Raw genomic sequence first — 110448 nt, forward strand, 5'->3', positions numbered from 1 at the left:
TTAAGGGGGAAGTTATTCATAAAAATGTTTACTAAAAAAAAGAGTTTTTCTATTCACACCCTATATATTTATGGTTACACCCAATTTTTTTTAAAAGTTTTTGATAATACCAAAATTGTCCTTTTACATAAATTTTATTAAAATCTTGATTTCATTCATTGTCACACTAAAATTTAACTCTCTTTCATCCACCAACAATCAAACAATCCTGATGTTCAATTAATCTCTATAGAATATTAAAGAGTGAATCAAAACATCTTTCATTCATACTCGATTGCATATAAATAAGTGAATTTTTTCTTCTTTTTCAATAACGTTGGTTTCAATTTTCTTCTTCTTGTTCAACTGCAGTGTACGACAGTTTCAGTTTTACATTGTTGAGGTTAACTTAAATTCTGTTTAAGTAAGTTCATGTAAACTTAGTTTACATAATCTACTTAAACTTACTTTACATAACCTACTTAAACTGAGTTTTAAGTATGTATACTTAAACTCAGTTTACATGAGCTACTTAAACTAAGTTTACATGATCTACTTAAACTGAGTTTAAGTATGTAAACTTAAACTGAGTTTACATGACCTACTTAAACTGAGTTTAAGTATGTATACTTAAATTCAGTTTACATGAGCTACTTAAATTAAGTTTACATGATCTATTTAAACTGAGTTTAAGTATATACATTTAAACTTAGTTTACATGACCTACTTAAAATAAGTTTACATGTACATGCTTAAAATGAGATTACGTAGAATCATTGAACAATGTTGAACTTTTAAATGTACACTTAAATTCGGTTTACATGACCTACTTAAATTGAGTTTAAGTATGTACACTTAAACTCAGTTTACATGACCCACTGACACTAAGTTTACATGACCTACTTAAACTGAAAAAGAATTTTAGGGTGTAACCAAGAAAAAAGGAAGATGCTTTTTAAAAATTAAATTTTATGGAAGGGTAATTTTGTCATTTTGGGGTGCAACCAAGATTAAACAGAGTGTAATTAGAAAAACTCAAAAAAAAAATCATATGACTAGTTTGTCTCGTGAGCATAGTTCAGTTGGTAGGACAATGCATTATTATATGTAGGGGTCGGGATTCGAACCCCGAACACCCCACTTATTTACCTTATAAGGTGAATTCTAACCACAGACTGCCTGACAAAAAAAATCATATGAATGTTTGATTTTTAAGAGATTGCCATTTAAATACAAGTAAACGACATCTGTAAATATTCGGAATTTTTTTTTTATTTAAAAAAAAAATCATAAGACTAGTTTTTTATTAAATGGATTAAAAAATGAGTTCTCTCTTAATATAAGACTAGTTATGATCACACACGATTCTTATCAATTCGATAATCGTTACAACACAGAGATAATCAATTGTATCATATTTATGCATGATTATTCTTCGAGAATTGATATTTGTACAATCATTTTTGTATAACTTTTGTATAATTTTCTCTCTCATACTCATATTATCTACTTATTCTCTCTCTACCTTTTTTCTATCTCTATTACTTTTGATCAATGAGAAGAAAGAACAACAAGGTTGTACCAAAAAATATTGTTTAAATATCAGCACAACCACACACAACATGCACCTTTGCTCCCTTCAAAAAAAAAAAACATGCACCTTTGGTGTTGAGTGTTGACAACTCTAGAAACAAGAAAAAAAGCCGTCAAACATCTCATAGTTTGATAAACCTTTGGTGTCATGTCGTTTAAGTTAGATTGGTATATCAGAAAATACTAACCAGTTTAAAAAACAAACATAGTAAATATTATGTTAAAAATTGTGTAATATATGTAAGGTTTGAGATTCAAACCTCGACCACTACAAAAAGAAATGTGTAAATAACACTTTATATTTTTAAGACAACATTTTTATTTTATGAATTCATTAACCAATGTCCGAGAGCACTGAATTCATTAATTAATGTCCGGGAACACCGGTTAACAAGACTATTTTTAATTTTTTTGTAGGGAAAGACTATTTTTAATTTAAAACTTTTGTTTGGTGTTTGCTCCATAACCACTTACCAACAACAAATAATTTAATGAGAAGGCACATTCTTCATCATAATGTTCAACTATGAAAGATATAAATCATCTATCTCTCTCTTGGAATTTTTTTTTGAAAAAATTTGAATTAGTATCTCTAATTGGGTCAGCTTTACTACAATGCATCCAAAATATGCGGCATACCATTTCCTTCAATTTAAAAATGTAGGCGGGTTTGCAAAATAAATTTTCAACTCCTACGATTAACTTGTGTTTGGGTGATTTGGTGTGAAAGAAATGCTCAAATTTTTCGCAATCAAGAAGAATTGCTTCAACAACTTCTTGACAAAATTAAGCTTCAATCTTACTAATGACTGAAAGTGAATAAAATTAATTTTGTTTTTACCTATCACTTGTGGTGGCTTAATCCTTTAGTCGACTAGGGAATTATTTTGTATTGAGGTCATTTTGTCCTCTTTTTCCCTGTTTTTTTATTTTTGATGTAATGTGATTTTTATCCTGGTTCGACATTTCCTGTGCTGAATTTTTAAAGATTTTGATTAATATATTTCATTTTAGTTTCTTAAATAAAAATTAAAACCTTTCTATTTTAATTGTTATCCTGGTTCGGCATTTCTTGTGTTGAATTTGGTAGTTATGATACTAAGGTATGTGTGCAACACGTTGAGAAGGTAAATCTAAAACAATAAATTATATTGTTTTAACAAATTTTTATTACAATAAAAATTGTAGGGTTATCGAAGAAAAATCTAACTATTAACAAAATCACGTCTCCTTTTTTAGAATGATTTTTTTCTTCAAAGAGAAATGATATTTGTACAACCATTTTATGACGATTTTCTCTCTCCATTGTTTTTAACCAATGAAAAGAGAGAAAAAAGAAATTGTCACAAAAGTTAACAAATAGTTGTTCAAATATCACTACACAAAAACGTTCACATTTTAGATTTTAAAACCAATATATAAAATAAATTTGAAATGATAAATATTAGAAAATCTCCTCAAAAGACCACATACATAATTTTGTCTTGAAGCAGAGACCTTCAAAAAAACTCTTACTTTGTCACACAGCTCAACACCTGCCTTTTGGGCACAAGCACAAGCACAAGCACAAGCAATGAGAATTTGACATAATAATTTAAGTTTTGGTCAGTGAAATTTGTATTACAAGGAGCTCAGAACAAGAGAACAGAGGATTAACACAAGAAAAATAGAGATAAACATAATTTCAGTTTGAATGATTAATAGCAAGCAAACGTGAAAGACATGATCATTCACATAAAAAAGTCTGCAATTGACATTTAGGAGAAATAGCTTCAAGCAACAATCTAACAGTACCCTCTTGTTTCACCATAGCTCCATCCTTCTCTACCAACACAGCACCCACTATCTCATCATACTTACCACCACCTCCAACCATAAACGCCACCACCGCAGCCTGAAGAGGACCCAAACTCGGATTAAACGCCGCCGATTCAACATAAGATCCTTTATATATTTTTCCATTACAATCCACAATCGCCATTCCAGATGGTGAATTACTATAAGGAGCGTGCGATTTATTCGCACCCTCCATAGCTGCAATCTTTAGCTTTTCATCAACCGCATCACCTTTGCAAACGCCGTTGGGTAGTTTCTGCGTTAACCCGTTGTTACGTGGTTCCAAAAACAGAGGAGCGTGTTGAGGGAGAAGATCGTGTGGACCGAATCTGTAAGGAAGAAAATGAGACAGAGAAGTGAAATTCGGGTCGGATTCGGAGGTAATGATGATTTGAATATCGGGTGCTCCGCGGATTTCTTGGAAGAATTGCCGGCAGTGGCCACAGGGAGCGGCGGAGACGGCGAATGAGTGGAGATTGGGTTCGTCGTGGAGGGAGAGATTTGTGAGGAGAAACTGTTCGGCGTGGATGGAGTGATGAAGAGGGAGGCCTGGGAATTCGACGTTGACTCCGATTAAGATCCGACCCGATGGGGATAATCCGACAGCTCCGACGTGGAAATTGGAGATGGGTGGGCGGGCGAGGGATTGGGCGGAGGTGACAAGTGATGGGAGGAGTTGGGTGAGAGTGAGGGATGAAGATTTGGCCATGGATTTGGCTTCGGTGGCTTCGATAACAAAAACGGGTCGATCCATTTTGGGATTTTTGTAGATCGATAGAGGAGGGAGGAAGGGAAGGAAGAGAGTGTTGAGTTTTTTTTTGTTTTTATAGAGTTTGATTTGATTGGAAAATAGGTGGATGTTGCTGTGCTGCTTCCTAATTGGATCTCACCGTCGCCTATGAAACTGCAATGCAATTTACGTTGTTAATAATTTATTAACTTTTTAAATTAAATGATTTTTTACGTAAATTATTAAAGATAACTTTATAACCAATTCTCCCCTGAAAAAATCTTTATAACCAATTCTAAATCCATAATGTTCTAAAATTACTTTGAGTGAGATACAAATGACGTGATTTGAAAATGGTGATGAAATTTTTTTAGAATTCAAAGTTAATTTTTCTTTTATAGGAACTAAAAGGAAAAAATGAAATATTTATAAGGATAAAAAATATACTTGATCATATAATAATGTTTCTCCTTTGATCCCTAAAAAAAAATGTTTCTCCTTTGTTGATAATACTAGCCGAATGAATGACACCAATGTAACTCTTTATATGTATTTCCTAATTTGTGTTATATAGTTTGACATCAAAACAGACATCAAAGTGTCCGTATCTATATTTTTATTAGAAAGGGAACATGAAATAATAAAACAATAATAATTAAGTGGAGTAGATGATAAAATTAGAAGAAAAATGTTGCATAAATATTTTTCATAAATAACGTATAGATATTTGAAATTTTTAATAGGTCAAATACCTCACTGGGTCATTTAAGTTTCACGTCTGTTTTAAATAGATCCTTTAAGTTTCTAAGGTTTTAGATAGGTCCTTTAAGTTTCGAGTTTGTTTTAGATAGGTCATTTCTATCAAATCAACTTTGGTTTAACGGAGGTTGATAGAAAGAACCTATATAAAACAAACTCGAAACTTAAAAGACCTATCTGAAACCTTAGAAACTTAAAGAACCTGTCCGAAACAAACTACAACTTAGAGGACATATCTTCTGAAACCTTATAAACTTAAAAGATCTATCTGAAAAAACATGAAATTTAAAGGACCCGGAGAATTATTTGACCTTTTTAATAAAATATTAGTTTTATTCGAGTGTGGTTGTTATATTGTCGTGAGATTTAATTTTTTTAATTAATTAAAATTTTAAATAATATTATATAAAAAGGATAAAATGATAAAAGACTATAATTTAAATCATTAATATAATTGAAAAACAACATTACACCAAAATTATGCATCATACTTTTACTAGGTAGGTTATTTGAACATTCGTTTTTAGCATAACTTATGCCATCTTATATAGTAGTATCTATCTCTATAAGATTTGGTACATCATTGAAGATAATTTTTTTTGGGTATATAACGGGTTGAACGTCTCACCTAAGATCTCAATGTGTATGTAGAACTTACATGTCTTTAATATTAAATAAATGAAATGTAATCGTATAGTGTTAGTGATAGATAATTATCGAATCTCGTTTAAGAAATTTGTGAAGAGTGTTTGATTGGAGGAAATGATTGCTTATCAAGTACCATCATTAAAAGAATTATAAATAAATGATGTATACACGTGAGACTCATTTAAGTACTAAAAATGAGTTTCTCTATTTTAGATACTCTTAGACCATCTTCAATAAAGAATAATTGATGCTTAATGAGAAGAGATGATACGTGAAGCACCCTGTCTCTCCACAGAGTCCACTAATTTATAATTTTTCATATTAAAATAATCTTTGAACTATGAAACATGATTATAAAGATAGATTTTATCTATGGGACTTGTTTGATAATTTTGTAATGATGTTGAATTTGAGTCTTGAGTAATTGAATGCTTATTAGATACTATTATTAAAAACTTACAAGTAAGTAATGTATATATGTGAGACTTATTTAAATATAAAAAATTAGAAACCTCCATTGTAGATGCTTTTAGGAAACAACAAAAAGTCTAAACTAAATTGTAGATTTTGACACAAAAATCAAAATAACAGAGATAATAAGAACACAATGAGAGCATTATTTCAAAAATTGTCGCAAAATAGCCGTACAAATATATATTTTTTCTTCAGTAGTTTTTATCAAGTAGCTAGGAAATCCTCTAAAAAGTGAAAAGTAAAGTGTCAAATATTTTTCAACCTTCTTATAAGTGTGAACAACAATTTTTCAGAGATATAAATATAAGTGACTACTATGCAGTACGGTAAAAAGAAAGGTATTAGTTTTGAGAAAGAGGGTTTCAGCCATCTTCTATAACCTGGAGAAAAAGAGGGTTTCAGTTCTGCTGTGCTGTACAATAACAAACGGCGGCAGTGACAAGATGGGTAACGACTTTAAGATCCTGAAACCCCAACCCACCAGTCCTTCAAAAACGCCTCTCCATAACTCTCAAAACGACACCGTTTCGACTCCATCTGTTCCTAAAACCGACACCGAGAATCCATTGCCGGAATTGCCAGAAGAACTCATCATCAACGAAATCCTCCTTAGACTTCCAGTGCGATCTCTCCTTCAATTCAAATGTGTCTGCAAATCATGGAAAACTCTAATCTCTGATCCTCAATTCTCAAAGACCCATCGAAAAGCCTCAACCGCGGATCCACTATTGGTCACTTCCGTTATTCATTCTGGAAAATGCGAAATCATAGCTTACCCTGTGAAGCCACCACCTGAAAATCTATCAACCCCTGTTGAGTCCTTTAGTATCTTCGGCACGAGACGCAAGTATCATATTATAGATTCATTCAATGGTTTGCTTTGTTTGTATGATGTCAGCCAATTTAATTTCACATTGTGGAATCCTTCTATCAATTTGAAATCCGAAACATCTCCAACCAATGTTTTGTCTGATTATAAGTTTATGACATATCATGGTTTTGGCTATGATCATGTTAATGATAAGTACAAGGTGCTGGTAGTTATGCGAAATGCAGCTGTTGTTGATTATAGGGAAATTGTCACCAGAATTTATACCTTTGGTGAAAATTCTTGGAAAACTGTTCCAAATTTCCCAGGAAAGTCTCATGTGTGGTCAGGGAAATTTGTGAGTGGCACTTTGAATTGGTTGGTTAATAAAAGAGCTGGTGGTAATTCTAGTCAAAGGGGGATTCTTTCCTTTGATCTTGGGAAGGAGACTTTTCGCGAAGTGTTGCTTCCTCAACATGATGGTTACGATGTCCGTAACTGCGGGCTGTATGTTTTGAGTAACTGCCTTTGTGTTTGTTTTGATCACTCGAATAAAAATCATTGGGGTGTATGGATGATGAATCAATATGGAGTTACTGAGTCATGGACTAAATTGATGATCATCCCTTGTAAAAAGTTAATGCGGCATCTTGTTGACCCCTTGTTCATTTCAGAAAATGGTGTTCTGATTCTGATGATGAATTCTATATATTCCAAATTTGTTCGGTATAACTTAAATAATGGCAGAATTGGTTATCCTAAGATTTTGGGCAAACTTGGGCGGGAGATGCATATTTACCATGAGAGTCTGGTATCACCGCAATGGTAAATCATATCTGCGGGGTCTTCCAAATTTTATTTACATGCTTTTGATTTACATGTTTTCAGTGGCACGGAGTATGTAGTGTGAGTTATTTATCAGTACTATTTATGTTTGAAATGCTTTGTAGGAATTAAGAGACAGGAATGCTACTAGTTATGCTTTTACTTGCAAAAACAGTGGACTCACAATTTTCATCTACACTTGCAAGAGTTATTTGTCTGTCTATGACTCTATGTAGGCTTCAAAGTCTATGTATGTCTTTCGAATTACAATTACAGATTATCAACATCACAATGAATTTGTTAGAAAAACTAGGTCTTTATGAGTACCGTGTTTAAAATGCTAAGGACTGTACTTGATTTTAATTATACGTTTTCTTATAAAAAAGATTTGCTGAGTATTAAGTTTTTGATGAATGATGATGGATGATCAGGGTTAAAAGTATGTTAGATTGTTCCCAATGTTTTAAATTCTTTTTACTGAATGTAGGATTTTAACTAGACTTTTGCTTTTCAAAACTCTGGTTTGGTCTAACAACATATATTAACTTGAAAATTTATTTACAGAACAGGGGAGGTGTCAAATTTAACTTGGTGTATTGCTAACATTATTCATATGTTCCGACAACATATTAATTTCAATTGTATAAATATTAATCTATGCAATCTTTTTTTAGGGGATTCATCTAAGTAATTTGGTAAGTAAAAAAAAAGTAGTTTGGTTAGTATGTACTGATAAATAAACTTGAAACAAGATCAGCCCTTAATTATTGAACAACAACTCTCACAATATCTGACATATTTCCACCACTCATAGTGATACACTAGGTTTTGACAAAACTATCATATAATTCTTTTCTCTTTTATCAGATTGATATTATTTATTTATTGTATAAATGATTTAGTTCAAGAATGAGTATTTGGTATGTTACCTAGGATAATAAGGTTTCTTTGGTCTCAAATGGAATGACTATATGATCGGGTATGTTACCTAGGAATAGGATAATAAGCCTTCTTTGGTCTCAAATTGAATGACTATATGAGCTCCTAGACCATGCTCACTGAAATTCTACACTATTGTATATTTACTATGATTAAAGCAACTCACAACAATGTAGCTTAGCTAATAATGAGATGCCTGGTGGTGATTAGAAATTCTACACTATTGAAATCTAAGAGAGATGGTTTGAGAGAATTCTTGTGAACTCAACTTGAGTTCACTTTCTGTTTTTCTATTCAATGTGATTGTTAGTTACAAAAACCCTTAGAGGGTGATACTTATATAGTGTTATTAACCTTTAGACTATTAGCTGTCAACTGTCATCTTTTAATTAGGCAGTTACAAGTCTCAACTAACTTTCAGTTTGTTGAGTTTACTCTAATGCTATCCTCTATCGGTAGTAGAGAGGTCCTGCTGCTTTTTGTGCAATTGACTGCTGCATAATTACTTGCTGATAGTAAGCTATGAAATTAAAGGAGTGGGGTGGAAACTTTGAGCTTGTAATCGACAAAGGGTGGATGATGAAATTGGGTGATGGATGTAAAATGATGTTTGGACAGATCTCCAGGTGACTGAAGCTCCTCTGAAACAGAAATTTCAGACTTTATTCGGTGTCTACAGCTCTATGCAGAAAAATGAATCAGTTTCTAATATGGGATATTGGGAGGGAAGAAACTGGAAGTGGAATTTAATATGGAGAAAACGCTTATTTGAGTGGGAATTGGTACAAGTGCAAAAGCTGATAGGAGTACTGCATGATGTGAAACTATCTTGCCATGTTGAGGATAGCATTTGGTGGAAGTTTATCTTAAAAGGAGCAGTCTCGGTTAAGTCTTTCTCAAATGCCTGCTGGGATTTAATTCCGCATAATCTTGCTGCTACCGGTTTGTAGATGGTTGTGGCTCCAACAAGGGCAGAGCTATACTCACATAATTCACAATTCACTCATGTACGGGTTCGCGGTATGCGACATGAGAAGAATTTGATACATTAATAGGGGTATAAACGCAATCTCTAGTGATTTAAGTGCAAAAATGTGGAAGGATTGGAGTAGCCACCTGCACCCAAATCCAACAAGTAACCGACTTCCAAAAACTTTTTTTTATTTTTTATTTTTTATTTTATTTTATATTTTCACTTTTCTTTCTCTTGTTTCTTTTTATTCGTGTATTTTGTAAGAGATTGTTATTTTTCTTCAAGCTTTAGACGCTTCTCCTCTTCCCCTTTTTTCAATCTTCGCCACTTGTATCGGTTTATAGGTTCTTTGGCTTTCACAAATTAGAGGAGAATTTGTGTGAACCACTTCGTGAAAAAATTGCAAACCGGTATGTATGTACCAATTAGTGGTTCCTAACATGTCAAGCGAATTATGTGAATTCGGTTATTGATGTGGTTTATCTTACATGAGAAACTAAATACGATGTGGTTCTTCTTCTATAACTCTCACAACTAGGCAACGGTTTGATTGTTAGCCCGTGGTTTGTTGGAAAAATATAATATAACAGAAGAGTGCAATAGAAACTTTCCGGGGCCTCAATCATCGTCCCCATGAAATATAGGAAAGGTTCCACATAGCGTTAGTGTGTAGTTAGGCAAGCTAGTAACAAGGGATGTGTCTAATGTCTTCTACTAATAATACATTCTCAAGTCAAGTTGATTCAAGACATGTTGAGCGTATACCTCAGGTTTCAAACAAATAATTATTCCAAGGTCTAGACGGTGGGTCAAGTTAAGAATATAATGGAAAACTATGGGGTGGAATTCACTTGATACTACAAGTAGTTTATCATTGTCTCCGGTAAAAGAAAGTAGTGTAATTTTGGATCCAACAAACGGATTTTAATTTAATTAATTGATGCATTATTCATATTATATTATGATGAATTATGAATGAATGAATGGGACGGTGCACAATTTATTGGTCCCAGTTAAAAAGCCACGAACACTATCTTTACTTACAAGCTACCAACACAATCGAGTAACTTCACTACTATCCGATGGGACAGAGTCCCCTAGAATTTCACCAATGTAATGTCGTGCCTACCTCCCAAATTGACCTAAGGAGTCTTATTCTTATCAGTGGCTTAAATGTACTACTGTAAGAGTGTTTATGGAATTGGTCTGATGACTTACTCCTCCCCCTTCCCCCCTTAATTATATATTCACCACCACTAACATTTACTTATGAAAAAGATATAATAATGTTGACTTTATTAGAAGGGAAAAGACAAGGAATTTTTTGCAAAAGGATATTGATAAGTTGTAGTTTATGGTGTTTTTAGCTTTTAATTTTAATAAGAATTAGTTAATTTTAATCTTGTCTTAGAATTTTACTTTAAAGTTACTTGGATCAAAAGCAAGGATAAAGTGCCAAGAAAGAGGAGAAAAGTCAAGAAAAATGTCATATTTCAAGTGGCAGGGTCGTGCTTCCCACCTTCAATGATTGTGCCAGCATAGGCAGAGATGTCACGCACGACCGTGCGCCCTAGTGGCACGGCTGTGTGCCCCTTCAGTGCTTCAGAATTCTAATAGTTCAAAATGGATAGGAATGTTTAGTATTTATCATTATGATGATTAGACCACAATCCTAAGGCTCTTTTATGATATCTAAATTTAAATCAAGAAACCATTGAATTTAACAAACTTAATCTTTTTCAAAACTAAGAATTAGATTGGTAATTACATAAACTCTCTATGGATTGATAATCTTTACTACTCGATAGAGCCGTAAACTTGCGGATTCGTATTAAGATTTTTTTTTTGTTTTTTGAGAGAATCCACAAAAGCATTATTTAGAGACATAACACATTATGTTTTTCTCTCGACTCCATAAAACAACCACACAATCTGTATTTGATGTGGAACTTTCATCCTCTCCCTATTTTTTTTTTCTTTCACAGTAGTCTATTGGCTAGACATTCACTTTTTTAAGGTGGATAAATGTGATGTATAGGGTTTGAACATATTCTTCTACATATATATTACAATGTCTTTGCCATCAACTAGGTTAAACTCATGTGGACAATGATTTTAAATATTTACTATCAAGTAAGTATTTTATTTTTATTAATTTTTAATAAAAAAAATATATGCATCTTTCAGAATAGTTAATAAATATACGCAATAATATTTGTTGTTTCTTAAATAAGAAGTGTTTAAACAAAATAATAATAATAATAATAATAATAATAATAATAATAATAATAATAATAATAATAATAATAATAATACTAGTGGTTAACCCAAATAAACATTGTAGAATTATAGTAGAGTAGTAAATCTCAAGGTTGGTAGCTCAATTGATTTATGACAGCGGATAAGGAGTTGTAGCAGATAAGGAGTATAAATTCAGATATAGTATAAATTTGATTACTTAACATGACCTTATAAGTGTATTCCTTCAAAAAAATGACCTTTATAAGTGCATGTTAGTTTATACTTGATTATTTTTAAATATTATTTAGACTTGATTTTGATTACTATTTTAAGCCAAAATGATTTATATTCAGATAAATTAACGTAAAGTTATCATTATCAGTTGGTGATGTTTAAATAGATTCTATCAAAATTGATTTTAAATAGAGATTTTAATAAGAAAAATGTTACATGAACACCCTTTATTCCTACACCCCATTGTACACCTTATGTATTATGGATATTTTTGTAAGTTCATCTCACAACCACACTTTATATCACTCTTTTAATAAAGGTACTAGCGTTAGTACAGTACAAAAATGTATTAATAGGTCTTACACATAATTTTCGTTCACTTCTCGAAACAAAGGGTTTTCCAGTTCTGCTGCAAAATAAGAAACAGCAGCTGTGACAAAGATGGGTGATGACTTTAAGATCGTGAAACGCAAGCTCACTCTCTACCACTCTCAGAACGATACTGTTTCAACTCTACCGGTTCCTGAAACTAATGCCGAGAATATATTGCTATTGCCAGAATTGCCGAAAGAACTCATCGACGAGATTCTTGCAAGACTTCCTGTGAGATCCCTCCTTCAATTTAAATGTGTTTGCAAATCATGGAATGGAAAACCCGAATATCCGATCCTCAGTTCGCAAAGAGCCATCTTCGAATCTCCACCGCGAATCCACTATTGATCGGTTCCATTAACGGGGAAATCATATCTTACACTGTGAAGCCACTGCTGAAAAACCCATCAACCCCTGTTGAACCCGTTATTATATCCAGCACTATGCATGGATACCGTATTAATTATAGGTTCATGCAACGGCTTGCTTTGTTTGTATGACGTCCTTCATTCTAACTTTCATATTGTGGAATCCTTCTATCAATTTGGAATCCAAAACATCTCCAACCATTGGTTCTTGTTATAGTCATATGAGATGTCTTGGTTTTTAGTAACTACCTTTGTGTTTGTTATAATTATTCCATTGATAATCATTGGGCCGTGTGGATGATGAAACAATATGGAGTTGCTGAGTCATGGACTAAATTGATGTTCATTCCTCATGAGAAGTTGTTGAGTTATAGTTTGGTTGACCCCTTGTTCATTTCGGAAAATGCAGTTTTGGTTAAAATTAAGACTAGTTCCGAACTTAATTATCCTAGTATTTTGGGCAAACTTGGACAGGAGATGCATATTTAGCATGAGAGTCTGCTATCGCCGCAATGGTAAATCATATTTGTGTTGTCTTCCAAATATTACTTACATGATTTTTTTTGTTAAAGCAACTCCATCTTTTTCTTTAATGCGTAAATATGTTTTATGAGTTGTTTTGGTGAAAGTCTAATCTTTGTCATCCCTTATTGGTAAATATTATTTATCATTAATATTACTGGATGAATTAAAGTCATCGATTTGTGTTCTCGTGAGCTTAACTCGGTTGGTAGAGACAATGCATAATATATGCAAGGTATGAGGTTCAAACTCCAACCGCCAAAAAAAAAAAAAAAAGTCATTGCTAAAGACACTAAGTACGTGTTTGCTTGGGCGTATCACCCTAAACGGGCTTTAATTGCACACTACTAGAAAAAGTAAAATTAGCGAGGAAAATCAGTGACGGAAAAAATGAAATTCCTCACAAATTCCTTAGTCGCAAAATTTAGTTAGAGAAGGATTTTACAATTTCCCTCACTAATTTTTGTTTTTTTAATAGTGGCAGTTGCTTTTAACCTTGGAATCAACAAGCTACAAATAGTAGCTTTAGAATAAACACACATCTAGTTCCTCTTGGACGTGAAAACAAACGGAGGCTAAGTCTTTTGGAGTTGCTTTGTACATGCAATTACGTTGACAAAACTATCATATAATTCTTTTATTTTTTAATAAGTTCGTATTATTTATTGGATAAATGATATTTGGATCAAGATGAGTATTTGGTATGTTAGCTTGGGATAAGGTTTTTATTGCTCTCAAATTGAATATGACTATACGTGTTCCCATAAAATGCTCATTGAAATTATTCTGGAGGAAATATCTACGGTGATTAAAAAATGCAAGAGGTGTGCTATACCAAGCGAAAGTTTCACAAACTAGCAATTGGCCAATCATAAACCTCAATTCCAACGGAATGAGAAGTGGTGGGGTACATGGGAAGTTGTTTTAAAAAGCATAACTCTCATGATCATGAATAATTCGCGTGTCATTTTTTTCGCGGTGACAAAGGTACCCATGGAAGGATGGTGGATAATTTACCCCAACCAATACACATTAGTCACAAGCACATTTTTTTTAAGTGGTATTCATGAACTATCTTGACCCCACTAACAAATTGCTCATTTTTATTGGTTGGTGGGTAAATTACCCACCATTATTCAAAGGTAATCTAGAAAAAAAATATTTTTTCACAATATATAACTTTTTCCAAAATGCAATCATCTATTTTCCCATAGAGCAACATTCAAGTATTAGTTTTATTTTTTTGTCAACATGAGCGTGGAAAAAATATTGAGAACCAAAAGACAGAAAGACTAACGTTAAAAAATTTGAAACTTGTGACTCGTGAGCTGTGAGACATAGCAGCAGCACACAACACTGATATTGGCACATAAACATTAGTAGTGATTTTAAAAGGAAAAAAGTGATAGGTTATAACCAGCAAGTGTTTGTGTCGTGTGTATATCAGGCAGCGTAGAGTGTCGAACATGTCTTTTACCTAAATTCTCAGTGCTACGTAGATTGTGAGGAAAGATGATAAAATTCATACCCAACCCTGTTTGTAACGGGTGAAGAGGTCTTCTGTTTGAGCATTCTTAAAAGCACTGCAAGCAATGACATAAACCCATATAAGAACAACTACAGCAACGATGAGAATAATATTTGCTTTCCTCCATTCTTTTCTTAGGTTCCCAAGTAGACCAGCCTTACAAGCATTACAATTGTAGCATAGCTGGTTCTGATCATTGTTCCACAAGTTGCAATCGGAATCAGCCATGGGATTCACAGGGTTTGTCCACATTATGGGACTCACATAACTGTATCCACAAACAGTTGGAGGTTTGCAACATCCCGACTGTAAAAAAACCAATCAAACAAATTCCTTAGCAGGAGTAGTAGAAATTTTTCATTTTCTTATTTACTTTTCAAACAAGATTGAACAAACAACAAACACAGAACATAAGACTACATAGGTCTAACTCGAGTGGTTGATGCGTATTTAAAATTCTAAATAGAGTTAGACTTAATGATAAAACAATGAAGTTAACATTTTTATCTTGTGCAATAGAGACAAAACAATGAAGTTAACAATACTAGGCCGATCAATTTAATGTCTATTTTTTCTTTCTTCATAATTTCTCTAGGTCAGTAGCAATAATCTTGTATGGAACTTTCGGGTGCCTCAATCATTGTCCCCATAGAATATAAGAAAGGCCCCACGCAACATTAGTGTGTGGTTAATTTAGTAGCCAAGCTGGTAACATGGGATGTGTCTAATGTCTTGTACTAATGATGAATTCTCAAGACATGCTAATTCAAGACATGTTGAGTGTAAACCTCAGGTTTCAAACAAATAATTAATCCAAGGTCTAAATGGTGGGTCAAGTTAAGAATATAATGCTAAGCTATAGGTTGAAATTGACATTATTATAGGACAAGTAGTTTATCATTGTCACCGGCAATGAAAAGTACTAGTAATTTTGGATCCAACAAACAGATTTTATTTAACTAATGCATTATGCATATTATACTATAGTATGAATGGGACGGTGCACAATTCATTGGTCCCAGTTAAAAAGTCACGGGCACTATCTTTACCTACTAGTAGCTACCAAAACAATCCAGTAACTTCACAACTAACTACCCCTTGGGAACCTAATGCAGTGCCTAGTGCCTACCTCTCCCAGATTGATCCAAGGAGTCTTATTATTATTATTATTATTATTATCAATATTGACTTTATTTTCAGTGATACGCCCCTAAAGTACTCTGTCATAAATGATTAGGATACACTATGAATATAAAAAAGTCATTCTTGAAGTCGGTAACTGGAAACATGGTACCATGTGATGGTGGGTCTTAGATTTGAGCTACAGACAAAGTTATCAACAAGTGGCTCAAAAACTGATTTTCTTCTATGGAAACAAACAATAATTTAATTTTCTTTGCTTCCAAGAAGCTAAGAACACTGACGAATGGATCTGGTAATAATTCATTTGGCAGTGCAAGTACACGGCCAAAAACCACCACCAGACAGAAGTACTAAAAAAGACACAAATTTTACTTCATTCTATAACTTAAGAAAACAATTTTATACGGTAAGGGATTATGCTATTAAGATTACCTGTAAGGGAGAGATATGAGAGTTAAAGAATTGATCAGCAGTGATATAATTCTGGGTGAGTTTAATACAAACATCAGAAGCAGCCAAACACGGCATAATCTTCCGCCAACTCCCAGAACCAGTAACACGGTGCCTCAACCAAGAAGAAAACCCATCTAACCTAAACTCTTTGTACCCTCTATCAGGAACAACATAGCTTCCATCAGGTCTAGTAACAACGAAGGCGAAAACGAGGATGATGAGTAGAAGAGCGATTAAAAGTGCCATAGCAAAAAGGTAAAGTGCTAAGAGACCTTCTTTGTTATAATAAGCACCTATAAAACCAGTTAAAGCAACGAGGAAGACAAGGATGCCGATTATGACAATGGGCCATCGGAAATTGGCTATGCATTCGTTGTCTGGTTTTGAAGCTAGCCAAATTCCGGAAGCTATGATTGGTATTGAGGCTAATATTGCTATGATGTTTAGAACTGCGGTTATATTGTTGCTTACACCCATCACAGGTATCAGTTACCACTGCCTTTGTTTTGCTATATTTGAGTTTTGGTGAAAGTGCTGAATTTGAGCAGAGTGTAGATAGATTGAGAGGAAAGGGACCATGGGCACGTTGCTCATGGACTTCCGTCCGTCGTCTCTATTTATGTTTGTTGTTTTTGGGGGGCTTAATCGTAATTCGCTCCATATAGTTTTATTTTACTTTCTTTTGAAAGAAAAAAATAAAAAATAAAAACTTTATCTTTAAAATTGTATCTGCAATATATTGAAATAATAAAAAGTAACTTTTTCCATATATAATTCATCAATCATTTTTAATTTTGAATCCTTAATTAGCATGATCTATAAAAATAAAAATAAAAGTTTTGGTAACAAGTGTACTAAGGGCACTCTTTAAAAAAATTTAATAAAGAAATTACTCATTAAAAAAGTCAAAAACTCCAATCTCCAATGCATTAATTTCATAAATTTTGACAAAAACTTACTATTTAAAGTTAGTAAACAATGTTTTAAAGGCCATAAATATCATGATTGACTTGTCTCCTAAAAATTTCTCCGATAAAATTGATGTGTTTATTCCAAATTTAGATTAAATACATCAAATTTCTTTGACCAATTTTTACTTATATTTGATAGTATTAGAGTAATATCACAAAATACATAGATGTTATTCAACAAAAAAAATAGATGTTTATCTTTTTACTTTTCAAGTTGTCCACGGCAGAATCAAGTTCGAAATTTACGTAATGCAACTATAAATCTTGAACCTGTCTCAAGGTGATGAGAATAACATTTATGACTTAAAGAATTTTTTTAATTGATTAGTTTAAATATTTTCACCTAAAGCATTGTCACCGTCAACTTTTAATAACGAGGGAAGATTATTCGATTTTAATCAGCACAACATGCCCTCGTATCATCTCGAATATACATTTCAATACTCATAATCAATAGATATATATAAAGTAAAGTTTTTTATGTCACATGGCACTTTCACGTTTATTCACAATATTTTTATTATTTTCTATTTTTTAAAACCAATATTTGATTTGACATAAATATCTCAACAAGCTTTTTATCTTATCTATTAAATATTTTACTTAATTTTTTTTATTGAATTCCTAATATTTTATAGAACAGAAATATCTCAACAAATTACATATGATACCCTTCAACTATGAATCATCAATCAATTTATCTATTAAATATTTTACTCAACTTTTTTTATTGAATTCCTAGTATTTTATGTAATAGAAACATCTCAACAAATTATATATGATACCCTTTAACTATAAATTATCAATCTATGAACCCTCGAATTTAGAGGGGGCTCCAAGATTCCCAAGAATCCCCTTCATCGTCTTTCTTTCTCTTTCTCCTTTATCCCACTTGTTTTCCTCCATCAATCCCATATATATTGATGGTAGTTGGCCTTTGCTTTCTCCTTGTTTGGTTATTTTGCACCTTCTGGTGATTTTTTGCCCCCTCTCTCCCTTTCATCCTTTCCTTTGGTCCCTAACCCTCTCTTTCCTTTGTGTTTCTCCAACCCTCTTTTCTTCCCTCTTCTTATCCGATTTCAATCTTTCTTTCTTCTTCCTTGATTTCAACCATGTCTCAACCCACAAACAACAGTGTTAGCCCTAACACCATGCCTCTGACTAACCAATCTGAACCATCCCCTAGCATAGCTCGCCCTTTCAAGATACACAAAATTCAATTACAAACATCCAATCCCTTTGAGGGCCTTCCAGAACCTCATCACTATGCTGAATCCAATACTAGTGGAATTCATCACAACATCGTCCAAGAAGATCCAATTCCTGCACAAGATCAACAATAACAATCAGAAACTAATGAAGATTCAGAGGATGATCCTTTCATCTCCTACTACGACAGCCACTGGCAAGATAGCATCAAGAATTGTCAAAATAGCCTAATTGAAAAGATCCTATCAGATAAGCCTTTCCATGCACAAGTTCTCTACAACACTCTTGCAGGTATCTGGTGCAAACCTACAGGGCTGAAAATCAGTGAACTTGAAGGAAAGATCCTCCAAATTAAGATGGATAAAGAAGAAGACACACAGAGAATTTTAAAAGATAGTCCTTGGATTCTAAGAAACTGCTGGTTCATATTACACTTGTGGGATGGGAACCAAGACCTTCACGGTTTGAATTTTTCCTCAGTTTCCCTTTGGATCCAATTTTTGGGATTGCCTCTGCATTGCAAATTCATTAGTATGGGACAGGAAATTGGATCTCAGTTGGGAACAGTCTTAGATGTAGGATTATATGAACTTTTTGAAAATGCTAAGATAGTCAAAGTTAAGATTCTGCACAGCATCTTGAATCCCATTAGGGCTGCAATGTATATAAGTAATGATCAAGATGGGATCAATTGGATTGATTTTCGCTATGAAAACTTGCCTATGTTTTACTTTGGTTGTGGGTTGGTTGAGCATATTCAGAATAACTGCAGAAACACCCCCATCCCTTTTGAAGGAGGAACTAATCCTAGAGGGGCATGGCTGAGATCAAAAGACTATGGCAGAAGATTTGTGGAAAGACAGGAGAAGACTTTTTGCAGCAATTCTAGAAAATCTCTCAGTGGAGGGCAGTTTAGCCCCATCCCTAAAACTCTTCTTAACAAATTCTCTAAGATAAACATCAACAAATCAGGAGGCAAAGCCCCTGATCAGGGTTTCACTCAGGCTCACACTCCTCCACCCAAGACTCACATCTACAACAATGCTCAAGGAAACCAATCACTATGAGTCTCTTTACAACGCATGAGCCCTACTACAGCCTCAAGGAAAAATATCTAGAAAGCGTGAAGCTCAAATGCCTATGAAGAGACAGATGGAAATTACAGACAACATGGCATCATCTTGAAGGTAGATTATTTTGTAGGGCTAAACCAGAAGAGGCAACAACTATCATGTATGCTCTCACACAATATCAAGAAGCCTATGGTCAAACTATAAATTTTGACAAATCAGAGATGATTTTTAGTCCTAACATCTCCAATGATGCTAAAAAGGAATTTTATGACAAACTTCCAATTAAAATCAATGACAGGATACAAAAATACCTTGGTTTGCCAACCCAGTTTGGCAGATCAAAAGAACAGGATTTCAGCTTCATTATGGATAGGATCTGGAAAAAGCTAAAGGGCTGGAAGGAAAAAAGTTTATCCTTTGAGGGCAGAGGAGTCCTCATCAGAGCAGTTACTCAAGTCATTCCTACATACTACATGAGTTGTTTTCTTCTTCCCAAGGGCCTTTGTGAGAAAATTGAAAGGGTAGTATGCTCTTTCTGGTGGGGATCTACCAACACTAAAAAGAAAATTCACTGGAAGAATAAGGAAATTCTTTTTAAATTCAAACATGATGGTGGCATGGTATTTAAAAGCCTTAGGGATTTCAACATTGCAATGCTTGCCAAACAGGTGTGGCGCTTTCACACCAATCTTAATACTCTAATAGCTAAGTGTTTTAAGTCTAAGTATTACCCTCATACTGATATCTTAGAAGCTGACCTTGGCAACAATCCCAATTATGCTTGGAGAAGTATTCAAAATGCCATCTGGCCCATTCTTAAAGGAAGTTGCTGGAGGGTAGGAAAGGGAGACAACATCAGGATTTGGGATGATAACTGGATACCTACTTATCATTCTCTCAGAGTTCTCAACCCTAAAAGAAACAATCCCCATATCAATAAGGTTAAAGATCTTATCCGTGCATAAGGTCCTAGTTGGAATACTGAAATTCTGCAATCTCTATTCCTCCCCAATGATATTGATAGCATAATGAAAATCCCTCTTATGAATCATACCATAAAGGATGCTCTTATGTGGATGCATGAAAGGGATGTGAATTACACGGTTAAAAGTGGTTACAAGGCTATCCAAGGCTGGAAAACCTTTGCTACTGATTCTCCCTCTAGTAGTCACAATGACACCAATATTTGGAAGAATATATGGGCTCTTCCAACTATTCCTAGACATAAACTCATGCTCTAGAGGGTGCTTAACAATTCCCTTCCAGTTAGAACTAAACTAAATAAAAGGGGAATCCCTTGTTCTCTCTTATGCCCCACATGTGAAGCTAAATTAGAAACTATAACACATATCTTTATGGAATGTCCTAACAATGTTAAAGTTTGGTTTGGGTCAAATTTGACTCTGAGATTCAGTGACCAACCAAACCAAAGTTTCTAAGATTGGCTCCTAGACACTATCATACACAAAGACAATGACACTATCATTCGCATAGCAGCAATTATTTATCATATATGGTTTGTTAGAAACCTACGAGTTTTTGAGGATCGTATGTTACCTGAGGAAGCCATTTTTAAGCAAGCAGAGCAAAGCATCCACGATTTCCAGCTCACATCCGTTTCTGAACCATATCGCTCTGATTTGTCTTCTCATCTTCCCAGAAGTATTAATCGGCCTGTTCGTAACTCCGTTTGGACCAAACCTCCGGCTGGCCTCTTCAAAGCCAACAGCGACGCCAACCTTCAAATTCCTGATAGCTGGTGTCTTGGAGCTATCATCAGAGATGAGGCAGGTCTTGTTCTAGCTGCCGCCACTTGGACAACTCAAGGTTGTGATGATGTTTTACTAGCAGAGACTTATGGTTTGCTAGTTACCATGCGATTATGTATTGACCGTGGCTTCAAGAGAAGATAGCGACCAAATGATTCGCAAAATAAGTGAAGATGAGAATTCTGGTAGATCTTATCTAGGCTTAGTTATTAAGGAAATCCATTTCCTCCAATCTTTTTTTGACACATGTCAGTTTAGTTTTACCCATAGAAATGGTAATAAGACTCCTCATTGCGTGGCCCAACTTGCTCAATCTGACCCAGGTTTAGTCTGGTTAGAGGAGGTGCCTATAAGCATAAATGAGGTGTACTTCCATGACTTAATTTCTTAATGAATTTCTCTTTTTTTCAAAAAAATTAAATAAATCATTAATCTATCAATCAATCAATAGTATATGTATAAAACAGGGTTTTTTAGTCATGTGTCACTTCCACACATATTTGCAATATTTTTATTATTTTTCTATTTTTTAAAACCAATATTTGATTTAGCATAAATATCTCAACAAACTTTTGATCTTATCTATTAAATATTTTACTTAACTTTTTCATTGAATTCCTAATATTTTATGTAACAGAAATAACACAAATTCCTCAAAGTTAATTTTATTATATATGTGTTAATATTTTTACTAAATCCAATTAATTTTATCTGTATGTGCATCTATAAATTTACGAGTATTTATAATATGATATATTTTATTATATTTGTGTGTATTTATTAAGATATTCATCCTATTCCAATCCGTGATAAATTTTATTTGCGGATATCATACATATAATTTTTTTATCTTCTTGAATATGTCTAATCCGGACAACGTCAGATAAATACACTAGTTTTTTTTTTTGAAATAAAATACACTAGTTTTATTAAAAATCAAGAAATAGGAAATGTCAATGTTTATATTTATATCACCCGCTTTGGTGATGTTATTCCAAATTTTATTGTTTCTCTCCTTCCATAAACTCCACAAATTGAGAGCGAAAAATGTGCCTTGATCTTATTAAAACTGTCCAAAATATAAAACAAAAAAATTGCTTATGTTATATGCTTGTTGGGTAAGTTAAATTGTTGTATCATATTCTAAAAGTCGGCTCTTTGCAACAATTTACACTATTTTGGCAACTCATTAGAAGATGCAAATTATTTTCTTCATGGTTCTCACAAAATAAAAATGCAGTTACTTAGACAACTAACGCCATAGTCACGAAGACGAACTCCAGTGGATATGCAATTCATTTTTTTTTTTTTGAAGGGGTGGATATGCAATTCATGTAAATTCGTCAAAACAAAATCTTGACTTTTGTTGGAATTTTTGCTCGCCAAATAATGTGCCAATCACCGACTAAGAGATGAGACATCAGTTGCTTTGTTATATACTTTTTGATCCGTTTCACAATGATTATCATTTAAGATTTTGGCACATGGATTAAGAAATTAAATAAAATTATCATTAGACATGACACTTGACTAAACTATCCTTACTTTATTAAAAAAAGATAAAATTAAAGTTGCGTTGAAAATTGTTAGAGAGAGATAAAAATTAGAGTGTTTATTAAGGGTAGAGCTGAAAAAAGAAATTAAAGTTGCATTGAGAGTTTTTGAAAGTTGCTGGTAAATTAAATTGTTGACTAAACTATTATTACTTTATTAAAACATTTTTTACCTAAAGTGACACAATAATTATGAAGAGTAATGATACACAGACACCCTTTATTCCCATACACCCTTGTACACCCCATACATTAGGAAGAGAGAAGAGGAGAGAAAAGAGAAAGTGATCATCCATCTTTAAGATCAAACTTGTTCATCTTAAAGCATTGAGTCCAAGAAAATAGTATGCATAATTTTTCATGCAACCATTGATTCGAAAAACTCTTATAGTGTTGTTTGGTTCCAAATGTTGAATGATTTTTATGCATACTCATTCACTTCAATCCAGTAGCCCTTAAAATATCGCTTTATTTTTAACATTGAATTCATTTATTAATTTTGTATTTGAAATATGGTGAAAAACTTGAATAAAATAAAGTGTGCAATTAGACCATACTTGCAGTCTCTCTTATGTCTTCGTTGATAAAAGTAGCTATTAAACTCTACACATGCCGTCGAGTAAAACATCTTTATTGAAGATGCTCTAATTAATCTAACTACATATAATAATATATTGTTTGAATACAAAAAACATACAGCCCTCCATTTATTCATCCATACTCAACCTCTCTCATGAAGGGAGGCAAAATCCACCTCTGTTGGGTCGGTTGTCATACCTAATTTCTCATTGTTATTATAGTTAAATAAGTTTTTATTTAATATAAATATATCAAATTTCTTCTTTAGTCCCTTCAACTTTTGTTTTTAACAATAGTTCTTCAAATATTTTATGTCAACATTTTTATCCCTATTTTTAAGTCAACTTAGAGGTACCATGTGAAATCATGAATTACTTTTTGCTAATGTTTAGTATACTATACAAATCTCTCTAGCAAAAACTTAGAATTTCTTTTACACGAGATGATACAACATAAATTTTTAAGTTTTTATGCTTAAAAATTTATATTTAATCTATCTATTGTTAAAAGAATTCTAATCCTTTTCAGGTAAATTATTAATATTATAAAAATGCTTCCAAATTTCTGTGAACATAACTCGGTTTGCAGGAACATACATTGTTATATGCAGGGGTCAGGATTTGAACTCCGGACATCCCACTTATTTGCCTTGAAAAATGTGAATTCTAACCACTAAACTACCTGATAAAAAAAATGTTTCCAAAAACCTTAGAGTGTGTTTGGATGGGGAAATGTTTTGAGGAAATTCAACTACTTTGAGTTGAATACTTGAATTCAACTCAAAGTAGTTGAATTCCCTCAAAACATTACATTCCCTCAAAACATTCCCCAATCCAAACACACTCTTAAGGTTACACATTAGTAGTCTCCCAAATGGGAACAAAATCCATTCGGAGACATCCATAAAAAAACATACATAAAATAGTAATAAAAAATATTTGAAGGAACACTCTTTGAGCAAAAACTTTAGATAGTTAAAAATGAAATTTGATATATTTACCGGGATTAAGGTTAAATAATCTTAAGAATATCAAACACACCATTAGTACATACATGTGTAACCTGTTAGGACAACTTCAATTGTACAATATTTATAAAACTGTTTCACAACGTGATGAATTAGAGGCAAGAAACATGATAAAAACTAAAATTTTTGTCCTTGATTAAACCACAAACAACTTTTTATCCCACGTATAAGTTGAAGTGGAAGAAATAGTCACAAGAAAGGGGGGGTTTGAATTGTGACCCTTTTTAAATTTAATCCTGAAACTTAACAAGTTTATGTACTCAAGAAAATTCTTGGTAAATGTTAGATAAAAGAAGATTATAAAATATTTAGATATTTAAACAGTTGTTTTATCAAGGACCAGAATGTTCTGGATAATAGTTATAAGATTAATTATTTAAACTGAATGATAAAACAATATTATGGTTAATTAAGGACCAGAGAACTCTGGATTAATTTGGTTGTGATTAATTAGGACCAGAACATTCTGGAGATAAATAAATATTAATGCTTGTGATAGTGTGTGCATATCGTGTAAAAATAAAAGAGAGAGAGAGAGAGAGAGAGAGAGAAAGAAGAATAACACAGGAGAGTTATCCTGGTTCACCAAACCCGGCTACTTCCAGTCCCCACACTTCGTGTGAGATTATCCACTATAGTATGCAGTTGGTAGAAACTTCTAACCAACACTATAAGGTCTTGATCACACCAGATCAGTCCGTAACCACTGTATTATCAACCTCAGCAGGCTTCTACAATTCTTTGCTTTCGCACAAGAAAGGTTGGAACTCTTCCTATCTCAAACTATTAAGCCCAATAGACTTGAGATCTAGTTATCTCTTTGTAAGGTGATTGTTTGGATCGAATGTCTCAAACAAAAATAAGAAAGATGTTGTTTGGATCTAGCGTCTCAAACAAAAGATGTGTAGGATGTTGTTTGGAACTTTATATGTCAAACAAACTATCCTTGTATGAGTACAAACTCATAAATATGTTCTCAATGAGAATTAAAGATGATTGTTGAAAGAGATGTTGAAGAGATTGATAGTTTTTGCTTTGTATTTCAAACTCTTGCATTTCTCCTTCAATGTCCTCTTCTATTTATAGAGCTGAATCCCTTGAAGAGCAAGCCAATAAAGAGCTGTTGTGCTTCCAATTTGAATTTGAATTTTGGCTCCAAAGAGACTTGGGGAGAAAGCATGTAGAGAATGTTTCTTCAGTTTCGCCCAGATCATTCTCTCAGTTCCAACCAAAACTTGAACGAAATTGTAGAGCACGTGCTTGCTTAGTTGGTGATGAGCTGTGATCAAGCCTTTTGTAACTTGCTGCCCACTTAATGATTTTTGCTGAAGTCATCTTGATGATGTCATGTAGCTTAGAGATAGATATTGATTCTTTGGATATTCTTTTTCCTCAAAATTCCTTAATGGATTGAAAAAGCCACATGAGGGCCCAAAGCAACACGTTTTGCAAGATGTCATTTGTTGTATTCTTGATGTAGAAACTTGCTGGTCACGTGTTGATGTCATCTTGATGTAATATGATGATGTCATATGCTTTTATCACAAGGAACAACTTTTGAGATCTTTCTTTGGTGGTTTTGCTTACCCAGAACGTTCTCCAGAACGTTCTCTCTGTACAAGCCAAACTTGAGCAAAGAAGGAACATGTTCTGCAAGTTGTTATAAGCTGTAATATTGTTGTAGAAGCTTGTTGATGTCACCTTGATGTCATACAATGATGCCACTCAAGGATGTCACTTGCTTTATTTCCAAGGAACACTTGTGATCAATTCTTTGAAGATATTTTCACTTTATTCCTTAATGGATCGAAAAATGCATAGGGCTTATGCTGATTTTATTCCATAAAAAGTTCTAAGGCCCATGTGCAAATACACTATAGATTTGTCTTGATTTCTTGCCTTTTAATGCCTTTAAGGATCTTGATTCTTATGATCATTGATCCTTCTTTTGGTGAGAGAAAGAGAATAACAATTTTTTCTTGATCTTTGATTCTGCACATTCTTGACATTTATCAAAAGATCATTTTTGTCATTTGCTTTGATGAAGATGCTTTGTTATCTTTGTGAGGTCAGAACGTTCTCAAGAACATTCTCACTGAAACATTCTCACAAAACACATTAGTAGATAACAAGATAATAAATGTAAATATGTGTTAAAAAAAAAACATAAAGTGAGGATGTTCTCTTCACTTTGAATGACCAGTATGTTCTTTGTAAGAACATGAGAAACTTTTCTCAAAGTAAAAATTCCTTTGATTGATTTCTATTCTCCCGAATCATATCTTAAAAAATGATGGAAGATTCTTGGATCATCTTATGTTTTATTATGATAGAATCTTCATGCATATGATCATGAATTTTCTTCCTTGATAATTCTCCAATTAATGAATAATTCATTCATCGGTTGGTTTCTCCTCAAAGTTGATTCTAATTATTTCGATGAAGTAATGAGAATAATTTCGAGTGTAATAATCATCTTCATCATGAGAACCTTCTTTTCATCAAAGTTGATAATGTTCTCTTCTATATAAGAAGACAATATCTTCTTTGGTAAATCAACCTTGAATTGTTTGATGATGCAATTCTTCTCATAATTTCTCTTAGTGATTCCACACAATGTTTCTTGTTCATTGAGTGTCTTTCAAATATTAATCATTTATTCCTCGAATCTTTTAAGGCTTTGTTGAAAACCATGTGGTGACGAGGATGAGTCAATTGATCATAAAATACATCTTCTTGTTGAATCTTCAATCAACACTCATTTGATTCAAACAATATTTTTTCTATATCTTCTTTGAGCTTGTGACGCTACTATTTTGGTATTCTTTCATTGAACGTATATATATGCACTTGTAAGAGACTTAATTCTTGTCTACTTCTCTGAAAAGACTTAAGTGCAAACATCAGTAGATCACCATTCATAAAACTTAGCGTTTATTCCATAAGGTTTGTTATCATTAAAACATTCATCAAAAAGATTTTTGGTTCAACATAAGTTGTCTAGAATATCAAAATATAATTTTGTCTATAAAAAATCATATAAGATCAAAATTCATCTAATATCATAAAAATTTATCATGTGTTATTCTACCTTGTATTATACTGTGTTGTCTTGTGCCATTTTATCCAATACTTATTATTCAACGGATCAAAAACACCCTGAGAAATGTATACATGTGCAAATCCACCCACACCTGTTAAAATTATAGGTTAATTATAATGATTTGCACCTAACTACTTAAAAAGAAGTAGATTAGATCTTAGTTATTTATTGGCAAAAGAAAATTAAATAGAGTTTAGCTGAAACTCGGTATTTCTAACTTCTTTATTTAAGACGTGTAAGTTTAATTATTATATTATTTGACAAGAATACGAATATAAACAGTGTACTAGATTTAAACTCTAAAAACCTTAATTTTTTGGTTACATTTATTCACCTTAAAAATGAATATCTATCCACTAAATTATTTGACAAAAATATGAATATTTGATAGTTTTTTTTATCAATTTTTTTTTTTACTTTTTTAAAGGGTAAAAATTATATACATATATACTATTATATGTAAAAAAATATTATTACAAGCAAAACAATTAGAACGTAGAGATTATTACAAAAACTATATGTGTGTCTATATATATATATATATATATAACTGATTTATGTTCTTTTTGGTTTGTTTTGTGGTGTTGACTCTTGCCTTGTATATATGATTTGTTCCTTTGTTGTGACTTTTCAGATTTTTATTCCTTGGTACACCTTGTGCTAGGAAGGCCCTTGTGGTGTTATTATATTTCATTTTAGCCTCTTCAAAAAATTTAAAATTTAAAATTTAACACTGAAAACATCTAAACATCTACGATTTTTTCTCTCTGCTTGTCTTTATATTTTGTAATTTTTGTATAATTTCCACTTTTAATACTATGAAATACATCTTTTCTGTATACATGATCAAACAACCATGATAAAACTCTCATACTATTGTGTATTTAATTTTTTATTAAAAAACTTATTCACTAATTTTTTGTGGGGGAACACTTGATTTTTAAAGAGATAATATAATATATACAAGCAAGGGCAGCTGCCCCAAATATTAACGACTTATATCCATCTTCGTTGAAAACTCTCACACATAAATGAAAAGTTGTCGTTCGGACCTAAATCATGACATACAACCAAACATTTCAATATTTTTCACCTAAGTTAGAATTTATGAATTTTTAATAATTTTATTTAATACTTTCTCTCAATTTTATACAGGTATTTTATAATTATAAATATTTACCACTTCAATATATTTTCCTGGATAATCACTTTAATGGTTTGTAAAGTACAAAAAAGTTCTTGACCATAAAAAGAGAGTACAAAATAGTTATATAAACTCTTTAAGCAAAAAATCTCAAACCTCCTGTAATCCAAGAATATCATGATTTTCTTTATAGCAAAAACATAATGGTGATAGCAAAAGTAATTTGCTTGAATGATGTATACTTTTTTTTTGAATACTTTTTTTCTTAAAAGGTAATATATACTCAAAATTTTCTTTTTTTAGAAAATGTGAGTAATGTATACTCAAAATTATCTTTTTGATACAGAAGTAATGGACACTCATGTCATGTTGATGTATAGAAACTGTTGGACGTGTCTGCATATTATTTGCAACATATTGAATAGGTGTATTAATGTAATGCTTTAATATAAGAGAAATGATATTTGTACAACCACTTTTTCATAATTTTTTGACAACTTTCTCTCTCATACTCACATTATCTTCTTATTCTCTCTCTTCATTTTTCTCTCTCCATTGTTTTTGACCAATAAAAAAAAAGAAAAAATAAATTATCATAAAAGTTATCTCATATAATTATTCAAATATTACTCCTCTTAACATAAGTTACGAATAGAAGCAATGGAGCATCTTGGCTGAATGTGCTTTTCCCACTACCACTGCCACAGGCAATTCTTACGTTCAAACTACCTTTTTCAATTTTTCATTCACCAAATATCAAGGACTTTTTCGTACTTTCCCACACTCCATCCTCTTCCATTTCTCTCTCCGCAACCCTTCTCTCTCTCTTCATCTCTCTGCGTTTGCAACGGTGAGAGAGATTTCGCGCGCCATTACTCTAACGGTGTCGCTGTAAAACTCTTCCATTACTCTCTCTCTCTCTCTCTCTCTCTCTAAACCAGAGAGATGAGGTTATCATCACATGCGATTCTCAAAGTCCTCATTCTCTGCCATCTACTTCTTTGTTATCCTTCATTCTCTTTCTCTCTCCTCGCCGCTAACTCGACGGTGGAGACGGAACTTCTTCTACCGGAAACTAACGTAACCGCCGTTGGCAATGCTTCGCTTGCGGGATCCAATGAAGATAGTCTCGCTAACATGATTGATCGTGCTCTTGAAAGAGAGTTTCCCGAAAATGAACAGAACGAAGGTTTCTAGATCTATCTTCTGTACTTGCATTTTTCAATTTCTCTTGTTTAATTTCGTTTCTGAAACTCTCTTCCACAATGCCGATTAATTTGAATTTCTTTCCAATTTTGGATACCTTTGCAATTTTCTGATTTGTTCTATGAGATTGACGCGGATGTGGATAATGAAAATAAAAATAAAAAAATTGATAGCTGAATTTCACTCCATGTTATTGGCGTTTATGATTGGAAACAAATAAATGCTATTGAGTTCGAAGTGCTTTTTGTGGATATTTTGTTATGGCATTGATGCGTTTTTATGAATTACTTAGCATTTGGAAAGTTATATTCAAATTAGTGCATTTGATGAGTTATCGCCATTCTTTTACAGGTACCGATGATGCTGGTAGTTTCAATAACAGTGTTGCTGGACAGCAGGTTTGTAATCAATTCCTTGTTTTGCTTATGGATTTTTGCTAAATGTGAAGCAGTCTATGGGGTGTAGTCCACCGGCCTAATTTGGTAATATAGTTATTTAGCTTTAGGCTAGAGTTCAATCACGTATGAATTTAACAACTCGATCGACGATTCATCATTGGAGGAGGACTAAGCTAATCTTAGGACAGAGGTCATGATATAGATGATATTATATATTCAGATTGCACTTATGATGTGTCAATAATGTGTCTTAGAATTTATTTGAGACTGAATTTTACGGCGGGAAGTGGGAAGTGGAACCTATGGCTTGGTTACTTTCCCCTCCATTTTTTTTGTAAATACGTAGGAGGCTTTTATATGTGTGACTTATTGATAGCTCTTGAATAGACTTGTGATCTAATGTTCTTCCTTCTCATGGCATGTTTATTGTATCAGGCTGTTTTAGAAACTGTTGCTAGAGTTAAGCCCAAGAAAAATGAGACCAAAGAGGAAAAGTATGCATCTCTTTCTTGAAGAATAATTGGACTGGATTGTTGCTTTTTCTTCAACAGAGAATTGTTTTTTAATAATTTAATGCAATGCTAATTATAATTTTTGACATTTGGTAAAAAAATTATCAGGTCATTTCAGTTCCATGATGTCTTCAATCTGGACAATGAGAACCGGGTTGAGGATACACCAACTTTAATTGATCGAAAGGTATGTCTCAGTCAACCTCTTGAAGTTTAGATCTTTCTCAAAGTTACAGAGTGCAGTAATATTTTGCTACCATATCATCATGATATGCATGAAAAATACACTAGTACATGTACTACTCTTCTTAAAATTACACTTAATTTTTATATTTTGCTAATTTTTCATGTTCAGGACAATGTCTTTATCATATCCAATCCCAAGTCAAAGTATCCTGTTCTGCAACTAGACTTGAGGTTTACTTTCAGTTCCTGTCTTTTTTTATTTCTTTTTCTTTTTCAAGTGGCGTTACATGTGCAAGTGACTTTACGAACTACTCAGACTGCTTACCCTTTTTGGTTTTCCGTATTTGCAGATTGATATCAGATCTTGTGGTTGTCATTGTCTCTGCAACATGTGGCGGCATTGCCTTTGCTTGTGCTGGACAACCGGTTTGATCACAAACTTTTTTTTTGAGGATTTATATTTCCACCATAAACCTATTCAAGTTGTGTCATCCATACAATCAAATTTGCAGGTTATGACTGGATATCTGTTAGCAGGATCCCTCATTGGACCTGGAGGTTTGAGTTTTGTTAGTGAAATGGTTCAAGTATGTCGCCTTTATAGTTCTTTTGTTACGCACTCTACTGGTCGTTTTCTCTTTCTTTGAGTCGGTCACATTATTTCTCGATATAAAGTCACCTTGTTCGAACGAGAAGTCTCATAAAGTCACATACTGCTTCTGTTCATTGCAGGTAGAGACAGTTGCTCAATTTGGTGTCATCTTTTTGCTCTTCGCATTGGGCTTAGAGTTTTCCACAACAAAGGTTGCCTTGTACATTCATTTATTAATTTTTGCTTAAACTTGTATATTTTCAGCTCATCCACATATGGTGTGAATCTGACTCTTCATGTTTGCAGCTTCGAGTTGTTCGAGCAGTGGCTATTCTTGGAGGTCTACTGCAAATTCTCTTATTTATGTGCCTGTGTGGAATAATAGCTTCGGTATGTCTGATAATTCTATAAATACTTTGAAACGACAATTTAAGTCATGATAAATAATCACCACCAGTTTGCAACCTGTGTTGTTCAACATACTTGTTTATCTAATATACCACGAGTCCATGATACCCAATTTGGTTGAGATTATTTCCAGTTCTGAAAAAATTACTGATTTATGTGTGGAGTAGGATCGACTAACATAGCTTTCTCATAATAGGAGACAGTCCTGATCGACTAACATAGCTTTCTCATAATAGGAGACAGTCCTGAACTTTAAGCTAAATTGAAATCTCAGAGACTGAGGGAACATTGAGAGAATTGGCGAGAAATCTCGCTTGTCATGCTAAAAAATATGTGTATGGAGCCTTTAAATTTGTTTCTTTCATGAGTTCAAACTAGACTTGAGATTTGTTGGTAAGGCATGTAAAATTTCCTAGGTTGATACACTAATCTTGCTGTTCAACAGTTTTTTCTCAAAAACTTCTTTCTCCATTTCCTTTTTAATTGCATTTTAGTTTTAGCAACACACTGGACTGATATCATGCTGAGACTTTGATTTTAAAATGTTTCATTTTTTATTTCTTCCTAATTAATAATTATGCACGTAATTTTTTTTATGTCCACAATATTATGTAGATTGTTTTGTTGGCTATTGTTTATTCTTGCCAAGTTTGATAAGGCTTAGTTGTTGTGGTAATTCTGCTTTGCCAACATGATTGTTCTAAGGCCCTAATTTGTTGAAAGTGTATTATTCATACTCACTAGTTAACAGATACATTCCTTCATTTCTCGAATAGTATAGTCACATTGGCAAGGAGAAAAGCCTGTAAAAGTTATATCTCTTTATATTCTGTTGTGTTATTTATACATTTCCACCTTAGTGTCTATACCATTGTATTTTTTAATCTTATCCAAAGTATTATTGGTGAATGACCCTGTTACCAAGAGTAGCTCAATACAGGCCCGTAGGAAGGTGCTTATACTTTTCTAGACATGTTAAAAATGTGTATGGAGCCTTTAAATTTCTGTAAGATCATGTATTGATTTTGAGCCTTCAAGTTGAGTGAAACAATTGGTGATGTTTTGTACTATTATTCACTACAAATATTCCCCACTTAATGGCAATGAAAGTCTAACAAATGCACCTAAACCCTACCTGCAGTTATGTGGTGGTAAATCATCTGAAGGAATATTTGTTGGTGCATTTCTATCCATGTCTTCAACAGCAGTGGTAATTTCCCGATCACAATTTCTGATAACCTTTTTCTAAAGTATATTTGAAGTACACATATTCAAATTTTTCAGACTATGATGAGCACTTCAAGTTTGTTGTTGTTTTACTACAGGCTTTATACATATTTCAAGTAACCTATGCCCGCTCTTTGATAATTGTAATATGCTATTTCAGTCATTGATTGGGTGCGGATTAGATTTTACGGTGATTCATAGTAATATTTTTATGTTCTATAGAGACATCACAGTGTTTCAAGTTCCAACCAAGTAAAGGAAGAGTTAATAAACATACTCAACCAGAGAAAATATGAAGAACTTATTTTTGCTTGAAGGTGGTGGTCTGATTTTAGGGTCCAAGTATTAGTTGCAATATGCTTAGTAACTAGATCAAATAAGTAGAAATTGAGGGAGGAAATAGACAACTTCGATTATAAGATTATTTGATCATATGATAAAATATCTCATTGATAGGGGCATAAGATTGAAAGGAAAAATCAACACTTCAAGAATTGATAAAAATATTTCTATGCATGTAAAGTAATAATTGTGTTGAATGTGAGGTGTATATATTCCTTTTTGGATTAATTGGTTGTAAAGTAATAATTGCTTGGAGTCTTTTTACACTTACATATGTTGGTATGTGATAATATTTATGGCTTCTCTATTGTGCTTTGGTCATAGTTTAAAGCAATGCTGACTGGTGGTATGTGAATGGATAATACGTTGATACGTTTTGTAGACTCACTCAGTTCCTTTTTTTTATTTTTTCTATTTAGACTTCTTCTTGTGCTAGTTGTTGGCCTTGGTGTGGTTGAGTGAAACTTGTTTTTGAAAATTTTATTTCCTCATCAAATTCTTTGAATTTGCTTTTATTCTTCTTTGGCCCATAGGTCTTGAAATTCTTAATGGAAAGGAACAGCGTCAATGCCCTTCATGGTCAGGTTATAATTGGAACTCTGATTCTGCAGGTATGTACTATCACTTTTATATTTATAGATGCACATGTGCGAATGACTGAAACATTGCTGCTGCAGCTGTGTAAAAAGAGTGGAGATTAGTGCCATCAATGGCACTGATACATTTGTTAAAATTTTCTCTCAGATATACTTCGAAATTCATTATTTAATGTTATTGGATTTTTTCAGGATTGTGCTGTCGGTTTGCTCTTTGCACTGCTTCCTGTCTTGGGTGGAACATCAGGGGTTCTTCAGGGAGTAATATCCATGAGTAAATCGTAAGTTAATTATGGGTGGACTGTCATTTACTTATTGCTCTAGTTCTATTTCAGCATGGTTATGAAGATCTATAATAGGTGTCATTAAAACCCTAAGGCTCCCCATTGTTGTTTCTCTGTATTTTGATCCTATCTTTCCATTGTGACTACTGTCGAGTTGACCTAATATTTTCTAGATGTTAAAAAAGGTAATCTTTTCATAGTTTTAATTCCTGGTTTGTTAAGAGATTTTAAAAATATGTAGATGCAAGTTTAGAAATATTAGTGAGGTGTAGCTAACATATCTGGCTAAAGATTGTTTTGAGGTCCACAGATCTTCAACAGATTATCCTTTGCAAGTTTAGAAATATCAGTGAGGTGTCCTTAAGGGTCTGCAATGACAATTTCACTTGAATAAATAAAATATATCAAGCAGTAAAAAATGGAAAAAGTTTTCTGTTTTCTGGCTGTTTTATTTGGAAGTAAGAAAGGCATGGCAAAAATGTATTACAGGCTTTCTGACGAAGAAAAAATAACATTGACAATGCCAGTATCATTCCTAGATATCATTTTATGATTTAGTTTGGTATGCCTGGCATTGGCAGAGTGGCAGTACTTCCCATAGCCTGGTTGAATTTCACGAGGCAGTCTGCTTAATTTGATATGCTGATGACATCAACTTTATTCCTGCTCGAGAGTATGCTTGTTTCGGTCATTTATTCTTTCTGATATACTTAATTTTATTGTTTCAGATTGTTGACCTTAATTACATTTCTTGTCGTTTTGTCAATATTATCTCGTACTTGCGTACCATGGTTCCTTAAGCTTATGATAAGCTTGTCATCTCAGGTGAACATAGACCTTTGCTCTGTTGTTGAATTTTGTTTATGTTACTTTTTAACTGTCTTTTTCTTGTGCAGACTAATGAACTTTATCAATTGGCATCAGTGGCATTCTGTCTAATAGTTGCTTGGGTCTGTTTTCTATCCATTTTTTTCATTCATTTTTTCGTTACTTGGCAAGAGTGTTATCTTCGTAATATATTGAAGTCTGTTTTCTTATCTACACTAGTTAAGTGCCCTTATTCATGGTAACGTCTCTGGTTGTTTCCTCTCAATGTGTAATGACTTATGTCAATGGACCCAACTTTACTTCCCTGCATTTTTTTTTAAATGACTTCCATGCATCTTTGTGATGCTTAAATACATGTAATTCCTAATACATTATACTTGCATGTATGAATTCCAAATCCAAACAACTTGTGCCTTTGACAAATTGTTTTGATAATTTGTTATTTCATTTCAGTGTAGTGATAAGCTGGGTTTAAGCCTTGAACTAGGTTCATTTGCTGCGGGAGTGATGATATCAACAACAGATCTTGGTCAACATACGCTTGAACAAGTAACACATTTTCCTTAGGATATATATTATTTGTAGTTGCTAGTTTTACTTTATATGAACAAGCGTATTTTAAGGGGAGGGGAATGTTTGAATATTCTTTTAGGTATTACTTCATATTTTTATCATGAATGCCTGTAAAGTGGGGTGGCCAACCAAAATGAATTTCAGGGATCCTTCTTGAAGGAAATACATTTTGAGATGAATCCATGTTTTGCCAATACTTATTTGAGCTTTACTCAAATTTTATGATTTTAGGTTGAGCCAATTCGCAACTTTTTTGCTGCTCTGTTCTTAGCCAGTATTGGGATGCTTATACATGTCCATTTCCTTTGGAATCATGTTGACATTTTACTGGCAGCTGTTATATTGGTGATCATTGTAAAAACAATCGTAGCTGCATCTGTTGTTAAGGGGTTTGGATACAACAACAAGACGTCCATTCTTGTAAGATTTGACAACAGTCAATACTGTTACATCTGCTTTTTTATTACATCATACATTTCATTGACAGAGGAGCCTTAGGTTATTCCACATGCGTAGGTTGGGATGTCCTTGGCACAAATTGGGGAATTTGCCTTTGTTCTTCTCAGTCGTGCTTCGAATGTTCATTTAGTTGAGGTACACATTTCATTTTCAGACGCTCCTTTTAGCTAATTTCTTCTGATGCTTAGGATGACAGTGAAGTTTATCTTTCCTATATTTCTGGAAATAGTTTCAACTCAAGAAGATTGGAAATAGTTTTACATTGTTTTTGCGGTTACCTTTAAAATAGATACTGTTGAACTGAAGGTTTATTTCTTACTGCAGGGAAAGTTGTATTTATTGCTCCTTGGAACAACAGCTCTCAGTCTGGTATGCAGACAATGCTTTACAGAATTATAGTTTACATAGCAATCATAAACATTGTCTTTCCCTTTTAAGTACTCCTAGGGCACATTGTCATGAATTCAAATCAGCAATCACCTGTTACTTTGTTGGTGTTGTGTGATTTGTATCACTGAACCATTTGACCCCGTATAATATTGAAGACGTTATCCATTTGTCTCTCTGTCTGTCAAGTGAGATCCTCCCGTAACTCATTAATTTTGTGATTTGCATGCACAATCTTTACGCTCTTTGTACACGGGTTAGAGTTGTTAGGCTATCTATGTTCATTTTGGATTTCTTGTGTCTACTCAATGGTAAATTATTGCTTCAAGCCTTGCAGACCATGGTCATTTTACTCCCATATACTTCAACTTTTTGTGCTGAGAGGCTTTTGTAATGTGTAACAAATTTTATGGAAAAATGGGATAAATAAAAGGAAAAGCATGACAAATCTGCAAAGCATGTTGTTGCGGGCAACACCGTTGGCATGCTTGCAGTTGCAGTGTATTTAGCTTGCCAGCATAAGTGAACCTTTTCAAAAAAAAAAATTGCTATATGGTATTATGTTTTTGTTTGTTGGCCGTCTTTATCTTTTTCGTACAAGTGTACAAGCAGGATATCACTAGTAAACATTGGGTCTTGCTGTTGTGAATTCCTGTGCATAGATTTGAATGTTATAGCCTGTTACAAGCAAGTGTTTTGAATATTAAATTCTGAAATGTATTTAACTAGTTGATTTGTAGTGGCATTGAAGTTTTCACTGACAAATTTGTGCAGGTGACTACCCCCTTGCTTTTCAAGCTGATTCCTGCTGTTCTACATCTTGGTGCATTGCTCCGATGGTTCCCTCCTGATAGTCCTGCTGAGGTATTACCCAGCAAGGTATTTAATAGTGTGTTTATTTCAAAATTACTAATGTTAGTCCTGGTAATGAGATTGGGAATGCAGCATTCTCATGTTTGCTTCAAGTTTTAAAAATTTGTTATTCTCATGCTAAAGGATGGGAATCCAACATTCTCCTGGGAATAAAACTCGACTACCTATTAGTGATCACTACCGCTACATATATTTGTATTTTTAGTTTTTAAATTAAATAAATTTTAAAACCATTTCTATACTTTAAATGAGAAGGAATATTATATCTTGTAAAGTATTCACATCATTCCAAGGAATGTGATTTGATATCTTGAAACAAACACACCCTAAAAGATCATTATAGCTTTTTGTTGTTTCAATTGTCCTAAGGATATTGAATGTGATTGTACTTTCAGGTTTCCTTCAAAGGGGACAACTTTCGTGCAGACAGTGCTAAGCGTATTACTTTGATGGTTCAAGGCTCCCATGATTCATGATAGCCAAATATATTATGACGCAGAAAATGGTTTGCGGGATTGACCTGATGGCTTCTGTTATTCTGGTGGACAGGTGCCAAATAGTGCAGATAATGTTTGACTAATTGAATACATTTTCTATTGCAAAGAACTGTATATGCCGCCTGATTTCAGAGCACACACTGGAAATAGTGAATGCAATGACAAACACACAACACCAGAGGAAGGATTTCAAGCCGGATCCATCAACTAACCTTGTAACATGGGCCAGTTTGTTATCAACTTGCATGGCCTATTTTGTGTATAAAGTAATGTCTAGTTGCTGTTAGTAGTGTAATTCATTTTAGATGAGTCCCCCTTTATTTGTATCCAAATTTTTGTGTTGATTGGTTTTTGAATGTGTAAGTTGTCTCTGTAGGCAGTCATCAACGTCAAATGTATCATGCTCACAAACTATTGAAATTATTAATGATTAATTATAGCAGAAGAAAAATTGATGTAAGGTTCATTACCTCTTACTTGATTACGGAAGATGTGGTGTTATGTTTTGTATTGTAGGTTTACTTCTAAATCTTCATCAGCTACTGAGCAGCATTCCCCTTTTTTTCTTCACTAACCCTTCTTGTAATTTACCATCTGTCAATATATATGCTCACAGTAGAGTTACTGCTCCACTCTTTGGTTTTGTACTACTATTATTAGTTGGTATTTCGATTGAAGTTAGTATTTATTTATTGCACTAACATTATGTTGCTTTGAAACGTTGTAGTTTGAAAAATGTTAACCTGGTTTCAAAGTAACATATGAATTATGATTTTTTTAAAACAATCTAAATTGCCATTGTCATTATTACTTAATTGAGAGTAACGAATACAGGAAAACAGAATCAATCGAGGTCTTTTTTCTTTTTTCTTCAAAAGTTTCCAACGACAATACCCATACACACGTAGTGCAGAACTCACGCACATCAAGTGAGGAGAAGTGTGGTATCGCAGCTTTGAACCCATACACTAGCACATAAAATATTCCCACAACTTTTTTACCGTATGAGCCGTGCTTATGGTGCAGTCTATACTGTATTAGGATTGGATATTTTCTGTCCCTTGTTTTTTTTTTGTTTTCTGTCCTTTTAATGTTAGCCTGCTGCTACAGTTGTGCACCTATTATGCATGCAGGTGCAGATAAACAAACACACGGGTCACAGGAGAGCATGGTAGTCAGATATTATATGTGGCAGATACAAATTTATGAATATGACAAAACATAGCTGGAAGGGGTTTGGTTTAATCAAATGTTCTTGTGGCATATGTTGCATTTAGACCCTCTTCCATTATCATTATCATATAGCACTAACGCGTGTTGTCATAATATGATGATAAATCAGTACAATAATAACGAATGGTGGTGAGTCTGGTGACGTTGGTTTTTGCCAAATTCAATTATTGTTCAATGTTACTGATATAATGTCCCCCTTCTTTTATTTCTAAATTTGAAATGAAGCAAGAGTCAGGAGGATAATGTACATGTTTTCCAAATCCTCGACCAAATATTAATCAAACAAATTAGGCTTAGCTATTGGAAGGTATAACGTCAATTATACATTGATATTGTTAATTATTGTGTAATGACCACATCTATCAAATAAACCTTGAATATCTATCTATTATCATAAAAAATTGATATGAACTAATTTAACATTTGATCTCAAAGTCATACATCCAGGAAGTTTGCGTTAATGTTTTCCAATCTTTTTGCTCAAAATTCTGAATACAATTTCATTTCTTTTAATAATTAATATAAATATATAAGATTATTTCAGAGTCAAAGTTAAGACACGAGTTGGTTGGTCCGAGTAGTAAGAGACTTTTAAACAAATGGTTAGAGATTCAATCTTTGACTTGAGGTACGAAGAAAATTGGGTAGGGAGGAAGAATCCATCTTGTGTGTTACACATGTTTTCCTACAATATTAATTAACTGTTGTAGATGTTTCGTACCTACAATATGATTATTAATTATTAGAAGAAAAACACACATTGAGAAACATATTTGCATGCAAGGCTTGATTGGCATATTATCTATAGAATCTTGTGGACGCGCTTCATTTTCGTCTTATTTCTTTATCTTCATATTTGTTATCAACATGGGAAGATAATTGTTCAGTTTCTATAGTCACACAAGCATAAAGAATATTTCACGTTTGCAGTTAGTACGGGTCCTTTAATTTCCAGTTTAAGGTATTAGATTATTACGAAATAATGTTAATTAAATCTAACCCCCCACTAATTAATTAACAACTAACTAGTTTCACCTTTAAACTAGCTGGTATAATTCCTTTTATACTTTTTAAATGTCAATATTCTTTACAAATGAAGAAAGCAAAAGAGGAGAAATAGTCAAACGTGAAGGGATTGGAGAAGTCAGAATTCCATGTGAAGAAAATAATTTCTCCTAAGATAAGCAGAATCCAAAGTTTGGTCTATTTAAGATTTTGTTCCATATATTTTTGTTTTGTTTTCGGCCAGCAGGAGTGGTTATTATTCAAAACCCTATCGCTTAGGTCACGACGAAAATGTCTATATATTAATTTTGACATTTTTTTCATGTTTCACACTATGTTGGGGAAATAAATATGCTTCTTTCCCTGAGAGCTTCAGTCTCTTTAGGCACATATTCTCTATCTTACTGAATAGGCAAGGTGTGGACCCAATGTTATATATAGTCATGTTACATTTTTTTTTTTTTTTTTGAAGGAATATAGTCATGTTACACATGTACATATATATTGAATCAAACATGCATGATGGCTGATGCATGAGGAACTGTTATTGACTAAATTATTACAAATAGAAAGTTGTAAATTAGTTTATTTTCTGGACGAGACTATTTGATGTTGTTGAAGGAGAAAACAATTTCCAAAATTGAGTGTGTGTACGCTTTCAAAATTCAAAAATAAAATTTGTGTTTATATGGTCCAAAGGGTGTGTATGAGATCTGCATATTCTGCATGAGCTGACTTAATGGAAATATATAGCGATTATTAATGGGAGAAATTTCCAATGTATGACTAACTTTTGGATTGAATTAGAAAGTCCAAATTATATGATAGAGATCAGATATACATTTTTTTTTACAGATATATACATTTTTATATTGTATAAAAAAGTTGTTTATTTCTTTTTATAAAGATCATCTTCAATTTGCCTCTTGCATTATTTTTGTTTTTCTTTTATCAAAATATACTTAATTAATTCATCATTTTTTTCTTGTGATAATCTGGGGAAAAATGATATAAATTAATTAAGTGGGTAATTAATCAGGAAAAAAGAGTGAGACTAATTATATTAACTTTCTTAATTCTTGTATAAATTAAGTTATAGGAGTCTTTTTTTTTAAGAATTATAGGAGTCTTATACTCCCTATTAAGGAATGGAGGAAATAATGGATAGTCATTATCAACACTGCTTTATATGATGCTGAATGTTGTGTATTTATCTTCAAATTAAAGGGGTCTGATGTTTTGCAATTAAAACGACAAATTGGTAACATAGAATGTGAAAAATTCCAGAGTACTTAATTAATTAAGTGACACTAATTGGGCCAAGAAGGAATGAGCCAGCAGGGGAGGGTTGATTCTGTTCAAGCTTCGTCTTGTTAGCATTAGGGGATGCAACTGAAAGTGTGAGGTCCAAATTAGGCACTGCTGCACAATTTGAAGAGTCATATAGCCAATTAGTTGTAGAGTAATTAGTATTTTCTTGCTTTTCTGATTTGGCTTCTTCTTCTTGTTTAAAGTAGGACAAAGTGGTGCCATCATTAATTTCAACTTCACATTTACACTTATCCTCAAATTTATCACCCAAATTTACTACTGAATTAGCATACCCTTGGTCTTTTGTGTTGGTTTTCTTGCTCCCAACCTGCAACCAAATATATCATATTATTAATTCAATGACAAGGATCCATAAAAATAAAAATAAAAATAATAAAATATATTTAGGAGAAATACTTACGTTCACACACACAAATCAAAAAAGTTAAAAGAGGAAAAGATTAAATAATGTAACTAAACTATTTTTGTGCATGCGTCCAAATAAATTTTATTTGATGTTGTGACCATCTGATAGCTAAATAATTAAGCAATTGATGATGATGAATGAATTGAATTTGTCTAACAAAGTATAGTATATACCAAGTCAAAGAGACTTGAACGTCGCTTCTTGTTGATAGTAGCCAATCTGAGAAAGTATTTTTGAGCATGGCTAGCAACTTGTGTAGGAGTTCTTGAAGTGACAAAGTTTTTAGAGATTCCTCTCCAGTCTCCTTTTCCTAGCTTCTCTAATCCAACAAGGAACATTCTGTGCTCTTCTTCTGTCCATGGAACTCCTGATCAATCATTATTATAATATATAATGTTAGATTATGAGATCCTAAGTATATATTATTTTTTTAAGAGAGAAACGTTAGTATTTTTTCTCATTCATCATGATTCAAACACTTATGCATTAACTCAAATTAGAAGTATATATGTATGAATAGCTACTTAATATTGTGACAAACATCCATAGCAATATATAAAGGAATATAAGATTTTGGTTTAGCATTTTTCTTTCAATTCTATTCTTATTAGTAGTTACATATTAGTATATATTACAAATAAAAAACAAATGAAGGAAGCTGTTGGAAATTTGAATATGATAAATTAGTTTTCAAAGAAGTTTCATTTCAACTACAAACAATAAAATTTGTAAAAAAAAAAATATATTTGATTTTTCATTGAAATTTTGAATTGATGAACTATAAAGCAAATACTAAAAAATATACACATTAAATTAATAGAAAACAAAAACAACATTAATCAGTGACTATCTTTCCGCTAATATATGTAGAAATATACCTTTCTTTCTCTCTTGGGGTGGACCTATAAAACAATCTGATAGATAAGCAATATTAGAAGTGGATTTATGATAATGATTTTCATCAATATTGGTTAATGATGTTGATGAAGAGAATGAGGAAGATGGAGATGATGGTGAGGGAAAGGTATCCATGCTAAAGCTTTTCTTGATCATGTTACTAGATGATGATGAGGAGGAGGAAGATGATAGTTGGACCCCAAAGAGACGAAGTCCTCCAAGGGTGAAGGATGTGCATGTCCTACAATTATGTCCTATCTTACCACAATGTGAACACTTTCTTCTCCCCATTATGTGTATATATATGTCTCTTTTTATGAGAATGAGAATGAGAGAGCAGAATAAATGAATTAGTTTGGTGGTATATATGATATGAGGATGGAGTAAGAAGATGTAGATGTGGTGGGGTGGGGTTAATTGATTATTGAAAATGGAAAGAAAAATATGGTCGCACACCCACGCTACTTAATTGGACGGACATAGTTTATTATTCTTGGATATTTTTGTTAAAAAAATTAAAATCATAGAGACACGAATTCCTTATCTTATTCATTTTCAGCATCTATCACCTCTGGTCCTATTCACCGTACATCTGGATCTGCCTGCAGATTATTTTACTTGATAATATAGTACTCTAGGCAAATATAGTATATTGTCGTACCACAAAAATCTACTTATACCGTAGTCATAAGTTTAAGATAGATTCAGATTATGAGGTGGGTGAATATCATATACTCTTGATATTTACATTAGACGTAAAACCACAATTTTTGAAAAAAAGTATAAAATTTAACTCCCAAATAAATTCTTAAGAAAACCATAATAACTACAACGATCTGAGTTACGAATAATGCTTCCATCCACGTTGGTTTTGATCATATTATCAGGAAGGTGTTTCAGAAAAACTAATCTGAAAATCTTATTGAGACTAGAGTCACGAAACACCTTTTACGATGGATATGAATTGATTTGAACGTTTGTATGTTTCTAATAGCGTATATTTTCAATTTAAAAATGACTTATAAAGACAAAAACAAGTTTGAAGTTGTGTTATTGAAATTCTTAATTTAGTCAACGTCAATGATTAAATTAAAAGAATATATCAATAATTTATATGTGTATATATAAAGTTATTTAATAAGTTAACATATATAAAAGTTATAAATTCAAAAGAAACTTATTGAAGGTTATCCAAACAAAATAAAGTAAATTGATTTTTTTTTTTATTGATAAATATGCATATAATGTATGACATTCATTTAGGTTATCTACACACTCAAAAATAATTTTGACACAAAATATCCAACAATATATTTTAGACAAATCATTTATGTTTTGAAGTTATCCAAACATAAACCACTTTGCCTATAACCTATTTTTTTTTAAGGGAGCCTATAACTTATTTGTATCCAAAATTAATTTTAGAAAATCAATTCAATAAAAATTGATTATTGTCACCGTAGAATCAAACACGCAGTAGATCAATTTGTAAAAACAAAAATCAATTAAACCATTTACCCAGCTCTAACACTCATAATAATATAATCTTAATCCAAAATTTAATCGATAAATAGCAGGGAACATGGTAGGAACAAGAAAATAAACACAAAACCTTACAAGTATATCACATAAAAAAAGGGAGGGTTATTAAGATTGAGAATTGTTGTTTACACATTTGGTTTGGCTGAGAAACACAAGTAATTTATTCAAATATCTTTCGGCAGTTAACTTTCGAAGTTTTAGAAAATCGGTTAATTGCCGAGGAAAACTTCGGCAGTTAACTGCCGAGAAATTTCAAGCCTTAAATTCAATAATGAAATACATCTAAGTTTTTCCTTAATTAAATTTAATTCCTTAATAAGCAAATATTTGTATATATTTGTAATTAATTTCATTGATGTCTATCATTATTCAAGGTAATTTTTTTTTTTAAAAGGTAATAAAAAAATATTCTTAATCTCGAACAATATATCTCTATTATAAACAAATGCTTTATTTTAATTGTTTCACCATGCCATAAAAATGTACACAAATATTATGCAAGACAATCCTTATTTATTTATTTCTTTAATTGTTGTTTGTAGATTTGGGTGATCTTGTAAGTGAATAATGTCCATATAGAACGGCAATTTGATTTTTGTTTTTGTTTCGATTTACATAAAAAAATATGTGATAGCACGTTTATATTTTCAATTTAGCATAACTATTCTTTCGTTCCTCAATAATTTTACATACTATGTTAACCAATTTTTTTTTGGTTACATCGTCACCTTTTATTATTTAAACCATTATAATATCACATGTGTCACCTTTATATAATACAAATGTCTTCTTTAAAATTTAAAGTACACCTAACATGTTTATTTGTTATACAACATTAATTGCTTTCAAGGAAATTTACATGTAGTTACTGATATAAGAATGTGTTTCTTTTTTGTGGTGATATAAGAAAAGGTTTAATTGCGCATAAAAAAAACATTGATAAGCAAAACATTTTTGTTTATATATTAAGAAATGTTTAATTAGGCAGAAAAGTCAATGGTTAAGTTTCACACACACGTATGCATAAAACGTTTAGAATTGTTGTTGATAATTTATGGTTTTTATCAACAAAAAAAATCAGGTTTGAGGTTCCATCGGCAGTTAGCTGTCGAAATTTTCAGTTTTTCTCGGTAGTTTATTGCCAAAGTTTTCCTCGATAGTTAACTGCAGCCGGTTCCATAATTGGCAGTTAACTGCCGAGAACCATTTTAATAAATTATTAGTGTGACACAACCAATGGATATGTGTCAACAGCAATACTCATTAAGATTAGAAGTGCACCTTGTGGGGCGATTAAACTATGTTTCAAAAGCATCGTGGAAATGACTTTTGAAATGAATATACCCTTAGCAATTAATTATTAGAATCTGAGATTCAATAAAGAAAGGGTGATGAGGATATTCTTGTTGAATTCAATAATGTAATTATAGTCAAGTTGTATATGAGAACAGAAATTTCGGATAATTATCTAGTCCTAATTACATAACCAGTGAATTTAGTATTATTATTATTATTATAGGTAGGCCAAGTTGTCAAGAATTTCAGTCCATATCACAAGTTGATTAATTAGTACAATTTGAACTGAAAGCAAGTTGGGGATGTTTGTTTAGTCTTCCAAATCCAATCCTGTAGCAAGAGGATATGCATTCCTTTGTCATCTAATTCAGACTCACTTCCCAATATCATACAAAGGAATCTTCTTAATTATTTTGGTCAATTTTAAACAAATCTAACTTGTTGAGTCTATTTTAAAAATTGATGCCTCGTTAATTTAGTTACTCCTAATTGAGTCTATTTTAAATGAGGAGTGATATTTGAAAAATCAAAATCAAACAACTTTAGTGATAATCTTTTTTCCTCTCTTCTTATTGGACAATAACAATAAAAAGAAAAAGAAAGAGAAAAAATAAAAGTACAATGAAAGTATAAGAGAGAAAATTGTCACAAAAATTGTTTAAAAATGGTTGTTCAAATATCATTTCTCATTTTAAATATGTCAATGGGCATATTGGAGCAATATAATAACTCGTTGAATATTTACTGTATATGTTTCTCTCTATTTTTCTTATAATTTATTTTCCACTTCTTACACTCAAACAAAATTGTCTTTGATAGAAAGCTATTTGTGAATTACATCCAAAAAATACACAATAATACATGGCCATAGGCGCACTGCTAGAATGATGATCATTGATCAGTTGCATCTGGTAAGCAAGTGCTTAATCAAAATTTTAGTTAACGATTTTTTAAATAGGAATCACTATTTTTCAATCCACTTGTTGAGTACAAACAAAATAGTATATAGCTCTAGTGAAAATAAAATACCACCGATGACATGGATAACCATGTGATATGGTGTCATGTGATCGTTCTTAGATGGCTAATAAATTTTATCAAATGATGAATCGTTCTATAGAATTTAACTTAAATTTTGAGATATAACAACTTTTTTTTATCAAATTTTACTTATATTTCGATTAAACTTTAGATTACCACACACTTTTTCTCTTGAAAAATGCTATCTGGTGTCCCAGTTAAGAAAACAAATACGATATATAAATCTTAGAGTTTTTTTTTTTTTTTTGACATTGAAAATCTTAGAGCTTGTATAGTTAAAATTTAAAAATAAAAAAATGATGCTTTCAATGTAAAATTTTCCTTTTTAATTTCTTTAACTATTGCCCCGAAGATACTAGTTAGCACGACCTTGTAATATTACACCACTATCAAATTCATTATCATATGCATAGACTCCTTAATTTGGATACATCCACTCCTCCACATCTTACCAAATTGGGTCATGTACACTTGGTAATAAGTCTTTATTAAGTCACATCAAACATTCATAATTAGTCTATAGGTAAGCACACTTATCTTAATCTTATCATAAATAGGATATGCAAAAGGTAACCAAAGACCGGGGGGAGTTAGTTCATGGGTCATAATCAATCAAGGAAATAAAAAATAATTGAAGATGAATACACTTATTATTAGTTAAAATGATATTAAGAAGGTGAGGCATACGTTACCCTCTCATGATATAAACCAATCAAAATGTAATATATATAAGTAATATTAAATGTCAAATAAATGAGTAGATTTTTTCTAAAAATAAAAAGAGTTAATCTTAATTTTTTTTTTTAAGGAGAGTTAATCTTAGGGGGGTGTATTGGATTAGGATTTTAAAGGATAATTTTTGTTTAAAAAAGTCTTGAGGATTTTAAAAGACTTTGATGATTTTAAAAGACTATTAAGGATTTCAATGGATTTAATTCATAAGATTTTAAAGGATTTGAAATGATTTTATGGATTTCAAGAGATTTCAACAGATTTTATGAATTTTAAGAAATAATTGAAAAAAATATCATAACACACTCTCTTTCACAAAATCTCAATAAAGACTCTTTTATTTATTTTATTTTATTTTTTACGGGAGAGCTAGAGCTAGAGAGAGTGAAGGAATCAGAGAGAGAGAGAGAGAGGTTTTTTACGGGAGAGCTAGAGAGAGAGAGGGAGAGAGAAAGAGAGAGAGCGGGGGGGGGGGGAGAGAGGAGAGGAAAAGAGAGAGTAAGAGAGAAGGGAGGAGAGAGGGAGAGATAGTAAAATCTTAAAAGAAAAAAACAATCCTAAGAAATCTCATGTTTTTATGAAAGACTTTTTCAAGCTAAAATTTCACTAGAAAATCCCACAAAATCCATCAAAATCTGATTTATTAAACAATACTTCGAAATTTGAATGATTTTGAATACCACTAGACTTTTTTTAAGTGATTAAGAGTCTTAATTGAATACCACAAGTCTTTTTTTAAATGATAAAGAATCTTGATTGAATAACACAAGACTTTTTTTAAATTGGAAAGAGTCTTGATTGAATACCACAAGACTTTTTCATGATAAAAAAGTCTTTTAAAATCCCTTAGAATCATGATCCAATACACCCCCCTTAATCATAAGGTAACTTTTAATTTTTATTTAATTTTCTTGTTCAAAAAAAATTTATTTAATTTTTATTTTGAAACAACAATTGATTTTTTTTATTTTTTATATTAAGGTGTTCAATCTTAATTAATCTACACCACAAGACTTATAACAGATAAAATTTTACATCAAATTTCTTTCATCTGGATGTCCTTAAATTCATCACTTACATTTATAAAATTTCTTCCATTCCAGAACCCCGAACGTGAGAACAAAAACATCTTCTTCATTCAAATTTCTTCTTCTTTATTCTTTCCTTTTGATCAATTCTTGTTTCTTTTTCATTCTTCTTCCCATTTTGATTGTTCAATTTTGTTGTTCCAAACTGTCGCAGTTTCCAATTATAGTGATAATTGTCGTTGTTTCTAGAACTGCATCAGGTATCGTGACTTTTTTTTTTATTTAAGCATCCAACCTAATAAAATCTGATAACACGCATAGACCTGTCTCACTATCAGCCAAAACCTTTAAGTCCAAACAAAAGAACAAAAACCTCATCACATAACCATTTCAGCAGCAACCAAAAAAATGCTAGCAAACTCCCACAACATCACAGCGGCAACACCTGCTAGCAGCCCTCAAAGTACAACATATGACTTACTCAATTGTTATAATTTACTACTTCACAACCAAGAAAAATCAAGTCACCATACCTGACGTGATACTGGAAATAACGACAATTCTCATGATATTTGGAATCAAACGAACGACAAGGATTCTCACGAAAATTGAAAAATGCGGCAGTTGGTAACGACAAAATTGAACAATCAAAATGGGAAGAAGAAATTTTATGAATATAACTGATAAATTTAAAGACATTCAGATGAAAGAAATTTGATGTGAAATTTTAATTGTTCTAAGTCAATTATGTAGTGTAAATTAATTAAGATTGAACACCTAAATATAATTAAGGCAAAATTACATTATGGGTCCTTTATCTTATTTATTTGTAACACTTTGGACCTTTATCTTTATTTTTTTTCCGTTTAGGTCCTTTATCTTTCTTAGAAGCACATATACATATTTTTTTCTTATTTTTTATTAAAAATGAAAAAAATCCAGAAATATGATCATCTTCTTCCTTTGAATCTTCATCATCTTCTTTAAATAAATAAAAAATTATACTAAACTATATCTCCAAATATCGTGAATTAATGTTATATTCACCTCAAATCTTCTTTTAAACACAAAAATTAAAATCTTAATTTCACAAATGTTGCAAGGCGGGTGGTGGAGGCTTAGTCACTCGCGGAAGGTTAGGCTTTACGAAAGTTAAGATTGTTCTTGAAACAACAAAATTGATGTGCAAAACTGCTCTCAATTTTGGGGTTATTTTTATGCCGAGTTTGAATATTGAGTTAGAAAATAATAATAATAATAATAATAATAATACGGTGCGACAATCTTTTTTTTTTTTTTTTTTGCGATGAAATTAAATCTCTTCCTCTATAGGGTTTTGATTTTTGTGTTTAAAAGAAGATTTGAGGTGAATATAACATTAATTCATGATATTTGTGTAGAAATTTTTTTGATTCAATGAAGATGATGAAGATTCAAAGGAAGAAGATGATGAACATATTCATCATATTTATGGTTTTTTTTATTTTTAATAAAAATATATTTTAAAAAATAAAATTATCTATTTTAAATAAAAAAATATGAGAAAAGGGATGTATATGTGCTTTTATAAGAGATAAAAGACCTAAACGAAAAAAAAATAAAGATAAAGGACTAAAATGTTACAAATAAATAAGATAAATGACCTCTAATGTAATCATGTCTATAATTAAATAAAAATTAAAAGTATTAAAAGTTACCATATGATTATAATTGATTTTTTTTTATAGAAAAAATTGACCCATTTATGACATTTAATATTGTCATTGTATATTTACATTCTGATTGGTTGATATCATAAGAGGGTAAATAATAAATACCCTCTAAACAAGAGAGAGTAATTAAAAAAAACCTATTAACAATCATTTTACAAACCGTAAACTCTTTGAAATTAAAAAATTAAATACTGAGCTGGCATTTTATAGATCACAACATGGTTTTTTGGTCATGATCGATGTCACATTATTATATCAGATAAAATTAAAGCAGCACACTGTGCCACTAATTGCTAAGCTCAAAAGATAGATTGCATCGCTATAATTTAGTAGTTGCTCGAATGAAATATTTTACTGAATGTCCAATGTGCAAGCACTTTCCCATATATCTATCCAAAAATAATTTGAATTTGTTGCAACAGATACACAAGATAGATACTATGTTATGTACCCTACAACTTTTCTCAAAACGGAGACACCACTTGGTGGAGCCAAAGGATCGCAATATGTTACTAATCTTTATTTTAATTTTGCAATGTTAATTTGTTATATTGACAATTATGCAATTTTCTAATGTACACTTCCTTAGCCAACTAATGGCTTTTTAATTTCGCAAAGAGGTATTAGTATTGTTTTCTCTAATTAAGTCAAAAACAACATGGGAAATAAATTAAGCAATGATAATGATTGTGCAGATGTAGAAACTGGTTATTCTTGTATTGGGCAGTCCATTCCAATCATACAGTATGAAATGTTCTTAACTTGTTGCAATCATTTCAATAGTTTATATTTGTTGATATATATACCGCTATTATAACTTTATAAGTGGTCTAACGCATACTAGTACTTAAAATATGTCTTGCTTCGTCTCATGGTAATAAATGTTTATGGTCCTTCTCATTTTTTCGATAAAAAAATTGGCTTAATTGATATGAGTTTAGTGAAGAAAAAAAAATGTACTTACTATTAAGCGACAACATCAATCAAGTCTTTACCATAGATAGAAATAAAAAGGTCATGAGTTTTTATTTCTGTGATCTTCGTAGAGCTGTCAAAACGGGCGGCCTGGCCCGTTTAGGCCCGATCCGGTCGGGCCAAGGGCTTTTAAGGGCCGGGCTAAAAAGCCCGGTTTGAATATGGGCTGTAAAAATAGAGCCGGCCCTATACGGGCTCCCGGGCTAACGGGCCAGCCCTGGCCCGTATTTTTTTCTTCCCTTTTCCATTCTTTTAAGTACTAAACATACATAAATATGCCGGGCTAACGGGCCAGCCCGGGCCCGTATCTGTTTTTTAAGGTAATTTGAATACAGGATAAATTTTCAAAATCAGTTGCTCTTTATTTAACATGGCAAATAGCATTGTAGTCATCTTTTAAAAGAATAAGTTGCTAGTAACTTTAAAAATAAATTCAGTAGCATATTTGATGTATAAGATATGAGTAATGAACTATGTTTACAACTTCTATCAGAAGTTCAGCCTTTCCAATTGGTTATCCAAGAACAATCTCTGTAGTAGTAATGACAGTTAATTAGTCTAAAGAATGCTATAGGAAAAGTTAATAGTTAATTGTTCTTGTCAATATGATGAAACAGATCCCTTTCTTTTGCATGTTAGTATTTTGACGTTTTACTTCACTTCCGAAGGCTTAGGGGTACCACAAAAACTAAACCACTGAGGCAGAACATGGTGACATCAAGTAGCATAATAGTATAAAATATGTCAGTTTCCTAGAAAGAGTACTTGCTTTGTTTGGGCTATGCAACTTATGGAGGAATCCAGTTTAGTAGTGAGCTTCACGAGAAGTAAATTCACTGTGAGTCAGCCAATCAGGCTGCATCTTCAGCTCCAGTAAATTCACGAGAAGTAAATTTTTTTTGCGGGCTGCCCGTGGCCCGAACGGGCTCCGGGCTTTTTTGGGCCGGGCTAAAAAGCCCTGGAAAAATTCGGGCTGCAATTATTAGGCCCAAGCCCTACGTTTTATTCGGGCTTTCGGGCCGGCCCGTTTTGACAGCTCTAGATCTTCGTTTGAATTTCTAACGGTTTTAATATTGGCTTAATTCATACATTCTTACATATATTAAAATAAATTCGGAGAAATATTTATATACTATGATTGGCCAGTAATGAGGGATTTTGATTACACTATGTTAGATTTCATTGTCCGATACCAACAAAAGCTCAGAAGTACACCTAAAAATGATAATATAATTAAGGTGTCTTAAAATTAAAGTAAAAGATCCCTAAAGAAAATTAACATAAAAGAAGAATGTAGAAAACAAGAAATATTCCTTTGTCATACACAGACAGATTCAAGACTTGTACTAATTACAGCTCATTATAAATTGACAATTTATCTGCTAAGTGATCATGATTAATATAGTCTAGAAAGAAAGATGAAAAGGACTGTGCAAAATTGACTAGTGGTGAAATTAACACAAATTATAGAATATGACAATACCTTTTCAGTGATTATTGTTTTCCTTAAGAGTGTGTTTGGATGGAGGAATGTTTTGAGGGAATTCAACTACTTTGAGATGAATTTTATTGTTCGAATCCACCTCAAAATAATTGAATTCCCTCAAAATATTTCCCCATCCAAACACATTATAAGATTCCATGTGTTTTAAAGATTAATCTTCAAAATCGGTTCATTTCTTACTTAATTTGTCGCTATCTTGTGAAATGGTGTGCCGGGTTGAATAGAAATTAGAACACACTACACTTTAATTTACATTCTTAATTATAATTATAAACAAAAATGAGTCAGAAAAGTTGATGTATTAGGTCAAAATATTGAACTTCTTTAAACATCCTCATCATACAAAAACTCTTGTTAGAGTTACCCTGCTAAAGAACTTTTGCACAAACTAATTTTCCAGATCCAACCATCAAATTAATAGCTCTTAGTAGATCAAATCTGCATAGTTTCATAAAACTTAAAATTATAAAATATTGACTATAAAATCTTATAGCTACAAATATCCAATTTTTATAATTTTACGTATGCAAGATTGTTAAGATGACATAAACATCTATTTGGGTTGGTCTAGTGGTATTAGCTTGAAATTTGGGAGTTTGATCATCCTCAAGGTCTCAGGTTCAATTCTCTCTGGTGTCAATTTAAGGGAGTTAGTTTAGCTTCATCAAAAAAAAAGATGGCATAAACATATTCAATAGTTGGATCAATTAAATATAATTTGTGCAATAAAGTGGAGTATCAACTATGTATTTGAGAATAAGTTATTTCTCAATCCATCCAAAAAGTAATCTTCATTCTTCAAATATGTTGTCTGGAGCTTTGTTTTCATGTTGTGATTTTCTCATAATAATAATAATATCAATAATATTATAATTAATTTGTAGAATGAACAAATCAACCTTGCGATACATATGCAGACATTTAGGTTTCATTGCTTGGGATTAAGAAATAAGAAAATTCTATATTTCTCTAATTGGTAACTGCTGGAAAGACAACGACGCTATATCATCTTTATATTTTTTGAGAGACGGAAACTGTTAAAATGAAAAGTTTATGTATCAGGCAGCCTCGTGTCTGTACATTGTGTTAGTTGGTAGTTGAATTTGGGACCAATCCATAAGCAAACAATTTGCTATTATACGTTAACTCTAAAATATATTTTATTTGGCTTAAATGCATTTTCGATCGCATATTTTTTAAGAGTGACTCTTTTTGTAACTTAATTTACAATTTTTCCATTTTGGCTCGATAATGTTGTTGTTTTAGTGTCTTCTATTTATTTGTTAACTTTGTATTCTTGAAGAAAAAAGAATTGTTAGCTTTAACTTTTCTACTCTAGCACTTCTTGTGCTTTGATTGTTTTGTTCTAATATACCAATTCTTTGGTTTAAAAAAAAAAACTAAACTAAAAGCCTCGTTTGTAACAACTCTTTTCCTTAACACAGAATCACATTTTCAAGACAAAATAAACATTTTTTGAAATTTTCATTTGTTACAAATTTTCAAAAAAAAAAAAATGATAATTTGAAAGGGAAAAAACTCAATAATTTCAAATAAGTTGTTTTTATAGTTTCTCCATAAAATTGAATTCTACTTTTTTTTTTCAACTTCATCTTGCTATCATTTAATTTGGGATAAAAGCATGAGTGTTTCAAGATTTAAGTGGTAAAAAGGTAAATTAGTTTTTAAATTCATCCCGTAAATCAAACATATATTTGATTAAAAAAAAATTCTCTTTTCATTTTTTCGTTTGAACTAAACATATATTAAACTAAAGTTTTTTTTTCTCCCATCCCCTCCCCTAAACCAAACAAACCTAAAAGGAGTATTTCCTCCACAATTTACTACTCTTTCCTTTTACCCACACCAATTTTCTTTGTAAGACGTGCGAAAAGCTAATAGAGTGGGATAATTTTTTTTTGTCTTTACATCTAAAATGACAATGAGACGTCATCCGTCTGTTGTTGAAATGTCTTCCATCAAAGCCACCACTAGAATGGTTGCTCGAACTACTTTAGATCTAGGGGTTTATCATCTATCGAAGCCACTTATGCGTAATTTTAATGAATTTGTACGGGGTTATTAATTTAAGACTAACGTTTCCTTTAAATAGAAAGATCCAATTGATATTTGAATAGTTCTACTAAAACTAAAGTTGATAGAACATTATGAAGTCGTTAATACTTGATTGTTGCTGTCTCCTTAGCATGGATGACTACATTTATTACTAGATTCTAAGTTTATATGTAGTTGCCGCCATTTATATTGTTCAACTCTTATTTTCATTGGTACTGTTATTCTATCATGAGGACTATTTTGCGAATTACTAAATGCAAAACCTACTCTTGCAGCTGTTGTCTGTGGTTTGATTTTAATATGATAGAATGTAATGTAATTGTTTGAGGAATTATCATTAAACTGGGCAGGTAAAACCAAAACTGGAATATTGTTCTGTACAAAGCTAAATAATATAATATATCAGAGTTCCAATTTTGTTAGCTTTACTATACTATGTTCCTCTCCCCTCCTCAAAATCACAGACAGATAGGTAGATACTATTATTTACATGATCACTAAACCAAAAACTTAAGAGTAAAATGTATAATATGCAAGAAGCTTTAAACTTGCACACTCTCCACCTATAAAAAGAAGAACCTCAACCTCCCTCTCCCTCCATGTTTTCTGCTACACATGCCTCTGAATTTGATTGCCCTTTGTTTTCTGTGACAATGGAGAAGTGATCAGCAATCACATGACAATGTCACCTTCCAGCATCTTGAGCACCTGTGACAAAACACAAAAAATGAGTGATGGAGATGTAAGCATTACTAATTAATTAAACACTAATGTTTGAAAGATTAGTTTGTATAGAATGGTCTGCATGAGTTGGTCCTTCATAGACAAACTCCTAATAATCCTCGAAATAAATTGTCAGAATCTGTTTGGAGATCCAATCGGCATGTGACTTTCGGGACATAGTTCAATTGGTTCAATCGACAACTATGCTTGAACTTGATGAGTAATAAATAAAGGCAAATGCTTTTTCTTGCGAGAGAATATCAGGCGAATGCACCACGGCAATAGCTGTATAGTTTTGATGGGAGGTTTATTTATTGATTTCCGTTTTTTCCGCAAACACCTCCTTGTATTCCGCCAAACAGCAAACTGTGATTAGTTAGTTTTGATTCGGGATGCTTTCGCTATGTATTCTTTCACACTATATAGCACCGCTCATAAATAAATAAATAAATTATAAACATGTAAATTAATTAAGTCTCCAACCTGAGACACTCGAGGCCTTAAATGAGGATCCCGTCGAATACACATAGAAGAACATTGCATCATGCGATAAACCTCTTGATCAACATAGCAATTTCCTATGCTCGGATCTACTAGTTTATCAATGGCATTTTCTTCAAGCAATGGCCGTGCCTACACAAATATTTGAACCACCAACAATGATGAGTAAATAGTTGTAAATGGATCAATGCTTGTTTCGTGAGAAAGGCATCATAGCACACTCTTATTGTCAAAGAGGTGATTATAAGTCAATACATTCAAACATGATACTAACAACTCTCTTTCCAACACTCTATTCATGATTGGATGAAATTCACATGGGCCCAAAACTTTGGAAATGGGACCCACGTGATTTAGTCAGATCCACATGGACTTATAGAAAGAATGTTGAAAAGAGTGTTAGAGACTTCTTTTCAGATATACAACAATTTGAAAGTAATTAAACTCATTGTATAGATCATACCCATTCACTAAGGCATTGTTGGCCCCTCGGCCGGCCAATATCCACAGCTTTCCGACCTGTCACAAGCTCTAGTAATACAATCCCAAATGAGTACACATCAGCTTTTTCAGTAATTTGACCACTTTGAGCATATTCTGGTGCCAAATACCTAAAGGAACAACAAGATTTCTATTATCACATTTTAAAACTAACAATGAAAAAAATGAGATGAAAAAGAAATTGGCTTTCATTTAGCACTACCCAAATGTTCCTATCACCCTGGTTTCCACACCCATGTCTCCATCTGGCTGCCACCTAGCAAGTCCAAAATCTCCCACCTAATATCCATAATTGAAGGTTAGTTGAGACATAGTATATATTAATGAAACATACCTAAAAGCATAATATGCATATCTGGTTTCATAGATAAACAATCATTTATCACCAAGGGCCGCAAAAAGAATATGAAGGCAATAATGTAGTGTAGTCAAGTAAATAAGACTTACTAATGCTTCAAAATCATGAGTGAGGAGGATATTGTTAGGCCGCAAATCACGGTGTACAATGCAACCAACTCTGCATTCTTCATGAAGATATCTCAAACCACGAGCTGCTCCAACCGCAATTTTTTGGCGTGCAGACCAATCCAGCACATTCTGCATCCGTCCTGCAAATCCAAATTACCTCTTTAAAAAAATTATTCTGCAAATTGCCATTCGCTGATATGAATGTAGTTTTAACTTATTTAGGATTCAAGGGGATTTACCATAGAGATGAGAATCAAGCGATCCGTTGCAGATATACTCATAAACTAGCAATCTTCTTCCATCTTCAACACAGAACCCAATTAGCATCACAACATTGCGGTGTTGTGCGCAGCTTAAGACCTCTACTTCTGAGCAAAATTCTTTGTCTCCTTGAGTACTGGCTAATTTATATTGCTTGACAGCAACGACTTGCCCATCCTGTAGAACACCACGGTGTACCGAACCAAAGCCACCTTCAGCTAAGAAGTTTGCTTGAGAAAACCCGCCCGTGGCGAGTTGTAGTTCTGCAAATGTAAACCACCTTGGAGGATTCCCAAATGCAGGTCCTTTGTGTTGACAAATAGAGCACAATGGAGGAGGTCCATGAGGTGCATTTCTGGCTAGTGAAATTGCTTCTCTAACACTTTTGCTCAAGTTCACATCAATTTTACCAGTAGAAACTCCAAAGATAGGATCTTGATCCAAGAATGTCAATTTCTGAAGCAAAGCTTCATAGGTAGAAACCAAAGACTTGTCGCTAGATCTTTGCATATTGTCCTCGTGTTTTGAGAACTCACCATCTACACAAATTACATTTGAAATCCATGGCTGAAAAGACGAACTTTTCGATGATGAACTTAGCTTTTCACTCTCCGAGTCAGATTCAATATCCTCAAGGTTCGACAGTCCCTCGTGAACAACAAAGGGAAAACATCTCCTTCGTCTTTCATAGTTGTCAGAATGGAAAAATGGCGATGTTCCAGGATCTGAGCTCGATATTGAAGCTGTTCCAATATCAGTTACAGTCAATGGTGGTGACCCTTGCTCTGGACTACTAGCAGGAGTGACTGCTGGACCTCTAATTATATCTGAATGTTCAAAATTGTCTTTTAAGTTACTTGTGTATGCATTTGGTTCCAACGACAGTGCACAATCTCTTCCTTCCTTCTTAGGTGAACTATTCAAATTCAATCGTAGAATCTTCGGATGAGAATGCTTCATAATTACAATATTGCAATGCAGCTCGTCCATGCAGTATTTCTTTTCACCTTTCAATTTTCTGCAACTCAGATATAATTTGGAAAATTTTATAGTAGAAACAACCTATTACATTGTATTGCATGTAAATTGTAAAGGACAAAGTTCAAATCCCCTCCGAGGCAGTTGTAAGATGGTCATTAGTGTCAATTAACAGATGCCTTAAACAATAACACAACCTCTAAGAAAGAATGTGAAGAACACAAAGTAATCTTATTACCTGTCCAATATAACCCAACTTGACTGCACTCTCTTAGCTTCAGCAGCCACTGCACCGCACGAAGAACCAGAAAGAATCTTCACTCTAATCTTTATCTGTTCAAATGTTTGAAAGGTTACTTACAAAAGCTGAAAAGCATATAAACACAAATGTGGAAATTATGAATTAGTTATGTTAGTTCCAACCTTCTCAGGATCATAAAAATCATGGAGTTGAAGCACTAATTGAGAACAAGAATTTGTAATAACTTCTTTCTGATCTGAAACAGTTCCTAATCGCGATGTCCAGTGACTCGTTGCACAGTCAGTAGTAAATCTTGAAATACCCCATACCTTCTTCCCTGTAAAATACACAGATTATAATCAATCTTAAACCATGTTACCACAATGAATTTGAAAAAGATTTCAAGATTGTTCAGATCTCAAGAAACTCTAGTCTCGTGTGTCATTTTCTATATGCAACTTCTTAATTCAAATTTTCTTTTTCCTCAAAGTAATCAATATTAAAGCATGACAAATAAAAGATGCAAAAGCTTCAAAAGCATATGAAATTGTAGACAAAAATTGAAATGAAAGAAAGAGTAATGACAATACTTGAAGAAAGTTCAGGAATGATAACCAAAAGCTTAATGCAATCCCCTGGTTGAACAACATGAGTCAAAGCCCAAACCAAAGCAGTTCTTGAAATATATTTTGAAGCTTTCACTGCAACTATAACAACCTTAGAGGAAGAACTCATTTCTTCTACATAATGATGACCCTTTTGTTTATTCATCACAAGTTTGACACTTGACAAGAAAAATCAATTGCTAGAACCCATCTGAATTGTTAAATCAACTACCCAGAAGAAAAGAAATGTTTCAAAAAAAAAAAGTACAAAAAGAAAAAGAAAAAAAAGTAAGAAAAAAACAAATAGAAATGGACAGTGGACACAAACTTCAAGGTACTTTAATCAAACAATGTTGCCGTTAAAGCAAACAAAAAAAAAATTGTATCAGTGTGACAGAAACATTAGAAGAAGAAAAGAAAGTGACATTAGAAACAACAACGTTGAATGTGTGATGAGGCAGGTCATGAGAATGGAAGAAGAAACATAATTTTGATTCAGTTAAGCCAAGCTGTCTATTGCTATTTTCTTCTAACAGTTTTTGTACAATCATTGCAAAACAGAATACAAAAAGATTTATAACCTCCTTTAATAATTATATGAGTTAATTAAAGGGTCATGTGAAACAAATGATGAAACAAGTTACTACCTCCGTCCTGGACTATAACTTTTTTGATAAAAAAAATTTGTATTCACTCTTTTTTATCGGTAATTTAGATGGTTACTGTCTGGGTTATCTGGAAGGAAAGAAATAACAGAATTTTTAACCCAGAAGATTGATATTTTGGATCACTTAGTAGATAATATTAAATTGATGTCTTTTTCTTGGTTAAAGGCAAACAAACCTACTTATACTTTTAGTTACCACGACTGATGGCGGCACCTTTACCTTGTATGGGTGTTTTATTGTAGCTTTGTTTTTCTTCAGGAGTACTCATTTATGGCACCAGACATTTAGCTGTATCTTTTTGGTGGGTGATTCTCTTTTGCACACCTTGTGCGAGATGAATCATCTTTGGTGATATAATATATATTTCATTTTGGCTTGTTCAAAAAAAAAAATATATGTTGAAAATATAAACCAACCCTCTCTCTTAAAGAATAAAATTGTAAAAAAAATAGTAATTACAAACATATTTAATATAAATATCCACTATCTTAATTTTCGTTATTTTTTTTTCTTTAAAATGACCCTATAATTAAGAACGGATGTAGTATATGTGAGTGACTGTGAAGAGACAAATCTGTTTGCTAATCCCAAAATTAAATGAAAAGGGTCACATTATTCATTATTATAAGCTCTGAATTTAGAGCAACATCTTAGGAACAAACAAAAGTTGTACTAAGCTTTTTTTTCCCTTTAATAAACTATCATTCTCTCGTAATACCGATTAGTTTTTAATATATATAATGATTTTCGGAGATCGAATCTTAAACTAAATGGCTTAGAAAACTAAACACATCATTAACGCAATACAATGTTGGTAGTTTTAAGTCTTTCTTTAACACAAAATTTTAACCCTTTTTAGTTAACAAAAGTTAAGAAAATATTTTGAGATGTGCAATATACACACACACTCCATCCATATCTTATTATATTATGTGTCATATTTGTAATATATAATTGTCTCATATTATTTTTTATTTTAAAACACTAAAAATACATTTAATACTTTTTTCAATTACATTAATTTAATGAATGTTGATTTAGTTGATAAAGAGTTTAGTTTCGTAAGAGCGTGTGTTCAATTATTAATAGGAGATGGAAGGGGTATCAATTATCAAATACATCGCTTGAACATAGGGAAATGGATATTAAAAGTACTCATAGCAAGTATTTTAAGCAAGTGACAACTTTGGTTTAACTTGAAAATCACTCTCACAAGCCTCAAATACCGTAGCATTGATGACATAACATGTGAATTTTATAACTAGTGGGCTGGTACCTTTCTATTGCAAGTAACTAAGGACTAAGCCTCTTAGAAAGCTCCAACTATTAAAATTGTTTAATTTGAATGTACTATATAGAAGCTCCAACAACTATGAAGATTATTTATTTAATTTGAATGTACTATATATACTTCTATATAGAAGTTCCAACAACTATTAAGATAGTTTATTTAATTTGAAAGTACTATAATACTATATAGTATCTGTAATTATATTCGGCACGAAATTGCAGCTTACATCAATCCCCATTCAACATTTGGCATAAGAAAGTGAAATGCATAAAAGAGAGACCGATTAAAAATGTTGCTTTCATTACATGTCTAGACTAGAAAGAAGGTACCAAAATTGGATTAATTATCAAACGGTGGAAACCTTTCCGTAGTTGCATACAAATAGAATTGCCAAAAAAACTCAATTGAATTGACTACGTGCTATCCTATTCTAGTTGTTTTGGTTGATGTAATGAGCCAACACAAGAATATGAATTTGGTGGCTGAAAGTGAAAGTTTTGAAGTCATATTTTATAATGCGTGGACAGTTACATGTGCACATTTAATGAACCATTGCATTACTACTACTACTACTACTCCTGTCAAGCCAACACAAACCCACTAGTGAGACAAGATTGGCACAAACTTTCTTTCAATCGAGTTTATGTTTTCTCAGTTCTCACGTGTCAAGCTTTATGATGAGTTCATTAATGCCACAGGATTTATCAAGCAATTATTATTCCAATTAAAACATCAACTCCCACCAACCCATTTTAACTAAGCTCTTAACTCATTTCATACTTATTAAAAAAAATACATCCTCCGGTCACTAATATAAGCAAAAGTTTGATTTTTAGATTCATTCATTAAATGATGTATGTAGTCTATAATTAAAGACTACCAAACCCTGAGATGGAATAGAAAACAAAGTCAATGAAATTGAAGTTAGAAGGATCACATGACATGATGCAATAGATTTTAATTTGCAAGGGGTGCATATAAGCAGGAATTTCAATAACTGGATGGAGAGTGGACACATTTTGATACTTCCTGGACCGTTTTATCAATTATTTTAGTACAAATACTTCAGCTTATATACTCAAATATGAAATATGCTAGATTGATCGAGTGCTTAGATTCACGCTAAAGAATGTCCAAACTAATTTTGACAGGCCTCAAAGGTAATTTTTGGTAAAATATAGATGTTTGGTTATTTTTAATCAAAATTTATTGTCTCCAAAACTTTGTTTGAATTTAAAATGTACAAAATCAGTTTTACATAAAAACGTAAATGTTTTGGTTCAAGCAGCTCAAACACTAACATCTTTTGAGTTTACTGCACTAAAATGAGAAGCATCCCTCATCTTACAAGTCGATTTATAGGATTGAGTTAGACTAAACTTAAATTTTAAGATAGTATTAAAATCTATCTAAGATTTATTGGTCCATCCACAATTAAGTCAAGCTTGAGATGTGAAGTATGCAAAACTAAATTCCTTTCAAAACATATTAACCAAAAGTCACCGAAATATATCCAAAAGAAGATCGGTCGTCCATCTTAAAATTTGGGTTAACATAACTCAATCTTACAAAAAAAACTTGTAAGGTGGGAAATGCATTTACTTATAAACCCTTATTCATATCTTATCTCATCCAATGTGAGACTCTTTAACACACAAACCTCTCACGTTAAGGACTAGATATCTGAAGATAGTAGTACCCAGGAAAGTATGCGGATTTGATGGCGGAATCAATGTTTGGATGCAAGAAACAGTTTTAAGGCATTTTGCAATATCGGTAGGAAACTGCCAACATCTGCTTTATAACAAAAATCAAAGGTACTGGAAGAATGTTGAAAATTAATTTTTTCAATAAATATTTATCATTTATAAAATACAATTACAATAACTATTCACACAACTTTATTTTCAAAGATTTCGCTGATGTAGCATTATCGTTTTACCAAAATCTGGTCAAAAAACTTGCTGTGGTAGCTTCGTCTTTTTCTGGGCGGTGATAACAAAATACGTTCTAAAAAAAAGGTTTAATCAAGTAAATGGTCCCTATAAATATTCAGAGTTTCATTTTTAGTCCCTATATAATAAAATCACATAAAATATTTAAATGAATGAAAATAAAATAAAATAAAATGAATTGCAATTACTATTTACATAAATTATTTGTCAAAATAAACTATTTACATAAATTAATTAAAAAAAACTATTTTACATAAAAACAAAATCAACATTCCTGCTTCAAGTAAGTATTTCCCTGTCCGAGTTATTTCCATCCTACGTTAAATATTCTTGTCAAAAATATCATACATTAAATTTTTATATACCTATTTAAGAAAAACTACTGTTTTTAAAATATCCTAGTCCTAGGTAATACTTGCAACATATAATAAAAACCAGGCAACTGACGGCAATTGTTTCTCCTTTGTTCTCTCAATTTTTAACTACTGTGTGTGTTCTTGTGTTTTCTGTCTGTATTGTTTTTGTGTGTTTTGCTCATATGGCTCATGATATCTCACTTGCTAAGTTGTCTTCAAGGTGTGACATAACATATTTATCAGATGATTTGTTGCACCAAATTTTCACTCGCGTGCCATTGAGATCCACCGTTGCATGCAAATGTGTTTCAAAAGGTTTTTTTTTTTTTTTTTTTGAAGGAAATGTGTTTCAAAAGGTTTGTTGGCTTTAATTTCAAGTCCTAATTTCCTAAAACAATTCACGTCTCATCAATACTCTCTTTTCAAATCAATCTTGATATTTGTCACACCTCATGAACTTATGTTAGCTCCTTCAAAAAAAAAAAAAATGAACTTATGTTAGCTTTTGGGGAACAAAATCAGCCTCTAGAGATTCCTATTCCTTTCCCTCTGGATATGATCATCAAAGTTACTGGTAGCATATGTGGTTGTTCCAATGGTTTATTCTTGTGTTCTAAGAATCGGGACACATGTGCTACCGTCTATTATGTTTATGATCCACTCGTTAAAGAGTGTATCCATATACCTGATCTCTGGGCGCGGAGGAAAAATAGATACGCAGTAGGGTTCGTTTGCAAACCGAAGCAGATGGTGATGACTCTGGACTATGGAGGCAGCACCAAATCTGCTATCTCTAATTGAAAAGGACTTAAATTAGTTTTCTCATAACCAGGAACAAAGCAAACAGAAAAGGAACATGTATGTGGAAATTATTAGAGTTGTGTGGAAATTATTAAGTACACTTTATTCGAGAGTTATGTACAAATTAGTAACTATAATTTTGGTCTATAGTAAGTAAACAAGCAAAAGAATCATCTTTTCAAGTAGCAGAAAAGTGATTGAAGACAAAGAAGACGTAGAATAAACAAAAAAACAACAATTACACAAACTCTCAGTTACAGAAAAGAAGCGTCTGTCAGGGCTGCTAGGCCATGGCTTTGCAGCACGAAGCAAGCACCGATTACTGGAAAAAGTTAGCATCATACAAATAAGCTTTCTCTAATTGTGTTGTTAGCAACAAAGAAGAATGTATAGGTAATTCCAAGCATCTCATTTTTATGTAAGAATTGAAGGATGCAAAGGAAAACTCACAGCAGTTGAATGGTTAATTCAGATAAAAAGTGGCACTGTTACCCTTTACTCATTCTCCACTGTACTAGAAACTATTGCCCCCCTTAACTTGAAACATGACAGACATGAGATTCTTCCACAGTCTGGTGGGCTGGTAGTCTAGCCAAAACAAATCAAGAATTGGGGAATAAGAAGGATAAACGTGGTTTCAAGGTTTGACGGCAGAAATTAACTTTTACCAGCTTAAGTTGTTTGTTTTGGCATTGTCAATTTGGTTCATATTCATATCAGGCACATATGTGAGAATAGTTGACATGCTACGTGACACTTAACATGGCAAATCGTCATAATCAGAGACTTAAGTTGCGGACCTCACTTTTTGGACAAGCGCGATAGCGGACACGACATCCACTTTCAAAGATTTAATTTAAATTTCAATATAATCACGGACTAAAACGATAGTGTGTGCCAATTTTAGAGGATAAGGTGAGGATTTGCTCTTAATATAGTGGAGTATCAACTAGGAAAATATTCGTACAGATGCAATTTTACATAAGTATAAACCACATGGATAATTAGAATATAGGAAATAATAGAATTCTTTGAACCAAGTTTCTAGGATCAATATCATTTGAAAAATGTAGTTTTATGGATGGCTTTTCTTATGCTTGCTATTTTCTAATTTTCTAATGTGACTAAATATAGGATAAATATAGTTATGATTTCGGTTATTCTCTTGAAAAATGAAAACTAATAGGAAAAAAAATCATCTTCCCACTATAACATAATTAGTAAAGAAAAATTTTCCTACTGCTCAACATTTTCCTTTCTAGAAACCACAATGGAGAAATGTTTTGAAACCAAAATAGTGTTTTTCATTCTCTATTAGAACTGGAGCATTTAGGTATTAAAGTTCTGCCTTCTGATGTTTACAAATCACACCAACCAGTAATAAAGGAGAAATAATACATGTTAGATGGATTTCTGCTAACATTGATCCATCCAATTATTGCTTTATGTTGGAGAGGAAAAAGAAACAGTGATTGTCTTTGAGAATGCTACCTATTAGGGCAAACGTATAAATTTAAGGTGCTAGCATTGCTACCTATTGAATGAAGTGGAATGTAACTCGTGCAGCCGTGTACCTTTTGAGCTATGTGGCTTTGTTGACAAGGTTGAGTAGTATGCTCTCCAACTCCTCTCCATTGCTCCAATCATGAACTTTTGCATGAACTAGTTTTGGATCACTGCAGATCCTGTTCCAGAGGGGATAATTCTTCCTAGGCATCACAAAATCACCTCCCTCAAGCTTCAAAGTAGGGCAATAATCACCTGCTCCATCTCCAACGTAGATGAATCTTGTTTTGCTTTCAGGTAAAGAACCTCGGATTCGGTCTATTACCAAACCCTGAGATGGAATAGAAGAATAAGTCAATGAAATTGAAATTGGAAGGATGGAGATGACACAAGATTTCAATTTGCAAGTGTTATATTGTATACATAAGCAGGGATTTCACCAACTGTATGAGGGGTGAAAATTTTGATACTTCCCAGACCATTTTATCAACTAACTTAGTACATATGTTCAGCTTGAATACTCAAATATGAAATATGCAAGATTATTATCTTTTTGGAAACAAATATGCAAGATTAATTGAGTGCTCAGATTAAATTAATTTTGTCTCGCCTCAAAGATAATCCATAGTAAAAATCTAGAATTTTAGTTATTTTCAATCAAAATTGATTTCGACTCTAAAAACTTGGTTTTATTAGAAGGTATAATCAGGGTTTTAAATAAAGGTTTATGACTGCGATCTGGGCCGCGGCATAACAGTTTTTTATGTTGTTGAAACTGCAAGGAAACCACAATCATGACAGCATTTGATCGCGATTCGAGTCAGTATCAAGAATCACGATACGGCTGCAACTGCAACTGTTAATGCAATTGCTATTTAAAATCCTGGTTATCACACAAACAGTTTTGCATATAAAAAATAAATAAAACAGTTGTTTTGGTTCAAACAGCTCAAACTTAAGAAATCAGTTGTACTACAAAACTAAGTTCATTTCACACTAAAGAGAAGTAGTTGAATTGAAGAAGAGAGAGTGAATGTACCTTGCACATATTGGAAGGACAGAGTTGACAATCATGAGGAGGCAATGTCTTTGAATCATGAAATGGAGTGATACAAAGGCGACCCTTTTCATCAACAAATGTTGGGTTTGTATTAATTTGAGAAAAACACCCTAAAATATTATGATGTTCAAGAATAGTCTGAATATAAAACAAATTGGCATCGCTAATTATCCTTAAATCACATCTGCAAAATGAAGAAGAAAACAAAAAATGAAGTTAAAATTATTATTAATAGTCCACGAGTCCTAGTTTAACGGACAAATGACTAAATTGTTAAGCAAGAGGTTGTGGACTCAGAAGCAAACTCGTATCCCCACTTGATGTGTGAGTGAGTGAGTTTTCTAATAGTTATTGTCATTTCCTCTATCTACTAAAAAATAATTATTATTAATAAGGTGTCACTAAAGTTCATTTTACAATTATCTCGCGGGAGACTACTATTTACGGAGGTTACAAAGTTAAACTCTTGTCGCAACAAAAATGAAATGTATGTATTGCAGAGAAAGTTGAGAAATAGCAGTAGTACCCAAGTGAGTGTGCGGATTTGATGGCAGAGACGATGTTTGGACTGAGGAAAGCAGTTTTAAGGCAGTTTGCAATTTTGTCGGTGGTAATCCCTTTGGAGTGAAGCTCTTCCATCATCCTGTCCATGAGAGAGGTCCACGATGGCATGGTGGCGCGGAGTTGATTGAAAAGATCAGAGAGACCCATTTGGTTGATCACCCATCTGTCACTGTCGTCGTCGATAATGGTACGATCAAAGTCCAAAACCACTATCACCATAGCCAGCAATCTACAACTCACTCAATACTGTATTGAATGAACTATGAAGGTGAATTGAATAACAACCAGTTTTTTTTTGTTTTTTTTTTTTAAATAAAGTTTAAACTTAATTATATAATGGAAAATGCTAGATATCAAGAATGATTTTATAAGAAAAATTTAAGAATGACATGGTACAATAATCACCTTTAGATTTCAGTCTCATTTATTAATCTTTCATAAAAAAAAAATACATAACACCCACCATCCCATGATTTTCGGCCAGGCTGAGATTTTATTGGTTAACATTAATTTCATGACTATTTCTTGATAAAATCTAAGGGTGATTATTCTGCCATGTCATTCTTGAAATTTTCTTGATAAAATCTTTCTTGATATATATCATTGCTCTTATATAATTTGGGTTAAATATGTTTTGGTAGGTTTAAATATTATAACTTTTGTTTTAATCCCTCTAAATTTCATATTTAATTGAAGTTTTGTAAAAAAAAAAAAAATATTTGAGAGATTATCATAATATTATATTCATTTATGAAAAATTTTATTAAAAAAATATGAAGACTAGACATGAGTTGACTAAAAACTTTTGTATATTTATAGTAGGGAACAAAAATATATTTAACTCTTATAGTTTTGGTCTCATTCATTTGCAAAATTGATCATCGTTTTAAAATCACTAAATTTTGGTCTCATTTTTTCCTTATTTTGAACTAAAAAATGGCTATGGTGCATATTTTAAATAAGGACAATTAGTCATTTTTGTCGGCGAATATGTAACAAGCAGTCATGATAAATAAAGTTCGTACAAAGATTTGTTGGAGGGCTTATGCGATTTTGCAAACAATTAGCTAGGTATCTTTGAATTCAAACTCCAGTGTGTTTGTTTCAAGTTTATCAAATTTATTCCTAGGAATAACATTCCTTGGAATATGAAGATGGGAATTTTATTCCAAGGAATTTAGGAAAAATATATTTGGTTAGCTTTATAATATTCCTAGGAACCATAAAAATAGGGATTATAATAGGTAAACTATTTATGAATTTATTCTCATCTCCATGAGAACTTTATTCCCACCCTTTTCCTTGGGAAATTTTTTCTATTCCCAGGAACATTTTATACAAAGGAATAAATTTTAGTAAACTTGTAACTAACATAGGCATATACATTTCTATCATTTTATTCCCAGGAATCAACAATTATAACTTGAAACAAACACACCAGATGGATTAAGAACCAATGAACAATGTCATTGTTCTTCAAACAATAATCTCCCAAAATCCTGGAGTGAAAGTACTTTATTAGAGGGTAAGATTTTTGATGAGAGGACCAAATTGGTTGATGAGAATATAATTTAAGGATTTTTTTAATCGATTCTAATAGTGTAATGACTAAATTGAATAAACAGTGACAGTTTACAAATTAAATTTCTTGTTTACTCAATTTTTAATAGATATAACACCACGCATGTCTTATGCGATGCTCTCGTCTGTTCCAGGTCGATTTCAATCACTTTAAAGTGCATAAGGCGCAAAAGGTAAGGAGCTTAAATCCATGACATCAATTTTACACAAGAATAAGAAGAATTCGATAGTACTAAACTGTCATGACCATAGGCATGTACTTATATGCTTATTGATTATGGGCAGATAATATAAATTAGTGTTGGTAAGGATGTGTCACTGCCAAATGTCCACCTTTAAAAGCAATTGACTCATTTCTGATCGGTCACACACCGATTGACAAAAACCATCAAACTGAAAATTGACTAAAAGACATTTTTGTTACAATATTTTTGAATTATTATATCGAATCGGATTAGTAATTTTCTTTAGCTTGAAATTAGAAAATGTCAATTTAAATTCTTAATTTTATACCTTGAAGAAAGTCTTTGCATAAATTAGCCAACATAATCTAAGTATAGGGGACATATCATGAGATTGATATTTATATATGAGAATGGTGAGAATAAATTGCAGCCATTAGATTAAAATTAAGGGATAAGATTAAAACACAATTAAGTGGCGGCAAATCATGTGAAAACTCTCTCACTCCTTTCATGTGTTGCGCTCTGCTTCAAATCTTCTTTCACCCTCCACCATCTCTTCAACATCTTAACCTTCTTCATTGTAACCATCATCCAAACTAATGATTAATCTTCCGATTTCGAAAATACTCAATCAAAATCAGTATAGATTAAAAATTATTGAAATTGGCATCCTGAGTTTCCAAAACTAAAAAAGGGGCAAGTTTCATTGTATCTGGAAACATTAAAATCAGAATCCCCTATTTCAAAAATAAAAATAAAAATAGAGCCCCTAAACAAAAAAAAATTGATCTAAATATATTCCTGAATCAACATGATAGATCAATTGGAGGATACGACCTTTCTCTCTTCTCTATGAGTTCCGTTTATTTTTCTTCAATTTAATTGCTTTAATTTTAATGAAATTTCAGAAATTGTAAAAAGAATTTTGGCATTTTCATGGATACAGAGTGATGAATTTGAAGTTCAACGACAATCAACCAAATTTCAATCTTTTTCTTCCGCGGTAGATTCCCCATCTCCGACAAAAGCATTTACGATAGAAGAGAGAAAGGTCACAACTTTTTGGGGAAATTGAAAGAAGAGAGAGACATAGTGACTCTTTAAATTTTGTGTTTTAATCTCATCTTTGGTTTTAATCCAATGGCTACAATTTATTCTCACTATTCTCATATATAAATGTCATTCTCATGTGATATGTCCCCTGTATTTAAATTTCAATCCACGAGAAAAAAATTATATACACCAAAATTATACACAAACAATCATTGTAACATAATTACATCAGTTTAGATCAATTGATATATATATATATATATATATATATATATATATATATAGGGGTTTGCTACAATAGACCCACTCATTTTTATGAAGGTTTATTTTAGCAAGCTGCACCTTTTGCTTTTAGACAAAAACACCCTTATGTTATTTTTTAAAAAAGGAACAAGCTAAAGGATACAATTGTAATTGATGTTTAAACATTTATTTTTTATTTATGAATTCATGGTGTTTGGGTCCCACATCTTCTCTTTGTTCTCAATTCAACCTCTTACATGTCTACTCACGTTCCTTCAACCTGTAACAATTTTTTTCCTCCAACAAAAAAGAAACGAGATCTAATTTGGGACTCTAAGCTTCATGCTGACATAAGAAAAGTGATCAATCGCGTGCTTGAAGAATTAATCACGATTTTTTTATTTTTATTTTATGAAATGGAAGAATCATGCTGGAACCAAACCTAGATTTGCAGCAACGGTGACATCCCATGAGGCAGAGAGAAAGGAATCACGGCGATCGGATTATAATCGGTGGAAAGAGCGGATGAAGTTGGAAGTGGGTGCCGTCTACTAGGCGGCAGAGGCGACGACGGAGTCGTGAGATTCATACCAGGTGACGTCGTAGATCAGTTCGGTTATTGGATTTGAGAGTTCGAGGACCGAAAACAAAGATTCTTCCTTCGTGAACAACAGAGCAAAGGAGGAACGGTGAAGATGACTTAAACGATTTAACAAACAGAAAGACACACAAAACTAGTAAATCTTTAGATTTAATTTAAAATAAAAAATAAGATTTAATAGTAAATCACAATTTTGTCCTTTTGTTTTGTCTTTTCCAAGAAACAAATAAAGGGGTATTTTTGTACAAAGGAAAATGTGCAGCTTGCTAAAATAGACCTTCATATTAATGAGTGGGTCTATTGTATATATATATATATATATATATATATATATATATATATATATATATATATATATATACTAGATTTCTGACCCGTACGCCGCACGGGTTTTATGAGCTTTATAATGTTACATTACAATAATATAGGAAAAATTGATGTGATATAGTTAGAATACTAAAATACAGAGATATAAATTTAACTTCAACCAAGGATCTAACTAAAGTTGATTATCACTTACATTATATTAATAATGATACTATCAAATATTACGGAATACTTCCTCATAAACAACATTAGATGTAAAATTGATATCTTTGTTGTTTCATCACTGATCAGTATCATTAACCCTTCTCTTGAGGTAACTCTTGAAACAACAATATAGTTGTCCATGTGAAAATATGGGAGTTGGTCTATAGGTGTAGGCCAACATTTTTCAGTGACTGTCCGTGCCTCAAAAACTGTATTCTTTAGTTTCCAATAAAAAAAAAAGTATTTCAGTAAGCACTTGTAGTAAAAAAGTATTTCAGTAAGTTATCTTGTAAAACTGAATAATTATTAGAGTTGCACAAAGCTACTGTAGTAAAAAAAGTATTTCAGTAAGTTACCCTGTATCCTTTTAAAAATAACCTTCTATATTTTCAGATTAGCAGTGTTTCATATAAACGCAACATTTCTTTAATAGAGTGTTGTAAAGAGGCAGTTATTGTTGTTTTTAGTTTTTATTCCTCTACTTCAACAGAGTGTAGTTTTATCTGCTGTAACTATTGTACTGCGCAGCCTTGCTCGTCTTGAGTGTGGTTTGTGGCTTCTATACTAATTGTTTTTTTACATAAAAAAAAAAAGCATTTCTTTAATATGCATTTTTCATACAACTTGTTATGGTTTTCCATACTATAATAGATGTGTAGCTGTTCATTAAATTGATTCTTAAAGCTTAGTTTTTAATGCATATAAACTGTTAAACATGGTATCAAGCATGTATATAAATAAAATTGTTTAACTGTATCATTAACCATCAACAGAGAATTACTTAGGGAAAAATATAAATGGAATTGAAATGAAACTAGATACTTAAATTAAACAGAAATAGTCTTGAACAAAATAGATTTGGCAAACTTCAACAACAACCTTAACGACAACACAAAGCAAAAAAAGGAGTCAACATGCTCCAAAAATAAAACAAAAGGAAACAAAGACATAACTTCCAAAAAAACGACCATCAAATTAACTCCAGCAAATCACAGCTCCATGCACACCAAGTTTAACTGCTAAGATTGAAGAAAGTTTAGAAACAGATGAGTAAAATGCAAACAGTCAGGCATGTATATATATACAGAGGGAATAAAGTGCATGATTGTGTTAATATGCATGGGAAAAAGAGGATTACAGATGGATAGATGTGTTGGTTTTCAAAACGAAAGTTCAATAACCCTTAACTAATGTTGTGCTCTATTCAAGCAAGGGGAATTTCGAAATACAAATACAAACTAAATGAAAAACTAAAGGTTTACATAAAACAAGGTAAACTAAGCAGACCACAATAATTGCATTATTTTGAATTCAAACAGCCAAATACTTTGGAGCCAAATTATTTTAGGGCTAACAGATTAGCATTAATTGCTGCTAATTTGGCTCCAAATCTTTAGGGTTAACTTGATGCAAACCTAATAACTTTAAGGAATAAGATATATATATATATGAGAGAGATGTTAACGAGTGTCAGAGCACTCTTTAAGACCTTTACAAGGTAACTTTTTAAAAAAATTATGTAATCAATGCATTGGAAATTGAAACATTTGATTTTTTTATGGAATAATTTCTCCTTTTGGAATGCTTAAAGAGTGTCCAGGGGAACTCGTTAACAAGACTATATATATATATATATTGCATTTTATATGCAAGGATCGATTTTGTATCATGGACACTCACTTATGTACTTTAAAAAAATGAATTTTTAGTCACTATATTGCTTGACAAAAAAAAAATGTTTAAAAAAATTAAAATCAATTTACCTTTTTTTTTTTTACAAAAAAATATATTTACCTGTAATGCCACTTATTCACTTTAGTGGATATTTCTTTTAGAATTATATGTAATGCCAAAAATACTCTTGTGATACGATATAAATAATTTATAAAATATTGTAGGAATTCTCTTTTTTATAAAAATCATTTAGTAATAATTTTATTATTCATATTATTAGACTTCAATCCTTGTATTTTATGAAGGTGACTACAAAAATTATTCATGGAACGATTGATTTTGTTTATTATTATCATGTCATCACGATCCATATATAACAAGCAAAACAATTTTCAATGATTTTGTATTTTTCACTTTAGAGACGACTGTTGCATATAGTAATTTACAATGAGACTGTTCTAAAAAGACGCCAACACAAGGAATATATATATATATATATATATTACACACAAATAACACATTCTGTAAAGCCGAAAATTCCATATATTTCATCACGTCTTCTTTGAAACCATATAGTAACAATAGTATTAAGGTTTGGTGAGACTGGAAAAGAATATTGGCATATGAATAATGCATAAAATGGAAAAGCCAAAAGTAATGTCAAGTAATGTGTTGTAGTAACATGATTAGGAAAACATGATTAATGATTGGAGTCAAATGAAAGGCAAGCAACCTACCATTTTTTAACTTCTAAGCTCCTTCTAAGTTACACACGTCCAATGTATAAAACATGGGGGAATTCCTTACAAAAACTACAAAACAAATTAATAGAAAAATATTTATTATACTTAAAAGAAAAAGCAAAAGAACAAAAAAAAAAAAAAAAAAGTAAAGAAGTGGGCAAAGACAGGTGTGCACGCACGATAGAGTGACGAGTCAAAGTGAAAAATGATGGGGCCAGTCAAATTTTCGTTGGAGTCAGAGGGGAAAATAACAGACGCACTCCGCAAATTTCGATCACTTTTATTTATCCGTGTTATATTTAATTTTAAGTAATAATTACTCTACTGATTAATAAATCCAATACTTTATATATAAAATTAAATTGTAATACACAATATATCTTTAGATGATATTTGTCAAAAAAAAATAAAAAATCTTTAGATGATAGTTTTAAATAAGGAATAATTCTTAAAAACATTCTAAATATAATTTCATGTATCAATTACTTCCTCTTTCAAAAAAAAAATATATCAATTATTTCCTAACAGTAGCTCATAGTGTATTTTAAATGAGTCAAGATCTTTTTCATTTCGTATCATCTCCATTTCTTCAATTGGAGAGATATAGACTCAAAAAAATTGGAAAAATTAAAAAATAATTAATGATGATGGAACCCACTGAGTGGTAGGATCCACTATCTATTTTATGTGTCTATCTCTCTTCAAATTGCGTACTTCCATTTATTTTATTAAGTGAAGAGGATCCTAACCTTTTTTTTTTATCGGGTGGTCTATTGGCTAGAAATTCACCTTATAAAGTGAATAAGTGGAGTGTCCAGAGTTCGAACCCCGCCCCCTGCATATAATAATGCATTGTCATACCAACTGAGTTATGCTCACGGAACCCTAACCCATTTTAAATATATTTAAAATCTCGACCTTTTTTTTTGTCAGGTAGTCTAGTGGCTAGAATTCACCTTAAGGTGAATAAGTGGGGTGTCCGGGATTTGAACCTCGACCCCTGCATATAGTAATGCATTGTCCTATCAACCGACCTTCTAAAATATTTAGATATATTCCTTAAAATAAATATTAATACTCAAAAAGTGATTGATTAACCGGTTTAACCGTTTCGATCCGGCCCAATTTTCCAGAAACATCTTACTCCCTCCGGTCTCGAATGTAAGAAACAAAACAAAAAAATTGTTGGTCTTAAATGTAAGCAAAAGTATACAAAAGTCATCCTATTAAATGTTACTATTACAATTTTAACCTCATTTACTTTATCCAATTTGTTTCACATTCCCATGTTTAACGCATTCCAAAGATTTTTCATTGGTGAAGTTCAAAAGTCATGTTTCCAAGACAAGGGCATAACAGGAAAAATGATATTTTTTACAATGACTCAATCCACTTTTTTAATATGTGTGATTTTTTTTTTGTTTCTTACATTCAAGATCGGAGGGAGTATAGATTTAGAGAAAAATGATGTCGTTTACAAACTAAATAAAAGGATCGAGGTGGCACGTAAAAATTCAGTTGATACGTACGTTGTCGGTGGTTGTTAACCGTAGGTTAAAAAAAACGAAGTTTCAAAAAATTACGACGAAGGAGAGAGAAAGAAAGAATCGAATTGTGACATTGGCTTCGTATATAAGCCATTAAAACCATACAAGAAGAAGAGAAGAGAAGAGAAAAGAGGTTTATATTTTTCTTCAAGAACCTGACACATAAACAACAACAATAACAACACACACGCACGCACATAAAAGAAGAGAGAGAAAAAATTTCGGTGGGTGGAGCCTTCTTTCTTTGAAGTTCTTCAGAAAGGGGCTTCATCATCAAGAGCTACATCCATGGCAGAATCAAATGATTCCGTTTCAATTGATATGGAAAAGATCTTTCTTGGTGGAAAGGTATAATTTTGTTAATGGGTTTGGGTTTTTGTTTTTGAAGATTAATGGGTTTGGTTATTTTTTAAGAATAATGGTTTTTTTTTGGGTTTAAAGGTTGAAATTTTATATTTTTTTGAAGGGGGTTTATGTTTCTTTTTTCTTCTTTCAATTAGGTTTTTTAAGTGATTAATGGGTTGGATTTTTCTTGTTTTTATTGTCATATTTGTGTTAAGAAGATGTGTTTTTTTGTGTGCTGCATTTTATGTTTTTTGGATTATCTTATTTATGAATGTGGTGTTATCAATTGTTTAAAGTCAATGGGTTAGTTAGAGAATAGAAGAGTACAAGAAACGTTTTTTACTTGGCTGTGTTGATTCTTGTGAAAAATTAATGAGGTTAATTAACCTTTTTCTGTAATCCTTGTTGTTTTCTTTCTTTGAATGTTTTTGTCTTATTTTCTCATGTTATGAATTTGGGGATATAGTGGATCTTCTTGATCCTTATTTGTCACATATTTCTGCATTTGTGAATTTTACATTCGGTAGTTCTTTTTCTCATAGAAATTGTCAGATTTGGATTTGGTCTTTTTGCTTTTGTTCTTTGTGGTATCTGATACAATTTGAGCGATGTAGTAAGTTTTATTTGTTTTTCTTTTACTTTTTGTTTATTTGGGGTGATGTATGTAAATACTTTTGTTGGTTTCATTGAATGAGTTCAAATTCATTCTTTTCCTTTAAAAAGCCTAAGATACTGTCCTCTTTGTAGCTGTCTTCAACTTGTCTTCAATTATTAGAATCTGGAATAACTTGTTTCACTGTATTGTTTGATAGTGATACATTAATGTGCTTTTGCTTGTTAGTTTGGGTTGTCCAATAAAAGGGCAAGGGCACATTTAGAAAACAAATAGCTTGGAAAAGTTCCACTTAGGAATTTTAACCTTATCCAAATGGAGTACATTCATAATGAAGAATATTCTTTGCTTTTGATGAAGGTTTTTTTTCAGTGCCTTTTATTTTGTGTAGTTTTTCCGTGCTTATGCTATGTCGATTATAATTATGGTTTTACCATTTCAGGAGCACCATATTCAAACTGGCTGTGGTTCTGTATCTGTCATAGTCTACGGGGATCAGGACAAACCAGCTCTGATCACTTATCCTGATTTAGCGCTAAATTGTAAGTTCATTATGACCCTGTTTGGAAAAATAGCTTAACTAAGCACTTATGTACGATCTATTTATAATATAAGTACTTATGTACAAGCTATTTTTATAACAAAAGATTTAAATGAAATTAAACTGTTTTCATACAAGCTATAAGCTATTTTCATAAGTTATCCTGAAGAGCTTAATAAAATCAGCCGTAAACAACTTATGGACTTGTTAAAAGCTGTTTCCATAAGCTCTACCAAATTCTCACAATAGTAAGCTCAGATGGGTCAATGAATTCATATTTTCATATACTTATTCTTGCCGAAAATGTCAACATTTCGATTCTGGTTGTACATGTATACCTGTCCTTTTAATTTACTCTGGAAATATCAGTTAATAGTTTATTTGCGTGGATTATGGCAGATATGTCATGTTTCCAAGGATTATTTTTCTGTCCAGAGGCTGCTTCTTTGCTGCTTCATAACTTTTGCATATATCATATTAGTCCTCCTGGACACGAGGTTTGTAAGTCAACTGATCTGAATGTATTGGTTATTGTATTTAGAACCGAATACTATTATTTACGTAGTTTCTCCTCTGGAACTTCAACAAGAGTTCTTGCAGTTAGGAGCTGCTGCGATTTGTTCTGATAATCCTGCCCCATCCGCTGAAGACTTGGCAGATCAAATAGTGGAGGTTCTCAACTATTTTAGGTAATTAATTGTAATATAATTATTTTGCTTATAATTTTGAGAGCAGATTATAAAAAATGCTATATTTATTAATGGCATGAATTATAAGATTATAAAAAATGCTATATTTATTAACGGCATGAATTATATCATGTCCAGGCTTGGTGCCGTGATGTGTATGGGAGTAACGGCTGGTGCTTATATCCTTACTCTTTTTGCAGTATGTACCCTTTTAACTTTGATGGAAAGAAAATATTGGAAATAACTGCGTTAGTCAACTTTTTATTGATTTGTTCTTTTCTGGCATGTTTTTACAGATGAAATATAGGAATCGCGTTGTTGGATTAATACTTGTATCTCCCTTATGCAAAGCACCTTCTTGGACTGAATGGTTTTATAACAAGGTTCCTTTCAAATCCTTGCAGATTGTCCTTTTATGAATTCTTTGATATGATGACATGACCTGAAACGACTAATAATTTGTAGGTGATGTCAAATTTGTTACATTTCTACGGCATGTGTGGTTTGCTAAAGGAGTGTTTACTTCAGCGGTACTTCAGCAAGGTATTGTAACGTGACGTAAGGATCGTAGCTCCGTCGTATTCCCTCTTTTATTTCATAAGTTGAATTTCCTTGCTCAACTTTATCAGGAAGTTCGCGGTAATGTTGAAGTTCCAGAGTCAGAGATAGTTCAAGCTTGCCGAAAAGTTAGTGCTAAGCTAGTTTAATTTTTTTCCCCTGTAGTACTCTATCACTTGAACATTATTTTTTGTTTCTCTTTCATCCTTCCCTTGTTTGGTGTTCTCACATTGCTTTGTATTGTTTCTTTATTGTGTTTCCTTTTCAGCTGCTGGATGAGAGAAAGAAAACAAATGTCTTGCGGTTTCTTCAAGCAATTGATCAGTAAATCTTCTACATATTTTCTTGACCAAATTTTAATCAGTAAATCAAGTTAGCGCTAAGCTAATTTATTGTCTTGCTAACTTTCAGGAGGCCTGATATTACAGAAGGATTAGAAAAATTAAATTGCCGTACGCTTATTTTTGTTGGGGACAGTTCCCCATTCCATTCTGAGGCTATCCACATGACTTCGAAACTTGATAGGAGATATAGTGCCTTGGTTGAGGTATGTAGCATGAGTTTATGTGTTTAAGAATGCAGAATATATGTATCTACGAAACACGAAAGCATGTCTAGAAAACTTGTGAGGTTCAATTAAATAGTTGCATTGCCCACAGTTTTCTATCTCTAAATCAATGATATCAATTGGTTACAACTAATTCTATTATTGTGTGATTTGAGCCGTCCGATCTCAAATTAGCGGCAGAGATTGATTATTGTGGTAATGAATGTTTATCTCATAGCAGAAAATTCGGATCCACGTGATTTCTATAGTTAGTTGACCGGACGATGATGAACATATAATAACTGGGTAATGTTGTTTGCAGGTCCAGGCTTGTGGATCAATGGTGACAGAGGAACAACCGCATGCGATGCTGATACCCATGGAGTATTTTCTGATGGGGTATGGGTTGTATAGGCCATGCAAGTTCAGTCACAGCCCAAGGAGCCCACTTAGCCCATCTTGCATCTCCCCAGAGCTTCTTTCTCCGGAAAGCATGGGGTTGAAGCTAAAGCCCATAAAGACGCGTGTTTCGCTGGAAGTTTGATATCTTATCAGAAGAGAAAATACGTTTGAATTTTGTAATTGAAACCACTTTTTTATTTTTTTCTTCAAATTTTTTAATTGTTTTTAAGACAGATAGAGAAAGAAAAGAGGTATGGTAGAGTTTGGAGGGGGTGTAGATAAAAGGGGAATGTGAAAGAGAATACGTGAGATATATATTAATAATCTAGGGAGGAGTTGAGTTGAGTTGAGCTGAGTTGCTTTGATTCATTTTTAGTGCGGTCTTGAATAAAGGAATCATTGAGCTGTATTTATCTGTAAGTCCAATTGGACTCTAGCTATATTCATAATATTTATGGTGACCAGCAATCATTGACCACTTAATAAGAATTCTTTTTAGATGCGCATGTTTCCCCCCATAACTTATGGGAATCTATTTACTTATAACATGTGGATGTTGCTTCTATCTAAAATGATTTATTTGGTTTGGTTTAATCCAGCAGGATCATGCATTTTACACTTCAGTTACTACTGCTGATTGAAGCAACTCAGATTTGATTTGATGGGGAATCATACTCAACAGATTTAATATTTTCTTTTATGCCAACGTTTTAACACAAGTCTAGGCATAAAAATTGCCAAACTAACAATGAAAACTTTTTTTTTTTGACAAATCCCACACTAAATTTCTTGTTGATATTTCTCTAACCTACGCTACTATTTTCAGGGGAATTCCAAGTCACAATTGTGTTCATCTCACGCTCCAAAATCTTCACCCTTGAACCCTTGGTCTTAATTCTTATCACCAAAATGGTACTAGGTAGTGTTGTACCGAGTTATTTTTCCTATCTTCAGATACACTTTCACTCACTAGTCTTATAAATCATTCCCGTTTAAACAATATAGTTAAGCTCTAATGTGTATAAATGAGATAAGTCCTGGACTATGCACAAATCTGTTTTCATAATTGGATCAATAAATCTTACCATTAGGTCAAATGTGATGACTTTTTTTAACACACTTATTGATGTAATAGTAGAAAACAAATTTGTGTATGTGTCCATTTAAACTAAACCTAGTTACAATCAATCAATTTTTCTTATTCAAAAAATCCACTTTTATTTTTTAAAATTATTATCAATGTCTACTTAAATGTATAATGCTTCAACCAAGTTATTGTCCTTAGGTCGTTAATGAGCTCCACCAAAATATGATTTAAAAGAACTCGAGTTTGATTTTTAAATGAAACAATTCTTGATCATACTTCACTTACCTCCCAATCAAATTACATATTATTATTATTATTATTATTATTATTATTAGGGGTCCTTCCCATAGACCAGAGGGTTCACACTAACAAGTGTAGTGCTTCGTAGCACACTACTTTCGTATGATTGTCGCTGTGCTGTACTAAAGACAGGATTGACAGGAGGCAATCAAACGTTACTTTTGCATGATTCCTATTCCGGTAAAGGGAAAAGTCCAAGCCATGAAAAACATTTGGACTCTGAGTCTGAGCATTTACAAAAGAATCTCTCATGCTCCACTAGATTAATTCGTTGGAGTTAGGGACAATGCAATGCAAAAGAGTAGTGATATTTGAACAAACATTTCATACAATTTTTAGTGACAATTTTTTTTTTTTCTTTTTTCGTTGGATAAAAACAATGGAGAGAGAAAAAGGAAGAAAGAGAATAAGAGGATAATGTGAGTATGAGAGAGAAAATTGTCAAAAAGTAGTTGTACAAATATCATTTTTCAATGCAAAATGGCCAAACATCTTTGAGAAATGATATTTGAACAATTATTTTTTACAACTTTGTGACAACTTTTTCTCTCATACTCACATTATTTTTTTACTTTCTCTCTATTGCTTTGGTTTTTGTGTCACTGCCTCATTTCCTTTGTAAAATTTTAGTTGTCACAAAAATTATCACATATATGGATGTTCAAATAACACAACTCAACATCTTTATATCCGCATCATCAATCTATAATGACGTATACATAGTACTCTCTCCGTACCACAGTCATTTGTTAAAAAAAAAAAAAACCTTGAAATGAATGACTATTTCAATTAGTAAAACTTGTGTCACTTCAAACTTAATATCTTTCACGTTTTATTTATAATAGTGGTAAATAAATCAAATACTTGATAAAAGTAATTTAATAAACATATTATTCTATCTTTTTCATTAATACATTTTACTTAATCGGAGTGAAATGATCAAATGAACCACTTGAATTTCTGTGTAATCACATCAAATTGTCCTTTTATTACATCAAGCATTTTTTATTGAAGCTACAAAGGAAACATTGAAAAGTGAGGGATACATGAGGATTTATTTTCTCACATAACTAAAAAAACATGAAAATGATAGCTGTTCACGTCTTCTTGACCGGCCATGGTCCCCCTGCCATCACTGCCTCAATCTCATGTATTTCCCTGGGACACTTGGTCATATTGTAGCAACCAGCGGCAGTAACAAGCTGAGTACATCATAAAGAAATAAGTAAATAAACAGAAAAACTCATACTACATAAAGGAACACAAGTAAACAAGTATGGTTATATGCAGAATAGCAAATTATAATTTATGTTGTTCAAAGAAAATACATATTAACATTTTAATACACTTTTTTCAACAAATTAATAGGGACTATAATATAATTTGTATGCTATGGCAAATGTTATATGACAGAAAAAACATTTAATTTCAACTTTAGTGACACAATGAGAAGATGGAAATGATAAACTACAAACTAGTTTATCCTCAATAAAGTTCATCAAGTGGAATACCACATCACTCTCAATCCGCACTCCACCAAAGCCAGTAAATCTGCTAATCACTTCCTGGTTAAAGAACTTGGAAATTTCTGGATTATTCATGGCTGGAAGTAATAAAGCATCGATAAAGTAGCATCCAGGCTCCACAGTGATAACCTAGACGCATAAAAACAAGTTACACTGTCATCAAGTTCATACATCTGCTTCCATATCACAAAAGAAAGTATTAACTAGTTGAGATTGAATGAAAGCCAAACTCAACAAAGGCAACAAAGGTTCAAAGATTATAATAGTCAATATGTTGATTTTAACTTTCAGTGATACCGTGCACAAAATATTGATAAATATCACTCCATAGAAGATTTCGTGTACAAAATTCTTTGCAATAGATGGTTCAATTTCAATATCAGGAAAAATTTATTAAACAAAATAAATCAAGTTTTACGTGCATCAAATTGTGCCATTTTTAACGTCGTATATACCACAGACCAAAATACAAACTAGCGAGAAGTTGACTTGCTTCATTCAAGTTACCACCTAGAAAATGTTTTTGTTAATGGAAAAAACTGTAACTAACCATTCCTTCCTGGAGCACTCGGGCCGTACGCAAGGCTTTTAATCCAGGTTCCTTTCTTCGTTCCAGGCCCTACAAACCGAACCAACATTTCCAAGACATCATATGAAAAAGAATTTGAACATTACAGAGTTTGGAAATGTATGGAGAAAATCCGCACTATCACCAGAAATTTTAATCTTAAACATACATGGAGGGAGTAGTTTAAAACATTTGCACCAAAAATTCACAAATACCTTTGGGTAGCCTCCAGGGTCATGTGTGTCTATACCAAGTAAATGCCCCAGACCATGCGGCATAAAAATAGGACCCAAGTTTGAAGTCACCATGTCATCAACATCACTACAAAACCAACAAACATGCAATTTACCAAAAGATCGTACAATTTCTATCAACAGGCAAGTTGGTCACCGGAAGTGATAAAATTAAATGAAAATATATAACTTAAGTTACCCCACAACAATGTGTCCCTTCTTTAGTGACTCCAGAATCACTTTATGTGATAGTCTGCAATGTTGGAGAGGAAATGAGTAGAAACAATGCCAAATATCTAGACACAAGAGTAAAGTAGAAGCTTCAACATTTTCTTTTGGCTAAATCTCAGTTTTGGTCCCCCTATTTTCGCTCGTTCACGGAATTGGTCCCCCATTTTCAAATCCAGTTTTTTGGTCCTCGCTGAGTTTTTTGGATCCAAAAGTGGTGATGTGGCAAGTTTTTTTTATTGATGTGGCACAAGTACAATATCAAAAATAACAAATGCACACATTTCCATGAAAGAATTATTCAACTGCAATATTAGTGACGTTATCGACTTTAAACATATCTAATGATATCTATTGATGGCTATATTTACTCTTAGGTTTCCCCCTTTCAAGGCAGTAAACTCTCAATCAAGCTGTGACAGCTAAACCAAGACTTGTGACTGGACAAGGCCAAATCACTAAGGCGACAATTCTGTAATTTTCTGGTCCAACTACTAAGTTATACAGTCAGGATTCAGAAAACTTCTCCAGAGTGAAGTACTGACGTAGTTAGAAATTATATTTGTTCCCCACTGTTATAATTTCAAACCAAGCATGAAAGATAACATTTTAGCAACCTAAAAGAAATAATGATACTCAATCATACATGTGCATATCAACCCAGCTTACTCCAGGTTTCATTGAAGAGATAACAGCGTCATGAGCATCCAGGACAGCCTGCAGAACATGGAAAGTAAAAAAATAAAGAAATACTATAAAAACAAGAAATTGAGCTATATGAAAGGTACATTAACTGGGCCATCCTAACAAGCAAATGAATTCTAAAATTGGTTGAGCCTCCGTAGGAAATTATTATCTGTGTTTGTGAGAATTTGCACTGCAGTTGTTTATACTGGTGCAGCTTACATATTAAGTACAGAGCTTACAAATTGTTTTCCTTTGACAGAAGAGGTGTTAATATAAAGCACTTACATTATATATAAGGGATTGGTCACTAGTAAACTTTCCATTTATCTGCACCAACAAAAATAAAGTTAAAGTCGAGCCTAAAAGATTACTCCAGTTAGAAGATAAAGTGACAAGCTGTATACTACTAATACCCCATGAGCGACGCACAACATATGGATAAGCACATAGGTAATAATTGTTAGAGTAATATGATAAATAAATGAACAAACAAAGGAACCATGTAGATGTCTGATGATTTGGTCACATAGCTCAAAAGGGTAACAGGTGCGCAACAGAAAAATTATGTATAAAGGCCAAAATTAATTTTTGAATGCAAATGGAAAGACTCACAGGGTAAGAACATGTTATGTCCGACCCATAGAAGTGGTGTTCAGCTCCCATATCAAGCAATGCCATGTCTCCATCTTCCAACGTCTACAAAAGAAAGAAGTTTTAAAATTGTATATATCTCTAAAGGCAGATAAACACTGATCATCCAATTTAGACTACAAGTTCATCTTTTTTGTCTCTTTCTAAAGGTAATAAAGTCCTATTTCAACACTGAATAAGTCGATTGGCCATATCCAAAGTCACCAAATAACATAGTTTTTTTTTCCTTCCTGTTTTCAAGAGTTGCTAAATTTTTTATTTTTTTTCCTTTCCATATTCCTAAACATATTTTCTTCCCGCTGATGAAAAAATTACTAAGGACTAGGCATGGGATTGGATTCCGCAACATTATGATAGCCAATCAACCATATGTCATTGGTTTCAATTCAATGACAATGACCTTCAAATTCAGAGGGTGAAAAAAAACTTTGTTTCATACCTTGTCATTAGGAGCTCCTGCATGCCCGTAGTGTAGAACGGCACTGCATTAATACATGTGTGTTAGCCAGTCCATTTTGAGATGGAGATTGCATCCATTTAAAATTAAAAGACTATAAAACCTTTTACATCATATAGCGGTTGTATAAAATTCCAAACAGCACTCTGGGGTGAAGGTTGCTACTATTTAAAAAGAAAGATACTAACTAACTAACTAACTATATATATATATATATATATATATATATATATCAAGTGGTGGCAGAACAAATTTACCTTTAATCATTTTAACAATGTTAATTATAAGTTGCTAGCTAGTGCCAAAAACAAGTCTGAATGGGAAGAAAAGTATCAGTTTTTTTAGCTATTCATTTTTTTAGCATAAATAGAGCCAAGAAGCCATACTCAATTCATACAAAAGGCCATTGAGCAAAGTTTTATTTGACCATAAGTATCTAAAAATCACAATAACTGAAAAATACGGTGACATTGTTAGGAATGAAAATGTATACCTATTATCACCAGTAGCACAAATACATGTATAGGAGCAATGCCGACATCCACCATACATGTAGGTGTGGTGAAGAAAAATGCTCTCAAGCTGATACTCCTTCATGCCCACTTTAGCTTTTCTCATAACCTGTTTCATTGCAGCGTATAATATTTTGTCACTATCATGAAAGCATTTTCACAAAACTTATGGATAAGGTCATTCACAGTTTCACACTTCGTCATTGATATCATAGATCTTTCTAAATTACCAACAGACAGTGTACTTGTGATAACTCCGCCATCCTCGGATGTTTTAACTTGACTAATTAAATCCTAAAAAATTCTGTGGAAAATGGAAGGTAACAAACTAAAGGAAAATCATACTTATTTTGGTCTAATCCCTCTTCCCCTAAATATAAGACCATCCAAATGTATAAGGCCCTCTCCAAATATCAAGGTGCATTAATTAACTTCTCACAAAAATACCCCTATTTAAATGAAGAGAATTAAAAGATCAATCATTTCTCTCTCTTAGTAATAGATACAAAAAAAAAATAAAAACAATTTTTTTATTAAAAATAGACAAACATTTTTTATTGACAAAGTATAAAAAATGATGGAAACATATTTCTCGCAGATGCATAAAAACATGAGACATATATTTATCACTAATAAACATAAAAATATAGAATACATGTTTGTCATTGCGGCATAAGAAAACACGGACAAATTTGAAAAAAAAAACTAAATAAATAATTTTCTTTGATAAATAAAAAGACAAAAAATAATATATTTCCGGAAATTAAAAAACAGTAGCTTATCGCCCATGCATTGCACCGGTTAACACACTAGCTATTGACAAATTTAACTTAATTATTGTACTTTTAACAAGGGGATCTTATATATAGGGTCGGGGATGATATTTATCACAAGAACCATTAAAAACGAATACTATTCCATATCCCTACCAGAACTCATTTTGTCTATTATGTTTTATATTTTTACATCTATGCATGTTTAACAATTTTCCATAGTCTCATTATCAGAGGAAAATTAAACTATTTTGCTTAGTTTTATACATCAGCCTCATATTATAAAGATAAACCAACATGATTAGAGATAATAAAAATTAAACTATCAGTACTGCAAGATCAAAATACATAAAGTTGATTTCCTTTAGTACCATTCCGGCATCCCCTAAATACCTCCAAAGAACATTTCACATAAATGTTGGTAAAGAAAAAGAAACACTCAACTCTGGCATGTTAACAGGACTAGTTACCTCAATATGAGCTTCAGAGCTTATATCATTGGCAAATTGAATAAGATCAATTTCCAGCTCTGACTTGATGACACGACATTCAGTCAATATAGGATGCAAAGTCGTCAGATCCTTATGAAACTTGTCGATGCCCTATTAAATTATTCAAATTCAAATCATAATCATACACCACTAATTTCCTAAGAAAGATGCTAGTAAGTAATCCCATTTTATCACAAATAAGTAACAAAATAGGATTAGCATTGCTGAGATATACAATAACAGTTTTGGGTCAAAATCGTGGAAAATAGTTGTTTGTTCAAACCTCTGTTGTCAAAGCGGAAAAGCGGCGTGGCGCGGCCACCCCAAAAATTGACGTGGCGCGGTATGCGGGCGCGTAGCGGCCGCTATTTCATGACGCGGACACAAACTAAAAATTATGTTATTAATAAGGACTAATAAAATATGGAAAAAATATATTTAGTATTAGTATAAATGAAAAATTAAAGATCATTAATTGTTTTTAGTATTAAATACTATTATACTTAAATACTTTTAATGTTAAAATACCTTAAATAATATACTTAAATATCATAATGCTATAAAAAATACTAAAATGCCTTAAACAATGTACTTAAGAAACAAATCATTGTATATATTTATTAATTTAAAAACTATATGTCATGCTATATTTTTCTGATAAAGACAAAAATAATATATCATGCCATAATTTAAAACAATATACTGTACTATGTTTTTAACAAATCGGTAGCGCTCTGACGCGGTAGGCTGTTTTTGGCCGCGCCGCGATCGCGCCGGGAGCGGCCGCTATTAACAACAGAGGTTCAAACTCCGCTACGCTACAGTACTATAGCGTAATAGTGCTACCATAGTCACTATTTAACAACAATTTGTACTAAATTGCGTATAGGGAAAATAGCGGTTTGTTAAAAAACCACTGTGCTATAGTACTGTTATAGTTGATATTTGATAACATTGCCCGAAGTAATACACAAATGATAATTCACAATGGTAACCTAATGCTTTGATGAATAGAAAAATAGTAATTATAGAAATGATAAGAATTAAGAACCTTAAACTCTGCAGGCTTAGCGAAATTATTGCTATCTGTGTTAAGGCCGTGCAAAAGAAAGAGTAGGGGTTTCCCTGAACCCTGGTAATTTTGTTGCAAAACAGTTGCAATCTCATCCGTAAAACAGGCAGTGGTAACCATGTAGTGTTCCTGCAAAAAAGTGGATGCATTTGCATACATGTGAATGCACCATTAAACATACAATATATAGCACCAACACTTCACATTGAACACTCAACCAGACAGGCATGTATCAGTATCCGACACCGGCACATATGCATACATTCAAATTCAAATCATTTCATTTTCTCAAATTATTACCGATGTGAGTCGAGCCAAGTATACTAAATTCATGAATCATGATATGTGAATGCATTAAAAAGAATGATCATTGAGTGAATTACCTTAAAATGGGAAAGTGATTTGATTTTTCCCATCCAAACAGCATACTCATCAGGCAACCTAGGAGCAAATAGAATAGAATCCCCACTTCCAACATCCTTAACAAACAACAAAAACAATAACACATAAATAAATCGATTAACCTAATTACAACAAGTTAAGATGATTGTATTAATTAATATACAACATAAAATTGAAAGTATAAGAATAAGATTACGAACAATAGCTCCATAAAAACCAGGTTCTTGAACTCCAAACAAATAAGCGAAGTAACTCTCTTGCCTGCAATTAGCGTTGGTATTAATAAAATTGAAAAAAGAAAAATTATTGATGATTGAGATTTGAAGGGTACCTGAAGAGTTCGAGGTGATCGGTGTCGTAACGAGTTTGTTCATCGCCACCTTGAAGGAGGACGAAGCCGTGAAGAGGAAGAGAAGATTGGGAGAGATGTTGGCGAATGGATTTGAGAAGCTTGTCACGATTTTTGATATGAACTTCAAAATTCACTTTGGGAGGTGATAGTGATGAAGCCATTGCGATTGCTTCAACTCATAACTCAAAGCACTTGATCTGTATTTATTTATTTGTCCTGTAAATAAATAAAGGTTAAATTAAATATAAATGAAGTACCATTTTTTGTTTACTTAACAACTCTTAATCACGAGTTGCATGCATAGTTTAGCAACATAAAAATGATATTATACCACTATTTTTTAATAATTTTAATGACAATTTTCTCTCTTATATTCACATGTTTTTAATTTTCTTTTATATTATTTTGATTTTTGTGTTAATATATCGTTTTTTTTGTAAAATTATGGTTGTTAAATAAATTTTACATATATAGTTGTTCAAATAACACAACTATTAATAATATTGACATTACTCATGATTTTTATTTTTATTTGAAAAAAATACTATTTATCACGAGAGATTTATTTCACTAGTATCATGAATGCCAATGAAAATACTTTGCAATTTTGATGCATTTAGGGTACATGCTCTGGTAACACCTCAAACATTCAATAGGATCATGCTCTGGTAATGTGCCCGACTTCAAATACATTGTCTTACAACTTCTTAGTGTGTAATCTAGCTCATGCTCTAGGATCTGGAAAGAAATTAATGACTATTAGTTTCATACCGAGTTTTTAGTAAAGAATCATGATGTACGACATATGATAATGCTTACAAAGGATTTTTGGGTGTGGCATGCAGAACAGTTTCATAACTATCCGAACTTTGTCTTTGTTGTGTAATAGGGACCGAAGAGATTGTGTCGAGAGAGTTGATATAATGACGTTCCTCAAGAAAAAGAACATTAGATTTGATTCCTTAAGTCATTTTATTTGAGGGATAATTCAACCTTGATGAAAAAATATATTATATATCTCTTCTTTTTTTTTTTTTTGAAAGAATATTATATATCTCATTGTAGACTTGAGTTTTAGTGTTATTAGAGACCCTAAATATTTTAAGTAGCGGAGATACCTCAAATAATCTTGTTGAATAAGAGAGAAAAGAATGATATATGTTAAAATACTTTGTAACTAAATAGCACTACGAAATGTCTATTATATAGAAGTTAAGGAGTTTAGAGACGAGACAATAATATATTTACAAAATGAATATTCTACATACATAATCTTCTATCATACAACGTAAATATAATTATTTACTATTTTTTAAATATCAATAAATATCAACAAATCTAATTATTGCGGGTGAGAAAAAAATAAGGTTCGTTTTAAAATTCACTTTATGTTGGGTTGGCTTAAGTGTAGGTTGCATAGTCTTTAGTATTTGCATATTAAAATAAGTATTATTATTTTGACATACTCCTTACTGTCTTTATTATAAGAAATTATTTATTTTTTATATTCTTTAAATAAAAGATGTATCTGATATTATAATATCAATTAGTTACATCAATTGTTCAATCCTAAAAAAGTAATCATTTCTTATAATAACTGAGTATCTGGTATTATAATATGTGTAGCATAATCTACTAGTTTTTAGGGTCATAGCATAAATTAGTATTATTTAGTTAAATGAAAAATGGTCAAATACAAGACAATCACGTCTTTCTTAAATGCACATTGATTCATGAATGCATGGTGGTGTTAGAAACAATCATAGCTTAGTGAAACTTAACAACCTATTATTTTATTCGAGTTTTATGTTTATAACACCGCTAACTTAAACAATGATTTACACAAAAACACGTTCAATAAAGATGATGCACATGTGCAGGCCAGACCTCGGAGGTGCGTAAGCAGCTCAACCAAGTCGGGTCTCTAAAAGTTACGAGCCTAAAAAAAAATTAAGTCTAATATCCACACCCTACTTAAATAAAAAAGATATATCTGTTTTTTTTTTTTTTTTTTTCGATACACGTTTGAATTTTTTCTAGATTCTAATTCTCCTTTCTATACATAAATATGATGATATCAAACCACCCCCAATTTGTGTAATTAGTCAATTTAGAAAGCTATTTAATTAAAAGAATCACAACAATCATTTTTTTTCCGCATATACCATTCGTTTTCTCATTTCCCACAACGGAGGAGTGACAAAACCAAACCACACCGTTCAGTAAATTTCACCTCTCTTTCACTTATTAATTTTTTATTTCGTTTCATGAATAGAAGTTCTATTGATTCTAATTTTTTAATAAAAAGCTTAACTATACAAAAATTCCGTTATTATTTTACCGGAGGCCTATTTTAAAAAGAGAGTCGAGCCTCATATTTTATAGGAACGACCCTGCACATGTGGATAGAAACATTGTGATTGATGAAAAGTCAAATCAAACGTGAGGTGTTGTGTTCCCGAAGCAACATAAGAATCAAACACTATCAATGAAAGTAGGCAAGCAAGGCTAAATTTTGTATGTTAAATGAAAAATGGTCAAATACAAGACAATCGCGTCTTTCTTAAATGCACCTTGATTCATGAAGGTCGTGGCGGTGTTAGAAACAATCATAACTTAGTGAAACTTAACAACTTATCATTTTATTCGAGTTTTATGTTTATAGCGCCACTAACTTAATCAATGATCTACACAAAAACATGCTCAAAGAAGATGATGCGCATGTGGATAGAAACATTGTGATTGATGAAAAGTCAAATCAAACATGAGGTGTTGTATTCTCAAAGCAACATAAGAATCAAACACTATCAATGAAAGTAGGCGAGCAAGGCTAAATTTTGTATGCCACGTTAGTTTAGTCAATAGGACTAGTGTTACCTTTAAATATCACACTTGTATATTTATTATACACACAATCAACCAAACACACTTTTTTTCTCACAATTTTATCCTCTTTTTTTTTAAAAAAAATTATTCATTTCTTAGGTTGGTAACTTAAAAAAACGCTTAACTTTGTACTTAACACTATTTGAAAGAGTTAAGAAACATGCAACTAAGAGACAAAGTTTTTTCTAAGCATAATCGTTTGAAGTGCAAAAAGAATCATAGTTAAGAGCTATTAAACTAACTTTCAAGTGCGACAACAATTATATATTGTTATAGACTGTCTCAAGACTCGAAATTCTCAACATACTATGCTCAAAAAGCATCCTAGTCTGAACATGTTATTGGACCAAATTCAATAATGTTGGATCCACTCCGCCTCATCAACACACCAACAACTATCTTGGGATCCTTTATTCTGTAAGGCCTCACCGACATGTAACATATGCAATCTCGACATTGATGGCACACCACTTGTAACGATCTACCATCAACCTTTCAAGGACTCCACATCTTTATTATTTGCCTATAAAAGACATATTTCATCGCAAATGCAAGGTACACAACTTTTATCGTTTCAACACCTTTCACTTTTTGCTCTTATATTGTTTTAAGTGCTTGCGAGTATCCCAAACTCATATACTTTGTTAAAAAGGTTTATCGTATTTTAGCCTGGATTGAACAATTGTTTACGATCTAAAACAGTGATCACCGATAGGAAATTTCGCTTATCCATCAACATCATGGGACACATCAGACCCCCCATTCCAGCACCTCCTCTTAAGCATGGATGAGATTTTCAGCACCTCTTATTTGTTTTGACAATAATTTAAAAAAAATCTTGTAATACTAATATCATCACAAGGATGATATAAGATAAGAACGTGAAGGACCCAATTTGATTACTTGATAGATAGATAGTTCCATTATAACTCGCCCTTCAAAAAAAAAAAGTTCCATTATAACTCAATGAGCTCCATACATTTTTCAATCATTATCGTACACAAAATAGTTTGGAACTGTTATACTCCATTGAATAATATAATACTTTGGACTTTGGAGTATTAAAAATCATGAATTAGGAATTAATCAAAATTCTACTATAATATAATAGAACGTACATCCATTGCACTTTTTTGTTTTTTTTAGTCTTCGATTCTCATGAAAAAAAAGTCATAGTAATCGAAAATCAATCCATATGAAAAAAAGTTCATCTAAAAATTAAACTCATATTCTCATAAATAATTTATCTTTTGGTAGAATTCATTAATTATTCAGGCTCAATTTATTGATCACCGAATGCCAGGTTTACATGTAATAATCGATCTCCACTATTAATTTGAGATAAGTTGCTAATATATCTCTAATAAATTATTGTAATAATTATTTTATTAAATATTCTTTATTATTGGATTGAGATCATACGACGAAATCAACTACTTTGCCACGTTTCTTTTAGAGGTACTTTGTCTCACCCGTATGTTTCAAATTCAAAATAATTAATATTGAAATACTTCTATCATATACTGTATTTTTTTAATTAATTGTATTTGTAAAATAATAATTATTCGATAAAAATATGAAACAACAAGCAAAAATTTCCAAGATTTAGCATCTTCCTCGAAAATCTAAATGCTTTAGGAATGGGCCCATGTTAGCCCACCAAAGGAGGAAGAGGGGAGGTGTTAATCAGGTACGGTCACCTGTACCGCATCCCTGGAACAATATTTATTCTTCGCAGAATAGACCCTTCAACTAAAAAACTTCGGTGCAAATTTTTACTATTAGATTGGTTGGATATTTTTCTAAAATAAAATCTTACTGTCTCCTCTTACCAGACCATCGCAATACTCTTCCATGTATAAATGAATACTATTAGTCTTTAGACCAAACCTTTGGAACTATTTTAAAGTATTATTTAATTTATATACATACGTCGTCAGTTTTGCACGTACATTCTTTACTAAACACATTATTTAGAGCATATTCGTTACAATATTTAGGTTAAAAATGATTGTTTTAGTAATATTTTTTTGACCCATTTTTTTTTGTTGCAAAAATCAGAATAAAATAATAATAAATTTTTTTGGAATATTCTTTCACGCTCAAGAGTTTTATTGCGCAGAGGCATTTTGCAGGCAAAATGAATTTAAAATTTAAATTCACTTCAAAGTAATTAAATATTAAAAAAAAGATACATGAAATTAAATGATTGGATGGTGAAATGCTACTCCAACAGCCACTTCTAAAACATCAATGCAATAGAAGAAAGGTAGTATGAAAACATAGTTAGTAATATGTAACCAAAAAAAAAAAACATAGTTAGTAATATGGCTCTGAGATAAAAAAAAAAAATTAAAAATAAAAAGGTACACGAACAATTTTTAACCTTACAAATCTTCGTTTTCAGTTTTCGTTGCCCTTTCATCAATCAATGTCCATTCACAATTATACTCATTGGACATGTAACATATTATAAAATAAACTTGTAAAACATTTTACACCGATAGTAATGCATATAAACTCTTTTAGAAACAAATAATGTACATAAACTACACACTTCTCATCTTCCATAAAACTATAAGACATTTCAGTTTTCATTGCCCTTTGATAAACATTTAACTTATTCAAAATTATAATCTTTGAAAAAAATCATTTCACCGACAATATATAAACAAGTCGTTCTTCTTAATTATTTATTTCTTCCATAATCTTTTTCTTCTCAATTTCTTCCATAATCTTTTTCTTCTCAATTTCTTCCATAAAACTAAGACGGCAGCGCTGCATGTAATTTCAATATTATTATACTAATATAATTGGTCAACACCACGCGCAACATAACTCACTTATTTTAATTTGAACACCACGCGCAACATTAAGAAAGCAAAGTATTATAATCTATCTACTTTCTATATTATAAAGGAAGGATTTTTCTAACATGTGCAAATTTGCACATGTTAAGGATACTAAAAGAAGCAACTTTTTATTGAAAATCACACTTGTTATAAAAAAGAATATATATTTAATGTAAAATACACAAGTTCCAATATAAACTTACTACTTTAGTATCCTTAACATGTGCAAATTTGCACATGTTAGAAAAATCCATAAAGGAATATAAAGATAAGTTCTAGGATTTTACCATTTTGCCTCTAGGAGAGGCATTTTAGTAATTTTCTATTGATGGGGTGTGGTTAGTGCCACCTCATCATTTTTAGGTGCATTTCCCATTTTGCCCTTCATCTTTTTTTAATTATTTTATAATTATTTATATTTTTAATAACTTTTATAATTTTTATTTTTTTAACTATTTTTCAATTTTTTCACCCAAATTCAGTTGCTTCTAAATTGCCGTTGTGGGAGAGTAAGGTATCGCTTGACCCGGTTTTTTTCCAACTTCTCTACATTTTTAAGGAGAAGTTAGGTCAAACACACTATCAATTATTTTAATTTCAATATTGTTTGATCATCACGACCTCACAAATATTTTTATTCACACTGTCATTTAATAATATCAAATACTTTTATTTCCTTTCTTCAACCTCGCAAATATTTACACACACACATTAACGTTTAGAGTAATATTTTATGTTTGTCTATCTATGTTTTTGTTACGCTGGTGCATATAATTTTTTTAGTGTTGCTTGGTTGAGTGCTACCTCACCGATTTTTTTTAACTACTTTCCAATTTTTATATTTTTAATTTTTTTTAACTATTTTCCAATTTTTTTTTATTTTTAACTATTTTTCAATTTTTTTCTCCCAAATTCAGTTGCTTCTACACTGCCATTGTGGGAGATTAAGATATCGTTTGACCCGGTTTTTTTTTTACTTCTCTACATTTTTAAAAAGAAGTTAGGTCAAACACAATATCAATTAAGTACTTACTAGAAAGGGAACATTTTTTAATGCATAGAATTGAATGGAATGAGTTTTGACCAAAAGTTGTTGAATGCTACTTTAAAAAACTACTTCTCGACAATATATTTCACAAGCACCTTTTTTCAACTCACGCTGCGAACTTTTTCTTTTATTTTTTTAATATTATATTTCAATATGTTTTCTTTTCATTTAACTTTATTTTATTTTATTTTTTTGAACAGTTCCATTTAATTTTATTATCTTTTTTTCAAAAGATTTTTATTATCTTTTTATCACTTATATATTTAATTTCAATATTGTTTAATCATCACAGCCTCACAAATATTTTTATTCACGCCATCATTTAATGATACCAAATATTTTTATTTTCTTTCTTCAATCTCGCGAATATATATACACACACATTAACGTTTAAAGTAATATTTTATGTCCGTTTGTCTGTTTTTTGTTACGTTAATGCATATAATTTTTTTTAGTATTGCTTGGTTGAGTGCTACCTCACCGATTTTTATTAACTATTTTCCAATTTTCATATTTTTAAAAACTTTTGACTATTTTCCAATTTTTTTATTTTTAACTATTTTCAAATTTTTTCTCCCAAATTCAGTTGCTTCTACACTGTCGTTGTGGGAGATTAAGATACCGTTTGATCCGTTTTTTTTCTTTCAACTTCTCTACATTTTTAAGAAGAAGTTAGGCCAAGTACAATATCAATTAAGTACTTACTAAAAAAGGTAATTTTTTTAATGCATAAAATTGAATGGAATGAGCTTTGGCTAAAAGTTGTTGAATGCTACTTCAAAAAACCACTTCTCGACAATTTATTTCACAAGCATCTCTCTTCAATTCACGTTGGGAACATTTTCTTTTATTTTCAAATATTATATTTCAATATGTTTTTTTTCTTCCATTTAATTTTTTTTTTAACCGTTCCATTTAATTTTTTAAAGGATGTTCTATTTAATTTTATTATCTTTTTATCACTTATATGTTTAATTTAAATATCGTTTAATCATAACAACCTCACAAATATTTTTATTTACGCTATCATTTAATGATACATAATATTTTTATTTTCTTTCTTCAACCTCGCAAATATACAGACACACATATTAGCGTTTAGAGTAATACTTTATGTGCGTCTGTTTTTTTGTTACGCTAATGCGTATAATTTTTATAAAATTTTGATTTTAATTAAAAGTAAAATATTAGATGTCTTTTCTTCAAAAAAGGTATAAATGCTTAAAAAAATTATGGTTATCTTTTATATATATATATATATATATATATATATACACACACACACACACATAAAAGGTATAGTTGCCTAAAAAAATTATAATTATCTTTTATATATATATTGCACCTTTATATCGTAACAAACTATGCATATCTTTTTCTTATTCAAAAAAACTAAACATTGCTAAATAGAAAAGGTATTATTTTCTATTTTGTCAACATCTGATGATAGAATTTTGTATAAGTTTGATAATGACCCGAAAAATGTCTTTTCTTATGTAGTGGGAATATAGTTGATGTAACACTATGGGAAAAATACTTCGTAGCTTTATCATTTACCATCTATTTACCTTGAGCTCCTTGCTTCCATTTTGTAGTCAACGGCAACCCAAATATATGTAACAATTGGTCAGGTTCGAGGTTGCTCATCAACCTACATTATCCGGTTGTTGAGAAGTTTAAGACTTAGCAAGTTTGCATTATGATTTCACAATACAGTGTTAGAGTAACTTATTATTTCACAATCCGATTTGATTGTTTTTTGACCATGTTTCTTGGATTGTTGTCGTGACTTTAACACTTCTCAAGCTCAGAGTCAAAACTTCAGTTAGAACTTAAGTCAGAGTTCGACTTCTTCTCAACGTACTTCGTACAACGATTTTTCTAAACTGTCTGAGGTTAGGCCAATTGCTGAATTTATAAACTTAGTCAATGTCTGCTTTTTTTATGCACAAATTAAAAATACATATTGCATTATTCTTTATTTCATGTGCACAATTTGTGTTAGGAAACATATTGCATCACTATTTGGAAAACAACTAAATTCAATCCTATCTAGTTTGGATTGTATTATGAGAGTTGCACCAAATGTTCGAAGACATCAATGTCAATTGGTGCTAGCTATATATGCACATGCGGAAGTGATGCTTAATTTCCATTTGTTTCAACAATGTTAATTGGTCAACGGGGTACATATAATGTGCATGCATGCATTTATCTAGACTTTATAGGAAGATAATAGGATGATAAATTATAAGTCATGTTACATTTTCTTTAGCTTAAAATCAGTTATGCTACCTTTATTTTATAAATTATATGTAACTATATTCGCATACATCTTATCCATGTAAATATGCATTAGACTAATATTGCAGTTATTTTCCTGTTTAGCCTTTCCCAAACGAGGTGTCAAGAACAATTATGAAAGGAAAACGCAAAACAATCACTCTCATTGATGACCAGACACAGAGACAGTATAATTGTCATCTCATTACCGCCGATAGAGCAAGCCATGAAAATTACTTGGGTGGGCAGTGGTTCAATTTCTGCAGATAACGAGTGATAGAAGAAGGTGGTAAGCTCATGTTTGATCTCGAAAAGTCACAGAAGAACTTGCAAATTCGAGTTGTTCCAAAGTAGATCTTTGTTGTTGAACTATTTTAACTTACACTATTTTGACGTATCGCTTTGGACTGTAGTCGTAAACTATCTGGACTTTGGGATGTCATTTGTTCTTTTCATTTTGTCTGATGTAAGTATTGGCAAAAATTCATTTTTGGTTAGTCTATGAAACTTGCAATCTCTTTTATAAACCTAACTATTATGTAACGTTAATCTGCACATTGTTGGTTCCTTCATTGGTTCCAATTAGTATCATGTTAATTACAATGTTGTTTTCCTAATCTCTTGAGAAAAATAAAACATGCTATTTTCCTACAGTAAATCTTTATAATGCTTTGGTAAATGTTTTAGAAATGTACATATATATAACTTCTAATTAACACTGCAATTTGTTTTGTACCTAGCACTTCTCAAATGAGATATCAATGACATTTCTAAAAGGAACACGAAAAACAATCACACTCATCGACAAACAAGCTCAAAAAAGGCATAAGTGTTGCTTGATAACGACAAAGAGAGCAAGTTACAAAAAATACTTAGGCGGCCAATAGGTAGGTGATAAGTTAATTTTTGATCTAGAGAAGACATCTAAAAATATGCACGTTCAAGTCGTTTCCAAATAAAGATTTGGTGTTCATGATCCGCACTTTCAATAGATCACCTTAACTTTAATCCTAGACTAGATTATCTTCACTCACTGATGCTACTTCTTTGCTTGATTTCATTTGATGTAAATATGGGTATTACAACAACACTATTTTTTATAATTTTGGATAATATGTAAATTCACACATCATTGGTTCCTTTATTGGTTTCAATTGTTTTCATCCTAAATATTATGTCAATTCCTAATTTCATAAACTGATTATATGCTCTCTTAATCAGCCCATACATATTTTATGATGAATCACAATGTTCCGTCGTTTTAACATATCTTCTTTCAAATAATTTTTTTATCGAATACATTATTGAACCCGTGCGAAACACGGGTTTGTAACTAGTCATCTTAAAAAAATGAATTATTCTTAACCTAGTCAAAGTTATTGTTCTCTCCGTGCCATTTAGATGACCTAGTTGACTCAGACACATATACCAATGCATATTATTTATCTTTAATAACTTTAATTATCTATTTAAAAAAATTATGAAAATTTAATATTTGGAAAATATTAATCGAGACGAATCCAACAACATCTTATATGATATTATTTATCTTTGTATATTAATAGAAAAATATGGTCAAAATGTGTCAAGTCAAAACTGTAAATTGTCAAACAACTCATGTAATAAGAAACGGAGGAGGAAATATAATATTATTATCGATATAATAGAAAGCAGAGTGACACATCCACTTTCAACTCAAAGTTGAATAAGAAGAGTTTCTATTTTTATAAAATTATTCCAACCTTAACATGAAGCTAGAAGACATCTAGTTTTGGTTTTTAATGCTGGCTGTTGCGTGCATCCCGCTCACGTGTGTACACACCTCTTTGACTTCCCATAAGAGATACTATCTCCGGTCTTATTTATAAGAAAAAGTTAACTTTTTAGATTCATTCAATAATTGATGTACTTAGCTTAGAAATAGACCAAATACATTAACTATTCAATAAATCAAAAAGTAAATTGTTTCTTATATATAGGACCGGAGGAAGTAGTACCAAATAAGTATCATCACTATAAATTTAATGAACAATGTTATTTGAACATCAACTTGGTTGACAACCAAATTGACAATCATGATTTTACAAAGAAAAATATGTATTGGCACAAAAATCAAAGAAAGAGAGAGAGAAAAAGTAAAAATATAATGTGAGTATAAGAGAGAAAGTTGTCACAAAAATTGTAAGAAAATGGTTGTACAAATATCATTTCTCATAAATTTATATCGAAGGTGGTGTTCACTTAAGTATTCAAATAGAAGGTGTTATGCTTTTTTTTTTTTTTTGTTAATCTTGTTAATTAAGGTGTTGTGCTGTATGTATACATGCTCTTACTTTGCACTATAAAATATGGGGAGATATAGGATGACACACTTTTATTTGTACCATCCTTGTATTATCCTATATGGTAGGGATATTTTAGTAAAATTACACACCTTTAATTTTTTTTTCTGACTTAACTAGCTTCTCTTTCTCTGTTTCTCACTCACGTGCTCTTCCCTTCTCTCTCTCTCTCTCTCCATGTTTTCTTTCTCTCTCGCCGTGTTCATTGTTCCAACGTTCACCTACACTGTCTCTTACTATGTTTCCACTCTCTTTCACTGTTCCGAAGACTTCCACCACCACCTCAATCTCCGGTTTGATCCTCTATATCGTTCACCCACCGACCAGATCTGATGACGTGCACAAAACTACAAATCTTTCGACGACGACGGTCATGATAGACAGAGAGAAAGATAACATGGAGTTCAAATTCGTCGCGGCCAAAGATTATGACGGTTGGTTAGGTGTTGGCCACGACAAAGAGAGATAGACGGACGTGATGAAAATGATGAGGGTGTGGTGAGGTTGGATTGAGAGAGAGAAAGAGCAGAGAGAGGGGTCAGAGAGGGACGAAGGAAGAGAAAGTGAATGGACAAAATTACCTTCAATATAATTAATTAAAAATGCCACATGAAAGGTGTGTAGAAGGGTCTATGCCACCTATGGATATTAGTGTATAAGCTCTCATAAAATATTAAGATCAATTTTGAATTTTATTTTTTTTAACACAAAAAATCAGATTAGGGAGATATACTCCTTACAATGTAAGTTACAACTATCAATTTTATTGAAACTTACGTTATAAATTATAGGGTTAAATATGTTTTTAGTCCTTATAAATATACTAACTTTTTGTTTTAATCCTTCTAAAATTTTCCTTCAACTTTTAGTCTCTTAAAATTTTTTCATCTTCACTTTTGGTCATTCTTTTAAAGTATTCATATATAGAATTAATATTTTTTAATGAAATTTTCCAGAAAAATTCATAATATTATAAGAATCTCTCCCAAAAAAATTTAGAATCTTTTAACAAAACATCAATTTAATATGAATTTTTATATTTTTGAAGGTCAAAAATTCATATTTAATTTGTGTTTTGTTAAAAAATTCTAGTTTTTTTTGGGAATTGTTTTTACAATATTCTTAACATTTATGCACAATTTCATTTAAAAATACAAAAATTAACTTAAAAATAGGATCAAAAGTAGTGATTGAAAATTTTATAAGGACTAAAAGTTAAAGAAAATTTTTAGAGGAACTAAAACGAAAAGTTTATATATTTATAGGGACTAAAAATATATTTAACCCTAATTTATATGTAACCATCAATTGAGAAATTTTAAACTTAAACTTAATCAACCACGAATGTGATTGGAATATCCAATCATATATTCCAATCACATGTGACAACCTCAAGTTCATAATTTTAAATATCCCGGAGGCATTAAACACATGCTAAAGCATGAGATTGAATTTGCAATACCTCTCATCTACACTACTGACCGTAAGATTTGCCACTAGATTTTTTGACACAAAAATTGAAAAACAGTTTCACAATAATTTACTACTAGTTCAAATAAGTTACAAAATGATTGCAAAAGAGTTTCCAAGGAACTTGTTTTAACTTTTTTGTTGGTGGTGTATGAAATTCGAACCATAAACTTTAAATATATTATGCATTATCTTTATCAATTGAGTTAAATTCACGAGGATAGAAACTTACTTTGATTAAAGCAAGCAAACAAGAGCTTAGACTCATACACTTCGGGTGAATCTTTTGTTACATATTTTCGGATATTAACAAATTAAACAAAGAATATATCAAAATGGTCATAACCATTTAAAAAAAAAAACTATGAATAGTAATAAAATTTGTCAAATACTAGCTTGCCACTATTCTTTCCTTACATCTTCTTTGTCCCTGTTCGGTTAGCCATGAAGTTACGTATTCTTTTCAATGCAACTTCCAAAGTGTGTTCACTCATATTAGCAAAGCAGACTCTAAACCAACCAGGTTGATCACAATGACAAGAACACCCCGGAGATATATTCAATTTCAGTTCATTCAAAACAATATTCCAAAGTTCCAATTCACCTTCCTTAGTTGACTCCTTCAAAAGTGGACTCAAATTCATCCAACAAAACAAACCTGCATTCCCTTTCAAACACTCAATTCCAACACTTTTCAAACCTTCAATTATCATTTCATATCTCTTCTTCAATCTTTCCCTATTAATGTTAATATACTTCTCAGTAAACTTTTTGTCTGATAGCATATTAGCCAAAAATTGTTGTGTTTGTGAAGATATCAAGGTAAAACTCGACATTCTTCGGGCTGTTGTTACAACCTTATCATTGTATGAATAAATTGTTCCAACTCTGAAACCTGGTAGACCGAGATCTTTTGAGAGACTATAGACAATGTGAACTCTCTCTGCATCTTTGTATCGACGAGTTTCAAGAATCTCTGCTATGCTTACAAACTCAGAGGAATTAAACACTGATCCTGAGTAGATTTCGTCTGAGATAAGGTGGATGTTCTTTTTTGTCACAAAGTCAAGAATCTCTTCTAGAACTGAACGTTTAACTGTTATACCTAATGGGTTTGAAGGGTTTGTGATCAGCACTCCACTCACTTTCATGTTCATTGATTCTGCTTCTTTGTAAGCTGCTTCTAAAGCTTTTGGTGTAATTTGAAAATTGTTTGATCTGTTGCAGTGAATTGGCACTATGTTTACACCAGTTCTCCACCTTAAGTCTCTATCAAACCTACAAAAGTATAAGATAAAGATACATGAGATTATTTCATCATACATAGTTTAAGCAAGTATGGTTACATGCTATAGCTTCTAATGATAATAAATTAAAACAAATGAAGCTAGCTAGCTAAAAGGTTTTTATTGATAGAAGAAATTCATCATAAAGAAAAAATATATATTTCATCATAAAGAAAAAAATGTATGCAACAAATATGTGAAGAATTTGCCGCATGTTATTAAGAGTATGTTTTTTTAAAAATATATAGATAGGCACTCTTTTTGAATTGACTTTTAAATTTTTCTACGGATATTACTTGAGTGTTTATGGAAACAATTTATAACTTGTTCTTAAACTATTTTTCATAACTCTTGAGGATAGTTGATGAAAACACTCTATAACTTATATTAAAATAGTTTAACTATATTTTACCTTGTATTTTAAAAGTAGTTTATTAATTAAGTTGTTTATTCAAACATATAGCCGGATTGTATTATTGTGCTTGATTCTTACCCTGGATAGTAAGGGGTGGGAACAAGCAAAGCATCTCCGGGGTTTGCAAGAATGAAGGTTAAAAGCTCATTAGCCGCAGTTGCTCCGGCAGTGATGACTATTCTTTCCGAATCAAATGTAGCTTTACCACCTCTTATTTGTTCCATGAAACTTGCCATTGCAGTTCTGAATGATTTAAGTCCATGATAGTCTTGAAATAATGCATTTTCTCTGAAACCATTGTAATCTTCCGGGTGCACTTCCAAATACTTTTCTACCAAATCAAATGAAACCTGCACAATACACATTAGTAGTTAGTTCTAAAACCATTAATAAAGTACTTAGGAGCTAATTATAATAAGACTTATTCAAGATATATATTAACATACTTGATTTTCTGCCAATCCCATTTGTATAACACCAGAAGAGTTAGTTAATTCATGATAAGGGTTTTCATCATATGCTTTCCATCCAGCAAAGTAGGGTGAGTTTTCTCCATGAGTGTCAGAAATTGCAATGTTTGAAAGTTGTACACAAGATTGTTCTATCTCAATACCCATATTAATTGATTAATTAGGCCTTTAGTTTTCTGTTAGTAAGAGAATGAAGGAATTAATGTGGAAAAGAGAAAGTAGAGAATTAAGAGAAAGAAGATAGCTAGAGAGCCGTTGATTCAATCAATGAGTTTGTCAAAGAAAACCCCGCTCTATATATAGACTTTGAGGCAGGTACATGAAAAATATCATTCTTATCAGTTAATCACGTATAAAAAATATGAGTTTCACACTTTCACCATGTACGTACCGGTTTTTACAGATAAAGATTTATCTGGTGACAACTGTACATGGCCAGATCACGCGGATTGCCCCTTAAAATGTCGGTTTAATGGATTCATTTTCCCTATAATAATATACAAAATTGTTATAATTATTAAGTGTTATTATTTTATATGGCTACTACTACATTTTGCTCATAGACATAATGTTGTTTACTAAAAGTGGTTGAGAGAGTAGTCCAGTCCAATTAAAGGAATTTCCATGCATTGATCCTATGACTAAAAGTAGGGGTTCGAATCCAATCATAACATTTAATACAATAATTTCGACATTTTATTAGTTGTGCTAAAATTTGTGAACAATGTCTAAAAACTATATGATTGGGACATTTAATATGTGAATGCGTGTGGGGATTTAAGGAGAGTATAGCTAAATTTATTTTTAATGAGGTGGACAGTGACAAAGATATATGGAAAAGATTGAACAAGATTTTTGATGTGCAATCAGCTATTATAAGTTCTTCACTGATCTTCTGACGTCGTACCCTACATTAGAACCACTCACTTTTGACTGAGAGAATCATAGAAATATAGGATGAAGCCATTAACAAAACAACACAAATTAATGACTTTTGAAATTAACATCCTCTCTTATTTCATTTCCTTCAATCATCACCATCGAGAGCTTGCATTGCTCATTAGAGTGTTTGTGAACCGAATTAAATTGGTAATTTTGAGGGGGAACTATCTAGTTAATTGTAATTACACTAATATGGGGCTAGATATTCGAAGACAACAAACATTCGAATATAAGAGAACAAAATGTATCACATTACAAGGAAGTTTTATGTAATATGTACAATTATAAGGTGTTGACAAATGCGTTTTTAATCATTCCATCAATAGGTTACATTATATCTCGTTTAATCTAATGATATTATTTATTGATCAATCAATGTAAATTAACCTTCAATTTTTAAAAAAATAGTTATGATAGTCCGAAGTTCGGTCAAAAGATAAATAAAATCTAATAAAAAGTTATCTACCACTAAACTTATGAATGATGCAAGTCTTGTCTTACATCTATTTATAAAATTAGTCATCAAGTTGTATAAAGTATTAGCGTAAAAAAAAAAGTTGTATTATGTGTTTTTTTAGAAAAAAATTGTCTACCGCACGGAGCACAAGCACAACATTTCAGTTTATATTTACTTTTATCCAAACAAGACCAGGCAATAATATATACAGCAAATTAAATTAAACAACATATGGAACATAAATTCATTTTAAATACATTTCCCTTTATATGGTTGATGTTGTTCAATCAAATAAGGTCACCATCAAGCTTCAAGATACTGGCCCTTCACTTTTAACTAAGTTGACACTCTTAGCTGTTAACAATAATTGTTATGAAAAGATCCCATATTGCACGTACTCGTTGATTTTCTATACTTTCAACATAGATAACGAACGTACTGTGTGTCGGAGAAGACCCCAAATGAAGCAGTCTCGTAAACTTCCTTCATCTACAATAGACTACTAGTCATTTTCACATCTTATTAAAATCTCAAACCAATATTTAATATATTCAGATTTCAGATGAAGACAGACACAAGTTCCCATTTGCTATCTACATCTTCTTCTTAATTTCTTCTCTAGAGATAACGCTTAATCTTGTCAACTATTAATATATAGTTTTTTATTATAATGTTTTTTTTTATGGAAACAAAGTATTCATCGTCACGATAAGTATAATTCGGTTGATAAACACAATGCATTATAATATGTAGAATTGAAGTTTAAACCTCAAATTCTTCACTTATTCATTTCAAATTCGTATAAAATTCTAACGACTTAAGTTATTTGACAAAAAAAAAAAAAACTAAGTATTTATCATCGCAACGATAATCATTTGATTAGATTTCCAAATATCTTACTCCCTTAACCAGCTTGAAATGCAATTGAATTCTTTGTTTGAGAGAATAATGTGAAGATCAATGGTCAAAATCTTCACATCATTCCCAAAATTGAAAATAAAAAACATGTGAGAAAGATTTCAACAATTGTGTGTTTGTGGCAGCTGTTGGAGGGAGGTGGTGGTGGTGCAGTGGGGGAATTGGGAGAGGAAGTGGGGGGAGATTGGAGAAGAAGAGGAAGCTCACGTGCTTCACTCTTTCATTTTATTTTTAATTTTACAAAAACAGGCGTGGTATTTATATTCATTTTTTAAATAAAAATTGCACACATGGCATCCTACTCACTTAAGTGAGGTGCCACGTGTGCATTGACCGTGTCTAAATTAAATCAGGGGGAACAAAAATGCAAAAGGGGTTAAACTTAGAGGTTGATTTATTATTGTTTTTTATAGAGGACAAAAATTGCAAGTCCGTGATACTTAAATGCCAAAACTGCAATTAAGCATTTATTTTATCTAGAAGAGAATGGGATCTATGAAAAAATATAGGTGCACTTGTCCACGACTATAACTCCATTTGAAAATCAACAAAACTTAATTTAACTAATAAAAAATATCAAAATTATAAGGTCGAATTCCGTGACTAGGGTTTGTTCTATGGCCCTCCATTTATGGATGTGTGTGTTTATATGTTTGTTGTTTCTTCTGTCTACAAAAAATCAACAAATTAAATTAAAAAAATGTTAATTGTCCCTAAGATACTAGTCATGAAAATAAATATAGTAAAAATACTGGAACTTGCCTAAATAAACTTTTAAAAGTGCAAAACACAATATTTTTAATACAAAATTTACAATTTTTGTTATTTTAACTAGTGTCACAAAAACATTAATCAACATGGTCCATTAAATAAATATAGGCTTAATTGCATTAATGGCCCCCTAAATAATTACCAGTTTATATTTTGGTCCCATAAATTGTAAAATTAACATTTTGGTCCCTCTTGTTTTGCTCCGTTAGTCAAAAAGGTCCCCTCTGTTAATTTTTTAATGTCTAAAACTTTTGATATGATTTTAACCATTGGATTGCATGTCCATTGTAATTAATAGTGAACCATCGACACCTAATTTTTTTCGCTTTTCATCATCTTCTCTCTTCTTCTTCCTCATATCTTCATCAACCTTTCCAAAAATTTTTCTTTCCAAAAACCTAAATCCATTCTCTATAATTGAAACTTAAATTCACAAAATCCAACACTAAACTCAACAATTCATCACTGCAACAACAACTCATTTCGTTCACTACAACAACAACAATCCATTTTGTCATTGTAACCATCAATTCATCACAACAACAACAACCCATTCTGTTCAATTTCGTTTCAATCAAAGGATGTCAACACTGGTTTTGCTGTTGCGAAAGAATTGGGGGAAAAAAAAACATATATGGGCTTTGAGGAGGTGAGAGGGAGAAAGAATTGGGTTTTGTGAGTGGGTTGGAACGAGAGAGAGAGCACATTGTCTGGATCATAACCCATGATTTGGAGGTGGCTTCTACAGTTTCTCATAGTCTGGATCCCCATTTGAATCATTCAACTTGGGAGCAGAGGGTGGAGCCTTAGATGAATGGGGTGGAACAAGCTCTCGGGTCAAGCTTTGCAGGTTACGAAACATGTGAATCTTTTCATTGAAGTGATTAGGATCAGTTGGAGAAGTTGATATGTGCACATGAAGGTTACGAAACATGCGAATCTTGTTATCTTTTCCAAAAAAAAAAATCATTTTCGTAACCTTGGAATTGGAATGATATTAGTAGTATTAGCTTCTATGTGTGAATCAAAAGCTTCAATTGTAACACTATTTGAGTATGAATATTAATAGTGCTGTTACAATTTCTCTGTAGTAATTTGTTTATCTACACTTTGAAAATAGTTGTTGAGAAATTGAGAAAGGAAAGTGTTCTTGAAGAAATTGAGTGATTGGGATTTTTTTTGACAAATTATTAAGTGCATATCTAGTAGAGTTGATTTTCACTATAACACTTGTTAATCAAAATGTGTTCAGTATATTTAGTATATCAATTATGATGAGGAAGATATTTGATAATTTGGTATTCTTTGCTAAATTAAAAACAATCTTATTTGTTTATCTTTTTTTTTCTTTGCTAAATTAAGAATATCCGTATTAATCTTATTTGCTTGTCTTCGCACAAACCATGTACTAGAGTTTATATATAAATGTGAGAAAATTGATTTGAAATGATAAATAACAGCACCAAACTGAGTTGCATCAGGCCTCGATGAGGGAAAATTATATACTCCTTTTGTCAATTATAAGCAAATTTTAATTTTTTAAGTTCATTCAATTAATGATGTATGTGATCTATATTATGGAACATATACATCATTAATTGAATGAACTTAAAAAAATCAAAATTTGCTTATAAAACTCAAAAACTCAAAAATCAACTAGTCCCAAATTTATTTACCCTTGCACATTTAAAGCTTCATTGATGAATTGTCATATTAATGTCCTTTCCGAGATTTCTTCATGGTCACGGTAACACGACTCGTCGTCAAAGGTAGGCCGAGTTCTTCCATTTTGGAATTCAATTGTCATCGTCGTTGCTTTCTCTCCCCCCCTCCTTGGTGATTCTTTGTTAGTTTAAAATTCCACTTGTTCGTGCAGGATTTTAATTTTTGGTATTAGATGGATTTGATATAATAAAATTTCTATTCTTTCTGATATTACTGTGTGCTATCAGAACTGACTATGTTTATTGTGGTTTGTGGATCTTGACTGAACACATGAAACCTTTATTTTAATAAACATGTCTTCAATTCATGAAGTATGGTTGAATATTAACTATAGCTATTGTATGTTCCTTTTTGGGATTGTTATTTAATGGGAAAAAAAATCTTAGTTATGTTTAATTTCCAATTGTTCTACTTTGATTTAAGTTGATCTTGATTTGTGTTATTTTATTTTACTTCTTGCATGTGAATTCCTTTTTCAACGAGCATGTTGCAAAGGTGTGTAATTAATATTCTTCCAAACAATATTTAGAGGTTTTCTTGCTGGCCAAATGGTTGAGCAATCTATTAGCATTTCTATTTCATTCAAGTTTTTTTGGCTATATTTTAAATTTAGAGCCTTGATATATGGAAAGGAATTACGTTTAGATTGTGATTACTTGTAACTCATGTATATTTATTGATGTAACTTCAATTGAGTTATTTCATTCAAATGATATGTTGTACTAAATGGGTGTATGAGATTTGGGATATTTTAGATTCAATGAATTGTGTATGAAATTCTGATTTTGAAATTACATGTTAAAAGTGGGAGAAAAAACCGAAAATAATATTTTGAAAATTCCAATATTGAGATTTTAAGTCGGTTGGTCCAACTTAAAAGAATTCGAAGTTGAAAAATGTTTTTGAGGTTTTAAGTCAGTTGACCCTACTTATTAAATCGGGTGGACCGATCTAAAAGCAATGTTTTTTAAGTCGGTTGGAAGGAGACTTAAAAAACCAAATATTTATTAAATCTGCCACCTATAAATCGGATACAGAACCGATTTAAAAGGTCATTTTCACCTGATTTAAAAAGTGTATTTTGCACTAGTGACCGACCAATCACCAAGTGCTTCTCAAACATACACATTACTACATTTTGGTTTGAACCACTATATTTTAACTAAGACAAAAACATATATCTCATCCCAAATACAAATACCAATTCCGACTTTGTTATCTAAAGAAGACGTACAACTTCTCTATAACACATTCATGGCGTTGAGACTTGAGCACTACAATCTCTCTTCTGAATCATATTCTTCTCATCATTGCCCATCATGTATATTATTATTTTCCCTTCTAAATATATAGAAGGATATCCTCTCCCAAAACAAATATAAAACAACATGGTCGTTAATATTTAAAGTTGAAATACATTTGTGGAAAAAGTGATTGAAATGCACAAAGAACAACGAAATCTTGACAGAAACTTTTTAAATTATAGATTTACAAACTTACCCCTCTAACTTTCATTGTTAGATCACACCAAAAAGCAAAAGTGAAGGTATTTTACATAATAGAGGTTGGATAAAAACATTTGCATTAAAGTAAATGACATCAAAAAAACGTATATTTAATATAAAAAAAATTAAGCAAACGAATTTCAAAACATAACAAAACAATTTCAAAACTTAACAAAACTATTAATCATGATGTTCAGAGTTCTTAGAGTGCCTACAATAGGTTTGATCATTGCATTTGACCAAGAAAAACCCCACACGTGAAATTCACACCACATCTAAATTCAAAACCTTAAGACATTGGAAATATTAGTCATCTCACTTATATGTTGCTCAATATCTACTCTTACATATAATGTATAACTTTAAATGACACGTGACACATTAACGTCTTTCCCTCAAGTGTTATC

General features: G+C 31.8%; 11 protein-coding genes across 16 annotated transcripts; 4 read left to right on the forward strand and 7 right to left on the reverse strand.

The window, feature by feature from the left end:
- Positions 1-3130: 3130 nt before the first annotated feature.
- Positions 3131-4289, reverse strand: LOC11428999 (cytidine deaminase 1). Its single transcript, XM_003630583.4, has one exon. The coding sequence runs from the start codon at positions 4160-4162 to the stop codon at positions 3299-3301; it is 864 nt and encodes a 287-aa protein (XP_003630631.1). The 5' UTR covers positions 4163-4289; the 3' UTR covers positions 3131-3298.
- Positions 4290-6329: 2040 nt separating this feature from the next.
- Positions 6330-8066, forward strand: LOC11432657 (F-box/kelch-repeat protein At3g23880). Its single transcript, XM_024771676.2, has 2 exons — positions 6330-7652; positions 7778-8066. Exons 1-2 carry the CDS (start codon positions 6463-6465, stop codon positions 7782-7784), a joined length of 1197 nt encoding a protein of 398 aa, XP_024627444.1. The 5' UTR covers positions 6330-6462; the 3' UTR covers positions 7785-8066.
- A 6473-nt stretch (positions 8067-14539) lies between these two features.
- LOC11430158 (tetraspanin-2) lies at positions 14540-17029 on the reverse strand. The gene is made up of 2 exons (XM_003630586.4): positions 16405-17029; positions 14540-15135 (listed from the first exon to the last, which is right to left on the reverse strand). Exons 1-2 carry the CDS (start codon positions 16900-16902, stop codon positions 14824-14826), a joined length of 810 nt encoding a protein of 269 aa, XP_003630634.1. The 5' UTR covers positions 16903-17029; the 3' UTR covers positions 14540-14823.
- Positions 17030-19836: 2807 nt separating this feature from the next.
- On the forward strand, positions 19837-20643 carry LOC112417451 (uncharacterized mitochondrial protein AtMg00310-like). The gene has a single exon (XM_024773149.1). It carries the CDS (start codon positions 19837-19839, stop codon positions 20641-20643), a length of 807 nt encoding a protein of 268 aa, XP_024628917.1.
- An 8853-nt stretch (positions 20644-29496) lies between these two features.
- LOC11438907 (K(+) efflux antiporter 4) lies at positions 29497-38742 on the forward strand. 3 transcript variants are annotated; one of them, XM_039828878.1, is made up of 20 exons: positions 29498-30042; positions 30411-30457; positions 30893-30951; positions 31078-31156; positions 31325-31386; positions 31506-31581; positions 31668-31742; positions 31888-31959; positions 32054-32137; positions 33297-33365; positions 34258-34335; positions 34513-34601; positions 35333-35429; positions 35501-35554; positions 35886-35981; positions 36237-36425; positions 36522-36599; positions 36789-36833; positions 37626-37715; positions 38120-38742. In XM_039828878.1, exons 1-20 carry the CDS (start codon positions 29799-29801, stop codon positions 38198-38200), a joined length of 1764 nt encoding a protein of 587 aa, XP_039684812.1. In that variant the 5' UTR covers positions 29498-29798; the 3' UTR covers positions 38201-38742. The 3 variants fall into 3 exon arrangements, 2 of the variants coding, with proteins under 2 accessions (XP_039684812.1, XP_024629303.1); XM_024773535.2 differs by having other exon boundaries at positions 29499-30042; positions 37626-37730; XR_005643532.1 differs by lacking the exons at positions 37626-37715; positions 38120-38742 and having other exon boundaries at positions 29497-30042; positions 36504-36599; positions 36789-36834.
- Positions 38743-41620: 2878 nt separating this feature from the next.
- Positions 41621-43426, reverse strand: LOC11438458 (transcription factor MYBS3). Its single transcript, XM_003630590.4, has 3 exons — positions 43076-43426; positions 42371-42564; positions 41621-42098 (listed from the first exon to the last, which is right to left on the reverse strand). The coding sequence occupies exons 1-3, from the start codon at positions 43383-43385 to the stop codon at positions 41760-41762; spliced, it is 843 nt and encodes a 280-aa protein (XP_003630638.1). The 5' UTR covers positions 43386-43426; the 3' UTR covers positions 41621-41759.
- Positions 43427-55316: 11890 nt separating this feature from the next.
- Positions 55317-59845, reverse strand: LOC11429001 (inactive protein kinase SELMODRAFT_444075). Of its 2 annotated transcripts, none has more exons than XM_003630593.4 (9): positions 59264-59845; positions 58856-59010; positions 58671-58765; positions 57433-58472; positions 57173-57333; positions 56928-57004; positions 56688-56835; positions 56207-56356; positions 55317-56066 (listed from the first exon to the last, which is right to left on the reverse strand). In XM_003630593.4, the coding sequence occupies exons 1-9, from the start codon at positions 59442-59444 to the stop codon at positions 56031-56033; spliced, it is 2043 nt and encodes a 680-aa protein (XP_003630641.2). In that variant the 5' UTR covers positions 59445-59845; the 3' UTR covers positions 55317-56030. The 2 variants fall into 2 exon arrangements, with proteins under 2 accessions (XP_003630641.2, XP_003630640.2); XM_003630592.4 differs by having other exon boundaries at positions 55332-55708; positions 59264-59843.
- A 4581-nt stretch (positions 59846-64426) lies between these two features.
- Positions 64427-67750, reverse strand: LOC11416997 (thiamine phosphate phosphatase-like protein). 2 transcript variants are annotated; one of them, XM_039829590.1, is made up of 4 exons: positions 67442-67750; positions 66895-67099; positions 65924-66186; positions 64427-64937 (listed from the first exon to the last, which is right to left on the reverse strand). In XM_039829590.1, the coding sequence occupies exons 1-3, from the start codon at positions 67696-67698 to the stop codon at positions 65932-65934; spliced, it is 717 nt and encodes a 238-aa protein (XP_039685524.1). In that variant the 5' UTR covers positions 67699-67750; the 3' UTR covers positions 64427-64937; positions 65924-65931. The 2 variants fall into 2 exon arrangements, with proteins under 2 accessions (XP_039685524.1, XP_003630643.1); XM_003630595.4 differs by lacking the exon at positions 64427-64937 and having other exon boundaries at positions 65567-66186; positions 67442-67749.
- A 7877-nt stretch (positions 67751-75627) lies between these two features.
- On the forward strand, positions 75628-79832 carry LOC11426490 (protein NDL1). Of its 2 annotated transcripts, none has more exons than XM_003630597.4 (11): positions 75628-75985; positions 77038-77137; positions 77536-77633; positions 77737-77825; positions 77964-78024; positions 78122-78208; positions 78291-78368; positions 78455-78511; positions 78652-78707; positions 78795-78930; positions 79253-79832. In XM_003630597.4, exons 1-11 carry the CDS (start codon positions 75926-75928, stop codon positions 79472-79474), a joined length of 1044 nt encoding a protein of 347 aa, XP_003630645.1. In that variant the 5' UTR covers positions 75628-75925; the 3' UTR covers positions 79475-79832. The 2 variants fall into 2 exon arrangements, with proteins under 2 accessions (XP_003630645.1, XP_024627411.1); XM_024771643.2 differs by lacking the exon at positions 75628-75985 and adding an exon at positions 76816-76955 and having other exon boundaries at positions 79253-79474.
- Positions 79833-81587: 1755 nt separating this feature from the next.
- Positions 81588-88884, reverse strand: LOC25502255 (xaa-Pro dipeptidase). Its single transcript, XM_013591835.3, has 15 exons — positions 88651-88884; positions 88520-88580; positions 88301-88396; positions 87897-88046; positions 86825-86956; positions 85563-85690; positions 85052-85094; positions 84574-84657; positions 84247-84288; positions 83921-83991; positions 83246-83299; positions 83029-83134; positions 82796-82864; positions 82231-82374; positions 81588-81921 (listed from the first exon to the last, which is right to left on the reverse strand). Exons 1-15 carry the CDS (start codon positions 88830-88832, stop codon positions 81817-81819), a joined length of 1467 nt encoding a protein of 488 aa, XP_013447289.1. The 5' UTR covers positions 88833-88884; the 3' UTR covers positions 81588-81816.
- A 12932-nt stretch (positions 88885-101816) lies between these two features.
- On the reverse strand, positions 101817-103921 carry LOC25502257 (1-aminocyclopropane-1-carboxylate synthase 7). Its single transcript, XM_013591837.3, has 3 exons — positions 103700-103921; positions 103332-103603; positions 101817-102830 (listed from the first exon to the last, which is right to left on the reverse strand). Exons 1-3 carry the CDS (start codon positions 103868-103870, stop codon positions 101966-101968), a joined length of 1308 nt encoding a protein of 435 aa, XP_013447291.1. The 5' UTR covers positions 103871-103921; the 3' UTR covers positions 101817-101965.
- Positions 103922-110448: the final 6527 nt, after the last annotated feature.

This window comes from Medicago truncatula, chromosome 8 (genome assembly GCF_003473485.1).
Source record: "Medicago truncatula cultivar Jemalong A17 chromosome 8, MtrunA17r5.0-ANR, whole genome shotgun sequence".
Classification (NCBI taxonomy): domain Eukaryota; kingdom Viridiplantae; phylum Streptophyta; class Magnoliopsida; order Fabales; family Fabaceae; genus Medicago; species Medicago truncatula.

What these genes read in the sequence shown, in the direction of transcription:
- LOC11428999 (XM_003630583.4), bottom strand. Translation starts at nt 4,162, where the DNA reads ATGGATCGACCCGTTTTTGTTATCGAAGCCACCGAAGCCAAATCCATG.
- LOC11432657 (XM_024771676.2), top strand. Translation starts at nt 6,463, where the DNA reads ATGGGTAACGACTTTAAGATCCTGAAACCCCAACCCACCAGTCCTTCA.
- LOC11430158 (XM_003630586.4), bottom strand. Translation starts at nt 16,902, where the DNA reads ATGGGTGTAAGCAACAATATAACCGCAGTTCTAAACATCATAGCAATA. An exon ending in CTCATATCTCTCCCTTACAG is followed by an intron (nt 15,136 to 16,404) that starts GTAATCTTAATA and finishes GTTTTTTTACAG; the next exon opens with TCGGGATGTTGCAAACCTCC.
- LOC112417451 (XM_024773149.1), top strand. Translation starts at nt 19,837, where the DNA reads ATGTATGCTCTCACACAATATCAAGAAGCCTATGGTCAAACTATAAAT.
- LOC11438907 (XM_024773535.2), top strand. Translation starts at nt 29,799, where the DNA reads ATGAGGTTATCATCACATGCGATTCTCAAAGTCCTCATTCTCTGCCAT. An exon ending in GTTCTGCAACTAGACTTGAG is followed by an intron (nt 31,387 to 31,505) that starts GTTTACTTTCAG and finishes CCGTATTTGCAG; the next exon opens with ATTGATATCAGATCTTGTGG. An exon ending in TGATAAGCTTGTCATCTCAG is followed by an intron (nt 35,430 to 35,500) that starts GTGAACATAGAC and finishes TTTCTTGTGCAG; the next exon opens with ACTAATGAACTTTATCAATT.
- LOC11438458 (XM_003630590.4), bottom strand. Translation starts at nt 43,385, where the DNA reads ATGGGGAGAAGAAAGTGTTCACATTGTGGTAAGATAGGACATAATTGT. An exon ending in ACCCCAAGAGAGAAAGAAAG is followed by an intron (nt 42,565 to 43,075) that starts GTATATTTCTAC and finishes ATGATTGATCAG; the next exon opens with GAGTTCCATGGACAGAAGAA. An exon ending in GTTCAAGTCTCTTTGACTTG is followed by an intron (nt 42,099 to 42,370) that starts GTATATACTATA and finishes ATTTGGTTGCAG; the next exon opens with GTTGGGAGCAAGAAAACCAA.
- LOC11429001 (XM_003630593.4), bottom strand. Translation starts at nt 59,444, where the DNA reads ATGAATAAACAAAAGGGTCATCATTATGTAGAAGAAATGAGTTCTTCC. An exon ending in ATTTTTATGATCCTGAGAAG is followed by an intron (nt 58,766 to 58,855) that starts GTTGGAACTAAC and finishes ACATTTGAACAG; the next exon opens with ATAAAGATTAGAGTGAAGAT. An exon ending in GCTTGATTCTCATCTCTATG is followed by an intron (nt 57,334 to 57,432) that starts GTAAATCCCCTT and finishes TTGGATTTGCAG; the next exon opens with GACGGATGCAGAATGTGCTG.
- LOC11416997 (XM_039829590.1), bottom strand. Translation starts at nt 67,698, where the DNA reads ATGGTGATAGTGGTTTTGGACTTTGATCGTACCATTATCGACGACGAC. An exon ending in AAATCCGCACACTCACTTGG is followed by an intron (nt 67,100 to 67,441) that starts GTACTACTGCTA and finishes TTCATTTTGCAG; the next exon opens with ATGTGATTTAAGGATAATTA. An exon ending in GTCCTTCCAATATGTGCAAG is followed by an intron (nt 66,187 to 66,894) that starts GTACATTCACTC and finishes ATTCCATCTCAG; the next exon opens with GGTTTGGTAATAGACCGAAT.
- LOC11426490 (XM_003630597.4), top strand. Translation starts at nt 75,926, where the DNA reads ATGGCAGAATCAAATGATTCCGTTTCAATTGATATGGAAAAGATCTTT. An exon ending in GAGGTTCTCAACTATTTTAG is followed by an intron (nt 77,826 to 77,963) that starts GTAATTAATTGT and finishes TATCATGTCCAG; the next exon opens with GCTTGGTGCCGTGATGTGTA. An exon ending in TTCAGCGGTACTTCAGCAAG is followed by an intron (nt 78,369 to 78,454) that starts GTATTGTAACGT and finishes CAACTTTATCAG; the next exon opens with GAAGTTCGCGGTAATGTTGA.
- LOC25502255 (XM_013591835.3), bottom strand. Translation starts at nt 88,832, where the DNA reads ATGGCTTCATCACTATCACCTCCCAAAGTGAATTTTGAAGTTCATATC. An exon ending in CTAAGCCTGCAGAGTTTAAG is followed by an intron (nt 86,957 to 87,896) that starts GTTCTTAATTCT and finishes ATAATTTAATAG; the next exon opens with GGCATCGACAAGTTTCATAA. An exon ending in AGCTGGGTTGATATGCACAT is followed by an intron (nt 83,300 to 83,920) that starts GTATGATTGAGT and finishes CCAACATTGCAG; the next exon opens with ACTATCACATAAAGTGATTC.
- LOC25502257 (XM_013591837.3), bottom strand. Translation starts at nt 103,870, where the DNA reads ATGGGTATTGAGATAGAACAATCTTGTGTACAACTTTCAAACATTGCA. An exon ending in TGGGATTGGCAGAAAATCAA is followed by an intron (nt 103,604 to 103,699) that starts GTATGTTAATAT and finishes TGTATTGTGCAG; the next exon opens with GTTTCATTTGATTTGGTAGA. An exon ending in CCCACCCCTTACTATCCAGG is followed by an intron (nt 102,831 to 103,331) that starts GTAAGAATCAAG and finishes ATACTTTTGTAG; the next exon opens with GTTTGATAGAGACTTAAGGT.